General features: G+C 40.2%; 9 protein-coding genes, 1 long non-coding RNA gene and 1 pseudogene across 15 annotated transcripts; 7 read left to right on the top strand and 4 right to left on the bottom strand.

Moving 5' to 3' along the window:
• The first annotated feature begins 1,675 nt into the window (after positions 1 to 1,675).
• On the top strand, positions 1,676 to 7,376 carry LOC112165297 (chloride channel protein CLC-f). The gene is made up of 9 exons (XM_024301789.2): positions 1,676 to 2,371; positions 3,088 to 3,490; positions 4,179 to 4,373; positions 4,789 to 5,243; positions 5,327 to 5,431; positions 5,623 to 5,853; positions 5,961 to 6,173; positions 6,308 to 6,540; positions 6,923 to 7,376. The coding sequence occupies exons 1-9, from the start codon at positions 1,895 to 1,897 to the stop codon at positions 6,996 to 6,998; spliced, it is 2,388 nt and encodes a 795-aa protein (XP_024157557.1). The 5' UTR covers positions 1,676 to 1,894; the 3' UTR covers positions 6,999 to 7,376.
• An 8,611-nt stretch (positions 7,377 to 15,987) lies between these two features.
• Positions 15,988 to 16,747, top strand: LOC112164194 (dnaJ homolog subfamily C member 17-like). Its single transcript, XM_024300424.1, has 2 exons — positions 15,988 to 16,638; positions 16,742 to 16,747. Exons 1-2 carry the CDS (start codon positions 15,988 to 15,990, stop codon positions 16,745 to 16,747), a joined length of 657 nt encoding a protein of 218 aa, XP_024156192.1.
• A 1,661-nt stretch (positions 16,748 to 18,408) lies between these two features.
• On the top strand, positions 18,409 to 19,401 carry LOC112164193 (ubiquitin C-terminal hydrolase 12). Its single transcript, XM_024300423.1, has one exon. It carries the CDS (start codon positions 18,409 to 18,411, stop codon positions 19,399 to 19,401), a length of 993 nt encoding a protein of 330 aa, XP_024156191.1.
• A 10,250-nt stretch (positions 19,402 to 29,651) lies between these two features.
• Positions 29,652 to 34,786, bottom strand: LOC112164550 (probable WRKY transcription factor 2). Its single transcript, XM_024300774.2, is given in 7 exon segments — positions 29,652 to 30,366; positions 30,452 to 30,610; positions 30,705 to 31,552; positions 31,804 to 31,980; positions 32,644 to 32,816; positions 32,819 to 33,168; positions 34,136 to 34,786. Coding segments are annotated over 6 exon segments (2,196 nt in total). The 5' UTR covers positions 33,084 to 33,168; positions 34,136 to 34,786; the 3' UTR covers positions 29,652 to 29,792.
• Positions 34,787 to 42,351: 7,565 nt separating this feature from the next.
• LOC112165725 (serine/threonine-protein kinase BRI1-like 1) lies at positions 42,352 to 72,171 on the bottom strand. Of its 2 annotated transcripts, none has more exons than XM_040505393.1 (2): positions 71,868 to 72,171; positions 42,352 to 46,374 (listed from the first exon to the last, which is right to left on the bottom strand). In XM_040505393.1, exon 2 carries the CDS (start codon positions 46,189 to 46,191, stop codon positions 42,613 to 42,615), a length of 3,579 nt encoding a protein of 1,192 aa, XP_040361327.1. In that variant the 5' UTR covers positions 46,192 to 46,374; positions 71,868 to 72,171; the 3' UTR covers positions 42,352 to 42,612. The 2 variants fall into 2 exon arrangements, with proteins under 2 accessions (XP_040361327.1, XP_024158117.1); XM_024302349.2 differs by lacking the exon at positions 71,868 to 72,171 and adding an exon at positions 46,653 to 47,058.
• Positions 64,595 to 67,570, bottom strand: LOC112165726 (annotated as a pseudogene).
• A 721-nt stretch (positions 72,172 to 72,892) lies between the features above and the next one.
• On the top strand, positions 72,893 to 75,777 carry LOC112164877 (putative 4-hydroxy-4-methyl-2-oxoglutarate aldolase 3). Of its 3 annotated transcripts, none has more exons than XM_024301218.2 (2): positions 72,893 to 73,109; positions 75,118 to 75,777. In XM_024301218.2, the coding sequence occupies exon 2, from the start codon at positions 75,138 to 75,140 to the stop codon at positions 75,636 to 75,638; it is 501 nt and encodes a 166-aa protein (XP_024156986.1). In that variant the 5' UTR covers positions 72,893 to 73,109; positions 75,118 to 75,137; the 3' UTR covers positions 75,639 to 75,777. The 3 variants fall into 3 exon arrangements, with proteins under 3 accessions (XP_024156986.1, XP_024156985.1, XP_024156984.1); XM_024301217.2 differs by having other exon boundaries at positions 72,897 to 73,109; positions 75,131 to 75,777; XM_024301216.2 differs by lacking the exon at positions 72,893 to 73,109 and adding an exon at positions 73,183 to 73,754 and having other exon boundaries at positions 75,131 to 75,777.
• Positions 75,778 to 76,415: 638 nt separating this feature from the next.
• Positions 76,416 to 78,487, bottom strand: LOC112164879. Its single transcript, XR_002922542.2, has 2 exons — positions 77,954 to 78,487; positions 76,416 to 77,872 (listed from the first exon to the last, which is right to left on the bottom strand). It is a non-coding gene; the product is annotated as an uncharacterized LOC112164879 (long non-coding RNA).
• A 266-nt stretch (positions 78,488 to 78,753) lies between these two features.
• LOC112164878 (putative 4-hydroxy-4-methyl-2-oxoglutarate aldolase 3) lies at positions 78,754 to 90,860 on the top strand. 2 transcript variants are annotated; one of them, XM_024301219.2, is made up of 2 exons: positions 78,754 to 78,869; positions 90,338 to 90,860. In XM_024301219.2, the coding sequence occupies exon 2, from the start codon at positions 90,345 to 90,347 to the stop codon at positions 90,843 to 90,845; it is 501 nt and encodes a 166-aa protein (XP_024156987.1). In that variant the 5' UTR covers positions 78,754 to 78,869; positions 90,338 to 90,344; the 3' UTR covers positions 90,846 to 90,860. The 2 variants fall into 2 exon arrangements, with proteins under 2 accessions (XP_024156987.1, XP_024156989.1); XM_024301221.2 differs by having other exon boundaries at positions 78,797 to 78,869; positions 90,325 to 90,860.
• Positions 90,861 to 94,680: 3,820 nt separating this feature from the next.
• On the top strand, positions 94,681 to 96,102 carry LOC112201841 (histone H3.3a). 2 transcript variants are annotated; one of them, XM_040506710.1, is made up of 2 exons: positions 94,681 to 94,753; positions 95,528 to 96,102. In XM_040506710.1, the coding sequence occupies exon 2, from the start codon at positions 95,549 to 95,551 to the stop codon at positions 95,960 to 95,962; it is 414 nt and encodes a 137-aa protein (XP_040362644.1). In that variant the 5' UTR covers positions 94,681 to 94,753; positions 95,528 to 95,548; the 3' UTR covers positions 95,963 to 96,102. The 2 variants fall into 2 exon arrangements, with proteins under 2 accessions (XP_040362644.1, XP_024198534.1); XM_024342766.2 differs by having other exon boundaries at positions 94,713 to 94,768.
• A 29,008-nt stretch (positions 96,103 to 125,110) lies between these two features.
• Positions 125,111 to 125,524, top strand: LOC112201842 (histone H3.3a). Its single transcript, XM_024342767.1, has one exon. It carries the CDS (start codon positions 125,111 to 125,113, stop codon positions 125,522 to 125,524), a length of 414 nt encoding a protein of 137 aa, XP_024198535.1.
• Positions 125,525 to 129,962: the final 4,438 nt, after the last annotated feature.

The following is a 129,962-nucleotide window of genomic DNA, read 5'->3' as shown; positions in this document are numbered from 1 at the left end:
ACAAGAGAAGTTTAGAGAGTAATTTTGTTCATCTATGCACAAACACTAACAATGTGACTAAAAAAGTTCTAACCGTATCACACGACACTGTTTCTATATAGCTAAACTCTCCATCTTATTTTGTTTTCTAAATAAATCAGAGAAATAAGCATGAAAAACACAACATTCTGTTTCTAAATGCCCTAAAGTTGCCATCTTTTTGTTTCTTTGTTAAAAAAACAATGGAATTCAAGCAAAATAGAGACTGAATTACCTTGACAACTTTCCTCAAACGACGTTGTCCGAGAGCAAAGCTTCTACTTCCGGCGCAAACCCCAAGGACAACGAAGAAATGGGGAGTCTATTAACAAGGCCAGCCCTGAGCCTAGGCGAAGCAGGCCCAGGCCTAGGCGAAGCAGGCCCAGGCCTAGGGCCTCAAGTTTCAGGGGGCCTCAAAAAAAAAATTTATGTAGGCCTGCAAAACAAAACAAAAAAAAAAAAACAATTTATGGGATTAAGCGTCTTCCACATCGGAGTATCGAAGTCGAACAGATTGCGTCTGAGAGATGATGGAGGCATGGAGCCACCAACCGAGCACCACATCAAGCGCTTCAAGTTCATTCGGCAAGTCCTCATGATCTCCAATCTCGCTCTCAAAGGTTAGCCTCTTTTTAATTCAATTATGGGTTCTGAGTTTTGTAAAAACACTAGGATTTTGATTAAAGTTTAAATCTTTGAGCAATGTTGGGTAGGGCGTTTTGGATGTTTAAGCACAAGCTTCAAGTTTGTGATGTGGGATGTGTTTCTTTCAGTACTGAACTTTGTGTTTGATCAATTTACCCATAGCTGAGATTTAACTGTTACTGTAAGCTATGCATGTTTGATGGGTAGTTTTGTTTTCATTCTTCTCTCTCTCTCTTGCTTAATTCAAGTTTTTGAAGGATCTCTTTCTCAATCGAAGACAAAAATCCAATTGTGATTGGACATCCCAGAAGGTAATTCTATTTCCCAATGGTGGCCAAAGACGAAAAGTCGAAAACCCAGAAGGAGAAGAAGAGTAGGAGACTATGAGAGGATCAAAAAAAAAAAAAAGAAAAAAAAAAGTTGAATTCAGGAATTGAAGAGTAGATTTTATCTCCCCAAAGAGCAAAAAAGTAAGATATTTGAAGCTCTTTCTTTTCTGTTTTGAAGAAATTTTGGTTTTTTCCTTCTCTATTTTGTGTTTTTGATGCTCTAGTTGGTTTGGAGCATGTAATTATTAAATTGTGATTTGTTGAAAATTTAGGACTTATGAGCTATTTAACATGCTGTAGAACAATGAAAATAGAGAAAGAAAGGAGAGAAGCTTGAAATTGGGATATTGTTTCCTTTTGGAATGTTTTGAGCATTTGTTTTGGGCCCTCAAAAATTTTTTAGCCTTGAGCCTCCAAACTCACAGGGCCGGCCCTGTCTATTTATAGTGTTTCAAACTCAAGACCTTAAAAAAAAATCTCAACTCCGGGTTTAAGAAAGACTGCAAAACAATGCTTGTCTTAACGACTATAATGGAGTTTTCAAGTCCCCCGTTTCCTTGTTCCTCTGGGCCGCCCATGAACAAAAACCCGGCCCATAATTCTTGACCCGAACCGTCCCCATCATAAATTGAAGTATTGAACCGAACCTTTTGGCAAGTGCCAAATTAAGTAAACGAGCGTAGTAACCAACGCGTAGTGACTTAGAGAGGGAAAGCGAAATGACGAAACTGACCTTCGGAAGTTTATGAAGCAAAAAAAGGGAATGCGTGTAATGCAGAGAACAGAATTACAGTGAATCGAAGAAGAAGAAGTAGGATTCGTAGAATTCTGGATTGTTAGAGGAGGAAGAAGAAGACGAGGGCAAAATCGGGATTTCGGTTGGGTGAGGAAGGGGGAAGAAGATGTCAGGAGAGGAGTACAGCGATGAGACTCATCTGCTGAGATCCTCGAACGACATTAACAAAGACGAGAACGGCGCCGTTTCGCCGGAGGACGACAACGACGGCGACGGCGATGCCGACTTGGAAGCGCAGAGCCGGAAAAGTAGTATCAGTCCGAGCAGTAGAGTCGGTGCGTTTAAGGATCTGCTGCTGAAGCATTTGGACGGCGTCGGAGGGCTTTCCGGTCGCCGGAACAGTTTCAAGAGGCTCGATGGGAATTGGGATAGGGATAGGGGTAGGGAGAGTAATCGGAGAGAAAGCAGAGAGCGGCGATCGCCTGTAGATCAGCTGCGTCATAGTAGCAATCATGACCCGCCGGCCGGAATCGATGGGAACGATGAACTGGCCGATAGTGCTCCGCCGGAGTGGGCTTTGCTTCTCCTCGGTTGCATTCTCGGCCTCGCCACGGGTCTCTTTGTTGCCGCGTTTAACAAAGGAGTAAGCTTCCTATTCCAATATCTCATCTATGTAATTGTGATCCAACTTTGAATTTTCGAATTCCATGCAAAAAATGTTTGTGGACTTGTTGCTTGTGTATGGACCACTGTTTACTCTATATTAGAGCATAATGTTGTAGAGTAGATCAAAGATGGTGTGCATTTATATCTAATGGGTTTGGTAATTATGGTTAGAAGCATGAAAGATGGTGCTTATTTGGTTGCCAAACTTCGAACTTTTTACAAAGGTTGTGTAAATGTGAATTATAGTTTAATAGATCAGAGTTGGGATGAAATTATGTAAATCAATGTAATAGGTTTGGTAGTTTGGTTGGAAATAACAGATAAATGGATGGTGCTTTAGGCTAATTTTTGGATGTTAGACTAAAATGTAGTAGCTTATGTGGAATTGATGTCAGTCAATCTGGATTTGGTGATTATGTTTGGAAATAACAGATGAAAGATGGTGGTTTATGGTTGCCAAATTTCATACTTTTTCAAAGTTTGTGAAAATGTGAACTTTTTGCTTGTTTTACACCACTATCTGAGTATCTTTTAGCATTCTGTAAATGAGATGTAATATAAGAGATAAAGACGAAATGATGTCAATGATTGTAAAGGATGGTGGTTTAAGCTCTAGATTCCAGAGTATCTAAGAATATGTCATATTTTTAGTTAATTCTATTGACATTTGTTGACAGCGTAGTGCTCCTTTAGGTACATGTTATACACGAATGGGCCTGGGCTGGTACTCCAACTGAAGGTGCTGCATGGCTCCGTCTGCAGAGACTGGGCGATACTTGGCATCGAATACTTTTAGTACCCGTCACAGGTGGGGTTATTGTTGGCATGATGCATGGTTTACTTGAAATATTGGATCAAATAAGACAGTTAAGTTCCTCCCAAGGGAAAGGATTTGATTTACTAGCTGGAGTCTTTCCCACAATAAAGGCTGTCCAGGCAGCTATCACACTAGGTACTGGTTGTTCTTTAGGTCCTGAAGGCCCTAGTGTAGATATTGGAAAATCATGTGCCAATGGGTTCTCATTAATGATGGAAAACAACAGAGAAAGGAAGATTGCCCTCATTGCAGCAGGTGCTGCTGCTGGAATTTCTTCAGGTAACCAGAATTTCTTGTCAAGTAGTTGCTTCCATATATTTCGTGAGTTGGTTTTGTTTACTTGTTTCTTTGTCCACTCATACTTCACAATATTTATCCAGAACAATCTAATGCTGTATTACCTTCATTGCTTCAACAACCAATCTATTCCTTACCCACTAAAAAAGAAAAATTATTTAAGTTCTTGCCTAAGTAAGAACTGTGGGAAATGTGAACTTCATTAGTAAATGCAATTATTTTGCCATACAAGTCTCAAGAAAGACTTGTTACATCCATGCAATTTCAGTATGAGCACAAACGTAGCACAGGTCTGTGTTATTAGGATTGATCTTAAGCAAATGCAATTAGGCAGTTGCTTCTGTGTAATAGTATTGAGATCATCAATTACAAGCGTGATGATACTGAGTTGGCAATTCTTTAATGTAACATCTCAGACTGCCATTCCAGGTTGGAGTAAGATGACAAAGGAATCAATGTAACATAGACTCCTCTTCTTGGTATTCTAATCATTATCATTGTAACCTGCATGGTTTAATAAATGGCATGCATAGATACTGTGTTTTGCTATAATAACAGGGTGATAATCTATGTATTTAAAATTGTCTCTTTATATAGTTCTGCTTCTTCAATTTATGTTAACAATGGCATCAACAGATACTCAGTTTTAGGATTTCATTCTTCTGTTCAGGATTTAATGCGGCAGTTGCTGGTTGTTTCTTTGCTATTGAAACGGTGCTAAGGCCACTTCGAGCAGAAAACTCTCCTCCTTTTACTACCGCAATGATTATATTGGCTTCTGTTATATCGTCCACAGTATCTAATGTTTTACTTGGGACGCAATCAGCCTTTACAGTGCCTGTTTACGATTTGAAATCAGCTGCTGGTAATGAACCTTGCCTCTCTTTTTTTTTCTTTTTCTTTTTAATATTTTTTTTTAAGCCTTTGTCTTCAATAAATATATACTGAATGTTCAATCTATCTGTATATGCACCATTTGATTGTGTCCAAAAATGGCATCCATATGTGTGTTTGGAATGCTTTTGCTATGTCAGTGACCTGATGGTGGAAAACTACTACCTTGCATAGTATTTGGTAATTTGGTCTTACATTTTCTTGTCGTCAGTTACTTCTTAATTATGAAATTGAATTATCCAAAAAGCAACTGTCTGTGTATATTACCCAGGACATCTACACTTGTCAACTGTTGTCTTGCATGGAATTTTGTAGGTTGTAAAAAATAATTTTGATGTATCTATTGTACAGTACTTTTATCTAATCTATTTTATGTTGCCTTGCAGAATTGCCCCTCTACCTTATATTGGGCATGCTATGTGGTGCTGTGAGTGTAGTCTTCAATCGCTTGGTTGCTTGGTTCACAAAGTTTTTTGATTATATCAAGGAAAGATTTGGCCTTCCTGCAGTTGCATGCCCTGCTTTAGGTGGTTTAGGAGCTGGGTTGATTGCTCTCAAGTATCCAGGAATTCTGTACTGGGGTTTCACAAATGTTGAAGAAATCCTGCATACTGGAAAGACTGCTTCCGCCCCTGGAATCTGGCTGTTAACTCAATTATCAGCAGCCAAAGTTGTAGCAACAGCTTTATGCAAGGGTTCTGGGCTTGTAGGTGGACTTTATGCACCAAGCTTGATGATTGGGGCTGCTGTTGGTGCTGTATTTGGGGGTTCAGCTGCAGAATTGATTAATTCAGCAATTCCAGGAAATGCTGCCGTTGCTCAGCCACAAGCATATGCACTGGTATAGTTCTTTGTAACAAGCTCCTTTTAGTAGTAATGGTAAACATAAACTGATATGACTAATATACTCTAAAACTTTGGCAGGTGGGAATGGCTGCTATGCTGGCTTCAGTTTGTTCGGTGCCATTGACGTCAGTTCTCCTTCTGTTTGAGCTGACAAAAGATTACCGAATATTGCTTCCTCTCATGGTAATTCTTCTATTGTTTTGCTTCAGAATTACTGGATTTAGTTGTATTCCTTGAACAGGTTTAAATAGTTAGATTTGGTTGAAGTGCATCACTCATGAAATTCCCTGTTTTGAATGGGGGAAAGTGGGGGACAGTGTCTAGAAGTGTTCAAGCCTTGTGTGCTTATTTTTTATATCTTCATGTGCAAGTAGGGGGCTGTTGGATTGGCAATTTGGGTTCCCTCTGTGGTAAACCAGGGAAAGGAGACTGAAGCATCTGATACACGGAATTCTGCGAGAGGTTACTCTTCTGTTTCAGCTGCTGAAGAGAAAGATGAAGTTATTTGGAGACAACATGATAATGGAGATGATATGGAATTGTCTACTATGGGGAATACTTCTGATTCTGAATTAACTGAAGAAATGCTTCTGGAGAATCTAAAGGTCTCTTGTCAGCTTTGCTGAATATTTTCCTTTTGTAATTGCAGCATCTCTTGTCAGCTTTCAACTTAATTCGCTCAACTTGTCTGTTCAATTGTTGTTATTGTTAGGTTTCGCGGGCCATGTCAAAGAATTATGTGAAGGTTTCTCTGACCGTAACTATTGAAGAGGCAATAAAATCCATGCATGACAAGCATCAGAATTGTGTGTTAATTGTTGATGATGAAGATTTTCTGGAGGGAATATTGACATATGGTGATGTTAGACGGTATCAATCAAGGAAGTCTTCTGATACGTTGAAGATCGATTCTAGTTTTCTGGATGTATGTGATGACATATATGCACTTTTTTGTTCATAAGCCTTATACTCTGCTTCTTGTCATTATACGTTGCATGTGATTTCTCATACAACAGTTCATAGTTTCCTAATGATATGCAAAATTTGGAATCTTTACAGGAAAACACCTGTCTTGTTTCCTCTGTATGTACTCGAGAAATCAGCTTTCATGGGCGAACCCGAGGTCTATTAACCTGTTATCCGGACACAGGTTTATTAATGGCCAAGGAGCTAATGGAGGCAAAAGATATCAAGCAGTTGCCTGTGGTTAAGCGTGGCAGACAACCACCAAAAGAAACGAGGCGAAGACTTGTTGCTATTCTTCATTACGATTCAATCTTGATGTGTCTCAGGTCAGGTTTGCATTTAGTTATCAATTATATTTGATGCCTGGTTTCTGGTCTTTAATTGTACCGAGAATCTTCCCCTTCACCTCATTGCTTCAGAAACAGTAATCTGTCATAGACTACACAGCATTAGTCACTTAGTATGTCCATCTTTTAAATCATCATTGATTGAATCAAAGTCTTCACATCCCTATTTACCCATTTGCTCTCTTTATTTTTTTTTCCTTTTGCGCATAAAAGTGGATCCTTACCAGATGTAATTTGAATCTCCTTCCTCTTCTTTATCTTATCTCTTTCCTAAACTATATGCAAGTTCCCCTCCATTAGTTAATGCCGATACATATTTGTTGGAGTTAACTCTCATTTAGGATATTCTATGTTTATGCAGGGAGGAGATAAATCACAGGAAATCAATTCATCAACATAGAAAAGAGAATCTTGACGAAATAACAAATGGCCACTAATTTCAGTAGCAGAGCTGTCACCGAACCTTAATGTGTGACGGCCACTGCAAAAGAGAAGCTGAAATCTCCAAGCAAAGCTAGGGAATGAGCCCTCTGAGCTGGTTTTCTCTTTGATGTTTGGAATTTGGCCTGGAAATGAGGTTGATAATGAAGTATATATTCCCAGGCCCTTCATTTGAGGGTATAAATTTCGTCATGGGTTTTTTTGATACCACATTCATATGGGCAACCTAGTAAATTGATTTGCTTTTTGGTCAGACCTAGCAAATTGTGTATTGTATATGGAAAATGCAATTAATATGGATGTTCATGTACGTTACGGTGAAAGATGCAAAATACAAATTACAAATTATGAGTTGAATCAAAGAATTCCATTCACTTGTTTAAAGTGTGTTTTAAATCTAGTATGGGGACTATTATATACAAATTACTGACAGAATGAAAGCAATTAAACTCTGAAGTGAAATCACCTAGTTATGATCCACCTCTTCTGATTAAACTCTTCGACACCTAAGAATGGTCTATCCCAGCAATTTCTATCCTCTGGTTTCTTGAAGGAGCCTCTATTAGTGTTTAGTGAAGGATGCCGAAAACCTTCATTAGTTTTGTGCCATTTATTTGGATATTGGGTAGCACACACTTCTTCAAACTCTTTTCTTTTATAGTATCCATTGGGGTCTGCTGATGCTCGATTACGGTTATCGAAGGAGTCTCTATTTTTATTTCGTGATGGCTGCCGATAACCTTGATTAGTTTTCTGCCATTTATTTGGATACACATCACAAACTTCTTCAATCTGTTTTCTTTTATGGTATCCATTAGGGTTTGCTGATGCTTGATTCTGGTTATTGAAGGAAAGACCTTTATATGGTGATGAATAATTTGTTTTGCCCAAGTTATTCAAATTTTGTGTTTCGGAGTGTTTTCTTTGATGGTCACCGTTAGGGTTTGCTGATGCTTCATTCAATTTCTCAATTAATGGATTGAAACCTTTAAACGACATCCTACCTCTAATTGCTGCAGGTTTGGGGTCACCTTCTATTACGATCACACAATTGCTTAGTTGGCTAGCAACAGCAGAAGTAAAAATAAAACCCCCTACACCAACATCAATTTTGACATCTTCTTCTCCTTGTTTCTTCATCCTCTCCTCTCTCTGAATTGCCCTCTGCATGAACTTCAACTTCCTCAAACTGCTAGAAAGCTCTCGCGTCACCATTGTAGCTGCTGAGTTTTCTCTAAAAGCCACTTGAAAGCTAGCTCAAAGTGCTTCACTATGAAGGAAAGAACGCTTTTTTAACTTGTCCAGCAAAACAATCTCAAGGCAGCATTTATAAGGAACTCTGCTGATAGGTTTTCCAATATTTATCTCCTTTTACATCTAGGGTTTATGATTATGATTCCTAGACCCATCTGGATTCCTATTAGTATTTGGACTATATGTACCCCATGTCAATTCCTATTAGTATTTGCACTCTGCGTACGTACCCTATATCGATTCCTATTAGTATTCGGACTCTTCAAAGGGTATACCCTGCAAAATTTTCTACTATAAAGTACATTAGGGACAATACCCATCTCTCTCTCTCTCTATCTCTCTCATCTGAATCGAAGAACATGTTTGACCTAGGCATCCGATTCAGTAATGAGAGAGAATGGCAACGAATCCGAGTGAGAGCCAAGAGACCCCACAACCATTGTTAAATGTTGATGTTGAAACAACCGAGTGGCAACGGCGGAAATAGTTCTTTTTTCTTAGGTCCGCACTCAATCAAGCAAAGACATAGGTACCCCAACCATATTCCGTACTTTTTATTTCCGCTACCAGGTTATGGCTGCAGCCTGCAGCTTGAGAAGCAAACATTCACAGGATCCTATTACAGGCCACCTGACCATGTGTAATGGCAGGCACCCTTACCTGCATGCAAAGGTCACTTTTAGAAGGCCTTTGATCTTATCAAATTGTCTAATTGTCTTCATGGAAGGCTGGAAGCTCCTCAGGAATCGTGAATACTGTCAGAGTGTGTTTGGATGAATCATTTTCAATGTTCACAGAAATTTATAAATGACAGGAATTACAATTTATTAATTTAAATTCCATTAATTGATAATTCTATCGTTTGGATGTCTATCATAAGAAGTCACGTGAATTACAAATTCTTCTGTTTGGATTGGTTAGGGAAATGAAATCAAATTCAAACAAATCCAATACAGATCTGCTGCATAAACCTTTTCCAAAGTATAAATTATAAAGAAGTAAAATAGGAAGCTAAACAAATGAGTTGCTCGATTAACATACATCTGCCTTACATAATCAAATGCATAGCTTAGAAGTTGCTGGGATTTCATAAACAGCCATCCAAATCAACCTCAACACTTCATACAGTAATATTTTAAACTATATATATGTAGCCTCAGTACATTCATGACAAACTCAGAAACACAAAAAAGCATCAAACTTTAATCAATTTAGTAAAGCCAGCAAGCTATAGATTCAACTCAGCACACCAAATTTGGAGCGACAAGCTTCCCTATTCCCACAATAGACCCAACTATCACACAAACAAGGCCAATCAGTCCCGGTACACATTGCTTTACAAGCTTCGGAACACTCCTCAGAAGATTTGAACTTAAAAACTCTGAACCCCACTTCACAATAGCACCCCATCGCTCCAAATTCTCAACCCCTCTGCAACACCTCCCACACTCTCCCCCTTCTCCCCACTCTGTTCCACCAATGCCATTGACTTGAGCTCGGAAAACGAAGACATTGGGTTTAAGCACCACAGAGAGGAGAGCGTAGACCAGACCCAAGAGGAGGATGGAGTAGAGTAATGGGTGGCTTCTGGGTAGTTCTGCCTCCGACTCATTTGAGATTTGGTGGGGAAGAAGGAGACCCGTAAAGAGATTTAGGATCTGTGGAGTAATGGCAAAGGAATTTTGGGGTTGGAAGATTTAAGTTTTGACCTTTGACAAAGATCGATCATGGAGTGAAAAAGGTTGGGAATAAGTTTTGCAGCAAGGTTTTGACGCGATGGAATCGAAAATTTCCTTCCCAGATGGAATTCAAGAATGACATCTATTTTGGGAGGAATTGAAGTCGGTAATCTTGGCCTCCAATTTCCACCTTTTTTTCCCACGGCAATTGCTGATTCCATGGACGAGGTTACCAAACACCGGAATTTAAAGGAGAAATTACAAAATCCTCAATTTTATTTAAATTCCACCCCTTTTTTGCCTCATCCAAACACACCATCACGGAAATGCTCAACGCTAAGATCAAGCATGCCTGCTTGCATAGTCCCGTCCTAGCAATAAGACTTCAAGCATCAAATAATTGACCAACATGTTTGACCTCTCAGATTTAATTTACTTTAGACTCATTTGAGGAAGATGATCATGAATGAAGAGCTCCATTCTCATTAATTGGGGCCACGCGTTACATCATCTTCTACTAAGAACAAGTTTACCTGCTGGTCACTAAGTCAAACTAGGGCTGGGCTGGGCTGGGCTCGGCCCGGGTCGGTGTTAGTTCGACCCGTTTCTATCTGTTGGGACATAATGTGGGCCGAAAACTGTTTCCAAATAATGTGGGCCGAACTATTTCGGTGGGCCGAAAATTCAGTTCGGCCCGGTTCGGATTCGGTCTTAGTTGGGCTTTTCTTTTTTTTCTTTACAGCCCAATTTTTGCAGATCAAACAATCCATTAAAACAAAACCATGAACAGAAAGAACCAAAAATCCATGGCCCAATTGGCCCAAGCTACCTGGAAACAACTGTGAACAGTTAAAATATTGCTAAAACTTTCAGTCTTTCAACACGAGTTTACAAATGCAGAAACCTAGGACAACAGTTCATTACAGAGCTTCACAAATTAAACAAAGTCAGGAACACTTAAAAACAGTTAGTCATTACAGACTGAAATTCAACAACCTTAGTTCATTACAGACCGAAATTCATTACAGGCCGAAATTCAACAAATAAAAGAGTTTCAAACTTTAAAGTAAGTTCTTGATCTCCAAAACTGAAAAAAGTTCAAGAAAGCATAGAAATGCAGATCTGCAAGTCCACAGCCTTAACTCATCAATCACTCTTCATCGTCAACTGTGGTTACAACAGATCCTGCCAATGAAGAGAACAACATATTCACATCAGATTAACACTTAAAGGACCAACATATTCATTATTCACAACACAAAAAATATTCAAACAACAAACTCATTTTATAACACAGAAAATAAGGGGAAGTTACCTGATTCAAGCTTTTCAAGCTCACTATATAGCTCCAACTCCGTCTTAGTAGGCTCTTTGTACTCATTAAAGGCTCCACCCCTTAACCAATCGTTGAGACAAACCAACCCCTCAACCATAGTAGGAGTTAATGAAGTTCGAAATGGGTCTACAACCCTCTTCTCTAGGCTGAAAGCTGACTCCGAGGCCACTGTTGAAACTGGAACAGCAAAGACATCCTTTGCAATCTTTGACAGAATTGGGTATCTAGGTGCATTCTCCTTCCACCAACATAAAAGCTAGAAATCCTTGCTTGCAGGGTCTTCGGAAGCTTCAAGCAAATACTTTTCCACTTCATTCCTTATCTCCACCACCTCTTTCTCCTGCCTAAGCTTCAAAAACTTACTCAATGATGCAGCATGTGAGTCCTCTCCTTGTGAAGAAGTTGAATGATCAACATGAGGTTGTGTTATGTCATCTGAGGCTTGTGCAGTAATGGGATCAGATTAGTGATACTCCCAAGAGGCTCCTCTTCACTTCATCTACCATAAATCCAACCATGCTGTTGTCTAGATGCAATTTTGGAAAAAAGTATTCAAGATACAATAATTTGTATCTTGGATCCAAGAAAATAGCAAGCAGCAATGCCATGTTAATGTCCTCTAACTTCAACCAATACTTATCGAATTTTTTCTTCATAGAGGACCCTATACTAACCATCAAAGGATCATCACTAGCTGCACATTCTTCTAATTCATCAATTATGGTACAAATCCATTGAACAGGTTGGTCTGAAGTTACTACCTTAGTCCCACTAAAAGTCAAGGTTGCATCGTAAAAGATTTTAAGGAACTTCACTAACCTCACTGCTTTCTCCCAATTCTCATTCTTAGGCGGCTCAATCCTCTTGCTTCCCCCAACTCTCTCCATAATATAGTTTTCATACTACTAATCCTCATCTTCAAGCCTAGAGAATGCCTGCTTATACTTAACAGCGATGTCAAGCATAAAATAGGTGGAGTTCCACCTTGTGCAGACATCTAAAGGCACTACACCCCCTTATGTTCAACCTTCTCTCTAGAAGCACACTTCCTAAACTTTTCAAGTCTAGCAGGTGAACTCCTAATGAACTTAACAGCATTCCTAATTGGATCGATGGAGGAATCAAGCTCCTCCATCCCATCCCTCATAATCAAATTCAAAACATGGCAGCAGCACCTAACATACAGAAACTGGCCACCTAGCACTAGACACTTCCAATTTCCAATCTTCTCCTTCATGTAATCTAGTGCAACTTGATTACTCGAAGCATTATCAACTACAATGCTAAAAACCCTCTCAATACCCCAAGTAATCAAGCAAGACTCTATTAATTTCCCTATAGTCTTTCCCTTGTGGTTTGGAATAACACATAAATTTATAATTCTTTTATGTAAAGTCCAAGTGTCATCTATGAAATGGGCAGTGAGTACTAGGTAATTGATATTCTGAACCGAAGTCCAGGTATTGGTGGTTAGTGAAACCCTTAGATTATTCCTAGCTAGAAACTCTCTTATCTTTTCCTTCTCAAACTAGTAGAGATCCCAAATATCTCTACATATTGTCCTACGACTAGAGACAATAAACTTTGGCTGAGCAATTTTCATAAAATCCTAAAACCCCTGCCCATCTACATGACTAAAAGGTAGTTCATTCCTCACAATCATCCTAGCACATGCTCTTCTACAATTCATAGGATCATAAGCTAAGGATACTAAATTGCCACCTTTTTCAGCAGATTCGAAAGCAAGGAACCTCTGCCTTTTTGCTGGGATGTAAACCACACACTTCTTGCACTAGTACAGCATGTGCGTCCTCATTGATGTCATCCCATTGGCTTTAGGATCGCAGGCATAGGTTTACGGGCAGTACTTGCACTTTGCTCTCTGTTTCGCCATCTTTGAACCATCTGGATTCTTCATCTTCACAAAGTGATCCCAAGATGCTGACTGGTTCTTCCTCTTCACAATTTCTTCAGCTTCACTTATTGCAGGTTCATCTGAAGCACTAGTAGGAGTAGCTGGTGTTCCTTGTTGAGGAGGCGGCATGAGAAGACGCCCGGCTTGACTGGTATGAGAAGCCTCGAACGGACTAGGTGTCAGATCAGGGGTCTGCGACGTTCCTTCCTCAGACTGAAAAACAAGCAGCAAATTAGTTTTCTGAACATCATTCATTATAGTAACATACAGACGTAAAACATCTACACAAACAAACTAAAATCAACTAAAATTACAGTTCAACACATCGACATAATCTGATAGACATACAATCACAGTAAAACACATAAACAAAGATCCTAATTTCATTTCCAGAAACCATAATTTCATGACCCATGCTTCATTTTCAGAAACCCTAAAATTGAAACACTAATTTCACTTCAAGAAACCCTAAAATCAAAACCCATGCGTCCTTTTCAGAAATCCTAAAATTGAAACCCTAATTTCACTCCCAGAAACCCTAAAATCATAACGCATGCTTCATTTTCAGAAATCCTAAAATTGAAACCCTAATTTCACTTCTAAAAACCCTAAAATAAAACCCACAATCAATGGAACCGTTGAGATTTTGAAACCCCTAAATCTGGACTGAGTGAAACTGAAATCCAAACCCATTTTCTGCAACCCAAAGCCTAAAATCGAAGTATGTCTCTACAAAAGTATATCTCAGCACCCTAATTTCATATCAAAAAGAGGAAGAATAAGCAAAACGAAGAGGAAGGTTAGGGTCGAGAGAGAGAGAATCTCTACCAAGTCCATGTCCATCTGCAGCAATCAGCGATGATGCAACACGGCGAGAGAAAGAGAGTGGGTCGAGAGAGAAAGTGAGTGGGTTGAGAAAGAGAGAGCTCGAGAAGTCGAGAGAGAGACTGAGAAAGTGAAAACGGCAGGGATGAATTAAATGAGGATAGTGGGTTGCGATTGCATTAGATTAGGGTTTTGTTTTTGTGATCCTGTAAGGTCAACCTCACGTGAAACCTTTTACAAACTAATCAGAAATGAACATCTATTTAAATTTAAATAAAATTAATATATTATATAGACTTCGGTAGGTTCACATAAAGACCCCGGTTCGATCTGGTCTGGTGTGGTTTTTTTTTTTTTTTCAACTGTTTCATTCGGTTCGGTGACTGCAACCTGTTTTCAGGTCCGGTTCGGCCGATTTTCACCTTCCAGTTTGGTTTCTGCCCCCCCAAGTCAAATTGTTCCCCGCTTTTCTATGTTTGTTTTCACCCATTGGGTCTGGTTCACTAGGTCAGTTTTCATACGGACCTGTGTCACTCTGGGTCAGTTTGTAGGTCTATGTCACTCTAGGTCAGTTTGTAGGTCAAGAAAATGACCCAGAGTGACCCAGATCGGTTTGGAAGCTGGCACAGTGACTCTTACCCAATGGGTGGAAATAAACATTAAAAAAGCAGGAAACAGTGTCTGACCCAGTGACTTAACCCAGTTAACTCAACGGGTGAACTTGCTCTAATAAGCACAGTATGTTGGAGACTCTAACTTTCCAGTTGGTTGAGAAACTGTCATCCTTTTTGAAAGTAAGGAAAGGACAACAACGTATGTGAACTTCTATGTTGAACTAATCCAAACTAAAGCTTTAATTTATAACCTGTTGTGAGTATATCGCGGATAAATTCTTCCTTTAAAGTCCACAATCTTGAGTAACCTCAAAGTTTGTCTACACCAGAGAGCGAAGAAGGCAAACCTCGTCACAAGAACTGTTACTCAAGGCTTGGAAAGACGGCAGGGATTCGACCAGCTTATGTAAGAAGGCAAACCTCGTCATAAGAACTGTCACTCAAGGCTTGGAAAGACGGTAGGGATTTGACCAGCATATGTCTAAGTTTCACTGCTCATTCCACGATCGTCTTATTAGATCATACTCTCGCTAAGTCCAAACTTTCTACAATTCTTTTTTCCTTCTCAATCAACCAATTCTCCCTCTTATCTATCTTCTATACTATAAAGCCAAGTGCGAAAGCTTTATCAAAATATGAATTGCCCATAATACCTTTAATATAGAAATTAAAACAGAAATAAGCAACAAAACATAAATACAATTTTCTTTTTCTTTTTGTTTTTGGTAAAAGAAGTGGGTAACAGTTGACGGGGCCTTCATTAATTACACTTGCATCACATACGAGTATGAGGTTAGTATATATAAACTAAATAGAAAATTATATGTAATTTGTTATAAACTAAATTGTGACTACAATAGCCACTTCCAGCAAAAAATTCTTTTTGTGTGCTGATTTCTGAACAGGGAGAATTTCCCTCTCTATCTCTTTTCCTCAATTATCCATTTGTTGTATTTAATTCTTTCTTTTTCATTTGCTTTTGTTTTTGTTTTTTAATATAATAACCCTAAAATTTGTAGTTTAACATTAGAAAAAAGTCAATTGTGGTACTTTTAAAGTTCAAATTTGGGAAAGCTTTCGGACTTCGCATTACTACGTTTTTTTTTTTTTTTTTTTTTTGTTTAAATAAGAAATACTTTTCACTACGATTTAGGTTATTAATTTTGATAGAACGTTCCAGTTCCTATCTCTCCATATAAATCGTCCCCAATGATTATCGCAACGTATCCATACTAATATTGTTAATCAATCAAATCGTTCCATGTCAGCGGTTTCATTAGTCATTACGCCATCCATTCTTCAAAACGATCTAAAGTACGTACACTATACACACTCATTGCTGTAGGGTTTCTATACCATCTAATGGACACACAGGTAGATCATTATAAGGTTCTGGGTCTACCGTCTGGGGAGGAAGGCACTAAGCTCACACAGATAGAGATTTCAAAGGCATATAGAGCAAAGGCTTTGGATTTGCACCCAGATAAGAGGCCAGAAGATCCCCATGCCAATGCAAACTTCCAAAGGCTCAAGTCATCATATGATATACTCAAGGATCGAAATGCCCGAAAACTGTTTGATGCAAGTCTAAGAGCCAAGAGGGAAGAACTGCATCATCAGAATCGCCTGCATGAGCAACACAACAATGCCACCAAGCAAGGAAGGATGTTTTCCGGTGATGGCAGACATTGTCACGCAAAGCTAGCTTCTGATCTCCAAGCGAGGGCGAGAGAACGGAGATGGGCTCCCACATGGAGAGAAGCACGAGGAAGACGAGCTGCTGTCAATGGTCCTAGAGAAGAGTTGTTTGGTGATTTGGAAGGAATACTAAAGAGAGTGCAGCAGCAGCAGTATCACGACCAGTGGCAATGTGATGCAAAGCCAGAGACGTGTTCTTTCGAGCCAGAGAGATATTCTTCGATCTCAAAGAAAGAGAATGAGGAGATGCTAAGAGGAGAATATCATCTCAAGCTGCTTCTAATTCTGTTGTTCTTCTTTGCTTTATGGTCTATGGTAAATATATATGGTGTCTATTAGGTAGTCAAGCTTATGCCTGGACTTGATAACAAATGGGAAATCAAGTACTAATTTTATGACGTTCTCCTGGTGACAACAGGTCTAGTTACTTGCATAGTGGCACAAATTTGAGCACAATACGTGGAAGAAACAATAAAGAAATGTTCTCTTACTCACCTAGTTAATTTTTCGATCACCCAACCTTTGATATATATTATCAAGGGTTGGGGAAAAAAAATCATGTGTTTTATCAGGGAGTTGCACAATGTGCGTGTCCAATTGATTAAATAATTCTACCTTTTCAATTGTATCAACCTTTCTGATCGGTTGTAGCCCGGAAGAAAGGGCGATTCATGTGGTTAGAGTTGAGCCCCTATTGGTTTATGGTATCTGTAACCGCTGGTTCTACAGTAGGGGTATGAGTAGGTCATATTCTCTAGTTGGAGTAATTGGGATTTTACGATGTCATCCTCATCTTTGTAATCTTTTGGATTAATGGAATTTCTTATTTTCTCAACAAAAAAAATTGTATCAACCTTTCTAGTGTGAAGTGTGAAGAGACTGAATAAACTGAATTAATCGTATTATCTTATTTCCACAAAGTTTTTTTTTAAAAAAAAAATAACCAATCTTATTCTAATATGGGTGAGTCTAGTCAGACCTCTACATTTTGTATTTGGACCTCCCCTCCATATTGAAAAACTACCAATTTTACACATCTTATAAATCGATCTACTTATGTTTTATGATAATGAAGCATGGTCGATCTCCATATGATTCTTTTAAGTAGGTTCACCAGTTTCAAGAGTTCATATGTATATATTTTGTTTGAATTCAATTTCATAAAGTTGTTGGCCAATTTATCAACACAATTTCAGGCTAGAAATTGGCATATGACCCAAATCAAACCAAGAATTAAGCATGCATCCAAAAGTAGTAGCTGACCTCAAAGGAGTTTGCATGGGAACACCCATAACAGCGTACTTATAGTATCTATGCAGGTTTTTCTTTGCGAGAAAAATAGAGAGATGGAATAACAAGGCTCTGGTATTGGACGTTGATCGATGATATCATTGTTCCCAATCTACTGGATTACTGGGAAGGCTATTGACTGTTTTATCTAATCTTCTTATAGATCAGATCGGCCACAACGGCGACAGAAAAGCTGCACAATCTGCAATTTTTGTTTTTGTTTTTGTTTTTAAAAAATTAAGGGTAAAATGGAGATTAAATTTTTTCAAAAATCAAAATAGGTCCAAATATCAAATTTGAATGTCTAAATAGAACCATCCTTTCATTTGCAAACCCTAACAGAAGAGAAAAAATTGAAACTTTGCGGAATCCGTAACCCTAGAGAAATTAGGGGTGGCGGCAGCGGGGTATCGAGACGATGTTTGAAGCAATGGTTGGAATCAGGAAAGCAGCAGCTTCTTTGACGTGGTCAAGGGTTTCCAGTTTTCCTTCTTATTCCTTTAGTTTCTTTATTATGATTACCAATTAATTTCCTAAAAATTTAAGGATTAGTTTTTTTTTTTTCCTTGTTTGATTAGGATTCCTTGTGTTAGTGGAAAAGGATTACATGATTTAGTTTAGGGAGGAAATTGCTAACATTTCTTTTGCAACCACGAGAAGGGTACCAATTTCACTCCCCTTTAGTTTTAGTTTCCAAGTCCGAATAGTCTTAGGAATAGCCCTCTATATTTAAATAACACCATCTAGTTGATCGGTATTCTTCATTCAACCATCAATCAACCTTATATTAAAGTCATGGCTGGTCTTGACATTAACCACAACGGCCTAGTCTGGAGATCAGTTACGAGGAAACCTCCAAAACACTACAAAATGAGCATAAAGTCGTTCTCAAGGCTACAATCAGAGGAAAAGTACGAATCGGGTGAGTTTGAGGTCGGAGGATACAAGTGGAAACTAGTACTCTTCCCCAATGGAAACAAAAACCGTGATGTGAAAGATCACATCTCTCTCTACTTGGAAATGGGTGGAGACAAAGCAATAGAACCCGGGAAGATTGTAACAGTTGATTACAAGTTGTTTTTGCTTAATCGGCACAAGGGGAAAGAATCGTACCTGGTTCTTGAAGATTACAATAAGAGAGAGAAAAAGTACTGTATTTATCGGACAATTGTTGGTGGTTTGGGTGGTTTGGATCGATTCATCCCTCTTCAAGATTTTAGTGATGCATCAAATGGTTATCTCATTGATGACAGATGTGAGTTCGGAGTAGAGGTCTTTGTTTCTGAAACGACAAGAAAAGGCAAAGGAGAGTGTGTATTCATGAGTCTCAACACTGCTATATACAAGCATGTTTGGAAGGTTACTAACTTTTCGAAGTTAGGCGCTCAACCTTATTACTCACTACCATTCACCGCAAACGATCAAAAATATTGCTCATGGAGATTGGTTCTCTATCCCAAGGGACTTATCACTGGAAAGGATAGTCATCTTTCTCTTCTTTTGTATTTGGATGAACCACATAAGCTTCCTCCTGGATCAAAAATACTTGCGGAATTTACTCTACGCATTTTGGATCAAATCCATGGGAACCATCGTTCTGGTAAAGTTAATGCCTGCTGGTTCATTGCCCAACCCACCATACGTGCTTGTGGTTTCGACCAATTGATTACACAAGAAAAAAACGCAAGGTTTTCAATGGATGATACTTGCATAATTGAGGTCGAAATTACTATCCAAGGACTTTCTATGCCAAGAATTTCTACACGCCCTTGGCCATGGAATTTTTAAGTTATTTAGTTAGTTTGTGGTAGGATCGGTGAAGCATGAGATTGTTGATCTTTTGATCAACACTATAAATGGTTTCCCTTTATCTTAATTTTGGCATTGTTTATGTAATATACTATGCATTATGAAAACTTACCAGCATTCTTTTCCCATTTATCGATCTCTACGTTCTTTCCTATATGCCAAGTACCAACAGGCAGTAATCAAATCCTAACTTAATATGTTAGGAGGAAAATTAACCTGTGTCTCCAATCGATTGAGTAATTCCGTAGTTACTTTCCTGCATTAATTGTATGGTCGGTTTAGTCGGAACAGGTACTTTTCCTATCCAGATTAAAAGAACGACACCTAGCTCCTGTTGAAGTAGGCTTCCACTTGATGGGCGTGGCCCAAGTATTGTGGAAGACCATGTGAGTTGCATGTGCAAGGTTAATTGTTTGTTTGTGTGTGTATATGTGTGTGTGTCTTTGAAAGGGGCAGCTGTCATGGATGATCGGAAGAAGGGAGAAACAAATTGAAAGTCATCCTTGAATACTCCTTGTGCCTTCCTCTCTTTGTTGGGGACTTAGATACTCCATTCTTGAGCTTAGGTGTTGGTGCTGCTATGTTTTGTACATGAGAAGTAAGTATTCTTATTCTTCTCTATTTGAATTAAGAGAGAGTTAATAGGGGGTGTATTAGGGATTTGGGTAGAGAGAGTTGTTCAAAAATTCTAGTTGTATGTTTCTCCAAATTTATCATAGTGGAATATATTGCCGGCTTCGTTAGTGGATGTAGCTCAATCACACCAATTGAGTGAATCACTATAAATGTTGGTGTTCTTTGTAGTTTGTTTATTGGTTGCTTTTTTATCATTATTTTTTATTATAGGAGTTCATATCAATACCTTGTTTGTTATGCTAACGCAAAACAACTCCTTTGTTTAGTCGGACCATAATGGTTAATTTGTACTTTTGGGTTTTATTTTAGCCAATTAATTTATATACCTAAGAGGCTAAAATATTAGAATATTAGATAATTTACATCTATTCGATCGTCCACATGTTAGCACGTATAAAATTAAGTATCGAATTTTGGTACTTTTGCTTTCTTTGGCCAATAACTACTATTCAATTTCACATCTTTTTCCTAACAAATCATTAATCGAGTTTGTTGGAGATGAATGATCTCACATTAGAAAAGTGACAAAATATAATATAACTTATAAATGGGTTACTCACCCTCAATTGTACCGAGATCTTTTATCATTAAAAACCTAACTCCTAAGTCCTGACGTGACGCAGTCGGATTGATAACTAGGTTTACCAACAATAAACCTAACAAAAGGGTTCTGGAGTCTACCAGAGATAAAAGAGAAAATTCTCTATTTTATTGATTAAAAGTTGAAAGATAGGTTCTGCAGCCGCAAGCGGCTGCTTAAATGAGAGAAAAGTAACCCTAGGGCAACTAACAATGAAACCCTAAAGCCCATGGGTAAAAACGAAAACAACCCAAAAATAACTAGGAAAACCAAAACTCTGAAAAATAGAAAAATGCAGTGAGTCTTGTTTCTGGCGCAATTCCCTTTCCGGAAAGGAAAGGTACGTCTCAATCGGACACCGAGCTGTTTCGTGTCTACTAGTCACTTTTCGTTTTCCTCCTTTAGCACGATCCAACTGTTCTTCGAATTGGGCCGCCATCCGTTCTGCATCAGTCTCCTCCACTTCCGAAGAACTCGACCCCTAGTCATCTGGATAAAGAACCTCATCGTCACGAAACTCATGCAGGTCAGCCACATTAAAGGTGTTAGAGATACCCATGGAATCAGGAAGGGCAACAACATAAGCATTGTTGTTGATCTTCCTCAACACCTTAAAATGATCATATTTTCTAGGCTTCAGCTTGTTATAGGTACCAACAGGAAACCTCTCCTTCCTCAGAAACACCATCACGTCATCACCCTCTTGGAACACTTTTACTCTACGATGTTTATCAGCTGCAGCTTTATACTTAGCATTAGTTTCTTCCAGCTTGGCCTTAACTTCATCTCGAACAGCCTGCACATCTCTAGCCATGCCCTCAACAGCAACACTAACACCAGGAACCTTAGGAAGCTTCACCATCAACCACATGTCGAGGAACAACAGTATAAACTAAGGAGAATGGTGACTTCCCTGTTGCACTATGCACAGCACTGTTATAAGCAAACTCCACATGTGGCAAAGCATAATCCCACTGTTTGGGTCGACCTCCACAAAAGCTTCGGACCATGTTACCCAAAGTTCTATTAGTAACCTCTGTCTGCCCATCAGTTTGAGGATGAGCTGTGCTGCTATGGTTCAAAGATGTTCCAAACATCCTTCACAAGGTAATCCAGAAGTGGCTAAGGAACTTTGTGTCTCTGTCAGAAGTAATGGACTTGGGTACTCCATGCAAACGAACCACCTCCCTGAAGAACAGTTTAGCTATATTAGAAGCATCAGCAGTCTTCTTACATGCGATGAAATGCGCCATCTTGGAGAACCTGTCAACTACCACAAACACTGAATCCACACCCCGTTGGGTACAAGGTAATCCCAACACAAAATCGATAGCAAGATCCTGCCAAATATCTTCAGGAACAGGTTAAGGTAGATAAAGACCTGCGTTTTGGGACTGACCCTTAGAAACTTGGCAGGTGTAGCACTTTCTCACGATAGTTCCTGCATCCTTCTTCAATTGTGGCCAGAAATACCTCTACTCAAGGCTAGCAATAGTTTCGTCTCAGCCCAAGTGCCCACTCAATCCCCCTCCATGCAGATCTCTGATCAGTTTCTCCCTCAATGAAGAACTAGGGATACATAGCCGGTTGCCCTTGAATAAATATCTTTCATTCTCATAAAAATCTGCAACTGCATTATTGTTGCTGCACTTGGCCCAAATCTCCTTGAAATCAACATCTTCTTCATACAACTCCTTCAAGAGATCAAACCCCACAATCTCCTGAGCTAAAGTGACCAGCAAGGAAGCCCTCCTACTCAAAGCATCTGCAACCCGATTAAGAGTACCAGATTTATGCTGAATCACAAAAGGAAATTTCTGCAAAAAAACTCACCCACCTTGCATGCATCTTATTCACAGTTTTCTGGCTATTAAAGTACTTCAAGGCCTGATGATCAGTGAACAGTACAAACTCCCTCTGAATCAGGTAGTGCTCCCATTGCCTCAATGCCCGGAACACTGCATAAAATTCTTGGTCATAAGTACTCCACTTCTGACGAGCTTCACTCAGGTTTTCACTAAAGAATGCTATTGGTTTCTTCTCTTATGACAACACAACACCTACCCCCACGCCACTAGCATCACATTCAACGTCAAATACCTTGTCAAAATTAGGAAGAGCAAGAACTGGTGCAATACAAAGTTTCTCCTTGATTAAGGTAAAACTCTTCTCTTGTTCCTCTCCCCATTGGAATTTGCCTTTCTTCAAACATTCAGTAACAGGGGCAGTAATGGTACTGAAATTCTTCACAAACCTCCTGTAGAAAGTAGCTAAACCATGAAAGCTCCGCACCTCAGAAACTGTTTTTGGAGCTGGTCATTCTCTTATTGCTCTCACCTTCTCTTCATCAACCTGAATGCCTTCTTCTCCAACCACAAATCCCAAAAATAACAATTTGTTGGTACAGAAAGTACACTTCTTCAGGTTAATGTACAGTTTATTTTCTTGTAAAGCTCCCAAAACCTGTCTCAAATGTACCAGATGTTCTTCTTTGGTCCTGCTATAGATCAATATATCATCAAAATACACCACGAAAAAGGAACCAATAAAAGGATGAAGAACCTGGTTCATAAGCCTCATAAAAGTGTTGGGTGCATTAGACAACTCGAATGGCATAACCATCCACTCGAACAAGCCATCCTTGCTCTTAAAAGCTGTATTCCACCCATCTCCTGGCTTGATTCGAATCTGGTGGTAACCACTTCGAAGATCTATCTTGGTAAACACTTTGGAACCCTCCAGTTCATCAAGCATGTCCTCCAAACGAGGAATGGGAAACCTGTACTTCATAGTTATCTTATTTATGGCCCTGCTATCAACACACATCCGCCATTGATTGCCCTTCTTAGGAACAAGGAGGACTGGAACTGCACAAGGACTCATACTTTCACGAATGAACCCTTTTTTCAACAAGTCTTCAATCTGCTCCCTCAAAATCTCATTCTCCTTGGGACTCATTTGGTAATGTGGCAGATTTGGCAAACTAGCTTCAGGAACCAAATCAATCTGATGTTGAATGTTCCTCATAGGTGGTAGTTCGTTGGGCAACTCATCTGAAATAAACTCTCCCAACATATTCTGCACTTCCTTTTCTGCAGCCAACAACTCCTTTATCACCACTGGGCAGAAAACTTCAGATTCTTTAAAGGCCTCCTCCATCTCAAATTCACTACTAGACAAGGTCAGAAAACTCTCCTCTTTCTTTCCACCAGATTTCTCAAATTGACACACAGGGCCCATAGCAATTTTATGACTATTCCACATAAACATCATCACATTATCTCTGCCTTTATAAATCACATCCACATCATATTGCCAAGGTCGTCCAAATTAAACATGACAAGCATCCATATCAATAATATCACACAAAACTTCATCTTTATAATGCTTACCAATGGATACCGGTACTTTGCAAGAATCAGTAACTCGAACTTGTGGACCTTTCTTGACCCAACCAAGGGAATAAGGTGCTTCATGAGGCTGCGTAGGTAACTACAAGTATTCCACCAACTTCTTGGCTATAAAGTTTTCACAGCTCCCATTATCCACAATCAAATTGCACACTTTGTTATTGATGGAACAAAATGACCTGAAAATATTGCGTCGCTGCCCATCTTCTTTAGGACATAATAAGACCCGCTGCAACACAATATTAACCTTTTCAGGAAACTCCTCCTCCGCAAACTCAGCCCCAGCATAATCGTCACCTCTTCCTCCTTCTTCTTCATCTTCATCATATTCACCTATAAGAGCAGTTTGTCTCCTCTCAGGACACACATTAGATCTATGCCCAGGCTTGTTGCATTGATAACAGATGTCGGTTGTAGGTCTAGCATAAGGATTATTAAGACTCTAGTTCGGGGCCCTGTTTTGAGCACCACTAGAACTGTTAGAACTGCCAGCCCCTTTAAAAGGAAGATTGGAAGCCCTAAAAGCATTTTCTGTTTTCTGCAGTGTGGTTTTACCCTTGTCAGTTGAGGATTTAACCAAATATGTGCTCCTTTGGTAGTTATATCTCTAGAAAGAAGAAGCTCGTGAAGGCGTCTCTAACAACTATGCCTTCAATACTAGGTTTGAAGCTTCTGCCACAGTCCACACAGTGGCTAACCCAATTTTCTCCTGAATGAAAGGCTTCGGCCCACTGATATAGCGAGCCACCTTCTGGCCTTCAGTTTCTCCTAGTTCATTATGCTCTTAGTAGCGTAGGAACTCAGCGGTGTACTCAGCCACTGTCCTAGTTCCCTGGACACATTCAATATACAACCTGTACAGAATCTACTCATAATCATCTGGCAAGAATCTCTCCATCATCAACTGCTTCATTCTTCGCCATGTTCCAACACCTGTTTCCTCTACTTCTTTCGAGTGTTCTGCAATTTTTCCCACCAAACTGCAGCAGTACTCTTCAATCTCCAGGCAACATGCTTAACCTGCTTATGTTCAGGCACTTCCATAATCTCAAAGAATCTGTCCACCTGAAGCTGCCAATCCAGATAATCTTCTACACCCAAGTTGCCTGAAAAGAAAGGAATCTCAGCCTTGACTTTGTAATCCTGGTCATCTTGTCCTTGTTATTCAGGTTGCACAATTTCTTCTTCAAACTCAAATTATAAATCATGATCAACAACTTCACCACGTGGAGCCCTAACTCGCTGGCCTCCTTCCCCGCCTCTATTCTGATTATTGTTGTTGTTGTTGTTGTTCCTCTCACCCAACAATCCACGAATTTCTCCAATCTGATTATTCATGGAATTGATGGCAGCGGTAAATGCTGTTGTAAGAGCTTCAATATCTGATTTCGTAACTTCACCCATTGCTACTAAGGCAAATAAAAGAGACAAGGAAGACCTGCTCTGATACCACCTGACGCAGTCAGATTAATAATTAGGTTTACCAGCAATAAACCTAACAAAAGAGTTCTGGAGTCCACCAGAGATAAAAGAGAAAATTCTCTATTTTATTGATTAAAAGTTGAAAGATAGGTTCTGCATGCAGCCGCTTGCGGCTGCTTAAATAAGAGAAAAGTAACCCTAAGGCAACTAACAATGAAACCCTAAAGCCCATGGGTGAAAACGAAAACAACCCAAAAATAACTAGGAAAACCAAAACTCCGAAAAATAGAAAAATGCAGTTTTGAGGCCCTAAACGACCCCGAAAGCCCGAAAAAGGCCACACCTCATAGCAAAGCAATGAGTCTTGTTTCTGGCGCGATTCCCTTTCCGGAAAGGTAAGGTACGTCCCAATCGGACACTGAGCTGTTTCGTGTCTACTAGTCACTTTTCATTTTCCTCCTTTAGCTGCCATCCGTTCTGCATCATAAAGGGTGATTAAATTGGGACAATATCATACAGTGGTGGGTCACGAGCCACACTTGTTGCTGTTTAATATGGTATCAGAGCAGGTCCCTTTCCAATCACATTGTCATTATGGATCCAAATTTGGGTTTTTTTATATTGTCATTGGAAATATTCCGATTGGATTGTTACCAGTGTCAGATGTGAACCTTGGATTGTTACGTGATTGACGAAGTCTCCAATGTGGGATTTGTGGCCTAATTTCCAATGTGGAAATTGGATTGTTAATTGATTTCACGTGCAACTACGGTGCACGTGAGGGAATCTGTTGAAAAGGAAACATCTCACATTAGAAAAGTGATAAAAGATTATATAAATTATAAGTGAGTGGCTCACACCTAATTGTAATAATGTCTTTAGTGATAAAAACCCAACACCTAACTGGTGATTAAGTTGAGACAATATCGGTACAATATATGCTTAGCCTCGGGCCACACTTGTCGTTATTTAACAAAGTTTAACTGTTTAATATTTCAAAACAAGATAGAAGGTGATTTAGTCATCTAGCCAAATTGTGAAAGTGGTTCAAAAATTATCCTCATATTCAAAGTCTAGGATCTTCTGCTTTCAATTTCACAAAGTTTGGACAGAAGAATGGACATAAATTGGTCGACCATGTGTGTGGGTGATGATAACTAATGTTTGAATTTTACGATTCATTCCCCGATTCCTTTTTTATGTTGCTGAGAATTGAACATAGATGACCACAATGTAGCCAAACCAAGTTCCCAACCCCTTGGAGATGCCTGAATGTTCTCCGGAATTTTCTATGTTGGAAATTGATTCAGAGCACTAACGTGCATTTGCACCAACATGAATGGACAGTTGGATAACATCAAGTAGTATTTTTGGTTATTAAAAAAAGATGTGCGTTGACTGCAAATATCAAGGACACAGATCACCTAATAGGTATTGGTGCAAATGCACTTTGGTGCACAGAAGAATTTTTTATGTTCTAGCGGATTTTTCCTTATCAAGGTAAATCCTCACAACTGAATTATATTCGTAGATAAACTTTACTTTTTCCATCTATAATCCTACCATCAGGAGACTACCATAGACCGGAAACAAGTGCGACTGCAGCTAGGGGTTGGACAAATAGCCAAACCCTAGTTTTCCAAGCCCAGGTTCCTCGAGTTATTCTAGAGGTCCCCTTACAGCAGACCGCTGGGAACATGAACCGAGCCACAAGACAGGTGCATATTCGAGAACTTGCGGAGCCCCGACAGGAGGTCCCATCCATTACAGGGGGGCGTCGTCACCGTGAAGGAGAGGAGGTACTCATTTCTCCTAAAAAGCTTTGTCTCAGTTTGGCTATAGGTAAAAACAACCTAGATGCTGTGACTATGGAGCTTGTTGACACACATACTAGTGCGATGGAGAAACCAAAGAGAAAGCGTGGCCGTCCTGTCGGAAGTCTCAACAAACTGCCCTATGGTACTGCAGGAAAAAGCAAAGTGATCAAGAAAGATGACGACCAAAGTAAGCAGACCAAGAGGAACAGCACGAAGACCAACCTGTTGCCAAGGTTGTTAGATGCTGAAGATGGAGCTAATTCCAACCCTAAGGGGAAGGAGTTGGCTCTTATCTAGTTTCTCGTATAATTTAGACATTCTGAATCCAAGTCTTGTAAAGGAGGGTTAAATCTCTATAGGCTTCTCTAAGATGTTTCTAGTTTGTTTTTTGTACCACAATTGTGTGTTGGCAAAATAGGCTAGATGATTGATTTTGCCTTAGGAAGCGAGGTTTTGTCTTGCTTAGTTTAGGCTTGTGTTCAGCGAGCGTCCCTTAGTTCTTAATGAGTTTAGTTTTAGGCTTAGATAGGTTCTCTTGGTCATCGACTAGTTACTTATATAAGCCTTGTAAGCTTTGGCCTGTTTCCATGGTTCGATTATTAATGCAATCAATTCCTATTCAAAAAAAATCAGGAGACTACCATTCCTTCTATACAATAAAACTTTTGCACCTGCATACTTCAGATTTGTGAAAATTAGGGCTTTTTACCCTTCACCTCCATAGTGGGCGAAAACGGTCTGAAGGATGAAGGAAGAGGCAACCAGGGGTCATGCCAGAGGGAGATATTTGAGCCATAACCCACCTGATACCTGAGGCCCTGACGTAACACCTCTCTTCCGGCCATAATACTCCGCCATGTAAATGATGCACCCTTCTTCAGTGCCGCCTTCAGGAAAGAACAATTAGGAAAATACTTCGCCTTCAATAACCGTGCAACTAGAGAGTCAGGCCTCTGTAATAGTCTCCACCCCTCCCTAGCCTTTGATGTGATCTTTGATTATCCTTCTTCTTTTCTGGTCCATATTATGCTCTCTCAGTACCCGCTCTAAAGCAGAAGATATGGACTTTAATGTAGATCACTATAGAGTTCTCGGTTTACCGTCCGGCAAGGAAGGCACTAAGTTCTCAGAGATCTCAAAGGCATACAGAGCACTCGCCCATGCCAACTTCCAAAGGCTCAAGTTATCCTATGACATACTCAAGGATCAAAGCACCCGTAAATGGTTTAATGATCATTTTCTTAGACTCCAGAGAGAACAGCCACATTATCCGCAACACAATGCCAAGCAAGAAGCAAGATAACAATCAGCTCCCACAATGCCCAAAACTAGAGATGAACCGTGCACTAGGATTTTGTGAAGAGCAGAGCAGCAGTGGCGCCGCCATTGGCAACCTCAACCTAAACACCATTATCCGCAACACAGAGCCGAGGCAGAAGGTACTTCCTCTGATCAGCTATCAGCTTCCAGAAGGGCCAAAACTAGAGAGGAACTACATATGGATATTTTGCAAAATGTAGAGAAGCAGAGCCGACGTTGGCAACGAGAGAAGAAGGCCTCTGATATCAGAGCAAAAGAACAACGAGCTGCCAAAGATAGAGAAGAAGAATATCATCGTAATGCCCTGGCTCTGTTGTTTCTGTGTGTTTTCTTTACCTTGGTTTGTGCCATATCATCTCACTTCCAACGCCATGCAAGGCGGTGAATGACGGCCGGTAGCACCAGAATGTTAACTATAGATTATGTTGCACTACTAGTCTACTACATTATGTCACTGGCCTTTCATAAAGCCTTTCTTCTTGTTCTTTTCTTTTCTTCTTTTATAAGCCGTTCAACTTTGGCATTCATTTGATTATGCTACGATTCTAAATTGGTTTACAGTCCTAGTTATGAAGGAGCTAAGTTTCGTAGTTATAAAAGCTGAGCTTTGCAGTTGCATGCAGACAGGACGCCCAGACATCCCAATCACCATCCCAACTTCCAAAAGCTCGACTTCTTATGAGATATGCGAGGATGAAAACACCATGATGCTGTTTGATGAATTACCGAAGGCCGAGAGATAGCAACATCCCAACTATTCGCAAGGCGATGCCAAGCAAGAGAAGATTGTCTCTGTTCTGGATGCAAGAGAAAGAACAGCAGCTGCCAAAGAAAAGAAGATGAGAGGGGAGAATTGCTCTGAAGCTTGAAGAAGGGATTTTGTACGAGACTGGGAGTTGACAATAGGAGTGTGAATGTTGCTAAGCTAAAGCTTGATAATGCAGTTGGGAAAAAACTCCTAAAGACGGCACAAAGCGAAAATAATGCTCACAAAATATACATTTACCATGTATACAAAAATGTAGAGAATTGAGTTGGGGAAGAGAATCTAACTGATCAGAAGAGATGTATAAATGAATGAAACAAGAGCAATTGATCATGAGCAACATTACCATATATAGAAATATGTAGAACTTAAAATACTTCTTTCCTCAAAAGATTAAAGAGAAACAAAAGGGTGAAGTTCTACATCTGTGGTCCAAGGGGAAGCCTACTCATAAGTTGTTGGTATACCGATGAAGCATTGTTCATGTTTAGGCCAGGTTCTGACATTGGCTCTACTTTTGGTTCTCCTTTTGGTAACATGAAACCCATTTCACTGACCTGACGCTGTTGGGCAAAGTATGGATGATGAACAGGGAGAACAGGCACTTTGTGTTGGCCAGGACTGAACCCAGCCATTGCCAGATTTGCCAGGCCAGGCTGGTTCATTCCAAAAGAGAAGCCCTGGGGAGGACCCAGCTGCTGCCTTCCAGCTAAGCTGAATGAGCCCATTGACATGGGCCTTTCAAATCTTGCCATGTTACTGTGAACTTGTGATGGCTCTGGCCGATGAGGATGAGTTTGTGCAGCAGAGCCAGATGCTTGACCTGACATGTTGCCAGAAGGGCCAGAATTGACATGGCTACTATTGCGAGCAGCGGGAACATCATGATTGTGCTTTCCTTCATATGTGGTGATGACTGACTTGAGGTCATGGGATGCTCTCTCCACATGCTTCCTCACTGTACAACCAGCATTGGTGCATTTATAGTAACTCCTGCAGGAAAAACAAGTTTGTCATTCTCATACACGGTGAGAAATAGGAGATAGAGAAGAATTTGATCATGAGAATAAGTAGCGACCTTGGATTTGGGTTCCCTTTCACTACTTTCTGCCCATACTTGCGCCAACGATATCCATCATCAAGTATATCTACTTCACTGGTAGTCTGGACTACAACTCTAGGCTCACGAATAGCTCTTGTAGCTCCACTCATTTCTGTTGCATAGGCTTCAATTTTCCTGAAACATCATAATGCAAAGATACTTTTATATCGACCTCAGTGGATAATTTTTTGAGACCATTTACTAGAAATAAAAAGAGGTGAGCAGTAACCTTCTTTTCGACTCTGACTCATCTCCTTCACCATCATAAGCTAATGAAACACTACCATGCGTTCCCCGATCATCTTCATCCTCATCATTGGAAAAGGTAGATGATGCGTCTACTACATCACCTGATTCAAGGTGTGCACCAGTCTGAGCCTGCATAGAAGTGGATTGCTGGCCGTAGTCAGGGCCCGCTGATGCTGATGAAGTCACCTCAAGGTTGTCATGCTTCCAATCAGGAGCTCCACCAGTTGCCTTTTGTGCACTTGCCCAAACCAGATCACCATCAGCACCTGTCTGTGGTCCGCCTTGTTCAAGGACGTCCGATCGCATGTCAATGAGTGGGTTAGATGATCCAATGGCCCCTGATCTACGATTGGGAGGGGGTTTAGGGTGGTTATGGGCCCCCTTGTAGATGATCTCTGTTATATGACCCTCATGAGATCGTTCAACCTTTTTCTTAACCTGACAATTTGGATGCGTGCACTTGTAATAACTTCGTGGGTACTCACTACCTTTTACTTGTTTTTGTCCATATTTTCTCCAATTATATCCATCTTCAGATGGTGTACCTCCACCAGCAGCAGCCATGGAATCACCACCACCTCTTTGATCTCCTTCTTCCTCTGGTTGCTCATCAAGGGGTGGAGAATGTTCAGTACTGCCACCAACAGTATCAAAAGCCCTCGGATCTGCGGAGACTGTATTTGCTCCATTATCTTTTTCAGTAGATGTGCGAGAAAAATCTGGCTGGAGCTGAAAATTGTTCGCATTCTGATTTTGAACTTTGGTGGGTTCCATACTTTGAGAAGAGTTTTCTGAGTGGACTGACACCTCAATGCTGGGAAAGGATTGCTGCGGAAGAGTGGGTGATCTCATGATCAGTATACACAATGGAGAGAAAAGTTATGAATTCACAAAAGAAATGGACAAAGAACAAAATGAATTTCCATCTTAATGGGGAAATAGTAAGGACTCTTCTCTTAAATAAGGTACATTGGTTTCTAAATATTAGTAGTCACATCATTAAAACTAGCCTGTGCGCATGTAGGTAACAGTTGCGTCTTCTAAGCTGAAAACGAAAATACATATGGTAATAACACTACCTTGCTTGTTGGACCAAGAAAGAAAGAGCCTGATTCGCCCAGAGGCTTGAAAGCAAACGAAGTATTCATGTCCTCAAAGAAATTAGCTTTATCAGCAGCCTCTGTCATCAATGTGGAATTCCTGGCATGACCATTTGAGACAAATGGAAATTTTCCAGTTGTTGGAGAAGGCTGTGCCTGCAATCAAAACCAAAAGAAGAATTCAATTTATGGCAGGATAAACTTCATTGCAACTAAAAATGGAAGTTTACATTTAATCCCATCTGCAGCAAACCTCAACTTATGCAACAACAATATAAATAATAAAGGAAATTCAACCCAAGTTAAACCACTAGTCTACCTTAACTAATATATGCTATTTCAATTAACTTTCCAAGTTGGTTCTCAAGCCATACAAATATGTAAGGCATGTAAGATATCTGCCTTTCTGAACTGAGTTACCCAAAAATTATTGTGTGTTTCAGAACAATGCAAGGTCGATGATCATGGTTATACCATCTGCCCTTGTTCCTCACATGAACATATTTTATATGTACAGCTTGAACTTTATGGAACAAGTTCTCCCTTTTGGAACATTAGAGGCTCAATGCTCCTTGAGCACTGGACTATGCAATGGGAGGCAAATAACCCTATTGGATGAAACCACAACCCCCCACCCAAAAAAAAAAAAAACCCTTGTGATGATTAAATTAAATATTATCAGTTCTTGGGATGATTCCCATAGTTATACCAACTGAGCTATCTAGCAGCTTCAACAGAATCACAAGTTACTGTGTTAAAAGTGCAACACAGATAAAAGTTCACAAAGAATACATGAAAGAATTTCAGAATTCAACTTACCAATGAATTTGAAAGGAAGACAGGAGAGTCTAGCAGTGTAGTTGGACTGAGACCAGGGGGTATTGTCAGATAAGGAGACCGAACATCAGAATTAAGTGAAAGGTCAGAAGATCTAATGCTTTCTGTATTCAACCGCGGAGCATTAAAACCAGCTCTGGCTGCGATCCGATCCACAAGTCCCCACGTGAGTTAGATTTGTACTCTGAAAATGAACCCATTGCAGTTATTTCATCACCGGTACCATTTTCTTGTGACAAGTTCTTTCCGTTGGTATTTCCTTCTCGAGACCAGAACTCCTCAGCTTTATTACTGCTAGGAGATTCCAAGAATGACCTTGAGCCAATGCCATCAACTAACATTGAAGAGAAGAAGTCCCTTGGGCTTGGACTCGGAGGCACCCAGTCCCCAATTATAGCAACGTTATCATCCATGCCAGCCATGAATCTTAAGCCCGTCAGCTGCTACCAGCTCAATATAACAGATGCTTACAATCAACTCGTTGCACCAAGATCAAATACCTGAAAGCTTTACAATAAATGCAGAGCAAAGCAAATCCATTTTAGAGCCACATGATTTGCAAAGAGCATGCAAACTTTTAATCAGAAAACCAATATACCAGAAATTAACTATCTGACTTGAACTTTTATTAGGTTGCAGAGGAACATCACAAGCAGAAAAAGAACAAACTTTCAGTTTTAGCTTTCAATTATACAAGCATCTAAGTGTTTCTTTGAAAAAAAAAAGCATCATATACTTTGTCCTTTTTTATTATTTCTCATGGGCTCGCAATTCTCAGGAAGCAAAAGCAAAATGAGGAAAAGAGGTATGCAGTCACCCTCGAGCTTCATATCAAATTCAGATGTCATCACAATTATCATCAGAATAATTATCATGGGGGAGACAATTAAACAACATTTTTGTTCTCAGGAGCCAAAAGTAGGGAGAAAAGAAAACAGACAACCCTTAATTCATCTCCATAATTGGTAATGAATAAGATTAAGGCCCCTCATAAATTTCCAACCAAGACGGCAGGTTCATGTTTTTATCTGGAGAAACGTTACAAAAACACATTTCAAATTCAATGAATTACCAAAAAGGGAATTACATTTCAATGATTAACATGAATGAGATAGACCCAGTTTGTTAGATCCTGACATCCATGAAGATCCAAAGCATGAGAAAACTGAAAACTGAGCACCCTCAATTCCCAAAAATGGGAAAAAGGTCATGAATTTCCATGGCATTCATTGAAGGAAAACAAGCCCATGTTCCAGAATTCAGAGACGGGTAAATGGGGTCACAGAAATTATCATTACCCTTATTGGAACAGAATATAAAAAAAAAGTGAGGTACCTGAAGTTTTTGCAGGGAAGAGGCATTGATGTCAGAGACACATAAGAATTCCTCAAAATTGAGAGACAGAATATAGAAATAGTGCAAAAAGCAAAACTTGGATGGAGAAAGGAAAATAAAAATGATTAAAGATGATTACCTGAGTGATTAAGAGTCAAGGCCCAGATGATGTTGAAGAAGACCAAAGACCAAAAACTCCTCCTTTGACCACCACCACTACCCACTAACCTCCCAACCACCCCCTTACCCCTCTAACCCAAAGATCACTTTTTTATATCAAATTTCCTATCTTTCTGTTCAATTCAGTTGAATCCCAGAAAAGGGTTTCAATGAAAATGAAAATCAGCAACTCCTTCCTTATCAAAATGCCTCAAAACAGTCTCTCTCTCCCTCTTCCCACTCCTTCCCTCTCTGGTTTTGGCTCAAAAATATTGATATTGATATGGATATGATGATGTTCTTTGACAAAATTACAAAAAGCAAAACCCAATACTTTATGGTTGTTTGTTTTCTTTTTATAAAATTCAAAAGAAAATTAAAGGGAAAAAGGGGAAAGGAGAGGAGGGTGAAGTTTTTGCAATGGTGGTGGACCAGAAATGGATTGGAATCTTTGAAGAAAGAGAAAGGAAAAACAACAAATAAAAAGTAACTCCACAATCAACAGACAGAAAGAAAAAGAGCTCAAAATCAAAGCTTGTGTTTTTTCATTAACATTACTACACTATCACCCATTTTCATCTTCCCTTCCCTCCTCTCTCTCTATTACTGCTTCCCCTGTTTTGACAGAACAGAATTAGACTATGCTTATTTATTCCAATTTTTGGAGTGCACCCCATTTGGCTCTCTTCCACTCATCCAATCAAACTCATCCATCTGGCAATTGTCTACCACATGCAGGGGCATTGTAGTCCTGAAACAAACTCATGATTAGTTGATGTGAGAAGTTGGGTGAGAGTCGGTGGCAGGGAATTTGGACCCTAATGATGATGAGAATTGGTTTTTATTTTATTTCTTGCTTTTTGTTATAATGAAATGAAATGTGTAAAGCTGTGGTGGACAGAGGGTTTAGCTTCCAAACACCTGTTTCATTACCCTTCAATTGGGAGGGATGTTGTAACTGCCTGTTGCTGCTAATGGTTACAGATTCACACTAGAGCCTCTTTTCCTGTTAATTTTCTTGGGTTTTTATTACTATTATTAATGCATCATCACTATTACCTACCAATTTTAGCTTCAATCATTAAACTATTCTCCACCAAAATTATAATAATTAAAATAAAATTTGATGGTTCCGGTCATTACGCCCTGCAAGTCGTATGGAGTATGCACTACGGAGAAAGTACACATCCATCATTGTATAAGTCGGTTTGATACACCCGACCTGATTTTATACAGGAATGTGGTTTGAACAACGTAACTAAACGGTTAAAGGACATCCCGATTTATACACGTGATTGTGTTTTACACAAGAATGTCGTTTAAACAACGTAATAAAACAGGCAAAGAACATCCTTACAAACTTCAGAATTAGGATTTGATTTTTTTAAGCTTTGCGCCTACCCAAATTTACAACTTAGAATTGATAAATTTTGTTAGAATTGAAATATTAAACTTGTATAAAAATGCTCAAATAAAAGACGGTTGATACAAATCTCTTCAAAGGTTCCACATTTTATGTTGATTAGATCATAAGATAAAATTTCTCAGAAAGAGGACAACAAGCAAAGACAACATTGCATAGGGAGGTTCGGAGATATCAAGGATGTAAAACTGGTATTTGACATAACATTTGACTCCAACCAATTCAGATTGCCATCTACCAAGTCATTTTCAGAACACAAAATGAACAAGGTTACCAAAGAAAAACTACCCAACTTGCATATTTATTCAAGCCAAAAGGACAAAATTTAGATTGTATTTTACTCCCCATTAAACAATAACTTGATTGTGAACCATGTTTATTCAAAGTTGGGCTTAAAAAGTGATATAAATAGGGATCTGTTTGGTACCAAAATTTTCATTAATTCATAAATAGTTTGTTTGCAGAGTGGAGACTAGTAAAGTAATAGATTTTATTCCAATCTAAAGTACCAACAAAATAAACGATTGGTTGATAATGACTTTAATCCCTAAATTGATTCTGTTTTTTGTTGTGTTAACATATAGAATGATATTATAGCAGAAGGATCCAATTCTAAATTAATCTGACCATGTAATGTGGTGCACTATTTTGATTAAGGTCTGGTTTTAAGACGTCCACTTTGCACAAAGTTATTCCTACGACAATAGTTTAATCATGTTCCCAGTAGTACCAAAAGATACCTAAATTATTGTTACTTTCATGAACTTTTCTGGATCATAGACTAGAACACTAAAAGCAATATTTAGCTAAGACTAAATCAGAAATGAAAAATGACCAATGATCAAACCAGGAAACATACAATCCTCAAATGATTGAGCAAAATCTTTCAAATAACTAGAAGGCTGTACTATGAATGACTCATGTATCAGCACTAAAATGAATGTAATGAACTTCATATCTATTGATTAACCACCGAAAATCATCTACACATTTAAAAAATATACATTAAAAAACCAGAGAAATGAGGTAAAGACAAAATCTTTCAATAATAACTCGAGTTATCTAACCCCAAAAATCTCATTTGAACTATAACTAATGGCCATGAAGCCTATAATGAAGAGTGAGCAAATCTTTCTTCTGACAAAAGTTCGAGTTGTAGCGTTTTTTAAAATATTTTAATAATATGAAATTTATTGTGAAATTTACGTCATCTAACTTGTGGCAATCATTTACATATCTAATCTATGCGTTTGAAAAGATTAAAGAAAACTTCAAACAGATAAACTAAATGCAAAACAAACAACGAAAGCAACCACTGCAAGTGGTCTGGTGGTTCTTGCCTAGTTGGGTGTGCTCCTCAACCTAAGTTCGAACTCCGAAGCTGTCAAAGTGGTCAGGCATTGTGCTGCAATGCACAGTTGGAGCATTTCACATGCGCCAAAGGGGTTTATCTTGGGCCTAGGAAGCCTTTGAATTCCCCTTAACAAAGTCAAAAAAAAAAAAAAAAACAACGAAAGCAGCAAAGGTAAAACCACAAACCTTCCCATGCACAACTACAATTATTTAACCCTAAACATCAATGAACCATGACTAGCTGATAACGGTCATTATACCATTAGCTTTACGTCATCAAACGAAACTTTTTCTTCATTGAAATATTCAAGTTACACATTTTTATTAAAGCGATTGCATTCTATAAAATTTACTGCGAGACTCGTGTTAATCAATGACTGATAATTTATTCAAGTGTTTGATTCGAAAATTCACTCCAATCCAACCATTTGTTTTCTAGTACAAGAAATGAAAACGAAAAAGGAATTTGAACTTTTCAATGCATCATTTACAAGACAAAGTTGATGGGTTGAGCCAAAATTTGGAAGCTGAGGATTGAGGATTAGAACAAGGATTTGTTTGGAAGTGACTCAAGTGATAAGAACATGCCAAATGGAAGAATGAGAAATTTACTCCAGAAACTCCAACAAGGCAACTCTACTGCCATGGCCATGCCAAGACAACACGCAAAGAGAGAAAGAAAGAACGAAAGAAACCGGTCCATATCTGACAAAAATATCAATTTAACAGCTGAGTCTGAGATAACAAGTATATAAAATTTATTGTAAAGGGCTGAGTCAAAAAGATGCTTTGACCAAGTCTCTTTCACATTGCAACTCTATCTCCTTCTCGTCACACTCTGCGGTTACCAATGTTTCTCTGTATCAAAATCAAACCCCTCCCTCCCTCTACTCTACTCCCATGTTACTCCTAAACAACGTCCCCCTCAATCATTCAAACTGGTACCAAACTAGTGAGCAGATTGAGTCATTGAAAAGTGATGTAGCCAGAAACCTAAGTTTACTGGAGCCAAAAAACAAAAAAAAAGTGATTAAAACAGAAAAAATCTATATATGTAATCCCTATTTATTACAACGGTAATTATTCTTGATGAGATTTTTCTCAAGTGTGGCATTTAAAAATTGAAAAAAAAAAAATAGAACTCAAAGTATATATTAAAATTTTATTAAAAAAATAATTTAGTATAAGGTTAATTTAAGATCAAAATCATTATTAAAATTTCATATTTATAGATCATTTTATAAAAAATAAAAAAAAATGTGTAAGGTTAGTTTAAGATCAAAATCATTATTAAAATTTTATATTTATAAATCACATTTATAGGGTTTAGAGTTTTATAGACGATAATGTAACTCTCCTGTCTCTCCATCCCATTTCTGATGTCAGTAAGATTTGAATCCATGACCTCTACATGTGTTAGTTAGGACCACGGCTCACCGATAGAAGGAAGTATAGTTTTTTTTTTTTTTTTTAATGAGAATAGAAGAAATTCATTAATCCAAGAAATTACAAAGACGGGGATGACTCTGTAAAATTCCAACTACTCCAACTAGAGAAGGGAACCTACTCATACCTCAAATGTAGAACCAGCTGTTAGAGAAACCATGAGCCGATAAGGGCCCAACTCTAACTCTTAACCTTTTCTAGGAGTCTCGATACATCCTTATAGCCAACCTCAAGATGAAACAATCCCCTTCCGACACCATATACCAAAACCGCTAGTATATGTGTAGGGGCGTCTCCCCATTACATTGACAACAAGAAAACATCGAAATTAAAACAAATAGCCCCTAGAATTGGCACCATAACAATGGCACAACCATGAAACTATGACACCCAAACCCTCGCTCAATTGAGGAAGGACTAATTAGACCTAACCAAAAACCAAAAAATAAAACCTTACAAAACCACATGAGAAAAAATAGAAAACAGAACAACATATATGCTAATAGAGTTCAAACCAAGGACCTGGTGTAAAAAAACAAGGGTCTTTCTAAATGTACCCAACAAATTTTCTACACCCAGCAATTTTCCAATAATACCCATATGTTTAAGTAAACCCAGCAAAGATGAAGAATTACAAACCCAGCAGTCAAATCACCAATACCATAAGCACAAAAACTCAACAACACATTAGAGTTGATATAATTACTTGGCTATCTCCAATTGGGTCTTTCAAAAACCTCAAAACCCCCAATTTTAACACCAAAAAATAAGTAAAAAGTTGCAAATATTAGACAAAAAGAGACAACGGAGGGAGGAACATTTTAGTGTTCTTGGGAAGGAAAACATGGAGCAAGAAACTTGGGATAAAAGGGTTCGTAGAAGGGGAAGAATGTAGTGAATGAGTTGTTGATGGTGAATGATTAGGGAGGCACGTTTGGGTTGCCAGATTTGATGAAGGTCGCGAAGAAGATTTTGGGAAATGGAGGATTGAGGTAAGCTTACAAGGATGTGATGGGTACTGGGTTGTCTGTGGTGGTGAAGAGGACGAGGGAGATGAACAGAAGAGTTTGTTGGATTTGTTAATCTTCATCCCGATGAAGTTTTGCTGGGTTTGAAATAAAGATATTATCAGGAAATTTGCTAGTATGAGGATGAGGGAGATGTTCATTTGTTCGGTATACTTAAATATTTACCGAGTATATTTAGAAAAACCTAAAAACAAAATGCCAAATATATTTCTTAATATATTTCTTACCAGGTCACAGGACCCACTTAGCCCTAATATGGCTCCATCACTGCTATTGAGGCTTATATGAAGTTATGAAATGTTTACACACTAATCACATATAAGCGTATACGAATTAAACCAGTGTCATTCTTCATCTTGTAATCAATGTCATTCTTTTCTTTTTCTGACTTTTTACTCTTCTCTTTCATCGCTGGATGAGCTCAAAATTAAAAAATTTAGTTAAATTAATTTTGAATCTTCGCGTTGGACATTCTCTAAACTTAATATAAATTATTGTTCTTAACGTATCCGTCACATAGTATTGAAACGTGAAGAAACCTTATGTCAAAACCGAAACCATGATGATGGATTGATGTAAACCTTAGAAGCGGAGGACTCATATATCAATCAGTTCAGAACCTGACAACCGTGATTGATGTTAATCCCCATAATATATAGAATTCATTCAATCACTACTTGATTACTTAAGTGTACGCGTTTGGCTAGCAGATATAATAAATTGAAACTTAGGACTCAGAGTCATCCAACACATGGTCTTGATAGGTCATGAGGTTGGGCGACTTGGCTATGAGTGGGGGAAGAGGGATTGGGAAAAGACAGTCACACAGAAAGAGTCGCATGGATTAACAAATGGGGTAAAATCTAAGGTAAGCCAACTGAGTCAGAAAACACAGTTGGTCAGTTGGGGGAGAAAACCTGCCTTCTTGTCAGACCGGTCTGAATCTCTCTGAGTCTCTACTCACTACTAAGTACTAATGAGTGAGTGAACAGTAGTAGGAGTCAGTGGGGGACCTCTGCATGGATGTTGGAAGTTAGTTTCTTTCTGCTACCAGAGCCTAGCACTGAATAGCCAGTCACAATCTCTTGCTACTTTGGGCAATTTTTTACCCCAAAGTTGCATCTCAAGTTCTCAACTGCTGTTTGGGCTACTATATCACAGTCTCTTGAAGACCCAACTGCTGTTTTGGGCTCTGGCACAGGATCTATTTCAATTGAAAATTTTCGGCTTTCTTTCTTATCTTTAGAGTCGAAATGAGATCTAATTATAAGAAACGATTAATAATGCTCCGATTGCATCGATGCACCAAATTTCAGTGTCTAGCATAATAGATAATACCTCTAAGTAACATCAGTAGCAGTTTATTATAGCATTACTATCTATCTAAGACATCACCACACTCACGGGCCAGAAACAATTGGCAGCAAAAGAAGAAGAAAAAAGTAGAGAGTGTTTGACAGGATGCATTGAACTATTATACTTGCTATGAACATTGAGATCACAGATTAACAATGGGGGTTGATAAGTCAAGACTAAATTTGAAGCTATTACATTAGTCACCATTTATACATTTGTTAAACAGGAAGTCTCACTAACCACTAACCACTAACCAATCCCTATATTTTCTTTTATGAAGTTTGAATTGAAAGTAATTTTATGGAGCAGAACCGACAAGAAAATCTGCACAAAATCCTCCAGAAAATAAGAGCTATATGCTTAGAGAGAGCTACTAGATTCCCAAAAGTAACTAAGCTCCATGATTAAAGTAATGTATCCCAACATCAGAAAACAATTCACATGGTTTGTCATCAACACCAAAGACAAATTACTGCCAAAACTTCAAGACCCCTTAGTCATGGCTGCCCACCTATCCTAATGATCTATTTAGAATGACTGGAAAACAAGTCAAGCACTCAAGCTTATTTACTTTTCTGGGCAGATGAAAAAGTAAATTAAAAAGATTAAGGTAATACAATAGAAGTTCTCATATATTAAATATATGAGAAGTAGATCACTGGTTCATCCTTTGAATCCTTTGACATCACTATCATTACTTAAAAAGCCAAACCTGCACCTTATAAACCCTCTCAACAATTTCATGTGTTTCCTGTGCACTTGTTTTCCAACTGTTTATTCTTATATTCATGTGACTCATTGCAAGAACAATTTTGGATTCACTCATTCATGGTTGATGGTTCTTACGTACACAGATATGTTATCAAAGAGTTAACTTGGGTTAATCCTCATTGTCATCCCAGTCCAAGTACTACATTTATCGTTTTTCCTCTCCTTGTTTTGGAAAATTATTGCCCTTTTCCAAATTATTTGGTAACAACAAACAAAGTGATGAAAACAAGGCATGAAAACAAATGAATTAATGCAGTGAAATTTCACTTAAACTTCTCTGCCTCGTGAAATTTGTTAAGACTAAACACAACTAAACTTCAAGAAATATACATTCATATTTCTTGGCCTAATACAACAGCTATCAAGCAACATGGAAGTTCAAGTTCTCAGCCAAAGTCACCAAGTGATAGATAGTAACTTCAATATGAAATTTCCACGTGCTGATATGTTAATTGAAAGGAAGTTAATTAGTTAACTGGGTTATTTACACTCCTATGCATTTCAAGAAAGATAAGTCAAGGTAATAGATTGTAAACAAGTAGATGTTGTAGTAAGATAATAGCTGCGTTGTATGACACTGATTCTCGGTAAATTATGTGGAAATGAACTACAGAATCAATGAACCAGTAAAGCAAATTAAAAGATCACCAACAATCCAACATTATGGATTAGACTAGAAGAAAACAAATACAAAGAACACAACTATGATTTCAATTTCTCAATGATGCTATTGCTACAACTTTACAAAATGTTTGTTCCCACAGACCCAGCTTTCTATGAACAGAAAACCAATTGTGATGGACAATGGTACAGCAGAAGTTAGCAAAACTATGAGAGGAACATAAGCCAAAATGGAAAGGAACAATGTTTCTTTGCAGTGAAGTCTTAGTTATGGCTAGACATGATCTCCAAAATGAAAGAATATGTACTTTACCCAGTTGAGCTAACACAAGACTTCCATTACTTTGTTCTCTCCATGCCTTTCTTCAACTTTGCTCTCTGATTCGGTGTTCTATTATATACAGTCCGCACAATGTGAAGGATTGAGTCCACTGTCAGGATTTCAAAGTTTCATTCTTTTCATGGTTCCTCAGCAACAGTGTCTTTGAGTGAAAAACCATCCAGGACATCACTGTCCGAATCAACCTGAAGCTCTTTAAACATAGCCATAACCTGAATCATTGTTGGTCGCCGGAATGGCCTGTCGTCTAGGCACTCAAAGGCAATCTTCAGATACTGGTATAGTTCAGCCTCACCAGAGTTTTGTGTCATCAACTCAGTGTCGAGTATCTCATTCCATCTCTTTTCTCTTTGAAGCTGCTTTGCCCATCCAACAAGGTTGTTGTCATCACCAAATGCTGACGGGTCTATAGGCCTTTTTCCTGAGAGAAGCTCTAGCAGTATAACACCATAACTGTAGACATCTCCTTTTGTTGTGCATCGAAAACTCTGGTAGTACTCGGGGGGCACGTAACCTGGAGTTCCTGCTAGGGTGCTCACACTGAGATGAGTATCGAGGGCATTGACCAATCTTGCCATGCCAAAATCTGATACTCTGGCCTCAAAGTTTTCATCTATAAGAACATTGCTAGACTTCATGTCCCGGTGGATAATATGAGGTATGCAGCTATGGTGAAGGAATGCTAGACCTCTAGCAGACCCTATGGCAATCTTCTTTCGTGCTGCCCAGTCAAGCCTGGAGCCCCCTCCCTTAATCTTATCATGAAAAACACTCTCCAGACTTCCCCATTTCATGTACTCATACACAAGAAGTCTCTCCTCTCCAACCTTGCAGTACCCCAGCAAAGGAACCAGGTTTCGGTGTTTGATTTTCCCAATAGTTTCCATTTCTGCCATAAACTCTCGGTCTCCTTGACCTGTGACTTGAATAAGCTTCTTGATTGCAACAACACAGCCATCTCCCAATTGTGCCTTGTAGACCTCACCAAACCCTCCAGAACCAATCAAGCTATCAGCACTGAAACCATTGGTGGCTTCAAGTAAATGGGCGAAGGTAAGCTTCCTCAAAGGTTTTTCAAATGTGGCTACGTTGATGCTGAGAGGCTCAGGAACACTGGAAAGTTTCCAGCTGCTGCTACCTGAAGTCGGAAGGCTTTCAATATATTTTTCTCTCTTCGCCTCTTTCCGCTGGTACTTCTTCACTCGATATAGAGCTAATGCAAGTATAAGGATACAGAAGAGAAAGAATGCGATGCCAATAACCATTCCTGAAGCCATAGATGGCTTCTTTCCCCTAACTCTCTCTGCTGAATGTCTTTGAGAGCCACACGGTGGCAGGGGTAACCCACAAAGGCCAGAGTTATTCTCATATCTGGATGCTGGGAAAGTTGTCAGCTGACCTCCGGAAGGGACAGGGCCCGTGAGGTTGTTGTTAGACACATCAAGGTCACTCAGGAAAGAGAGATTCCCCAAAGATCCTGGGACATAACCTTGAAGATTATTGTGAGAGAGATCCAGGACGCCAATTGCTTTTAATCCTCCAAAGCTTTCTGGAATATTTCCACTTAACATATTGTGTCCTAGATTGAAGACTTGCAAATAGGACAGTGTACCTAAGTTTGCGGGAATAGTCCCAGACAAGTAATTGTAGGAAACGTCAAGGAAGATCATGCTTCCATTGCTGGTGAATGTGTAAACTGTCATTCCTGTGTAAATTCTAGTTGATGGACAAGAATGAACCATAGGTAAACTTTCTAGTCTCTGAGGTCGTACTCCCTCAAACTCAACTAGTCCTCCTGCACCCCTGCAAGCTGTACCACCCTCATTTCTAACAAATGCAAACTGCTTCCCAGAAACTGTTCCAGGAATGACTAGGCCGGCCTGGTTAGCAAGCTCTGATGGGATAGAACCATTTAGGTCATTGCTGTTCAGGTCAAGCCAAATGAGGCTTTGACACTTGCCAAGCTCAGCTGGAATCTGACCAGACAGTGAATTATTACCCAACTGAAGTATAGCAAGCTTAAGGAGATTTCCAATACCTGAAGGGATTGCTCCTGTAAGCCGGTTGCTAGATAGTGACACCCAAATCATATTGGTGCAGTTGGCAATTGACCGTGGAATGGCTCCAGTAATGAGATTATTGTTGAGAATCAGGGTTTCCAGGTTTCCTCCATTGATGCAAATGCCTTCTGGGATTTCACCAGTGAGATTGTTTGCCCACATAACCAAGTCGGAAAGATTTGGCAAGCTCCAAACTTCCGAAGGAATTGGACCACTCAAGTTGTTGAAACTAAGATCAATTGCCTTGAGGTTCTTGCAGTTTCCAAGTTCCGATGGCACAGTCCCAGAGAGAAAATTGTTGGCTAGAAGTATCTTTTCCAAAGCTGAGGGAGCATTGGAGAAGCAAAACACTGAAGGAACATTCCCTGTGAAGATATTAGCGCTGAGATCGAGCACTTGAAGCCGAGTACCACTGGTAATAGATGGTGGCACAGGACCAGTGATGTTGTTGAAGGGTACATAGAGATATCTCAAACTCGGAAGCTTACTCACAACAGTACTGAGGAAATTTCCTGAGAGCTGATTGCGACCAAGATTGAGACTAACCAAAGAAGAGCATGACACAAAATTTGAAGGCAATTCACCAGTAAGAATGTTATCGGAAATATCAAGCTCCTTGAGTGTCCCACAAGCCTTTCCTAATTCAGCTGGAATTTCACCTGAAAACTGATTACGACCCAGAAAGAGTTGCCTCAACTTCTTGAGATTTCCCAACAAAGCACCCGGAATCTTGTCCTGCAACTTATTACTAGTCAGGTTCAGTGTCTCCAAAGCTTGACAGTTAGCAAGGCTTGAAGGAAACTCATCCCCATAGAGATTATTGTGTGATAGCTTCAGCAAAGTGAGGCTGCTACACTGCCCGAAATCAAGGCTTGCAAACTTTGCGGAGAAATTGTTGCTTGAGAGATCCAAATACTTGAGAGATGCCGAGACGCTTTCCAGGAAAGTGTTTGGTATCTCCCCAGACAAAGCATTGTATGAAAGGTCAAGTGTCGTCAGATTCTTGCAAGACAAGATAGAATCACTCAGTTTTCCGGTCAGCTTGTTACCGGAAACATTGAGCAGATTCAGATTCTGGCAAGTCAACAAAGATGAATCCGAAATCAGGTTTCTAGAGATGTCAAGCTGAAGCAAGGAAGCACCAAAGCTGAAACTCCCTCCTGGGATTGAATTGCCAGAGAGGTTGACCAAAGCCAGATTCTCACAACCCTCAAGAAAAGACCGAACCGGAAGAGGGCTTGCGATGTTGTTGGAGGACAAGTCAACTGTAACAAGACTACATGAGGTAATGTTGGAAACTGAAAGATCAGTAGCAGAGAATGAATTGTTTTGCAAGTACAGATTTTGAAGACTTGGCAAGGCTGTGAGAGTTGGAAGGTGAAGACTTCCAATGAGACCATGAGAGGAGAGGTCGAGGGTGATGACGTGGCCTTCAGAGCAAGTCAGGCCTTTCCATGAACAAAGAGCAGTTGAAGAATCAGATTTCCAGTCAGATAAGAAACCTTGAGGGTCAGATTGAACAGAGGATTGCTTGAACTGCAACAAAAGCTTCTTCACCACATCCTCATTAGAAGCAGCTGAAGAGAAATTTAGAAAGTGAAAAAGAAGCAGAACCAGAAAACAGAACAAACCCATCATCTTCTGATGATCTATTCCCTCTTCATTTTGTTGTTTTGCTTTCAAAGTTTCAATAAGAATCTTTCTGGGGACTATACACAAACACCTGAGCAGCACAACTCATTCATCTGAACCAAAAGCTCTCATCTTTCAGATCTGGGCTAACTTAAAGCTTCAATCTTTCCACCCATTTTTGCTTGGAAGCTGCAATTGAAATTTCCCAACAGGAATTAAATTAAATAAATTAGTAAAATGGGTTGGTGGTGCCTTTATGGTGCAAATCACTATCAAACATGTAAAAAAATCAACTAACTTGAAAGAAACTCATCAAGAACAAACATTTAAGAGCTTTAGCTACCATATATGAATGAAAGAGAAATCTATATCATATATACATGTGAATTCATAAAGTAGCAGAGTGGAGGGGCTTAATGGGCAATCAGATAGTTATTGTTAAGGAAAGAACAGAGGAAGGTAGATACCTCGGAGTGTGACAGAGTACGATGTTCAGAGATGTCGGCTATGATGATACTCCAATCAAATACAACGATAGCCAGCATTCAGTTCCTTAATTGTCTGTCTTTGATGGGACTTCGACTGATAATACTAGGAACCCAGAAGGCACAGAAAGAACTGAACCTTCAACTGTTTATGTGAATGTGACACTCACAAGTCACAAGTCTGCAGACTGCAGAATCAGAAGGGGAAGAAGAAGCCCAAAGAAACAGAGGGAAAAAAAAGAAACAAACAAACAAAAAAAGGAAAGGGGGAAAAAGAAAAAATGGGTTTTAGAGAGAGAGAGAGGAGGTTGGGAGGGAGAGAGAGGTGATGATGCTTTTTAGAGGAAGCTAAAGTGAGACAGAAATACAAAAGAATATAGAATACAAGGACAAGTTGGTGGAGGAGAGAGTAAATTGAGGGAGTGATGTGCCCCCATCTCTCCTTTCTCAATTCTCGGGTCCAGTCAAACTTTGGATATGATTCCTTTTCCTCTCTCTCTTTGTGTCTCTGTCTCACTCTCTCAAAAACTCTTGACAATTTTGGGAGCTCTGGAGCTGGGTGGTTGGATGGATTACCCCCGCACGTACGTCTCTAATTATGTGATATTTTCCTTCCAACTCCATTATTGTTCATGAATAAAAATCTATTTTTGGACTTGAATACATGAGAATCTTTCAATTTGTATGATGTTGGGTGAGTGAAAGGGATTGCTCATGCTTTCTGTATATGAAATTGTCTAAGTAATTACAACGGTGTTCGTGTTTTTCTTTTCTTGCATTATTAGTTTTCTATTCTTTATTTGTGAAGACAGAAATCAAAATATATAGATCTGAATTCTAGCGGCCGCTTAATATTCGCTAGTATATAATTTTTTTTTGGTTACAATGTACCTCTCCTATCTTTATATTGTTCGAACTTATTACTAAGTTTTTTCCATCTTGTCTTAGAATCTCCTATATCTAAAATCATTCAACAAAAAATAAATATGCATCAATCGTACATCATGAGATTGAACCTGAATGAATGGTCTAAAGAATAAGTTTGGAAGACCTAAAAACATAATAAATAGCAAACAAGAACAAATCTAATGAAGTTGTGGATCGATGTAGAGTGTATGAGATAGAAGAGAAGACCAGTAAAAACTAGTACATTGGATACGCAAGTTATAAGTATTTAAAAAAGTATTTAAAAGGCATGATTAACCAGTATAATGTAAAAAAACTGCTCCTCACAGTGAGATTCAATTATTAATTCTTTGCTCAACATTAGGGGCTAGTTAGCCAACTATGACCGACCCCCACTTTAATTTTCACAAATTGTTTATGTCTTAGAGTGTAGAGAAACTTTAGGGCTTTTCGTAGAAGGTGTCAATTTTAGTTTATTGCTAGGAATGAGTACACTCTTCTTCTACCAAGTAGCATCCTTATTCTTTATTTTTGAGAGTTAATAAACGAAAACAAATGTATCCCTAAATTGGTAGGAGAATTATTGAAAGCAATCCCTCTCTTTTGCTCTAAAATTTATATTAAATTATTTAAAATTGTTTTCTTTCTTTCTTTCTTACCTAGGTGATTTCACTAGATTATTTTAGGGTGGTCTGCATGGCTTGATATTGACGTGGCCCTCCCGGAGGTAAGTCATGTTGTGTATTTACCTACATTTAGTTATATGAATGGTTTGAGTCCTATTTCAAAAAATATATATATATATATATATAATTTAATATATAATAATTTTATGTTTAACTATTTCTTAACACGGCCCTACATTTAGTTATATGAATGGTTTGAGTCCTATTTCAAAAATATATATATATATATATAATTTAATATATAATAATTTTATGCAGCTATTGCCACCCTACAATTTTCTTTGTTCACCCTACAAATATTTAAATTATTGAAAGACTATATTACCCATATGCAAAATGACTAATAAGTACACTAATTTTTTAAAATTTAAATCTTTAAGGAAAACTAAATATATAACTAATTAAATACAAAACTACTTAATTTCTCTTCTGATAACATTAATCTTCATCTTCTCCATCCAATTTTCAATTTATTACAATTTTATTTTTTATCTTTTTGTTGCATCCTCATCGTTAATTCGTTATTCAATTCACAAAACCATTAGTGTTAATTTCATCAAAATCTTTATAATACCTTTATAAATACCGAAAGTAAAAAATTTAAAACACAAAAAAAAAAAATCAATATTTTTTTTCATTGCTCATAGTAGCACTTACTAATTTTTTAATATGGATTTGAATAAACGAACATTGACGCTGAATGGAAAAAATAAAAAAAATGGAAATAAATCAAATTATGATTTTATTATGCAACTTTAATATATTTTAAGACATTTTTTTAATTGATATAAATTAAATGAGAAATTTTCGTTAAACAAATTTTTTTTTTTTTTAATTTGATATGTTATATGATGGAGGATATTCCTGAAAAGAGAAATAGGTTGGAGAAGTAAATCTAATAATTGAAATTAAAATATAGGGTGTAATGAGCAAGTAGGGTGAACAAAGAAAATTATAGGGTGGCAATAGCCTCACCCTAATATTTTTGTAAGGAATGTGCAAATAGAATGAGGCGTTGGATCATAATTGAGTTGCCAACTCAAACTAACGTTCGAAATTTCCTATCTCACCTCCAAGACAAAAAAAGGTTTTAAATTTACCGCACAAACTTCTAACACCTCGTCTAATCATGCTTGATTATTCAACTAATTCCATGCCCAAAATACCAACTAGTAATTATAATAACCAAGATGGTTGTAAGGTGCAAAGTAATTATAAGGTGCATAGTAATAGTATAAAAACCAAGTTCTATGAATATAGTAAACTTCTCAAAGCTAGTAGTATAGGGCGCGGGGCGCGGTACATTGGGGCTTGTGGCCAAAACTTCTCAAAGTCCCAAAAACCGTAATTGTGCCAAAAAATTAGTAGTTGTTTCAACCTTGTAGGGCTCCTAGGGTTTCATATTTTGTCAGTGTATGCTTTTCACACGAGTGTTGCTGGCCTTTCATCGTTTTCCAAAAGACCCTCCCGCTAGATTCGGACTTTGCACCCCAATCCAACAAATAAATCCAACAAATCTATAATAATACCAAAAAAAGCCACCCCAACAAATGTATACAAAATTAGTATTTGGTCATACTTATTATTCACACCCACGTATGAATATGATTGGAAAAATATCACTCATGCTAGAAAACAGCGGAATCCTCGCAAAATAATTAGGGTCTCCTTTTGTATTATATAGTGTTTTTTTTTCTTTGGTTACATGAAAAAAATCAATTGTCACTCATATTTTCCCCCACGACTTCCCCACTCTACTAAAAGCCATAGAAGGCAGTGAAGAAATTAACACTTTGTTGGGACCAAAGTTAACAGCTCTTACTAGCTATAGTAACCCTTTTCACGGGTTTCTTCAAACTTTGTTCATTCTTGTCTATATACTATGTCGGTCCATCTACGTATGTGTACCATTTGTTAGGTACGTCTTCATGTGTAGTTATGTGCAAGTGACAACAAAAAATTTCATGCCATAAATTGTGAGAGACGTATATGACTGAATGTGGTACTTATTGCAATATTCGATTCATTAATGACAACTATTTTCCCTAATTGTTAAATGGGCGTCCGTTTTCCTTGGCATATATCTTTGTTTGGAAATCCTCCCCCATCTTTGTTGGTTTTTTGTTATTCTTCAAGCGAGCAGTTGGTTTGTCGTGTTCCGCTGTAATATACTATTTTTTTTAGTAGATATACCTAAAGTAACAGGCTTCTTTGTTGTTCGACGACAATATTTGCTGATATATATATATATATATATTATTTTTTTTTACTGTTTTCTACATAGTCAATCTGTTTGTCGTACATTACTGCATTCTCTGTTTTTCTAATCGTTGACAGCTTTTGTGATTTGAAATGAAATTTGATGTATTAAAGAGGGAAAATGTCATTTTTTTTGTACAATGTGAGGGGCGAAGATTATGCTATTTTCGTCTTTTCATGTCTTAATCCATTATTTTCCTAGAACTCTCTCTCTCTCTCTCTCTCTCGTCCCCTGGTGAAAACAGCTTCACCATCCTCCTTGAGATCTTCCGCAGTATTCTATGTGGAAGATCTCAAGGCTTTTCACTCTCTCTCCCATCTGTTTATTTCACACAAAAATAAAAATCCAAAGCATAATCTTCGATCTGTATCAGTTATCTCTCCCATATGCATATTCTGAATCAAGAACACAATGGCCCAGCAAATCACAGCAATTATATATTGAAACAATCAAAACCCATAAAGCATAATCTTTAAAAGACAATAATTGCAAGCAAACTAAAATAGATCGGTCACTCAAAAACAGAGGTGCGGGGAGTCCAAACTGCAAAACTACCAATTGGTAAGTACTTGAACATATGTAGTTCCCAGGTACTCACTCAATTTCATCATGAACATCATCATCATCATCGGATTGAATTGATCCTGAATTCAAATCCCTCAACTCAGAGCAAGCATGTAGGATCGTTGACACCATCACCACATTGGGTCTCACACCAATCAAACCCATCTCTCTAAACGCCAACAAACCCTGCCTGGGCAATATCTAAATGAAACCCGAATCGAATTGCCTCATCGTGAAGCTCTGTTGCTTTTTTGAGATTACCCAAAACCGCACGGGCCTTGGCAACAAAGAGAAGCAGAAGATTGTCAGGAGCAATATTCCGAGCTCTGAGTGAAGTGTAGAGGTTTATAGCTTCCTTGAGTAGTCCACGTCTCGTGAGTGTAAAGATTGGAAGGAGCAATCCTTCTTCCAAGTGATTCATCAGAGAAACCTCAACAACAGAATGTACAAGGAACTAGGAAGGAAAAAAGTGGAGAGAGAGAGATGATGATCAATATCAAAACAAAACGCAAAAATTTCTTTTGCTTTTTATTTTATTTTAATTAGATGCAGAAAACTAAGGGGAAAAAAAAAGAATAAGGGTAAATTTGTCATTTAATAATCAAAATATACCAACTGTCAGCTTCCGTAACGGAGCTAACGGCTCTAGGTACTAATCTTCTATCGGGGTCAGAACCTCAAGTACTTTTTTGATATTTTTGAAAATTGAGGTACAAAAATTTAGAATGGCGAAAAAGTCGGGTACTATTCTGGCCATTTTCCCAAAATAATTTGATATATTTGTAGTTTTAGTCACATGAATAGAAGGCTTGGAGTGTACCAAAAGGTAAGGCAGCAAATGGACCAAAGACTCTTCCCGTGGCATGGGACTTTTGTCTGCTCAATGAGGGAGGAAGGAGCCTCGTCTCTAGTGGAACCTTCCGTGAGATTTGACTTTAATAAAATTTGGTAGATTGCGTTTTCCATGGGATATTGTTCTTGATTCTTAAATTCTAAAACGTGTCTTTGTGATAGGATGATTGGTTGGTATTGGTTAGCTTGTTAATACACGGCTTACTTGCTTCTTCCGCACAACCACGGCATTTTTATTAGTTAGCAAATAAGAATTGTCTAAAAATATCATTTAGCTCGTCAAAAATAAAAATGAATTCAAGAATTTTTCTTTTATAGAGTTAGATGGATAAGTCTACACAGCTAATTTGCAGGTTAATTTGTCAAAGTTAATTAATTTTGTCTAGAAAAATGTCTATTTACCTAAATTTGAGCTACACTAACCCCACTTTTACCTAAACATCTTATAAGATTTCTCACTAACCAAACAAATTAAATATTTTTTGCCCTAATACCTAATTAAGTATTTTTATTGTTTTTTGTTTATTTTTGAGACAATTTTGCCCTTCCTCTCTTTGTCACGTAGAGAGTGAAGTCATCGGAGACTTCACCGGACTCCGGTCACCGTTAGCTAGACTCCGGTCACCTATTGCCGGACTCTGATCACTGGTCACGGGACTCGGTTCAAAGATTGCCGGAAACCTCACCGGATGTTCCCAAAAAGGTCGTTGGGGATCTCATAGGTCACCGGATAATATTATTACCCCCAATAAAACCCAATAGAAAGTTTATTGCCCTCAATAACAAGTTTATTGCCCCCATAAAATGTTTATTGCCCCTATAAAATGTTTATTGCACCCCAATAGAAAATTTATTGCCCCCAAATAAAATGTTTATTGCCCCTAATAAAGTATTTATTTCCCCAAGAAAACAATTACATCAGTTAATAATTAGTACAGTCAGTCACCAATCTACAAAATCTACCGAATAGATGCTATTCTAGAGCATAAGTGGAATTACAACATCATTTTTTTGCATATTTTCTCATACCAGACAGCCTGTGACAATGTGGCCTATGGTCTGACACAAAAAAAAGACACATGTGGTTGTCGCCCACCATGCCGAAGCTGATGACTTGGCTCCCCTCGTCTAGCACATCCAGCCTCTCCGTGCTGCTGTTGGCCAGAAGCCTGAGATGACCTGGACCTCACGGAGGGTGCTGACCTTGCCGTCCTCAATGATGATGTGGCAGCTCTTGACAAAGTACTTGTAGGCTTGGGGCTTGTCGATGCGCTTGACCGGACCATCGACCACATAGTGGAGACAGGAGCAGCGATATCCTGCGTCACAACGGAGCGGCACTTGTCAGGGCCCACCCTGTGCGTGTGGTAACACCTCATCGCATCAGGGATCAAGGCGCACTGCTTCTTGATCATCATGCCCTTCTGGTTCTGGTGCGGAGACGCCGAGATCTCTATCCCCAACCGCCTTGTTAATCGTCGTCCATTCCTTGTCCGGCGGAGATGGTGGTGAACTCGGCATCTTCAAGACTGACGGTGGTCGCTGAGTCGACTCGACCGAGGAAGAGGGGAGAGAGAGAGAGAGAGAGAGAGAGAGAGAGAGAGAGAGAGAGAGAGAGAGAGAGAGAGAGAGAGAGAGAGAGAGAGAGAGAGAGAGGAGTGTAGTTTATTAATTAAACTGAGGGCAAAACTGTTATTGATGTTTAAATTGGGTAAATGAGACTAAAAATTTCTTAGTGGAGTAAGTCAGAGTATCTTGGCCCAAATTTGGGCATTGGGTCAAGATCCCCTTTTTTTTTTTTTTTTTTTAAAGCATTTTATTGAACATTTTATCTTATATGGACTCCATATTGCTTTGAACACCTTTATATTGCCTTCATAAGTGCCTTAACAACCAAACCTTATTGCAGTGTTTAGCAATTGATTAATTGCTTGCTAGAAGCATATTTATGTGATAATATTATCTTATTATCTTAGCTAGTTTTATTTATTTTTGAGCAATTTATTTATTTTTATTTTTTGTTGGTTTCTCAAAGCGAAGAAGAGAAAAAGATGTCAAAAAGAGGAAGGGATGTGTGAAATACGAAGACTCACAGAGAGCCAAACCTATGAAAAAGCAAAAAACGTTTCTATTTAGCAAATATTAATGATGTTTCAAATGTGTTTTTCTTAGTTGGATGTAATCCTAATCCAATTAGAAAATTCATTGGAAGTTTTCCCTCGAAGCTGGTAAGTTTGAAACCTAAAAGGAAACAAAAAAGCGTTTATGAGCAATATATAAAGACCCTTAGGACGTCATAAATCGACCTTAAGATCGAGAGAATTGGAAAAATATCAGAAAAACTCGAGAGAAGAAGAAGTGCAACAGCCGCAGAATAGATAGTGTTGTTGTGCCTCTCTTGTAGGTTTTGAACCCTCCTCAAGAAGTATCCTATGCATGCACATCATAGTGCTTATTCCCTTGATGTCAGCAATATTTGATGCAATTGCGGGTTTGTTCTCACTGAGAGAGTGTATCTTCAGAAAAGGTAGTAATACGAATCCTTAGGGAGCACAAATTTGCAATTGTATGGAGTACGGTGGATATCAAGGGAATAAGCCTATGATGTTCATGCATATGATACTTGTTGAGGAGGTTCAAAACCTACTTGAGAAGCACAACAACGCTTGAACCCTCCAATAATGGAAGTAGTAAAGAAGGAGGTTCTCAAGCTAATTGTTGTTGGCGTTATCTACCCATTTTGGATAGCAAATGAGTGAGAGTGGTCCAAGTTATGCCTAAACATTTTGTCATTATCGTTGTGAAGAATGAAAAGAATGAATTGTTGTCTACGCGAGTTCAAACCAGTTGGAGAGTTTGCACTGATCATAAGATTATGTTTCAAAGTGGGTGGAAGCAAAAGCCACTCGGACTGATAACTCTAAAGTTGTTCTTGATTTTCTTAAGGAGAATATATTTGCAAAGCTAGGAACACTTAAAGCCATTGAGAGAGATTTATGATCTCATTTTTGTAACATGACCTTTGAGGGGTTGCTCAAGAAGTACCACATCACATACATGGCGTCTACACTGTATTATCCTCAAACTAATGGTCAAACCAAGGTTTCTAACCTAGAAGTGAAGTAGATTAAAGGCCTTGACTCCTAAACGAAAAAATTGGAGTGCACACTGGAATGATGAATTGTGGGTCTTTAGGACATCCTACAAAATACCATAGTATTGAGCTTGCAGTAGTCATTGCAAACTCTCCAACTGGTTTGAATTCACATAGGCACCAATTCATTCTTCTCATTCGTCACAACAGTAATGCCAGAACGTTTAGCACAACATAAACTGGGTTCACCCATTTGCTATTCAAAAATAGGGCGCTGGCCGATAACGCCAATATTAAGGAGTTTGAGAACCTCCTTCTTCACCACGTACTTCAATCATTGAAGGACTCAAGTGTTGTTGTGCCTGTCTAGTAGGTTTTGAACCCTCCTCAAGAAGTATTATGTGCATGCACATCATAGGGCTTATTCCCTTGATATCTACCATACTCCATACCATTGGGAATTTGTGCTCTCTAAGGACTCATATCATTGCCCCTTGTGAAGATACACTCTCTCAACTACATTATCATTAGAGCAACTTTAAAAGCTTATTTATCATTTCTGTATTATAGAGAAGCAAAATTAGTCAAAACATTCCATAATTTTTCTTCTCGAACTCCAACAGATTCTCTATTTTACAGCAATCTCTAAAATCTTCCTTAAAATTTTAGAGATTGTTGTAAATTTAGGGAATTTTATTTTCTTTTTCCTCACTGTCTTTAAAATGGAGATAGTTATAGGAAATCGATCTGTTGGAGAAAAAGAAACTCATTTTTCTATTCAAAAACAAAAAAAAAGCTCATTTCTTCCTAAAATAGAGAAAAATTAAAATATGGAGAAACTGTTGGAGTTGCTCTTACTAAGTAACAACGCCCAACACTAACGAATTTAAGAATTTTCTTAACAAATCCAATGTAGCTCATACAAATTTTTCTTAATTTAGTTTTTTTTTTTTTTAAAAAGAATTTTCTTTGAGTGATACGAAAAGATATACATGCTAGTTTGGATTACTTTTCTTTTTTGCCGAAAAAAGGGAAGACATTTCATTAAATAACAAAGAATTACAAATAGCTACAAGTACACCAAAGTGACCAAACAGCTAAAATAGACTATTTAATCTAAATTTTTTTTATCGAAAAAGGTCATCCCAATATTGTATTTCAGCAAGCGATATCAAATTTTTTTTTTGACAAATAAGGGATTAGGCGGTATTAGTTCCTCGGAGGTAGACGATGTAGGGCATAAGACCCACCCTCAAACCCATATGCGAAGGGTCTACCACTCTATGGGAACACACCGCCCTTCCCTTTATTTTAACTTTTATTATAAAAAAGAAAAATACAACCGAAGTTGTGGGGTAAAGCCCTAAATACATGAAAAAACAAGAAGGCAAAGAGACAACCCTCTTAAGGTTAGTGACAGTGTTTCTTGGATTAGATAGGATTCCAAGAGAGGCCTCAAGGGCCTTATTATTTGACTCTGTAAATTGTGGTTGCCCTAGAGGCTTCCACCTCAATTAATAGTCTTTTCGTATTAAAAAGAAAAAGAAAAAAGAGAGACAACCCTCTCACCTTCAAAGATGCAAAGCCAAACCTAGAAACATAAAAGAGAAAAAATTACGAACTTTTGAGGACTCCCATGAGCATCCATCCTTCAAAAGCAGCCAATAGATTTGTCTAGTAAGAGCATACTTTATTATTAACCAAGACAAGATCACCGTTTGTTGTACTTTAGAAATAGTAGCAAACTCTGCCCACTAATTAGCTCGATAGTCAGAATATCCCAACGCATCCATATGATGAAAATGAAAAACACCAGGAGGAGAAGAAACATGCTGCAAATCAAGGAATAGGAGAAGTCAAACTCAAATTTGCAAAACCATCTGCAAATGTATTCCCTTCACGAAAGACATGTGAATAGTGAAGTGTCATTGACTGAATATGGTGCATGCAATTATACCATGGTATATGTAAATGCCATGAAGGAAGGAAGTTAGAAGATGAGAGACATGTAACAAGCAGTACCAAAACTTTTTTTTTTCCTTCATTTTTTAATAAAAGAGGATCAAAAGATTTCACTCCTACCCCCATGGTGACTCGAACCCATGACTTCGTACATTGGTAGTGGGTGCTCTAACCACTGAGCTAACACCACATCGTCATTGCTGGTAACAAGCAGTACCAAAACTTGAAATGTAGGGATTAGTTTGTATTAATTAATTGCTTAATCTGTGAGGCTCTTACTCCCTATCAAAAAATTGGGTTAATTACAGATAAGTACATTTTTGAATGTTTTTTAAGCCATAGGGCCACCAACTATTTTTTTCCTCATAAGGCCACTAGATTAAAAATTATGTTAAATTTTAGATATAAAAAGCCAACATATTTACGTCAATGCCACTAGAATAAAAAGTCAACAATCATTATCTCTCTTCTCTCTGGTGAGGTCTCCAGCCGACCTCTGACAAGTCTTTGGCCGACCCTTGGCCAACTTCGGTGGGATCTCCGACGAACTTTGGCGATCACAAAAGTTACTGTCACTAACACTAAAAGCTACTGTCACCAGCAACAAAAGCTACTCTGATAAGATTTCCGGCGACCTCCGGCGAGGTCACAAAAACTACTGTCACCAGCAACAAAAACTACTCTGGTGAAATTTCCAGCAACCTCCCGTACGGTGACAAAAGTTACTGTTACCAACAACAAAAGTTACCCTGGTGAGATTTCCGATAACCTCCGGCGACGTCATAAACGCTATTGTCACCAACAACAAAAGCTACTATTACCAGCAACAAAAACTACTCTTACAAACACAAAAAGTTACTCTTAACAACAATAAAAACTACTGTCGCCAGCAACAAAAATTACTCTGTTCCGATGACCTTCGGTGAGGTAACAAAAGCTACAGTCACCGGCAACAAAAATTACTCTCACTAACACTAAAAGCTACTCCTACCAACAACAAAAACTATTGTCACTAACATCAGAAAGCTGCTCTCACCAACAACAAAAGTTACTATTACCAACAATAAAAGCTATTGTCACCAGTAATAAAAACTACTCTCACCAACATAAAATAAAAATCTATTCTCACCATCATCAAAAAAGCTACTCTCACTAACACAAAAAACTACTCTAACCATCACTAAAAACTACTCTCACCAACACCAAAAGCTATTACCAAGCAAAACAAAAAACTAATCGCAAAGATTGAGAAAGCTATTACCACAGACTAACAAATCTACCATCACTGATTGAGAAAGCTATTACCAACCAACACAAAAGCCACTATGAAACATCAAAACAACTATAAATTTACAATGTCGAAGGCTTGCAATGCTCAAAATTTAATGTATTGCACATATCATAATCCATCAACATAAATTGTATCCATGAGCATCATTCACTAGAGTAAGCTGTAAAATCCATAGGAATTACCAAAATCAAACCAAAGCTATCAAATTGAATGACAAATATCAACAAATGAGTTTCTACCTTTTCCAAAAACTGTAACAATACATAATCCCGGGTTTTGAACATGTGTAAAATTTCCAGATCAAGCAATTGGAAATTGCGATTGCATTGAGGACTCGGATTTCACCAATCTTGTCACCTGAAAAAAGCAGAGTGAAATCGTGCTCCAGCTTGACCTGAACTAGACCATTGAAGACAACTTTCTAGGGGCTAAGGTCGGTGGCAAAGCGAAGCTAGTAAAAGTAGCAGTAATTGCCGGAATTTGGTGTTGAAAGTTCAGAAAGTCGAAAAACGGCAGATTTTGCCGCCATATTTGCAGCACATCCACATCGTCGCCGACGAGTGAGGTTGTACATGAACGTGGACGATTCCGCCGCCGCCGATGACAATTTTTGCAACACACGGTGCAGGCCTGTGTTTTCTCAACCACCAAATCAAGGTTTTCTGTCATCTTGTGACAAGGTCGAGGCCAGGAGTCGAGTGGCTTTGAAAATGTCGACTGATTCAGATCTCAACCACCAGATCATTGCCGCTTGCCGGAGAGTGACTCGGCTTCAAATTTAAGGTCCTGGCCATCGGGCTCGATGATCGAAAGTTCGAGGTTCTTCATCTTCTTGTGCGGCAGCCATTAGTTTTAGATCGGAGCTTTAGGATTGTTTCAGCTGTAGTTAGCATCAAAGGGTTCGAACCAGAACGCCGGCATCGAACGGAGGACGTCGATTTCATGTCTCCGATTGAGAGAGAGAGAGAGAGAGAGAGAGAGAGAGAGAGAGAGAGAGAGAGAGAGAGAGAGAGAGAGAGAGAGATTTGGCTTCGGTGGTGAAGACGTGCAATTAGTTTCTTAGGTAGAAGGATAAAATCAACAGGACGGAAAAAATTTGAGGATGCAAGTGGCCTTACGTATACAAGAAAAATTAGGTGGCCTTAAAACTAATTAAAGTTTTAAAATGACACTTATACGTAATTTTCAATAAAAAAAAATTATATTTAAACTTTATTTCAAACTCAAGGTGGATGATCTGCCCTTGTGAAGATACACGCTCCGTTAACTACATATATACATAATGATTACCAAGTGATCATGCTCACATGAAGAGGCGAAAATTGACCCAAATATAGTTTCTTTAGCTTTCTTTTTAAAAGGTATGAGAGAATGAAAGATTACTGGATTTGTCTTTAATACTACGAAAACAAAGCTTTGCAGCCTGGACCTTTTCTGTTTGAACCAGAGTCATTTTGATGATGGAGAAGATCGAGCTTTTCAACTTTGTGGATATGCGTCGAGTGATAAAACAATAGTAACTTGGAATAGATTTCTACACTTTCTCTTTTGATGTTAAGTTTGGGCAAATTAGTCGTCTATGTTGACAATATCTTTTATGAATGAATGTGAAATCTATTCAAGGTTCAAATTAATCAGCTGTTGCTAGTCATTAACTTACACAAGAACCAAGATTGATAATTGCAAAATACTTTGAAATCTATGATCAGGGTTCTATTTCTTCTGACCCAAGATGTTCCCTTTTGAGTAGCTCGTTACGACTTACGTAACTGATTGCATTATATAGTCAACAAAAATTGGCACATCACATTAACGTAGGGGTACGATTCAGTGGCTTAAGGTAGTGGTTTGCTAAAGCGATGTGCAAGAAGAGGTATCATGAGTTCGTACCCTGGCAAAACGGTGGAGACATTACTTATTGAGAGAAAGAGCAAAGTCTTGGTGAAGTTTGTTGAGAACTCTACAAAAATTTTAATGAGGTTATTCATTAGGGTACCCTCATCATGGTAAGCTTCTAATTCATTAACAAAATCATCAAGTATATATCCGAATTAACTTTTGATGATTTTGGGTAACTCGTTTCAACATTTGGCCACATGGTTAGGTCTAATCAAAGACAGTTCTTATCAGAAGATTAGTAATGATACAGCAGATTAATTGAAGGATCCATAATTTCTTAACATGTAATGATGATACATAATTATGTTGGGAGAGTAATTTTATTAATTCAATTCGCGGGCACCATGTTTCTTTCTTAGGCTTCTTTATCCCTCAAATCTTGTTTTTTCCTTGAGACCTAGCTACCAACCCTAATTAAGTTTAAACTTTTTTTCTTGCCTAACCTTTTTTATTTGAGTTTTGACATTATCAACCGACCAAATTATAAGCGAAAGCAATGGCCATGAATGTAATGATCCATATAAATCAAGTTCAAGCGAGTTAATAGTCATATGATATCAAGTACATTATTCTTTTTACACTTAACAATTAAGGATGTTCTAAATGTCTAGTGTAAGGGCTGGCATGTATTTAAGGAACGCCTGTACGAGTCATATGACGGATATCTGACATGTATTTAGGTCTCGTTTGGTTCACGGAAAGTAAACAACGGGAAATGAAAGTTGTTTCTTGCGTTTGGGATGCAAAATGAAAGAAAATACTTTCCTGAAGCAAAAGAAAATAAAAAGGAAAATAGTTCATTCCATACTTCAAATGAATCACTTTTTCCCCTTTATTTCCTTACAATTATTACTCACAATACATTATTTTATTGCATTAATTACAAATTTTTTAACAACTTTCTAGATAATTTTTCTTATGTTACCAAATATCGGAATGAAAAATTCTTCGGAAATTTCATTTCCCTTCCCATGGATAATTACTTTCATTTCTGCGAACTCGACAAAGTCTTAGAGAGAGAACTTCATTTTATTCTGAGCTACTTGCAGTACAATCGAAACCATATCTCTTATGTTGATTTTCAAGAATTACTTTTGCAGAAAAAAAAAATCAATCAAATGGGAGACTGTTTTTTTTTGTTTTTGGAATAGAAACTGGGAGATTGTTTGATCACTATAATTTGTAAACTTATAAATACACAAAGATCATGGCTTGAGTTCTCATGCTTAGTATTTTGATCCCTATTCTCCAAATTGTCAAATCCATTTTCTTATAGGAATGTTATTCATGATCAAGTGAGATGAGAAATATTACAAAAGAAGGTTGTGTCCAAAACAATAGTGCCACTTATGCCAACAGTGTCGAATATGATGTAGAAAGGATTGAAGAGCAGATTGATCGAGAAAAAGGTAAAATAGAAAACTGCAGATTTGACATTCGGTGTCAGAATGCTAATTATTATACATTTTCAAGAAGAGAACGGCTTCAGGATTCAAACAAACAGCCACAATGGATGAGCTTTTTTAGGCTTCCGAGGTCGTTTCAGGCCTCAAAACTGCAATTTACTATTTTTCCAGCAATTTAAGTTTTCAATTTAGTTTTGGATTTGTTTTGATTTAATCCGTAGGCTTTTTATAACAATCAACCCTAGAGTTTGTTTTCTAGTATTTAAGCAACCTTAAACGACTGCAGACTCATATCTTTCATAATAGTTGAGAGTTTTCTCATATTTTCTGGTGGACTCAGAGTTTTCTCATATTTTCTAGTGGACTCTAGATTTATTTGTTTTAGAATTTATAGCTTGTAAACCCCATTACTTCCGACTGCGTCAAGAAATTAGGGTAGCACTGGAGCATAAGACATGAACTTTCAGAAATCAAGACTTTTCACTAAAAATGAAGTATACATATCATTCAAAGTCGAAACATAACTGTATGATGAATGAAGATAGAAGTACATGCACTTGGCTTTCCAGAACATGAACATTCAAAAATGAAGACTTTTCCCTAGAAATTGGAACGATTCACCCCACTTTCAATGAATTGAAACTCGAATAATTCTCATACGTATATGTTATAAAGAAGTTATTCAAATACATTTGTTTTGTAAAGTTAACCGATTATTATATCTAAATCAAATTCTCGTTGTAATATAAGTCTTTTTTATTTTGCAAGTAGAAAATTTTGAAACTGACGATCATGTACAACTGGTTGTTGTATAAATCAGAAGAATTTTTTTTTTTTTTTTTAAGTTTACTAGTCCCTTGACACGCGTGCATATATGCCATTTAGCATTTCGTTGTCTTTTAGAGAAATGTAACATAGTAAATAAAGAGTGGTTTTTTTTTTTTTTGAGACAAACCGAAAATCATTCATTCATTCAACCAGAAAACAATACATTGGGGAGGACATGACCACAACCCCAAACCGCAGTTACAGAAACCATGAGGCCAAAGGGCCCAAACTCTAACCGCCAAACGCCCATGTCCAGGGCTACCTTGAGACATATGACCCGAAAGTTCCAGTAAAACCTCGTAATCAACCTCAAAAACGACAGTGTCCTCTTCAACACCGTGTCCAAAAGTACCAGACCACGTGTAAAGGATCGCATGTCATTGACTCGACAACAAAGGTAAACCATAATAGAACCAAATCGTCCACGGGAATGACACCATATACATGGCATACCACCTAGACCTAATCCTAGCTCAAAGAAGTAGGAACCCAACCCTAGCTCCGAGAAGTAGGGACTTATTAACACAGAACCAACCAACAACACAACTGAAAATAAACAAATAAAGCCTGAAAAAATGGAAACAAAACAACACCAGCACGGCCCAAAGGCAAAGGCCTGGCCCAACCACCTTTTCCCCCAACAGAGAGAGTGTGCAATCGACAACCATTCCTACCACCGGCGAACTCCATCGTCCCAACTCCTCAACCTCACCTCACCTCACCGCCTTACTGCATCCCTACGCCGCCACTCTGCCTTGCTAAATTGTAGACAGACCCGACACCCTGTTAAAAGCCTCAACCAGATTCAAACCCGAGAACGAAACAGATCCCAAAAGGAATCGCCCCCGCCGAGTTCCATCTCCACTGCCATAGCTCAAATCGTCTAGTCAGAAACGCCAGATCCCACCACCGGAAAGAACCAGCACGTCGCTGCGCCACTACCTCCGTCGCCCCTGATCCGAGAGGGACAGAACGATCTGCCCAACTCGAAAACAACACCCCATCCTCCATCCTTGGATCGCGCCTCTGCTCGGAATGCCCGCCTTTATTCAGAAACAACATCCTCTCCCAGGCAGGAAAAGCGACGGCGAGATCGCCGGCAACATTCCGCTGGGAGAGAAAACACTCCTTTTTTTTCTTTATAAACTGGATATGGAAATCCATTGATTTTTGTAAAATTTAAATCTCTATTCTGCCCCTTTGAAAACATAAAAAATTAATTATAAAAAAAAAAACCACAATCTTAGGCTTCTCAGCCATTTTGCAGTTCACCCTTCTTTAATTATCTTCACCGTTCTCCCTCTGAAAAACTACAATTGTTATGTGGACCTCTACAAATATGTTCTCAGTTTGATTACAATATATGTTCAATTGATATTCAACATAAACAACATCAGGACCTGAAGAGAGAGAGAGAGAGAGAGAGAGAGAGAGAGAGAATTTCAACGCCAAGCATAAAGCATCTCACCAACAAATTAGCTAAGATTTCATCACTGATCGATCCAAGTTCATCCCAATCAAAATATCCAATTATAAAATCAATTATTCTTCATTGGATGCATAATATTTACAACACGTAAATAATTAGTTCAAAAATTTAATCATTCTCATTAGAATTTGGTTTAATATATAAGAATTTAGCCATATTTCTAAGGTTGTTTTTGATTTTTTGTTTGATCAAACAAATTTAGGGCCTGACGGTAGTTACTACCTTCTGACCCGACCCATTAGAGAAGCCAGCCCATAAATCTTAAAAGACCATAATCATGACATCATCTGAAAATTTTCTGAGGAAGTAATGTGGTCGTTGAGTTCTCAGTGACTCACAGACCCTTCTTTCACCAACCTCACGGCGTCGCGTGAAGTTCTACAAGGCTCTTGTTCTAACGGTGCGCTTCTTTTACTCTCGGTTTCTGTCTTCTTTGATCAGTTCGTTTCAATTTTTTTTTTTTTTAGTTGTTGTTGATTTTGTATAAGGTGTTTTTAGTTTCTGAGACAATGTGGGAAATAGAAGCATGTTGGTTAGTTAATTCTAGGGTTCTTTCATAGTTTTGTTTTGTATTCTCGTGGGAAAAGAAGTGTGTGGCCTCAGTTTTCATCTGCTGTTTCAAGGATATGATTAACTGTGAGTTTAAGAAGTAAAAAACCAATACTTTAGCATTGCACAAATGATAGCTGGATTCAACAGGAGATGAAAGATGGGATTTTTCGATTTGGAGGAGAATGGTTAGGATTTTGGGGGGTAAAGCTTGATGCTTCACAGAATTACAGTGACCTTGAAAAGCAAAAGCAATGTTAGAAGGAAGGAAGACTAACGGTCAATCTTTTTTTTTTCCCAAGCAATTGGTTTTGTTCTCAAGTGTGATGGTAAAGTTTGCATCTTTTGGATTGAATTTGGAGGAGGTGAATGTGGAGAAGGAAAGTACTTGAGCTGATCCTAGCAGGAAAAACCCTTGAGGAGAATCCGGAATGGGAGGTCGAGATAGGGTGACATCAAAGAGAGATACAGAGTCACCAAAAATAAAAAAGTGAAAGAAGCAGAACCAATGACCATTCCTGAAACTATAGTCTTCTCTTCTTCAGGAACAACTTCAGATTCTGCTGGAGGTCTTTGATATCCACAGGCTGGCAAGGGAATGCCACAAAGGCCGGAGTTGTTCTCATATCTTGATGCTGGGAAGGTGGTGAGCTGACCTCCGGAAGGGATTGTACCGGTGAGGTTGTTGTTAGACACATCGAGGTCACTCAGGAAAGAGAGAGTCCCCAAAGATCCTGGGATATAACCTTGAAGATTATTGTGAGAGAGATCCAGGACTCCAATTGCTTTTAGTCCTCTAAAGCTTTCTGGAATATTTCCACTTAACATATTGTGTGCTAGATTGAAGACTTGCAAATAGGACAGTGCACCTAAGTTTGCGGGAATAGTCCCAGACAAGTGATTGTAGGAAATGTCAAGGAAGATCATGCTTCCATTGCTGGTGAATGTGTAAACTGTCATTCCTGTGTAAATTCTAGATGATGGACAAGAATGAACCATAGGTAAACTTTCTAGTCTCTGAGGTCGGACTCCCTCAAACTCAACTAGTCCTCCTGCACCCCTGCAAGCTGTACCACCCTCATTTCTAACAAATGCAAACTGCTTCCCAGAAACTGTTCCAGGAATGACTAGGTTGGCCTGGTTAGCAAGCTCTGATGGGATAGAACCATTTAGGTCATTGCTGTTCAGGTCAAGCCAAATGAGGCTTTGACACTTGCCAAGCTCAGCTGGAATCTGACCAGACAGTGAATTATTACCCAACTGAAGTATAGCAAGCTTAAGGAGATTTCCAATACCTGAAGGGATTGCTCCTGTAAGCCGGTTGCTAGATAGTGACACCCAAATCATATTGGTGCATCTGCCAATGGACTGTGGAATGGCTCCAGTAATGAGATTATTGTTGAGAATCAGGGTTTCCAGTTTTCCTCCATTGATGCAAATGCCTTCCGGGATTTCACCAGTGAGATTGTTTGCCCACATAACCAAGTCGGAAAGATTTGGCAAGGTCCAAACTTCTAAAGGAATTGCACCACTCAACTGTTGAAACTCAGATCAATGGCCTTCAGGCTCTTGCAGTTTCCAAGTTCCGATGGCACAGTCCCGGAGAGAAAATTGTTAGCTAGAAGTATCTTTTCCAAAGCTGAGGGAGCATTGGAGAAGCAAAACACTGAAGGAACATTCCCTGTGAAGAGATTAGCACTGAGGTCGAGCACTTGAAGCCGAGTACCATTGGTAATAGATGGTGGCACAGGACCAGTGATGTTGTTGAAGGGTACATAGAGATATCTCAAACTCGGAAGCTTACTCACAACAGTACTGAGGAAATTTCCTGAGAGCTGATTGCGACCAAGATTGAGACTAACCAAAGAAGAGCACGACACAAAACTTGAGGGCAATTCACCAGTAAGAATGTTATCAGAAATATCAAGCTCCTGAAGTGTCCCACAAGCCTTTCCTAATTCGGCTGGAATTTCACCCGAAAACTGATTGCGACCCAGAAAGAGTTGCCTCAACTTATTGAGATTTCCCAACAAAGCACCCGGAATCTTGTCCTGCAACTTATTACTAGTCAGGTTCAGTGTCTCCAAAGCTTGACAGTTAGCAAGGCTTGAAGGAAACTCATCCCCATAGAGATTATTGTGTGATAGCTTCAGCAACGTGAGGCTGCTACACTGCCCGAAATCAAGGCTTGCAAACTTTCCAGTGAAATTGTTGCTTGAGAGATCCAAATACTTGAGTGATGCAGAGCCACTTTCCAGGATAGTGTTGGGTATCTCCCCAGATAAAGCATTGTATGAAAGGTCAAGTGTTGTCAGATTCTTGCAAGACAAGATAGAATCACTCTGTTTTCCGGTCAGCTTGTAACCGGAAACATTGAGCAGATTCAGATTCTGGCAAGTCAACAAGGATGAATCCGAAATCAGGTTTCTAGAGATGTCAAGCTGAAGCAAGGAAGCACCAAAGCTGAAACTCCCTCCTGGGATTGAATTGCCAGAGAGGTTGACCAAAGCCAGATTCTCACAACCCTCAAGAAAAGACCGAACCGGAAGAGGGCTTGTGATGTTGTTGGAGGACAAGTCAACTGTTACAAGACAACATGTGGAAATGTTGGAAACTGAAAGATCAGAAGCAGAGAATGAATTGCCTTGCAAGTACAGATTTTGAAGACTTGGCAAGGCTGTGAGAGTTGGAAGGTGATGACTTCCAATGAGACCAGAATAGGAGAGGTCAAGGGTGATGACGTGGCCTTCAGAGCAAGTCAGGCCTTTCCATTAACAAAGGGCAGTTGAAGAATCAGATTTCCAGTCAGATAAGAAACCATGAGGATCAGATTGAACAGAGGATTGCTTGAATTGCAACAAAAGCTTCTTCACCACATCCTCATTAGAAGCAGCTGAAGTAAAATTTAGAGAGTGAAAGAGAAGCAGAACAAAAAAACAGAACAAACCCATCATGCTTCTGATGATCTATTCCCTCTTCATTTTGTTGTTTTGCTTTCAAAGTTTCAATAGGAATCTTTCTGGGGACTATTCAACACCTGAGCAGCACAACTCATTCATCTGAAGTTCTGAACCAAAAGCTCTCATCTTTCAGTGGGCTAACTTAAGAGCAAGTTCACCCGTTGGGTCACCGGGTCACCTACTATTCACTACTTTTTAGTATATATGTTCATTATCTGGGTCACCTACTATTCACTACTTTTTAGTATACACTGTGCTCGTGACCCAGGGCACGAAATACACTGTGCTCGTGACCCAGGGCACGAAATACACTGTGCAGGTCACCATGGTGACCCAGAACACTGTACAGGGTGACCCAGGGCATGAAATAAACTGTGCTCGTGACCCAGAGGGTGAAATTAACACTAAAAAGCAGTGAATAGTGGGTGACCTGGTGACCCAACGGGTGAACTTGCTCTAAAGCTTTAATCTTTCCACCCATTTTTGCTTGGAAGCTGCAATTGAAATTTCCCAACAGGAATTAAATTAAATAAATTTGTAAAATGGGTTGTGGTGCCTTTATGGTGGAAATCACTATCAGACATGTAAAAAATCAACAAACTTGAAAGAAACTCATTAAGAACAAACATTTAAGAGCTTTTTAGCTACCATATATGAATGAAAGTATGAAACTGAATGAAAGAGAGAGGTATATCATGTTATAAAGTAGAGAGAATATGAAGAGAGAATAGTTGGGAGGAAGTAGAAGTATATCATTCAGTCTCATTAGCCTCCTTTATATAGAGGTAGGGTTTACATCAAAGTACACAACTAATGAGTATTTACATGGACATCCACATAGATAATAATATTTACAACACTCCCCCTTGGATGTCCACCAATGAATGATGGTATTGGACGCGCTTATTGTTGCCTCATTAAAAACCTTGCCAGGTAACAAAAACCCAGTGGGACAAAAATAATCCTGGTCGAAGGGCAAAAAGAGCACAACGCACATATGTCCTAGGTAGCATGCTTCTGGATGCTCACCCTTATGAGAATCTCCCCCTGATTGTTGCAAGCCTTAATTATGTGTGTGATAAGCTACATGTACTATGTATAGTGGTTTGATGTGTCTATCACTGAAGTGAGACCACGTGTGCTTTGCATATAGGGGCTCATCACAAATTTTCATACCTGAAAAGGTTAAGCAATACCAACAAAGCTAGATGATTTTCAATAAGCCTTACCTCATATGATAAGGTTAGAAAATAATCTCATATGCTCAAATTCATACACAAAGCAATAGCTAAACAATATAAAGAAATTGACACATTTAACTTTGTATAGTTTAAAACATTGAAAAAATCATCATGGCATACCTAGCCATACACATCAATATCTTTGTGTATTGATATGTCTCATATAAGCTTCTTCAAGAGCTTTAAGTACGTTATTCATAACTTTGCGAAAGTTAGAATATGTTGCAACATTATATTCATAATTCGAATTCAATAGTAGTCTCTTCATAGTACTCATTAAGGCAATTTAGATCTCGTTGACTAGAACGAAATGAGTACATATGAGCTAGCTTTAGACTCTTTGATTCCATGAGTGAGCTTCAGGCTCTTTCAACCTTTCATGGACTTGCATTTGAATCATTCATGTATTTGAATCCCTTAAGGATTTGATAAGCAATGCGCTTATAATGACACTTTACTTTTGAGATTTTGCTTTTAGCAATATGTCTTTAAGATCTTCACGATATACGATGACAACATGCCATAAATCTCTCGTCAATATAACAGCTATATGTAACACTGTACTTACAGAAAATTGTCATTCGTATAAGGGAAGATAATCATAATCTCATGTCTCTATAAATAGAAATTGTGTCATAGTGATTTATCTTCACTTTTGACAAATACCCTTTTCTACATGTAGGGTTAAAGGTCCAAGTATTTCATCACGTTTCAAATATTCAATTTCATTGGAATTGCCTCTTTCCAATTTGGCCAGTAATATACTTTGTCGACATTTTATAATGAAACGTGGTATAACATCAATACAACCCTTAATGATTTTTGGTAGCTACCAAATGTAAATTATCATCGATGATCATTAATCATAGATCCCACACATTCTTATATGCATGCATTAGCTATAATAAGCTTATTGATATTGGGTACCCATGCCACTTCTGGGGCACATATTGTCACTTCTAGGACAATCATCTCTCATAGATGAGTCATGTAGCGAATGTGGATCTTTTTACTTATAATCTCATGTATGAGCATTATAGGGCTTGTATAATCTTCCCTGTTTTGGGAGCTTAACACTTTAGACCTGGTGGATACATTCCACACAAATTCACGCCATTATTCAAAATAATCCCCTCAAAGCTTCAGGTTTGGGGTTGACCCAGATTAAAACTTTATGATACATTGTCTATATATTCACTCGAGACTTATGGCTCAAGTCTGCACAATTAGAACTTCAGGTTTTAAGGTGGAATGCTTTAAGCAGGCATAAAGAAGAATATATCAATCGACATATGAAAATTTACTCGAAACTTCTAGTTCGAGTTGACATAAAGTCAGATAAACTATGAATGAATTATATGTGTAATCGAAGCTTCAGGTTCGAATATTTTTTTTCTATGAACTGCAAGTTCTAAAATTTCGTAATTTGAACTTCGGGTTCAAATAAATTTGATGCTCGAAACTTCAGGCTCGAGGTGACTAAAGTGAAGCTTCAAGTTCACTTTTAACTAATTTATATTTTATACTCAAAGCTTCGGGTTTGAGTGTTACTGTTAGAACTTCAGGTTCTACTATGAAATTTTAAACTTCTGGTTCAAAAATATTACACTCAAAATTCATATGTTCGAGGTATAGGACTGCTGGTCCGTATGAGTAACAAAAAAAATTAATTTAAAAGATAAGTACTGTAATGAAAGTACATAACAAAATAGAAAAATTGCCGGGAAGAAAAATAAATAGATAAATTATGCAATAAAGTTAATTGTGGAAACTTCTGGTTCCATTAATGAAGAAATACACAGAACTTCTGGTCTGGTTGACTTCACGATACATGATAATATTGTATGTTAGTCAGAAGCTTCTGGCTTCGATTGATTGTCCAACTTTGAACTGTAGGTTCTAAAGGTGGTTTGAATTCCAAATTCAAAATAGTCATAAGGAGGAAAGGACCCCAGCATAAAAATAACTAGAGGAACTTCAGGCCCTCTTATAATTGGAGATTAAGAAACATTTAAGTTCATATACTCAATTGCATAGCTTTGAGGATCTTCTGGCCCTCGTAATTGTATAAACTCGGAAAAACTTCATATTGCAATTGTGATTATGTAATTATCGAGGAACTTCAGGCCCTCTGTAATCAGATCGAGAGACTTCAAGTCTCAATTTGTTTTAATTTCAAAATTCCCAACTAGATATGGGTGTAAGGATTTCACTTTTCCAATCAAATGGATGAAGAAGGTGAATCAAATGGTATCTTTCAATTAAAAGAGTGAAAGATGCACTTTCAAACACAATGCAAAACGAAAACATGACCAATTAACTATGGGTGAATATCATTGACATTGCCTATACAAGATTATGTTTAATCATAATAATGACATTCGGAGACTACTAACAGTGCTATATGGGCAATGATTATATATGATCCACTTGCTGCAAATCAAATTCAAGAAACCATCACCCAATAGCCTTTTGTTGTAATTAAACACATAGGCATCCTAAAATATGAGGATAATTAGTAATTCGTGCCGCACAAAGGGAAAAGAACAAGCAGTAAAATTGTCGAATAAAAGAAACAAACCATGATCAGAAAACATAGGTTACGGCACAGTATGCACAGTATTGAGACAAACATAGATATGCATATTGACTATCTCATATGTATATAATATTAATAAGGAACAGACCTTGGGAAGAAATAAGATTTCTACAACCTTCTGACCTTAATTAACATGTACTCAATCATATGCAAACAATTCCCTTCTGATTTCTGATTATCAATTGGGAGCGCAGCTGATAGGGTTTATCATAAACACTTTCGTCAGCAGTGGAAAATACTCATAGATCAAGTTATTGGTCACAATCAACAACGTTGCCCCATGTAACTGTTTGACCATCATGGAGTATATAAGTAGGAAACAAAAGATAAAGCAGAGCGTGCTGATAACGTGTTATAAAGTAGAGAGAATATGAAGAGAGAATAGTTGGGAGGAAGTAGAAGTATATCATTCAGTCTCATTAGCCTCCTTTATATAGAGGTAGGGTTTACATCAAAGTACACAACTAATGAGTATTTACATGGACATCCACATAGATAATAATATTTACAACATATCATATATTCATGTGAATTATAAAGTAGCAGAGCGGAGGGCCTTAATGGGCAATCAGACAGTTTTTGTTGAGGAAAGAACAGAGAAAGAAAGGTACCTCGGACTCTCGGAGTGTGACAGAGTACGATGTTCAGAAAGGAAATCTAATGTTTGGGATTGCTAGGCTTGTATATAGGCGTCTCTAGCTTCTACACAAGCACTGCTTTATTCATACTATATACCAGTATGCTTGTCTTAACTCTTAAGCATGAACTGTGTCAGATACTCAGATTGATGTACAAGTCTTTGTTCTGAACACAACTCAAATAAGCAAGGTCACAGTTTTTATTTTGAACTTGTGACACCAAAATGTTTGGTCAATGAAATAGACCACCCTCAACTACATAATTACTTGGTTTATGTTTACCGGAGGGACAGTTGATAACTTTCTTCTCAAAGGGACTGAGACGGAAAGATACAGAAGAAATCTGATTATTCTCAAACCTATGCGTGGAGCGACTCTATTCAGATACATTAACATCAAGTAAATGTGGTAAACACGCATGATCAACTCGTCAATGTTAGATTTGCTTTCTTAAGTCGCGATAACAAAACCACTGCAAGTGGCCTAGTGGTTCTTGCTTAGTTGGGTGTGCTCCCCAACCTAGGTTCGAACCCCGAAGCTGTTAAAGTGGCCGGACACTGTGCTGCAATGCACAGTTGGAGCATTTCACATGCGCCGAAGGGGTTTATCTTGGGCCTAGGAAGCCTTTGGGTTCCTCTTGACAAAGTCAAAAAAAAAAAAAAGTCGCGATAACAAGCTGTAACAGTTGTATTCCAAGTAGTTCTAACAATTTGTTGACTAGAGGCCTTGCTGATCACTCTTGACTTTGAATGGTGATTGAGTTGACTTGCTTGTAATGAGTTGATGTTGATCCTAGACCCTTCAACGTGCTTGGTATTTGCCTTTGATACAGTGAGGTCCAAGACAGAAAACGATAAGGAGTAAATTGCAATATTTTGATATTTTGGTAGGAAAGTGAAATTATTCCATAATTGAAGGAAGCAAAGTGAGAAATTCACTATAATTAAAGGAGACATAAGGGAACATAGGAAGCTGACGACATTTGGTGCGTGTTACCAATTTGGAGGTGTCAGGGCACAAAATTCAACCAGATAATCAGCCGTCAACTTGTAACTGCTGCTTTTTGTATTTACTAATGGAATAAAGACTAGTCAGAACTGTGATAGAACATATAAGAAAAAGAGGAGCAGCAACGTCATCACAATTCATACAATTGATGCCTGAAGATTAAGCGAAGGTTCTCCACTGGAATATAGGCACTTCATTCTCTACTCTGTAAGCTTCAATTTCTTGTCTTGAGCTTTGATTTTGTTTCTGGATTTGAGTTCAAAGTAGGAGTCTTTGTTTTTTTCAAAAAAACTCTGGGCATATGTTGAATGCTGATACCATATGTGTGAAAGTTGGCATCTTTGTTTCTCTATCATACATATATGACCCTAAATTGGTACCCTTCTAAAGTTCTAAATATCTTTGTCATTATATGCTTCTAATTGGATGAAATTAGTCAACCCAGGATGGAATCTTATCCTAATGTAATCTTCAAGATTTTGTAGCTGCAAAGCTGTACCCTGTTTATGGATATGAATGTAATTCATATGTCACTTGGTGGAGCGAATTTCAGTCAATCTTGTTTCCTTTGTAAGCTAAGGCTGTGTTTGGGTGAGTAGGAGAGATAGCAGGACCAGCCATGGCACTGAGCTCTCTCCGCCTTCACCGAACACTAAGCAGCCTCTCCACCCTCCATACTGTTCTTCCTATCCTCTACTCCAGTCCCCCAACACCTATATCGTCTACTCAGTCCTGGACCTTTACCCAATCTCGGCCTTTTGGCTTTTTGTATGGCAGAAAGGGTGGGGTTACAAGCAGCGGCTCCTTGTCATGGATTTTCGGCAAGACCCAAAGCCTTGGCCTGAGGAGATGGTGAGAACTTACGAGGAAACTGTGCTAAAATGCTTTGCTCTGTTCATTTGTTTGGTTGCTGAGAAAATGTGGAGGAAGGCAGTATTTTGAATAGAAAACATTAGTCGGAATTTGACTTTGGAGCACCTCTACATCTGGATTCTGGTCTGTTATGTTTGTTAGTAGAAACTTGTGATATCTGATTTCAAGCAAACAAGTCCATGGTATGAGTCTTTGTTAGAATAATGCGCCAATTGTGGATGCATTGAACCTCTTCTCAGAAATGATTTGTAGAGGTATCGCCTCGAAGGAAGTTACTTGCACCCTTTTGGAGTTTTCAAGACATGCAGTAACAGTAGTGCAGCTATTCAACTGCTTAGGATAATGGCAGAAGGAGCTAGTAAGCCTGACGTAGTTGTCTATAAAATGATCATTGACCATCTTTGTAAGGATGCACTAGGAAACTAGTAGAATAACCAAATAAGTCACTTTTTTCTACCATCGTTGAGATTTTCTGGCACCTTGAAGTTCTTCATCCTGAAAGATTTTTCAATGTTCTGCTCCTCATTCAAATTTTAGGAGATTCAGGAAGATTTGAACTATTGGCATCCTCTAGACTCCATGTGAAAAAGGGGTTTCTGTGTATGCGCGTCTGTGACCCTTTATTTGTTTGATTTATTCTGTAGTCTGTGATGAGAGCATGCAGGGGTTACTGTGTGTTTCTGTGTCACTCCAGTTCTCATAGTGTTGAATGTTAGATTTGAATGCTGCTTATGTATAATTGCAAAAGAATTTGTTCCTTTGTTTCTCTGTTTCTCTCTTCAGGTCAAGAAAGAAGAATTCAGCTACACGCACATGCACATTTATATAGTCACACACACACATGTATATTGGTGATCATTGAACACAAGCTCTAATAGTTGGAGGGATAGACAATTAGTTTATACATTTCAGTGTGAAACTGTGAACTATGAAACCTATAGATAATCTAGAAGAGAAGGGCATGCATACATGAGACTCTCTCTCTCTCTCTCTCTCTCAAATATACAGATATAGAAAACACACACGCGCATATATTTATGGTACTGATAATACTACACTGATACACAATAGTATATCCCTTGACTTCCATAGGTTTGAAGTGTGTAGAAAATAATGACGATAAGGTAAAAAAAATTCAAAACTTGGCTGTTATTTTTCCCTCATTCAACTAATATAAACAGTAATGCATAGGGCTGGTGCTGTTATTGTGTGTACAGTGTACACTATGGAACTCTAAATCCCTTTAAGTCCTTAGTAGTGTGCTATAAAGTGTCTCAAATGCCTGCCGAGGTTTATCCTTGGGCAGTTTTTATTTGTGGCATCACATTTTAATGATTTATAGGCTGTAACTGCAGGGCAAATATGGCTTTCTTAGCAACTGCTGAAGTTTGTGATACAAATACAGCTCTTTTGGGAAGTGGAGACCTGCGTGTCCTGCCACCAATATTTCAGATGTATGGACAAAGTCGAGCATTCTCAGGCCCCATTTCCACTGTTAAGGTTTTTGAGGATAACGTTTTAGTTAGAGAGCTTCTCGAAACCAGAGGCGAGGGAAGAGTTTTAGTTATTGATGGGGGAGGAAGCATGAGGTGTGCTTTAGTTGGAGGGAACTTGGGACAGTTGGCTCAAAACATGGGATGGGCAGGGATTGTGATAAATGGCTGCATTAGAGATGTAGATGAGATCAATGGATGTGATATTGGGGTGAGAGCTTTGGCATCTCATCCCATGAAGTCCAACAAACGAGGCCATGGCGATAAACATGTTCCGATCAACATTGCAGGAACCTTGATCGGCGAAGGGGAATGGTTGTATGCTGATAGTGATGGCATTCTTATCTCAACATCTGAACTGTCTATTTGAATCAGTATTGTAAGTTCACCAGTTAAAAAGTCTTGCCAATAAGATGATTTTGAGTTTTGAAGACAATTGTACTTGGAGTTTGTAATTTTGCTAACAAAGTTAGCATCTGAAATATGCATTATATTTCTTCCCTTTGTTATTGCTCCTTTTATCTGCTACTAATTATATTCATTTATAGAACTATTACTTAATATTTGATAATGCCAATCAGACTATCAGCAACAAATTATTAGGATGTCTTTTGAAGAACAAGCACCTTAAAATTTAGAATTTTTTTTGCCCCTGATGGTGCAATTGAGCACCTCCAAACCCCTGAAATTCATTACAGGATGTGATGTAGATCGGATGGCAACGGATGAACTGTGTCAGATTGATGTACAAGTCTTAGTTTGTTATACACAATTTTTATTGTGAATTTATGACACAAAATGTTTGGTCAATGAAACAGAACATGAGTTGATGTTGATCCTAGACCCTTCAACATGCTTTGGTTCTTGCCCTCATAGGCTAATATGGTTTTCATATCTTTTGATACATTTAGGTCCAAGACAGAAAATGATAAAGGGGTAAATTGCAATATTTTGATATATGGGTAGGAAAGTGAAATTATTCTATTCTATAATTGAAGGGAACAAATTGAGAAATTTACTGCAAGGAGACATAACGGAACATAGGAAGCTGACGACATTTGGAGCGTGTTACCAATTATGGAGACTAGAAATTTTTCCCACGCTTTGCTGCGGAGTCTGTTTTTGTAAATAAATTAGAACAACGAAATACAAAAACAACATTGTTACATATTATTGAAGTAGTCAAACAGTGTTTATACACATTACATATTATTTGATGCTTGTTCAACTGGAACTGGTGCAAAAATGCTAGTTTTATAGAAGGGTTATAAGCTAATCTAGCAAAGGTTCTTGCTGGAGCTTGTTCAAAAAGGTCATCGTTCCCAAAATGCTCTAGCTGGGAGACTTCTATCTACCCTAGAAACTTCTACCTCATATCTCCAATTTCCCAAAAAATGATCTATCCCTGTTCAGTTGGTTTGTTATCTATCTAGATAATAAACTTTGCTTCTTTTTTTTTTTTCTTTTTTTTCTGTATCTTCTTGATTCCAACAGCTTTGATTCACTTTTGGTTTAAATCTAGACAAAAACATAATGAAAATGATGTCCTTTTCACTTTCTACCATTCCTAATTTATAAAGATGGAAAGATAGTACTACCATCCAAAGATACTACCACCAGAGATCCTCTAAGAAACAAAACAAATCACAACATCATACAAATTGAATAGAAGGTACAATACACAATATAAAGCAGGTATGTCAATATGGTTAGATGTAGAGACTAAAGCCTAATGTAACAAATGAAAAGAGCTAATCATTCTCGACTTCATGTGGTTTGTTGGTTGTTTTGGAGTTATGATTACTGTATGGCATGAGAAAAAAATTGATTTATAGCTAGCATAACCGTAGTGTTTTAAATACTGCAGATAACTAAGCCTAATAACCTAAACCACCTGCTTTACAAAGACTCTCAAATCAAAAGTAACAAAAATATACTCAAAACTAACTTGCTATTATTATGGTTATTATTATAAATGCATCAAACAACTTTGGCTTTTCTCATTTTTAAACTCCAAATTTTTTAAGCCAAAGTTCATTAAAAAATTGAAATAGAGCTAACTCAAGTACTATGAAAACTGTTCAATGCCTAATTAATCATATACCTTACAGATAAACTAAGAAAGCTACCTTTTTTTTATAGCTCAACCATATATGACTCTTTAATCTAACAACAAATCCTTGCACTTTTTCCTACATAAGTACTATGGTTTAACTATAAGAACAAAACTGTTAATATATATTAAAACAGTGGTTCAAAACAACAAATGCAAAAATCACCAACCATACATGTAAAACTGAAACTCAAAACAGAACCAAAGAAAACAAAACATTACACTCAGAAAAGAACAAAAACTACAATGCTTCAACTATGTACGAAATTCTATAAACTATGCCACACATTATTAATAACATCATCAATTAGAACCTCAAGGACTGAATCACTTTGGTTTATAAACTGCTTCCTTTGCTACCTGAAATATGAACCAAATATTTAACAATTGGGGAAATATTTGCAGATGAAACAAGTGAAAACCCAGAAACCACCTTCACTAAAATCTGAAAGTTTTCATGACTTTGGTTTATAAACTGCTTCCTTTGCTACCTGAAACAATTCCCTAATATTTAAATGCTGTAGATGCTATTGGAGTGTCGAATCGAAAGAACAGATAAGACTACAGGCAACCTTCACTTGAGCAATTGGAGTGTTGTGGTCGAAGCAAAAGAGCCTCTTCGCTCAACATAAACTGATTAGCAAACCTGGATTTGCCCAAATCTCCAGTCTGATCATGAGAAGAAGGTTCTTACCCTAAGATTTCTATAGAGCCTACAATCAATTCCAAGGTTGGAAACTCAGAACAAAAACAAAGGCAAGAAACCCAAAACCCAGACTTCTATTTAGAATGAAATCATTGAAATCAAAACATAAAAGAAGATTGGGAAATTAACGAAAAAAATTGGTAAAAGAGAAAAAGGGAGAAAACGGATTGCAACCTAAAAACCCTCTACCTCTCTCGGATGCTTCTCACGTTTCTGGGCTGTTTCATCTCTGTTGATTTCATTTTCTATGCTCTCGCTGCTTTTCTCTGTGTTTATGTGATTTTGGGATCTGATTTCGCAAGTGAGTATTGGGAGACAGAAGCGAGAAGAACAGAAGCGTGGAAAAAAATCGGGCGCTAGACAGGGATAGCTTGATAAACCTAGGGGCAGAAGAGAGGAAGAGAGAAACCAACGGAAGAGAGAAGAAACCAGAAGGAGTCGATTATACGGCTGTAGAAGAAACATACGGTACACCTATCTCAACGGCAGAGCCTAAAGAAAATTCAAACGAGGGCAAATCATCTTTTTTGCTTTCAAATGAACAGTGATGATCGATGAACAGTTAACCCATCTTTTTTATCTATCTAGATTCTAGAGTATTATAATGTCGGCACAAATTGAACCACACAATCAACCGTCAAACTTGTAACTGCTGCTTTTTGTATAAACTAATGGATAAAGACTTGTCGGTACTCCCCCACCTCATCTCATTTCACACAATTGACGCCTCAAGATTAAGCCAAGGCTCTCCACTGGAATATTGGCACTTCATTCTCTACCGTGTAAGCTTCAATTTCTTGTCTAGAGCTTTGATTTTGTTGCTGGGTTTGAGCTCAAAGTAGGAGTCTTTTTTTTTTTTTTTCCAATAAGTTTCAGGGCACATGTCGAATGTTAATACCATATGTGTGAAAGTTGGCATTTTTGTTTCTCTATCATATATTATATGACTCTAAACTGGTAATGGAATCCTTCTAAAGTTCTAAATGTCTTTGTCATTATATGCTTCTCAATTGGATGAAATTAGTCAACCCAGGATGGGGATCTTTTCCTTATGTAAGCTTCTAATTGGATAAAAGTAGTCAACCCAGGATGGAATCTTATCCTAATGTAATCTTCAAGATTGCAGCTACAAGAAAAGCTGTGCCCAGTCCAAGGATATGAATGCAATTCATATGCATGTGTACTTGGTGGAGTGAATTTTAGTCAATCTTGTTTCCTTAATTAAGATAATGTTGTGTTTGGGTTAGTAGGAGAGATAGCAGGACCAGCCATGGCACTGAGCTCTCTCCGCCTTTCCCGAACACTAAGCAGCCTCTCCAGTCCACATTGTTCTTCCTATCCTCTACTCACAGTCTCCCACCTCCTGTATCGTCCACAAAGTCCCGGACCCTTATCCAATCTCGCCCTTTCGGCTCTTTGTATGGCAGAAAGGGTGGGGTTACAAGCAGTGGCTCTTTGTCATGGATTTTTCATGAGACCCAAAGCCTTGGCCTGAGGAGATGGTGAGAACTTATCAGGAAACTTAATTTGCTAAAATGCTTTGCTCTGCATGTTTGGTTGGTGAGAAAATTTAGGGGAAGGGGAATATTTTGACATTACTATAGTAAGAATTTGACTTTTGAAGCGCTACATATGGATTCCGGCCTGTTATGTTTGTTAGTAGGATACTTGTGAACAGGTAAATTGCAGTTTTGGGTTCGTTCGTATAAATTGCAGTTTTGGATGCCCTAATGATCATAAATTTGGCTGAAAATTTGTAGAAGTGATCTACTCATATATACCTAAAAACTGAACGGTTAAGATGTGAATATGTGATCGAAAAGTAGTCAAAATATGAAAATCCGTACTGTAAGCTAAATTAAGGATATTCTTAGCAGAGAAGGCCTATATATATATATATATACAGATTTTATTCAGAGCGAGGCCTCGCTTTGAAATTTCAGAGCGAGGTTAGGGTTTATGGTCACTTTTTGGTCTCATATCCACATATCGACCGTTTAGTTTTTAGGTACTAATGTATAAATCATCTATGCAAAATTTCAGCCAAATTGATGATCTTTAAAGTATCTAACTCACTTAAACTCGTGGACTAACTGAATCCGTCCAACCTAAACCGTACTAGCTTTAAGGCAGTTATCAATGCCTTAACGACCATCAATTTGGTTAAAACTTTGGAGAGATAATCTATACATTAGCAGCTAAAAACTGAACGGTCGAGATGTGGAAATGCGACCGAAAAATGACCCTAAACTCGCTCTGAAATTTCAGAGCGAGGCATTGCTCTAGATAGGATTTGTATCTACACACACACACACACTATTATTAAGAGAAGAGAGTTTGTTCTCTAAAACTAAAAAATTTAACAAATATAATCCTCTAATATGATTTGTAGAGGTATTTCCTCAAAGAAAGTTACTTGCACCTTTTGGAGTTGTCAAGACATACAGGTAAGAGTAGTGCAGTTATTCAACTGCATAGGATAATGGCAGAAGGAGCTCGTAAGCCTGACGTAGTTGTCTACAAAATTGACAGTCTGTGTGTAAGGATGCACTAGGAAACTCGTAGAATAACCAAACAAGTCACTTTTTACTACCATTATTGAGATTTTCTGGCACCTTGAAGTTCTTCATCCTGAAAGATTTTTTTAAGTTCTGCTCCTCATTCGAATTTTAGGGGATTCAGGAAGATTTGAAGTATTGGCGTTGTCTAGACTCCATGTGAAAAAGGCTTTTTCTGTGTGTGTCTGTCTATGACTCTTCATTTGTTTGATTTATTCTGCAGTCTGTGATGAGAGCATGCAGAGGTTACTGTGTGTATCAGTGTCGCTCCATTTCTCATAGTGTTGAATGTTAAAAATTTGAATGCTGCTTTTGTAGTTATGTATAATTGCAAAGAATTTGTTCCTTTGTTCTCTGTTTCTCTCTTCAGGTCAAGAAGGAAGACTTCACCTACTCGCTCGTGCACATTCATATGGTCATATATATAAATAAGACATGATTATATACTAGGGAATATATAATTGGTGATCATTGAACACAAGCTCTAGTTGGAGGGATACACAAATATTAGTTTATATGTTTCAGTTATCCATAAGAGAAGGGAATGTATACATGAGACTCTCTCTCTCTCTCTCACACACACACACACACACAAATATACAGACATAGAACACACACGCATATATTTAAGAGAAGGGAATGTATACATGAGACTCTCTCTCTCTCTCTCACACACACACACACACAAATATACAGACATAGAACACACACACGCATATATTTATGGTACTGATAATACTACACTGATACACAATTGTATATCCCTTGACTTCCATAGGTTTGAAGCGTGTAGAAAATAATGAGGATGTTTAAGAATAAAGGATGTACAGAAGATTGTAGAGAGAATAATAGAATAGATGTGTCTTTTATTGATAATAGGAGCCTCTATATATAGTGGATACAAATACATAATCTTTGAGTATGAGGAATCATATTATAATTAGAACTAGGAATCTAGAATAATCTTCTCCTATAACAACAACAGAAAATACTCCTAATTTGGTAAGGCACACATAATCTTGATATCCTTTAACACTCTCCCTTGTGCCATCCAAACGTGATGTCATCGTGACACCATGCGCTTCAAACGTTGCCTCGTTAAAAACCTTACTCGAGTAATAAAAACTCTGTGGGACAAAAACAACCTTGAAGAGGAGAAAAAGAATACAACATGCCCTTCACTTTTCGAGATCAAACATGTAGGCATCATGCCTCCCCTCTGATGTCAAGATCTCCCCTTGATTGCTATCGTGGGAGTTCGTATAATTTCCGCATTCCGATACTCTTCACATGTTTCTCGAAAGTGGATTTGGGTAACAACTTAGTGATTAAGACTGCTACATTATCCTAAAATCAGATTTGGTTCACTTCAATCTTTAGAAGTGTTTGTTGTTGTTGATTATACAAGAATTTAGGCGATATATGCTTGGTTTTGTTACCCTAGCCTTGATGAAACCTTGTTTCATTTATTTAGTGCAAGCTGCATTATCCTCATAAATGCATGTAGGTTCATCTGTGGTATACTTCAAACCACAAGTTCTTCGAGTATGTACAACTATGGACCTCAACCATATGCATTCACGAACTATCTCATGAAGAGCAATAATCTTTGCATGATTCGAAGAAGTAGCGACAAGGGTATGCTTTGTAGACCTCTAAGATATCGCGGTGCTTCCTATGGTAAAGACATAACTAGTTTGAGAACAACCTTTATGTGGGTCAGAAAGATACCCTGCATCAGCAAAACCTATCAAAACATTACCATCGTTTTGACGGAGGGAAGGAGGATGCCGGGGTAGTGCCGATGCCGGCAGTAATGCCATGTATGGCGGCAGTGACGACGACCTTTGGGCCAATGGTTTATGATTCCATTTTATTGTCCTCCCCCCCCCCCCCCCCCCCCCCCCCTCTCTCTCTCTCTCTCTCTCTATAGGGATAGAACAAGCCCATATTTATCGTACCCTTTAAGTATCGAAAGATTGTCTTTGCACCAGTCCAATGTATACATGAGACTCTCTCTCTCTCTCTCTCTCAAATATACAAATATAGAACACCCACACGCATATATTTATGGTACTGATAATACTACACTGATACACAATAGTATATCCCTTAACTTCCATAGGTTAGAAGTGTGTAGAAAATAATGAGGATGTTTAAGAATAAAGATGTAAAGAAGATTGTAGAGAGAATAATAGAATAGATGTGTCTTTTATTGATAATATGAGCCTCTATATAGATGATACAAGTACATAATCTTTGAGTACAAGGAATCCTATTATAATTAGAACTAGGAATCTAGATCAATCTTCTCCTATAACAACAATAGAAAATACTCCTAGTTTGGTAAGGCACACATAATCTTGATATCCTTTAACACTCCCCCTTGTGCCTTCCAAACGTGATGTCATTGTGACACCATGGAGCTTCAAACGTTGCCTCATTAAAAATCTTGCCGAATTAATAAAAACTTTGTGGGACAAAAACAACCTTGAAGAGGAAAAAAAGAGTACAACATGCCCTTCACTCTTCGAGATCAAACATGTAGGCATCATGCCTCCCCTCTGATGTCAAGATCTCCCCCTGATTTCAATCGTGGGAGTTCATATAATTTCTGCATTATGATACTCTTCACATTTTTTGCAAAAGTGGATTTAGGTAACGACTTAGTGATTAAGTCCGCTACCTTATCCTCAAATTTGATTTGGTTCACTGTAACATTTAGAAGTGTTTGTTGTTGCTGATTATACAAGAATTTAGGCGATATATGCTTAGTTTTGTCGCCCTTGATGAAACGTACCTTGTTTCATTTGTTTAATGCAAGCTGCATTATCCTCATAAATGCACGTAGGTTCATATGTGATATACTTCAAACCACAAGTTCTTCGAGTATGTACAACTATAGACCTCAAGCATATGCATTCACGAACTACCTCAAGGAGAGCAATAATCTCTGTATGATTCGAAGAAGTAGCGACAATGGTCTGCTATGTAGACCTCTAAGATATCGCGGTGCTTCCTATAGTAAAGACATAATCAGTTTGAGAACAACCTTTATGAGGGTCAGAGAGATATCCTGCATTAGCAAAACCTATCAAAACATTACCATCGTTTTGACGGAGGGAGGGAGGATGCCGGGGCAGTGCTGGTGCCGGCAATGACGACGACCTTTGGGCCAATGGTTTCTGATTCCATTTTGTTGTCTTTTTTTTTTCTCTCTATAGGGATAGAACAAGTCCATATTTATCGTATCCTTGAAGTATCAAAAAATTGTCTTTACACTAGTCTAATGGTTTCGCGTTGGTGCAGAGGTACATCTAGCAAATAAGTTCACAACAAATGAGGTGTCCGGTCTTGTATTGTGCTTAGTACAATAATGTACATATTGTATTCAGGTAAGCACTTCTGCTATTAACACGTCTTCATCATCATCTCTGGGACGAAATGGATCCCTTTTAGGGTCAAAGACTATGGATGACCATGGGAGTGCTTCGATCTTGACTTTATCAAAATGCCTAAGCATCTATTGACACGATATTTAAGTTCTAAACTGAGACAAAACCATGTTTTCCCAACTCCCAAGGTTCTTCATCTCAAACTCGGATTTCAGGTGTTCAGCGGTTTTCCTTAACTCATCAAGGGTTCTATTTATATTCATCAACATAAATCGCGACAATTGCAAATCTAGAACTTGTTATGGAAACGGGCGGGTATAGTTCATCATATCCTACTTAGTGAGCATTACATCCTTATTACAAACGTACTTTGTAGTCTAGAGCCACTTGATTTGGGTAAATGAAGTTCATCATGGACATGGACCTTCATGTATATTTTCATATCCCTATAAAGATATGTAATGACCATATTCGCAAGCTGCACGTTCAGTTATTCGGAAACTACAAAACGGAAAGGTAGTAGAGTGCAATGACATCCATTACGGGAGAATATGTCTCCTAGTAGTCGATTCCAAGGAGTTGTGAGAAGTCTTGTACCATGAGGGGAGTCTATAATCTATTTATGTCAACAGATTTTATGTTAAAAGGTGTCGGCATCTCAAGCCCGAAATCATTTCCTTCGTTAGTGAATCTAATTAAACCTGGATCGTATCTTTTCATTTAGACCAATTTTCTATACGCTAACATTCTTCAACGGAGCAATGCTCGATGCCATTGGTCTCAATAATCGCACATCTTCATGTACACTAGTGTAGTTTGTAGAGATCTCTATATTTTCAGGAATTGATTCTAACATCGAGGCATCCCCAACGATGTCTTTTGGACATAACCATAATCTAAAATATTTTCATGAGACTGATTTTGAGTATCAATGATCAATGGATCAGGTTGTGCCAAACTCGCTCTCTTCTTAGGGTGAGAATCTATCGAACCTATAGGTCTCCTACGCTCTCTAGTGGAACCCACGGCTTGTGACGCCATTATACCACCTTGTGGTAATGCCACCATCTATAACGGCAACGGCGTGCCCAGCTCCTCTGGGTGGTGCTATGTTCTCTTGGGTGGACATCAATCCTTGCAGGCATGTTTGCAGCAGCTATATGTGATCTCGTCACATTTAGGGGATCGAGATGGGACATAGTGGGGACAGACCACAACAATTCCTATCGTTCAAGTTGAACGTTGACGTTCTAATTTCCCCCTAATGACGGGAATACCGTCTTATCAAAGTGACAATTCGTAAATATAGCGTTAAAGAGATCGTCTGTTAAGGGTTCTACACACACACATATGTACACATTCATTGCTTATAACCCATTTGAATGATCTTGTGGTGGCGTGATTGACACATAAACCACGCACTCTAATATGCGTAAGTACGAGATATCAGACTCGCACCTAGTCACTAGCTGTAGCGCAAAGAAAGGTTGAGTGACAATGGGTCATAGACAAATTAGCATAGCTGCATACTATATTGCATAATCGCAAGCGAAAATATTGGTGTGCATTACCAATATCTGGACTACCATCGTAGTCATTTAATGCCGGCTTTCGCGAGACCATTTGGGTGTGTACATGGGAATAGTGAGCCCGTAGCCATATGATCTGGGCCAGGAGTTTATCATAACCAACATTACGGGTGGATGATAGCATGATACGTGACCAGCGTGCATGTGCCCAGCGTGCATGTGCATCAACCAACATCATAAAATATCTAAACGGTCCGCAAGTTGGTTGAATCGGTCCCCAGAATTCCCTCGAATTCTATAATGAGAACACATGTGTCCTTTGCATATGATGGTCTCGATCCTAATTTAGCTAAAAAGCAGGCTTTGCAAACTAGTGATGGGTTTTAGAAGCAACCAATGAAAATTTTGGTTGAGTCATGAAGTCACAATTGACTTCAGAAGCGGAGAGATGAGTCAAGTCATTGGGGAATGACAGCATGGCCTTTCTCAGCCAGCGGCAGACGACGCCAGCGCCGTGAGGCTTAGCGAAGGTTTGTGTGTCTTCTTGAACCAACTTTTGATTCATGCTTCTTTTCACTTGAAAGAAAAGATGTCTTTGTGAAGTCTTTAATATACAGATCATCATATCATGACATGAGTGTCCTAAACTGTCATGCCAAAGCCTATATGTGTCAGTGTCCCAAAGGTCATCTCTTATGACGTCATTGGACTCAATTACTTGAACAGTGATTACATAAAACCCATTAGAGTGACACATAAACTTCTCTAATACTCGTTTTCGTCCGCAGTCATTAAAGGAAATTGAAGACATGAAATAAAAGAATCGACACTTTATTAATGTTAGCCAACGATTATATCGAAGTTTCAGACCCAAAATCTAATCCAAAATAATTATAATCAAATCTAGACAAATAGTTGTTATAACTTCAATTTAGTAGCAAATAGGTAAGGTATGGCAAGATTTTGGTGGAGCTATGCTCACTTATAAAACCGTTCTCTCATATTAAACCTTTCACATACATTGCATTTAATTGGATGGGCTTAGTTGTGAAAGAGTTATGACTATTGTCATTTATTAATAATGTTTAAGGCAAAATGCCATTGAATCCCAACATCGGCTTGATGCGTAGAGCCTCTGAATTATATTAAGTAAATGTCTTGAAGTCAGCAAAGTGTAGATCATTGCACTTCACCTTCTAGTTAGGGAGGAGAGTATCTTGAATATTTTCAAAGTGCTCTTCAAGTGCAACCCACAATGCCCTAGGGTCCTTGACTGACATATACTCCCATCGGAGCGCATCCACATGTCGTCTTATAAATATGAGGGCTTGAGCAGTTTTAGCTGTAGAAGGCCGTAAACAGCAAATCTGTATTTGGTGCTCGAATGGTGGGCAAGATCCCTTTTGTAGTGAGGTAATTCTTGACATTAGACACCCAACTGTATCCTGTGCCGGTTGAATACAGTTTAGCAAAATCGAGCTTTTGCATATTTTCAGCTGACATTTTGATAAGGAAAAGGAGACTAGATTAGTTTCGGAGTATAAAACTTCGATGACAACTAATCATAGATTTCTGAGCTTCTTTGCTACCAAGAAATCAATTTTCAAGAAATTTGGATTAGACCGAAACATTAATGTTTGAATGGTCGTCAAATTTCGATTTTTGAGCTTCTTTGTTACCAAGAAATCAATTTCTAAGAAATTTGGATTAGACCACAACATTGATGTTTGAATGGTCGTCAAATTTTGATGCTCATGAATCTCTTATTCATAGCTAGCGCGAACTATCCACAGTTTCGCTTTTATTCTTTTATCGAACCCACGTTATAAGAAATGTGGGATGTAGAAGAAGAGAGTTTGGAAGTCCCAGAAGAAAATTAAATTAAATTTAAATGTAGAAAGCGAGAACTTTAATTTAAAACTTACTTGTTGTTTTGAAGCTTGAAAACTTTGATACACACGCGTGTTGATGCAAGCGTATAAGAGTCTTTAGGATTGCTAGCGTGCTACCAATCCTAGAACAGGATTGCAGGGGTTGCTTCGATCCTAGAGCAGGATTGCAGGGGCTGCTGCAATCCTAGTTGCGTGCAAGCGGGCTTGTGCATAGGCATGTAGGTGTTGTGTGAGGAGGTAGGCACAAGAGTAGCAGGGGCGCTGTGCTCGGCGAAGACAGGTGCGCAATGAGGCTAGTTGAGCGAGGCTAACCGGGGTGGAAAGCTGTGTTAGGATTTTGGCTTTTTGATTTTAGGATTAGGGCTCGTGCTGATAACGTGTTTAAGAATAAAGGATGCAAAGAAGATTGTAGAGAGAATTAGTAGAACAGATGTGTATTTCATTGATAATAGGAGCCTCTACATATAAAGGATACAAGTACATAATCTTTTTTTTTTTTTTTTTTTTTGAATCAAACCTCGCAAATGCGAGGTAAAAGATTTATTAAAAATAAAGAGAAATACAAGTAAATATCCTACACTTCCCAGATGTAAAGTACTATGAATGAGGAATGGCAGACATCCTGTCTTCCAAAACAAAAGAATTCATCTAAAACGAAAACTAGGGAGACCCAACTTATCTCTTAAACAAAATTGATTAACGAAGCTTGGAGATGAATCAAACCAAGTAAAGCCCGTACCTGAAACTCCAAAATTGGCCAAAGCATCAGCCACCTAATTTCCTTCACGAAAAGTATGTGAACAACGAAATTGCATCATTAAAATGCGATGCAAACAATTTTTCCATGCCACCTGTAATTGCCAAGGTTATAATTTGGATTAATTTCAGTTTACCCCCCTGAGGTTTGAGGGTGTCATCATTTCACCCCCTAAACTTTTCAATTTAAAATTTTTACCCCCTAAACTTTTCAATTTCAATCAGCCGTGTCCAATTTTTACTATTCCGTCCAAATTGGACGTTAAGTTTGACTTTTGAGGGCTAAAATGGTCATTTCAACATAAAAAATTTAAAAAAAAAATTTAAAAAAATGTTTTTTTTTTTTTTTTTTTTTTTTTTTTTTTTTTTTTTCTGTTTTTTCGTTTTTTTATTATTATTATTATTTTATTTTGTCTTCAACCTATACACCACAAATTATAATAGGTTTATAAAAACAAAAAAAATACTCTAGGTGGTTGAAAGCCGCTAACTGGTCTACGATATTTGTAATATATCTCCGATAAAGTGAAGAATTTTAGAATATATCCCCAATAAAGTGAAGAAATATTTGTAAAAAATAATTTTACACTTTATCTGTAAATAAAATAATTGAAATGATTTCACCCCCAAACCTCAGGGGGGTAAACTGAAATTAATCCTTATAATTTTTTGGCACGTTTACTTACTTGGAATGAAAAATAATCATGAATCGGAGACAAGTGGAATGAGAGAAGAAAGGAATCGGTATTGATTCCGGAGGAATGATTCCTAAGCCCATCTCCCCCCTCCGTAATCGAATTCTTGAGTATTCAGGAATCGATTCCTGATAAATAGGTGGGACCTACACCAATTCCGATTCCTTCATGTGTTAGTAAACACATGAATTCTTTTACCTGGAATCATTCCGATTCCTTTATGTGTTAGTAAACACATGGGTGTTTTTACTCCGTAATCATTTCATTACATTCCATTCCATTCCAAGTAAGTACACGTGCCTTTTGAGTATAAGGAATCCTATTCTAATTAGAACTAGGAATCTAGAACAAAGAACAATCTTCTCCTATTACAACAATAAAAAATACTTCTAATTTAGTAAGACACACATAATCCACATAATCCTGATATCCTTTAACAAAGGATTATTTTTCCCTTGTAACAAAAAAAAAAAAAGGATTATTTTTCCCTCATTCGACTAATATAAATAGTCTTTGCATGGTGCTGTATTTGTGTGTACAGTGTACACTATGCAGGGGTGGGGACACACGTAGGGATGAGTAGGGCTACCTCCTCCAGTGGTGCGTCTGAGCAAACTCAAACTAAGCAGAGGATGCTTCCTCCGATGAAAACCTATAAGCGCGAAAACAAACCATCATGTCACTTCAAGCTTTAGTTGCTAATTCTTACTCACCACCATGGTTGGGGCCCATTTTTTTCCTTCGTTAATTGTTCATCCTCTTCCTTCTCTATCGATGCTTCTACAAAATGCTTCTTGAAAAAATCTAGAAAAAGATACAATCAATTCCAAAATTAAGAGGAAGTTCAGACTTTATATTTCCTCATGCAATCAGATTAGTTGGTTCTGGGTTCATCGTCCCTCCCTTACTTCTTTTATCTGGTTAATTTGAGCTTCTATGGAAAGTTTCCTTCAAAAATAGAAAAAGAAAGAGATCGAAACTAGAGAAATTCTTACATGGCTAGTTAAATTTTTTGATTGACAGAAATAAAGGGAGAAATTATTTGCAGAGAGAGAGAGAGAGAGAGATGAGACTTTCTGGGTTGATAGGTAGTAGAGGGAGAAAGGATTAATAAGAATTGCAGATTTGAGAAGACACAAGGGTAAAAGAGGAAGTCAGTATTTTAAGAAAATATCTCAAATTATCTTGTTATTGGAAACCACTGCCACGATCTTGCTACACATGTACTCATTGAAGTTTTTTGTATTCATCAGAGTTTTGTTTTCTGGTTGTTCATATTTTTTCGCCCCCATATCCAAAAATTTCTGTGTCTAAATCCCTCTAATTCCTTTGTAGTGTGCTATAAAGTGTCTCAAATGCCTGCCGAGGTTTATCCTTGGGCAGTTTTTATTTGTGGCATCACATAAAAATAGGCTGTATCTGCAGGTGAAATATGGCTTTCTTAGCAACTGCTGAAGTTTGTGATACAAATACAGCTCTTTTGGGAAGTGGAGATTTGCGTGTCCTGCCACCAATATTTCAGATGTATGGACAACGTCGAGCATTCTCAGGCCCCATTTCCACTGTTAAGGTTTTTGAGGACAACGTTTTGGTTAGAGAGCTTGTCGGAACCAGAGTCGAGGGAAGAGTTTTAGTTATTGATGGGGGAGGAAGCATGAGAAGTGCTTTGCTAGGAGGGATTTTGGCACAGTTGGCTCAAAACATGGGATGGGCAGGGATTGTGATAAATGGCTGCATTAGAGATGTAGATGAGATCAATGGATGTGATATTGGGGTGAGAGCTTTGGCATCTCATCCCGTGAAGCCCGGCAAAAGAGGCCATGGCAGTAAGCATGTTCCGATCAACATTGCAGGAACCTTGATCCGCGAAGGGGAATGGTTGTATGCTGATAGTGATGGCATCCTTGTCTCCACATCTGAATTGTCTATCTGAATCAATATTATAAGTTCACCAGTTAAAAAAGTCTTGCCAATAAAAGGATTTTGAGTTTTGAAGACAATTGTACTTGGAGTTTGTCATTTTGCTACTTTTGTTAATTAGCATCTGAATTCTGAAATATGCATTATATTTTCCTTATCAAGAAGAGATTGTGTTTGTTTCCCTTTGTTATTGCTCCCTTTGTTATAATGACAGTCAATGTCCTTTCCTTTGTTATCTTAGTATGATTTTAATGACAGTCAATGTCCTTTCCGTTGGGCAGTATTAATCTTGAAGCAAAAGAAGATGATGCACAGCAAAGGAAAGCAAATAGAGGAGGTCAACAACATGGTGCTCTTTGACCACGCACCCAAGTTCAACCTCATCACACCATCATTAGAATCAATGGGCAATCAGGTTGTTGACGTCTCCTGTCTCCTGTCTCTTTCGGTCAAACATCCCAACACCCAATTGTTCATACACTCTTTCAGTCAAACATTCCAACACCTTCCAATTCTATGATGGAATTGCAGCACTCCCCTACTGATATTGTTCCCAATATCCAGAATGTGATATCCACCGTTAACTTAGATTGCAAGCTAGACCTCCATCAAACCGGAAAAGTTGTTATCACAGGTGCAAAGTGCAGAGAAGATGTGAATAGGGCCTTTCAGCTCATATACCGTACCCTTAAGAAAGTTTAGGCTCTAGCTAGCAATCGATCGATTGATCGAAAAGTGCAATTTTGTTGTAAAACCTTGATTTTCGGATTTATATTGTTGCTCAATTTGCCTAGTTCTTGATTATTGAACTTACGTAGACATGATTATAGCTCGATCAAAACTTATTAATCATTCAACAAGACTGGCTAGCTAGCCTGCCCACTTGAGTTTTAGTTCCCACATTGATTTGAATCAAGAAATGTGGAAGATTAAGCTACTTTAAGCGAAAACTGTGATTATAAAAGGATCGGAGCAGCTAATTAACTAACTAATTTGTTACGTTAATAAACTAATATAAGACTTCACTTGTCTAATCCAAGGTTCTTATCTAAGACTTCACTAGTTTCCTAAGGTTCTAATCAAAGCCGCCGTTTCCAACATAAACGTACGCCTCCTTTGGCATTAGTATGCATGTGTAGTAGTAGTAGGAAACTTCACTTTTCCAACATGAGATTACTAAGACTCTAATCTAACTCACTCATTACAACCTTCTGATTGAGAGTCCAAGGCTAAATTCTTCAATGTTCGTTTTTAATTAACGATAATACCAATTTTTAATTTGGTCTTGCTTAATTATGTTAATGACATACTTGCATTGTCATAGCCTCATAGGAAATAGCTGTGCCAACTTCCAAGTGCTCGCATTGATAAATTGCTAGCCATAAGCTTTATTGATCGATCAGCAACTTGTTCTCCGGCCATGAAGGAGTTAATAAGTCATCCTCAAACACCGCGGCCCCTTGTTATCCTCAGAACAAATCGCTGATATGGAGAAAGTTGTCAGGCCTATTTCGACATTAACAGCTTCGTTTACAGTTGTTCAGAATGTTCAGGCAGCAAGCGATTACTGAACACGACAATTACAAACAAAAATTCACCGTCAAAAGCTAATGAGAAAAGCCATCTGATGTCTGTTGCAAAACCGACTGGAATTACCATAATCAAGCCTTGTAGATGTGCAGCATCTGCCAGCACATGGAATGCGCTTCATTTGCATCCCGGCCACGCCAAAATAACCACACACTAACATCCTTTGATGATCAACTGGTTCGTGCAAGGCAATTAGGCCATGATGATACAAAGCGTGATGGTTTGGTTGAACAATGTGTGCATGTATCTATACTATTATTATTAAGAGAAGAGAGCTTGCCCTCCAAAACTGAATTTTTTTACCAATTTAACCTTTATATATTAAAAAACTATGAAATATAATTAATCAATAGGGATAATATAGTAAATTATAAAGTAAAAAAAATAAAAGAATAATAAATAAATAAAAACAGAAAATGTGGTAGTTCAGTAGTTGTACAAAAAATTTTCCCACTACTTTTAACTTCCCTCAAAAGTCTTTGTACTTTGTAGGGTTTGAGAGAACGCCGCCCTGATGGGTGGACGTTTCTGCAATTTTCTCCATCTCCGATGGAGATCAATGTCGGCTCCTCCTTTGGTGTCGTATACCTCGAGTGCAGTGCAAACCGTCTCTTCTATCCTTCCAGTTTGCTTTTCAAAGGCGTGGTTTTCGACTCCTCCTGTGGCAGCGGATTGCGATGTGTTCCCTTTCTCTCAGATCTCTACAACTTGGGATTCCAGGCTGTGGTCGATCTGGGCCTGTGGTAGGCGACCTTCCACCTGGAAATCGGAGGTGTTGGATCGGATCCGGATCTGGGATCCAGGGACTATGAAGACGTCTTGGAACCTTGGCCATGCCTTCTTGGACTTTCTGGTAGTGGGGTTGTGGGAGGGGCTCGAGATGGGAAGGTTCACGCCTCAGCCTTCTGGCGGAGTGTTGTTGTCGGGTTTTTTTTCTTCTGGTTTATGGTTCCCAGATCAGATCAGAGGGAATTCGCGGCAGGAGATGACGGTGCTACAGTCCATGGGTGAAGGTGACACGACGTTCTGGCTCAGAAGTAGGACGTGCAGGCTTGGGGCTCCAAGGGTGGAACGACCTTGGATGAGGCTGTAAGACTGGTGGTCTGGGTGGTGGCGCTTGGAGTCATGTAGACAGAACCGGGACTTGTGTTTTCCGGCGTTGCAGATCTGGCAGGGTGGTCGGACGGCGGGCTGAAGCCAGGGTGCCCAGATCAGATTGAGTTGGGCTTGGGCATTTGTCAAGGTTGACCTGTCAGCCTTGATTTTGGATAAGGGCCGGATTTGGATCCGCATTTGGGATCCGAGTCGTATTCAAGTCCGAATCTTGGATCTGAGACGGCTGCTCATATTGATCAGGCATTTGTTCTGTTTCTTGGGAGTTCGTTTGCTATTTTTCGAGTTTCTGACACCCTCGGTTACTTTCAAACTCTCGGTGAGCGAATCATCTCTCCTAGGTGATCATATCACAGGTTACGGTTACTATTATATTTACACTGCTCTCGTGACATATGCTGTGCAGCGATGTCGTTTGGCATCAAGTCACATGGTTACCTTTCATTCTAGACATTCTAGATGCATCTATGCATCTTGTTATCTTTTATTGTTATCCTACACTTAAGATGCATTTGTGCATCTTGTTATGCTTTATTGTTTTTATTTCGATGTTTTTGCATCGCTCCATGTACTTCTCAGTTTTCACTTAATATAGTTTGTCGTCTTTCCCTTAAAAAAAAATAATAACTTCTCTCTACACACATAATGAGTAGACCCTGCTAGTATCAATTTATCAAGGGTGGTAGACTGATGAATCATATATATATGTGTGTGTGTGTGTGTGTGTGTGTTTGTGTTTAGCCAGATGAAGAATTTATCAAATACTCACAATCCTAAAAGACCCTTCAGGTACTCAATTTCCTATATGAGATTGAGCGCAAAGCAGTATTTCACAGCTATAGCAGAGAATTTTTTTTTTTTTTTTTTGATAAGCAGAAATTTTTTCTTTTTAATCCCAACAATAGAAGAAAATGTTTAAATTAGATTTTGATTTATGAGTAGCCAATTAACCTGTAACAAGTGTCTGCTTCTCATTGGACCTCTCTTGTAACCAATGAGAATCATTTACTTGGGGCAGTTGTTTTAATCTGATTGGTTCCTCAAGGTTCAACCAATAGGATTAGCTTGCTTCCCCAATGATCCATCCTATTGAACTGCTATATAAAGGGGCTAACTGTTGGATGAAATTCATGCCAGTTGCATGCAACAATTTGGTTATTTGGAGAATAAGAAAGGTCTCAATTAAGAGCTCTCTCTTCGTCATTTCAAGAACGCGAGGTACTCTAGAAAAAGGTTAGTGAACTTATTTGATTCACACTAAAACATGTCCCTTCCTAAATTTGGTGTTGTTTGGTGAAGTTTAAACTACTATATCTTGTCCTACGTATGTAAAGGTTTTGAAAGTGTAAAATTATAAAACTGATGACCACATTTGCCCTATGTTGCTAACGATTCCTACATGATACATCCAATGTAAAACCTGACCCGTTTGATGCAATTGTTTCCTTTAATTGATGTTCTTCTTGATTTTTGAATGCTACATGGGTTGCATCATTCATGATGCAAAGGCATTTCATAAATTTTGTTTTAGACTCTTGTTTATGGATATATCAAAATCATTGTTGTGCACACCTCTTCTTCTTCTTCTTCTTCTTCTTCTTCTCTTTCGAAGGATTCAGATGAATATTATAAGTCATTAAGAAAATATAAACTCTCTGATGAAGACAAAAAGTTTCGGATCGAGGGAGATATGATACAGTAGCTAGGTTCTGCTGGAAAACATATATATTGATCATCAAGGCAAACTTCTTTTACTTCGATCAATTACAATTCAAACCAACCCCCAACCTAGCTAAATAATATTGATTAGGTCTCTTATTCCTAATTGGATTATGTTTATATTAATTTCTAGTTAATTAGGTTGTATTAATTTTCATGCTCTAGCTTTGCTTTTATTTCATTCTCTCTAGAAATACCTCCAACATGGAGGAAGAATAAATTGTACATCAAGAAGTTTATTGTGATAAACGGTTCCCTCATCAAATTTAACAGGTTGCAAATTAAGAGTAAGAGATGGCTCGTACTAAGCAAACTGCTCGCAAGTCAACTGGAGGGAAAGCTCCAAGGAAGAGTTTGGCCACCAAGATTGCTTATAAGTCTGCCCCAAGCACCGCTGGAGGTGTGAAGAAGCCACACAGATACCGCCCTGGTACTGTTGCTCTTCGCGAAATCCGCAAGTACCAGAAAAGTACTGATCTCTTGATCAGGAAGCTGCCATTCCAGAGGCTTGTTCGTGAAACTGCGCAGAACCACAAGAGTGATCTGCGTTTTAATAGCCATGCGGTGATGGCATTGCAGGAGGCTTCTGAGGCTTACCTTGTGAGGCTGTTTGAGGATACGAATCTCTGCTCTATCCATGCAAAGCGAGTAACCATCATGCCGAAAGATATGCAGCTGGCTCGGAGGATCAGGGGTGATCTGCATTAGTTTCTAGCTAGCTGTGAGCCTGTGAATGCATGGGATTGGAAGATGACCAGTGTTTCGTTTTGTTTTTCTTTGTGAACTCATGGGATTTGGTACTAGTTCCTATGGGATCTGGTATTAGTTTCCATCTATTTTCTCTTTTAGTATAGAATAAACGATTCTAGCTAATTGAATTTGTATTTTCAATTTTTTGGGAATAATTGTTCATCTCGACTTTTTTAATGTTAATTTTATTTCAAACAAATTTGGTAAATAGCTCTCTTTGAAAAAGATAATGCAAATGTGAAAGAACAAAACCACAGTTCGATCTCACCATCCCTATATACATCTTCATGTATTTTCTCCCCTACGAACCTTTTCAGTTATGAGCTGCCAAGTAGACTATTCACAATGACATGCATATATCTCCAAATATATGGACAAATTATTTCGATTTGGTGATGAAGCGACAAATGCCATCTTCAATTTGAAATGTGATAAACTATATCATACAAAAATTAGGATTTCTAATTAACATAAACCGAAAACTGTTGAAGGATGTCGACATAATGTGTGCCTCTACAAACTAGGGTTTAGAGTTGTAATAGGAAAGTGTTCTAGGTATTTAATTGTATTCGGATTCTATTACCTTTTGTATACCTTGTAACACCCTATTTAAAGGGCTCCTATTATTAATAATACACACAATTCCAATTCTCCCTACAACACGTTATCAGCACGAGTTCTAACCCTAGCCCAAAGAAAAAACCCTAAAAACTATCTCTCATAAAAATCTGCCGCAGCCCTCCCTTGCCCACACAAAAACCCTAGCTCGGCCTCCCCCCCCTACAGCAAGCCTGCCTCCTGCCTCAGCCTGTAGCCCACTGCCGCAAGCCTGCAGCCCTCCTAGCCACAAACCTACTGTAGTCCCGCTGCCCCAGCCTCCTGCAACTCGCCCTGCACACCCGCCTGCACACCAGCCCGTAGCCCCTGCTGCCCTGCAACCCATTACAGCCCTGCGTTCCAGCCCTCTGCCACGACCAGGATTGCAAATCGACTGCAATCCTAGCTTAGGATAGAACAGCCACTGCAATCCTAACTTGGGATTAAAGCAACATCTGCGATCCTTTCACCGCCTCAAACCCCGCCCCGCTGCACTTGCTGCTGCTGCCCCTTGTGTCTCTGCTGCCTGCGTCCCTGCACACCACTGCAATCAGCTTAGGATTGAACAGCCCCTGCAATCCTAACTTAGGATTGAAGCAACATCTGCAATCCTAACACGCCTGCATCAACACGCGCGTGTTCTCAAGCCCAAATCATCACGTAAATTTTTGTAATTAAAGTTGCTGCTTTCATGTATTTAAATTCCTTTTATTTTCTGCAAAATATTGGAATACATGTTGCCAAATGATTTTGAGTATTTAACAAAGCGGAATTGTGGGGATTCACGCTTAACGAACTAAGAGTGTTCGTATGAACTAAGAGTGTTCATAATTAAACAAACTAAGAGCGTTCGTACGAACTAAGAGTGTTCATAATGCTTGGACTAAGAGCGTCTGTAAGCATCAAATTGTGACCATATTATAAACATCATTGTTTGGTCTAATCCAAAAGAGATTCTTGGAAATTAATTTCTTGGTAGCATAGCTCGGAAATCTTATTGTTTAGTTTTCGTGGAAGTTTAGCTCCGAAACTGATATATTTTCTCTTCTTATTTTCACTACTAATGAGATTCTGTGGAGTAGAGCTCACAGAATATGAATTAATTGAGAAATCCTCTCAACCTTCCCCGTCTCAGCAGTAGGCTTGTGTGCAATACCAGATGGATTACGGAGTTTCATCAACTTATGTCATTTACTGAGTAAATTGACAACATACTCGTGAAAAACCATAATTCAAAGGCCCGTTAGAACTAAGAGCGTTCACGAGGTGAATTATAATAGCGCACCGAAAGAAGGGTGCAAGGAGCGGAACCCTAAAAGTTAGGGGACAACAAAATGGACGTGTGGGTCCATACAACCGCCCTACAAAGGAAGGAAAACCGCGAGATACGTAGACACGTGGCAACATTGGCCAACGTGGGATCCATGGAGGATGTCCAAATGCACAAAGTGCATCTCAATTAATGGGTGAGGTATTGCTATAGATGTGGATCTTCAGAGCATTGGTTTAAGCGCTACAATGCGAGCGGAAAAACAGCACAATACAAGATATATAAAAGATATGAGAGAGCATGAGGCTCATCTCGCAGCCGAAGGAGATGACAATCACGTCAATCTCATCATTACAGACTTCAAATCTGGCGAGGAAAACAACATTGTTGATGCCGCAGATTTTGATTAAATAGTCTTTCATTTTCCAAGAATTATGTAATGGCAATTGTGCCTTAATGAATAAATGACATTTAGTTTTAACTCTTTCTCACTAGGCGTACTCAATTAAATATGATGTCTAGGAAAGTAATTGAGATTAGTGGTACTTAAGAGAGCCTCGCTCCACCGACATCTCTCTCTACTTCCCTGGTCATATTTGATTGGAATTACCAAAAGGATTGAGTGACTACAATTTGTCTACATTTCATTTTATTTGGATTAGATTTGATCAAGAAACTTTGATGTAATCGTTGGCTATTATTAATAAAGTGTCGATTCTTTTAATTTCGAGCTTTATTCACTTAGGTATGTTTCTCAGAGAGCTAGAATGCCTCACGGATAGTGCTGCTACGCACATCATACCTTGACATATGCAATTATTCCTTGGGATGATGCCTACTCAATCTTCTGTGACTACGATGGCAGGGCCATCACGATTGATTCATGGTCAAGGACCAGCTCATTGCCAAATGGCACATTGATTTATGTTACTGAAGCTCTCTACGCTCCTAGGGCGGAGGGCCCCTTTTTGAGCTTTCAAGATATTAGAGCCAACGGTTTTCATGTGGAAACACATGGCGAGAATGGACATAAGTTCTTTTGCATTATCTCTAATGACACTACGAGTATTAGAGAAGCTCATGTGTCGCTCTAGTGAGTTATATGTAACCACTATTCGAGTAATTGAGTCCAATAACGTCATAAGAGATGATTTTTGGGACATCGATACATATAGGCTTTGGCATGACCAATTGGGACATCCAGGTCATGATATGATGATCCGTTTATTAAAGACTTCACACGAACATCGATGATCCGTTTATTAAAGACTTCACACGGACATCCATTCTTTCGAGTGAAAAGAAGTATGAATCAAAAGTTGATTCAAGGAGAAGGGTAATGTCGTCACCCCCTACGGCAAGAGCTTGGCATTGACGCCAAGAGTGGCAATGTGCCACCTCTCTCCACTTCTCAAGTCAATTGTGATTTCGTGGCTTAACCAAAATCCTCATTGGTTGCTTCTAAGGCCCATCACTCGTTTCCCAAAGCCTGCTCTTTAAGGATCGAGACCATCCTATGCAAAGGACACATGTGTTCTCAGAGAATCCAAAGGGATTTTGTGGATCAACTCAACCAACTTGCGGACTGCTTAGATGTTTTATTCTGTTGGTTGATATGGGGACACACTGGTCACGTGTCGCACTATCGTCCATTCGTAATGCTGCTTACGATGAACTCCTAGCCCAAATCATATGGCTACGGGCTCACTACCCAGATCATCCCGTTCAGTCAATTCGACTTGACAATGCTAGAGAGTTTACATCGAAAATTTTCGATGACTATTGCATATCATTGGGTATTGATATCAAGTATCATATTCCCATGTACACACCCAATTGGTCTCGTAGAAAAGCCACCATTAAAAGACTACGATGGTAGCCCGGACTTTGGTAATGCGCACCAATATTTCCGCTTGGGTTATGCAATATCGCATGCAGTTATGCTCATTCATCTACGACTCATAGCAGCCACTCAACTTTTATTTGCGTTACAGCTAGTGACTGGGTTCGAGTCTAATATCTCGTACTTATGCATATCTGATGTGCGGTTTATGTGCCAATTGCGCCGCCATAGCGCATCAACATGAGTCATTGCAACGAATGCATATATATATATATATATTTGTGTTGGACATAAGTCTCCAACTATAAGTCCGCTACGTAGAACCCTTGACAGGCAATCTCTATTTCGCTGGATTTGCGAATTGTCACTTTGATGAGACAGTCTTCCCGTCGTTAGGGGGAGATTAGAACGTCAATGTTCAACAGAAACGACAGGAATTGTCATGGTCTATCCCCACTATGTCTCATCTTGATCCCCTAAAAGTGACGAGATCACATATACTTGCTGCAAACATGCCTGCAAGGATTGATGTCCCCACAAGAGGACATGGTGCCACCCAGAGAAGATGGGTACGGCACCACCACCATGGATGGTGGTATGGTGAGGCCACAAGGTGGCATAATGGCGTCATAGGCCATGGGTTCCGCTAGAGAGCGTAGGAGACCCATAGGTTCGATGGATTCTCGCCCAAGGAAGAGAGCGAGTTTGGCACAACTTGATCCATTGATCATTGATACTCAAAATCCGTCTCATGAGAATATTCTGGATTGTGGTTATATCCAAGAGACATCGTTGGGGGACACCTCAATGTTAGAACCAATTCCTGAGAATATAGAGATCTCTGCAAACTACACTAGTGTACATGAGGACGTGGAATTAGTGAGACCAATGAGATCGAACCTTACTCCATTGAAGGAATGCCAACGTAGAGAAAATTGGCCTAAATGGAAATATGTGATCCAGGTTGAATTGGATTCACTAACGAAGAGGAAAGATTTCGGGCCTGAGATGCCAACACCTACTAACATAAAACCTGTTGACATTAATAGGTCTTCATTAGATAGCGTGATGAGAAAAAGAGATGATAATCTCGCCTTATGGTGCAAGGCTTCTCACAAAAACGCCCTGGAATCGACTACGAGAAGACATATTCTCTCGTAATGGATGTCATTGCACTCCACTACCATGTCAGTTTGGTAGTTTCCAAATAACTGAACATGCAGCTTACGAATGTGGTCACTACGTATCTCTATGGGGATCTAGATACGGAATATAATGAAGGTTCTTGTGGACTTCATTTACCCAAATCAAGTGGCTCTTGACCACGGAGCGCGTTTGCAATAAGGATGAAACGCTCACTAAAGTGACTACTTGATTGGGAAGAGATATGATGAACTATGCCCCTGCATTTTCATGACAAGTTCTGGATTTGCAATTGTCACGGTTTATGTTGATAAACATGATTGGAACCCTTGAGAGTTAAGGGAAACCGCTGAACACCTGAAATCCAAGTTTGAGATGAAGGACCTTGGGAGAATACGGTTTTGTCTAGATTTAGAACTTGTAACCGTGTCAATAAATGCTTTGCATTTTGATAAAGTCAAAGATGCACTCCCATGGTCGTTCGTAGTCTTGACCCTAAGTGGGATCCGTTTCGTCCCAGGGATGATGACGAAAACGTGTTAATAGCAAAAGTGCTTACCTGAGTACAATAGGCGCATTATTGTACTTATCACAATACAAGACCGGACGCCTCAATTGTTACGAACTTGTTGGCTAGATATAGCCCCGCGCCAACGCAACGTCATTGGACTAGTATAAACTATAAAGACAATCTTTCGTTACTTAAAATGTACGATAGATATGGGTCTGTTCTATCCCTGCAGAGAGAAAAGAATGACGGAAGAATGAGAAAGGATCTCATTAGCCCAAGTGGCGCTGTCCAAGATGCCATGACCAGCAAAGTTGCCACCGCCAAGGGTGGCCGGCGTCATCCTCCTCCCTTACACCAAAACGATGGTGATTTTTGCTGATGCAGGGTATCTCTCTGACCCTCACAAATGTCGCTTCCAAATGGGTTGTGTCTTTACCATGGGAAGCACTGCGATATCTTGGAGGTCTACAAAGCAGACCCTTGTTGCTACTTCCTCAAATCATGCAGAGATTATCGCTCTACATGAAGCCATGAGAGAATGCATATGGCTAAGGTCTGTAATTAGACATATTCGAGGAATTTATGGTTTGAAGTCTACCACAGATGAATCTATATGCATTTATGAAGATAATGCAGCTTGTATTGAACAAATGAAATTAGGTTTCATCAAGGGCAACAACACCAAGCATATATCGCCTAAGTTCTTTTACAATCAGTAACAACAAGCACTTCTAAAGATTAAAGTGAATCAAATCCGATAAGAAGATAATGTAGCGGACTTATCTGCTAAGTCGTTACCTAAATCCACCTTCGAGAAATATGTGAAGAACATCGGATTGAGAAAGTTATCCGAACTCCCATGATTGTAGCAATCAGGGGGAGATATTTGACATCAGGGGGAGGCATGATGTCTACATGTTAGATCTCGAAGAGTGAAGGACGTGTTGTGCTCTTTTTGTCCTTCGACCAGGGTTATTTTTGTCCCATAGGGTTTTTGTTACCTGGCAAGGTTTTTAACTAGGCAACAATCAAAGCGTCATCGCCAAGTTTGAGCGGCACAAAGGGGAGTGTTGAAGGATACATAATGTGTGCCTCTACAAACTAGGGTTTAGAGTTGTAATAGGAAAGTGTTCTAGGTATTCAATTGTATTCGGATTCTATTACCTTTTGTATACCTTGTAACACCCTATTTAAAGGGCTCCTATTATCAATAATACACATAATTCCAATTCTCCCTACAACAAAAACATAAAACTCTGAAAAAGATTAGAATTTAATAATCTCCTTCACCTAAGTGTTTATCAATCTGGTTTGGAAAAGTGCAAGAACATGCTATTGGGGCGCATTCATCTAACTTCGAAGGACAGGCCTTATACTCCATGAGACCTCTCCCGAAAATTGGGATTGTTATGGGGTGATATTGGTAATTGGCGAATCATCCCGATGGGCAAGGGGTATCACTCCTTCAATTTTGCTTCGGACGCTGCACGTTCTATGGTCTGGGAAAAGGGATAAGTTGTTCTTGGACCAGGAGTGTTGCGTTTTATGCAATGGACGCCGAATTTCTCCTCGGCAAGTCAAAAGAACACTAACGCTCTCAAGTATGGGTGAATTTTTGGGATCTAGGGCTTGAACTCTGGGAGCCTCGTACTTTGTTTGAAATTGCACATGGCATTGGGGTTCTTGTGAATATCGATCAAAACACTTCGGACAGAAAATTTGGGCTTTTCGTAAGGGTTCTAATGGACATTGATTTATCTTATGATCCTCCTCGTGAATTAGCTGTTTTCACAAGAATGGGGAGACTGTGATAATCAGGTGCGGATATAGGGGTGTGGGAGGACTCAAGCCCTCCCCCGACTTTTGGGATATGCGACCGAAAAGTTACCGAAAACTCGAACTTCACAAGTTAATTTCAAAGCGGAGCTCCGCTCTTGATAAAATCTGTATATATATATATTGAAGAAGGGCGGTGCGGCTGCCCTTAAGCCTTGATTAATGAAACATGATACATGGGGGGACATGGTGCCTTAACCCCAACTTACAATTTGCGGCAAGAGAATGTCCCGCAATAATAGCAGGAATATCTACAAAAGAATATATCCTAACATGCACCAAATAGCAATGGTTGCATCTCTAGCAACTGCATTTTCTTTACAAGAGTGGTGACATACTGGAAAGATCAATCTCACGAAAAGCATCAATATACAAATAATAAAAGCAGCTTTTCCACTACGTTGCCAATCGGAATCAAGACCGATGACACTTTGTTTCATTCGTCCACTAGGAGGTTGCGTCCAGTCATCAACTATTCACCGCCTCATTAGGTCAGACAAGGCATTATGCAAGCCAGGACAAAGCCCACCTAACTCTACTGCATAGTGGCAGATATTTATTTTAAACATAAACCTACGAGGAACGAAATAAACAACAATACCTATAATACCTAATAAAAATGACAGGCAAGCCCACTAGATTAGGCCCAGTAGCCTAGAAGAGGCCCAAACTCCTCCGTTCCCAGCAAGTCTGACATGCTCAGCCGATAAACACCGACGCCGACGAAACTGTACCGCCACCCCCGTGGATTCTAGTTGCAGCACTGAGCCATGAACAACCAGCGACAAGGACGGTTGAATTGCCAGGAATCCAAGAGCCAAACGAAACTAGGGTACCTGAGTGGGACGAACACCATGTCTTCTATCAAAAATCCACCACCCCAAAACAGGGGAAGATGCAACGCCATCCCAATTCGGCTACAGAGGTCATCCTCGCGAACCACCGATCCACCACCATAACTCCGCCCTTGCGCCTATCCCCCACACAATCGTCGATCAGCTACAGACAAACCCACATAACTCCGCATGTCGTGTACTCGCTGCATGCAAAACAGACGACACACTCTTTCTGTTCCAGCCCCAACTACACCACTGGCCCTTGCTGGCGTACTCACCGACATCTACTAATTTGACAACAACATCACAGGGACGGGCCATCGGATGAAGCAACACAACCTCCGAAACCCCAAGCACGGAAACCGTTCCTTTTGCTTAGTAACCGTTGTAGAGCGTTCTTTCTATAAAATATTCATTTTTGGTTTGTATGTATGTTTGTTTGACGAAGCCCACCTGAATTCCCGAAGTATCGAAGTCAAACTCCTCTCTGGCTCTCCCATTCTCTCCGTCTATCACAAACTCTTATTCTTCGTCCCCAAAAGGCCTAAATTCCAGACTAAATTCAATCGTTAAACACTTGAACTCTCAGGTTCTTATCTCCCCGCTCCTACATTCCCACACTTGTAAATAATTGTACTAAAAAAAAAATTTTGGGCTTCGCCCAAAAAGACACATGAATACGTAGCCCACCCCATTTTCATATCCTAGATCCACCACTAATGATAATTAAAGCTGAAGTATGAACGTCTTCCTAATCTGTGGTAATATTTGGCATAGGGTGATGGCTTGCAAGCTTGTGCAGAAGTTGGGACTCAAGTTTAGTTGACGTGGAGCCGGACGGGGGTTGCTCTCACCAGCCTAGGCGGCGGTGGAAGAGTAACATGATATGAAGCAAGTTTTTGTGCCAGTGGATAAGGGGAAGAAGCATGTATCCTTTTCTTCTCATCCTATTGTTTCTATTGATGTTGGAGAAGGAACATCTTTTGCACATAAATCCCCTCCTCCTTTTGGAGAGGTTTGTGGTGAATATGCCAAAAGATGGTAAGATAGTTGATCAAGCTAGCAGTGATTGAACAATTAAACTACTACTCCATTTGTTTTTGAGCAATCCATTGTTCCAATAGTATAGGAGTTAGGACAGAATATCTTGTACCTACATGTGCCAGAACGAGCATAATTAGCTATAATGAGCCACGCTCATTGTACCGCCAGAGGTACCGACTCCCACAAAAGGGGTGACCTGCCAAGGCAAGGCCAGGCAGGCTACCGCTTGAGCCTTGGACCGCCCCCAGATCACCGCTGACGCGCCACCACGCGCCGCGTCAAGATAGCATCAGAAGCTCCAGACGCTGGGAATCGAATCACATCAGTCCCACATCAGAAACAAGAAGAAGATCAACCTCTTCCTCAACTATAAAAGGTTCTCTCCTCTCTCCTCATTAATTACGCAATTACTACTCATTTATTGTTATGCTGCCCATATACAGTGACTGACTTAGGCATCGGAGAAGTGAAGACCGCCCAACGCGGTCTCCCTCTGACGCCCTGTCTCTCGTGTTGCAGCGAACGGTAATCATCTAATCCTCGGAGTAGCGGTCCACCCACCGGACCCGTGATAAACAAGGAGTCGGCTACCGCCGGACTTGAGCATTAACATTGGCGCCGTCTGTGGGAAGCCTTGAACAAAAGGTCATCCCGCCACAATCACCATGACTAACGATAGCGGGGGGAATGCTGAAGAGCAGGCAGATCAATCTGCCATTCCCCAACCCACCAACCCAGCGGCAGGCATCAACTGCGCGTTATTCACCACCCCGGTCAACCCCGGCGGTGAGACAAACCCAAGTAGCAGCCGCCCGCCAGGCCAAGACCTCGCCTTTCTGTATGAGCTGGCACTGGCGGATCTTCACAAGGCGAACAGAGAGCGTGAACAAGAACGCAAGGAAAAGGCCGAGGCCCAAAAGCAAGTGGCCACGCTTGTGTCCCGCTTCGATGAGCTAAAGAAAACGCTGGAGGCAACCGCCAACCCGGCACGAAGCGAGCAGTCACGAAGCACCAGGCACAGCCGACCTGGCACCGGAGCATTGATACCAGCACCAGTCGTGCATATGCAAGTCCCGCTGCACCCACCAGAGCTAGCGGGAATGGGACCACCCCCTGTACCCCAGCTAATGTTGGAACAGGAGGCAGAGTCATCACTGCACACCCACCGCTCGAGACCTCGGGCAAGAACAGAGGGAAACCCACCCGCTCCCAGGCGAGGATCAGTTCAGCGGAGTACCCGGCTAGACCCCGCCGGCGATGCAACCGCCCAAATACTGGAAAGGATGCAGCAGTTGGAACAAAGGTTAATCCGGGCGGAATCAGGCACCTCAGCACCAACTTCAAATCCACTGTTTGCGTCCAGGCCAGGACCATTTACCGCTGCAATTTTGCTGGCCGTCAGACCGGCGTATGCAAAGACCCCAAAAATGTCACATTACAGCGGTAAGCCTGATCCCTTCGTCCATATGGACACCTTCAAGAAAGTCACCAACAACAAGGGATTCGATGACGCCACCCTGTGCCACTTGTTCAGCGAAACGCTGGACAATGAGGCAATGAGTTGGTTCTTCGAATGCCCGCCGGGATCCAATGACTCATTCCAGGCATTATCGCACGCTTTCCTTTCTCGGTTCATCCAACTGTCCGCCGGGCACCACAATACAAGCCAACTATTCAACGTCAAGCAGGGTACAGAGGAGACACTGAAGGCATTCGTCACAAGGTGGCGAGCGGCAGCATCTCAGTGCCGTGATCTTGATAAAACAATGGCTTCGACGGCTTTTAAGCAGGGACTCCTCAAAGGGCCATTTCTCTATCACCTCAACTACAATCATCCAAATGCGGTATACGACCACCTCATGAGTGAGGCGGTCATTCATGCCCAAGCAGAATTCATCACATATGGAGAAACCCCACCGCCACCAGCAGCACTAGCAAAGTCGACACAACCCTCCTCCAGTCAGCAGGGGACCGCTAACAAAACCTCCACACCGCCAACTGACAAGAAGAGGGAGTGGCAGCAGGGCCAGTACCAGAACAAGCGGCAAAAGGACCAGCACTACAAGGGAAACCGCCCATCCCATGGGGACAACCGCAACAAACATACGGAGTCTTCCCAGCGGTATGCAGTATTTACAGTCCTCACGGCCTCGTGTGAAGAAATATACAATCAGTACAAGGATCAGATCCCACCGCCGCCCCCGGGAAAATACCCAAAAACAGGAAAGCCAAGAAACACCGGCAGGTGGTGCAAATACCACGAGGACAGCGGTCATAATACCAACAGCTGCAACGCCCTCAAAACAGCCATTGAGACCTTGTACAGTGATGGCAAGCTGGAGCAATTCAAGGTGCGCCAACCGCCACCTGTGATCGCCGACATTGAGCCCATGGGCCGCATCAACACAATTGACGGAGGTGCTCTAATCACCAACATGTCTCACAGAGCTAGAAAGCGTTATGCGCGAGCTAATCACCCAAAGGAAGTCTGCAACATCCGCTACGAAAGATCCGCCAAACTCCCAAGGTCTGGTTGGGAGCCTATTACCTTCTCAGAGGAGGAGGAACGCGGAGTACATCTGCCCCATGACGGCTTTTAAGCAGGGACTCCTCAAAGGGCCATTTCTCTATCACCTCAACTACAATCATCCAAATGCGGTATACGACCACCTCATGAGTGAGGCGGTCATTCATGCCCAAGCAGAATTCATCACATATGGAGAAACCCCACCGCCACCAGCAGCACTAGCAAAGTCGACACAACCCTCCTCCAGTCAGCAGGGGACCGCTAACAAAACCTCCACACCGCCAACTGACAAGAAGAGGGAGTGGCAGCAGGGCCAGTACCAGAACAAGCGGCAAAAGGACCAGCACTACAAGGGAAACCGCCCATCCCATGGGGACAACCGCAACAAACATACGGAGTCTTCCCAGCGGTATGCAGTATTTACAGTCCTCACGGCCTCGTGTGAAGAAATATACAATCAGTACAAGGATCAGATCCCACCGCCGCCCCCGGGAAAATACCCAAAAACAGGAAAGCCAAGAAACACCGGCAGGTGGTGCAAATACCACGAGGACAGCGGTCATAATACCAACAGCTGCAACGCCCTCAAAACAGCCATTGAGACCTTGTACAGTGATGGCAAGCTGGAGCAATTCAAGGTGCGCCAACCGCCACCTGTGATCGCCGACATTGAGCCCATGGGCCGCATCAACACAATTGACGGAGGTGCTCTAATCACCAACATGTCTCACAGAGCTAGAAAGCGTTATGCGCGAGCTAATCACCCAAAGGAAGTCTGCAACATCCGCTACGAAAGATCCGCCAAACTCCCAAGGTCTGGTTGGGAGCCTATTACCTTCTCAGAGGAGGAGGAACGCGGAGTACATCTGCCCCATGACGATCCTTTCTTGATCGACGCTATTCTCGGCAAAATGTCAGTGGGAAGAATCCTGGTTGATAGCGGCTCCGCTGTCAACGTTATATTCAGTGGTTGTTACAACGACCTTAAGCGGAACAGAAAATTGCTCCAAGATCATGAACCATTGCTCAGCTTCTCCGGTGACGTCACGCAACTTCTAGGTTCTGACTATATACGGCTAGTTATCGGTACTAGTCCATGTATGGCTGAAATACATACGGAGTTCATAATTGTCGATTGTTTCAGCTCATATAACGCCATCATTGGTCGGCCAGCGCTCAACAAACTCAAGTGCATCATCGCCGGGTACATGCTGCTCATGAAATTCCCCACACCCAACGGCACAGGCTGTGTCAAAGGAAGTCAACAGTTGGCACGTGAGTGTTATTCTACTACTATAGCACAATCAACTCGCCGCCATGAGATCCTAGCAGTAGGCAGTCAGGCACCGCCACAAAACATTTTTGAGGACCCCAGGGAAGATGAAAAGAAGTACGTAAGGAAGGAGCCGGTCAACCCAGAAACATCACTGAGGGTTGTCAGCATCTCGGACGAGCACCCTGAGCTGACAGTCCGCATAGGCGCTCAATTAGACCCAGAGCTGGCGGCAGAGCTCACTCAGTTCCTACGTGACAACGCTACGGTCTTTGCCTGGTCATATGCAGACATGCCAGGTATCTCCCCTGAAATCATCTCACACAAGTTGAGCATCAAACCATCCTTCCACCCTATCAAACAGAAACGCAGAGCCTTCGACGAGGAGAAGTACCGTGCTATAAGAGAGGAGGTTGCCAAGCTCCAGGGCATTGGGTTCATCCGCCAGGTCATCTATCCCCAGTGGATTTCCAACCTGGTTATGGTCAAAAAGGCTAGCGGCAGGTGGAGGATGTGCGTCGACTTCAAAAATCTTAACAAAGCATGCCCGAAAGACAGCTTCCCACTACCCCGCATCGATCAACTCGTCGATGCAACCGCTGGACACGAGCTCCTCAGCATGATTGATGCTTTCTCCGGCTATAACCAGATCAGGATGCATCCCGACGACCAGGAGTGCACCACCTTCACCACCGACAAAGGCCTGTATTGTTACAATGTGATGCCTTTCGGTTTGAAGAACGCAGGGGCAACTTATCAACGACTGATGAACGCCATGTTCACGGAACATCTGGGCAAGATAATCGAGGTCTACGTAGACGACATGTTGGTCAAGAGTATAAAGGCCAGCGGACATATGGCAAACCTAAAAATCATAATAACCATCCTCCTGACCTATGGTATGCGCCTCAACCCAGAAAAATGTTTCTTTGGCGTCACCGCCAGCAAATTTCTGGGGTATATTGTCAGTGAGCGGGGCATCAAAGCCAACCCTGACAAGGTGCAAGCCATCCTCAACTTGAAGGACCCGGAATGGAAGGTGCACGTCCAATGCCTCCAGGGCAAGCTAACCGCCCTGTCTCGATTCATCTCCAGACTGACCGACAGGTGTGCTCCATTTTTCAAAGTCCTTAAAACAACCCACAAGAAGGTCATCGATTGGAACCCAGAGTGCCAGGCGGCGTTCCAAGGCCTGAAGGAATACCTGGCGGCAGTTCCACTCCTCTCCATTCCTGTCCAAGAAGAAACATTGTACATTTACCTAGCGGTATCTCAGTCAGCGGTAAGCTGCGCCATTGTCCGGCGAGAGGGCCAGGACGAGCTCCCAGTTTTCTATGCCGGCAGGGGCATGAACGGAGCAGAAACACGGTATCCCCCATTGGAGCAGCTTGCTCTCGCACTCATCGTTGCCGCCAGACGCCTCCGCCAGTACTTCCAAGCCCATACAATCCATGTGTTAACCAATCAACCGCTGAGACAAGTAATGCAGAACCCTGAACATTCGGGGCGCCTCAGCAAGTGGGCCATTGAGCTCAGCGAGTTTGACATAGATTACAAACCACGAACCGCCATGAAGGGCCAGGCAGTGGCAGACTTCATTGCTGAGCTCACCGAGCGTCAGCACGAAACCAAGATCGATGTACCGCCCGGAACGGAAATAGTTACGGTCGAGGAGCCGGCTCCCCAACAATCAGACTGGAACCTACACTTGGACGATTCCGCTTCCGCCAAGGCCAGCGGCGCCGGAATCATCTTAACAGGACCAGGGGACTTAGCGTCGAATACGCGTTGAAATTCAACTTCAAAGCTTCTAACAACATGGCGGAATATGAGGCACTCATTGCCGGCCTACTCCTCGCCATTGATTCAGGGGTCGACAGTGTCAACATCTTCAGCGACTCTCAGTTGGTCGTTAACCAGGTCAACGACAGCTTTCAGGCCAAGGACCAGCAGTTAGCGGCATACTTAGGGTACGCCAAGACGCTCCTAAAAAAATTCAAGTTCCACACCATCACACAAATCCCAGGGAAAAGAACGCCAAGGATGATTCACTGGCAAGACTGGCAACCGCCCAGCCACACCAGAGTCCAGCGGACACAAGGGTAGAGTCTCTGGACAGGCCGAGTATCACAAAAACCCTGGCGGAGATCTTTAACATCGAGGCCAATCCTAGCTGGATGGACGAAATTATTCAATACAAGCGCAACGGGACATTGCTAGAGGACAAGATCAAGGCGCGACAGCTCCAGCGGAGAGCAACCTGTTACAACATGCAGAGCAGCAAACTTTACCGCCAAGGATTCACTCACCCCAACCTCCGCTGTCTAACCCCAGAGGAGGGAAAGGTCGTGCTGGCAACAATACATGGCAGGGAATGCGGAAATCATTCAGGCGCCAGATCCTTGGCTAATCGCACAATGCGACAAGGCTACTTTTGGCCTACGCTTGGTGATGACGCCCGGCGGATATCAAAATCTTGTCATAAATGCCAACAATATGCTGATCTTCCACATGCCCCGGCAGAACCTCTGTCGGTTATTGTCGATCCCTGGATTCACTCAACGTGGGGCCTGGACTTGATGGGAAAATTCCAAGCCGCCAAAGGTCAGTTCAAATACATCATTGTCACCATCGACTACAACAGCAAATGGATAGAGGCAGAGCCCCTGATGGCAATAACTACCGCCAAGGTAATTCACTTCCTCTGGAAGAACATCTACTGCTGCTACGGTGTCCCGCATGCAATCATCACAGACAACGGCACACAATTCAACAATAAGGAGCTCATCTCTTTCACCGCCAACCTGGGCACCAAGATGCGTTTTGCATCAGTCGCTCACCCCCAAACCAACGGCAAGGTCGAAGCGGCAAACAAGATAATCAAGAAACTGTTACAGAAGAAGCTCGATGAGGCCAAGGGTTTGTGGGTGGAGAAGCTCCCGGAGGTTCTATGGGCCATCAGAACAACCCCAACCTCCGCCACAGGGGAAACCCCCTTTTGTATGATGTTCGGAACTGAGGCTGTCCTGCCTATCGAGGTAACCCAACCAACCGCTAGAGTCGAAGGCTACTGCCCCGAGACCAACAGCGACGGCATCAACCTCGACAGAGATCTCCTAGAGGAAAAGCGAGACGCAGCCCATTTGCGCAATCTCCAGAACAAGCGACGGGTATCACGTTTCTACAACGCCAGGGTCAAAGCCCGCAACCTCCAACTGGGGGACTGGGTAATGAAAGAAGTCATACCACCGCCAACAAAACTCCGCCCAACTTGAGAAGGTCCATACAAAATTGTAGAGGTCGTTAGCCCAGGCACCTTCTACTTAATGGACAAGGATGGCGTCACAACGACCCACCCTTGGAATACCGAACACCTTTGGTATTACTACAAATAGTCATACCACTACCCAAGAGTATCTTGACTTAGCTAAATTTTTGTTCAATATTTAGCTAAGGGAAGCTACCCAACGGGTATGACCCCGCTTTTGTAAACGCTGTTCAGATAGCTATCAATGAAACGAGGAATTATTCAAACCATTGTTACCAAGTCTAGCACTGGGGTCAACTGGCAACGCCAGTCAGCGGACTACGTCGGCTACATTGTGCACTTGGACCAATTTTAATTCCTTTAATGTTTTATTCATGGCCAAAAACGAAATTGTCAAGACCTCTAGCGGTACACACATCATCACAAAAAAAAAAAAGCCAAAGTATAGGAGCTTAGGTTCCAAAGTTTCATTTATATCCAAAGTGTTACATCAAATATTTATGCCTCAGCGGCTACAAAACTTTCCTACTCATATTCAGGGGTTGGCGGGGTTGGCAGGGTTGGCGAGGTCGGCTCCGCTACCTTCGGCATCTCCACTGGCGGCCTGCGGCGGATGGGAACGGCTCGTCTGGTCGGACCCTCGGGCTGTGGGACTGGGGGTCTCTATTGTGCCATCCGCCCGGGTGTGGGCCGCCAAGAACCCAGCACGAGATACCTCGGACTAGGTAGGCGTCCGCTGAGAGTCGCCCTCCGGAAGTCCGCCACTCTCCCCGCTACCCGAGCAAGCTCCTTCAACCTGACCAGGGGCGGTGCTTGTTGTAGGCGGAGCTTCCTTCGATGGCTGGACGACCGGCATTGACGCTTTCGCCTAGTCGATTGCGCCCTTCTGCTGCAGCATTTCCACATTAGCTAGGGCACCGGCCTTCGCTGCTTCGGTCAGCGCCTTCTTGTACTCCGCCGACTGCTTGTATGACTCAACAGCGGCGGCTGCAGCACGGCTCCCCTCAGCCTCCAGGCGAGCGACTTCACCCTCTAGCCGCTTGACCTCAGCCTGTTTGGCGGCGGACTCCCGCTGAAGGATCTCAACCTTCTTATCCTTGGCGGCCACCCGATCTCGCAGCAGGGACATGTCCTGCTCCAACTTGGCGAACTGTTCGTTCCGCTCCACGTGCCGCTCAATGGCAACGTTCAGCTTGCCACGGGAGTCTGCCGCATCGCAGTCGGCCTTTGTCAAGCGTCGCTTAACATCAGCCAACTTTTCCTGGGCCTTCCCTAAGTCCCTCTGTAGGCCCGCCACCTCCTCCCTGAGCTCCCGCTCAACCAGGGGCTGTTTTGACGCCGCCTGGAACATCTCATGTAACCCAACGGCGACGTGCCCAAAGGCTGTGCTGAAAGGCGATTCGCTGATCGCGGTCGACCGAACAATCCCCTCCAGGCCGCCGAACCCCAGCCGCTCGCAAAGGTGATACAGGAACTCCCGTTCACCGTCATTGAGGAACTCGGCGTAAGCGGCAAATGAATCCAAGCCGCTCGTACCCACCGCTTTCGCCACGTCGGCGGGAGCCTCGGGCGAAGCCTGCCTTGACTTCTTTGGCTGCTCGCGGGCCCCGGTTACCTCCACTTCTTCCTCTTCCCCTCCCGTGTCGGGTTGACGGCGTTTTCGCTAAAGGGTCCGCGTACTTCCAGCAGTGGCAGGCCTCGCACTCCCCGCCGGCGGCTCTAACCCCGCTATGGTGACACCCTCCGTTGGGCGCACCGCTTTCTTCGGCACACCGCGCCGTATCGTCGGCGCTCTCTCTTTCCGCGGCGCCGCCTCGCTCACCACGCCGGTCCCCGCCTGAACAGCGGGCAACCCGTCACCACCAAGGTGGGATTGGTGCGGCATTGGCAGCACCACTGGAACCTCGGACGGGCTCAGCGCCAGCGTCTCCGGGTTCACCACCGTCTTCTGAGCCGCCAACCCATACGCGTACATGGATTCCAGGAATTTGTTGATTTCAGTGCGGTCCATGGCTTTCGCGAAGGCGTCACGGTTCGCTTTGTTGCCCGGCGGAGTTTCTAAAAAAAAAAAAAAAAGTAACAAACCAATCAGCATGACAATATCACCAAGGGTATGATCTAGCGGAGGGTACTTACCAACGGCACGAGTCAGTTGCTGATCCACCAACAACTCTGAGCCTGTAAGGAGACAGAAGTCCAGCAAGTTGCGATTCCGCCAGCAACCCCTGATGCGTGCCACGCGGCACTCTTCCTCACGAGTCAGGTTGTACCGCAACCCCGCTGCACAAAAAGGTCATTATCAGTACAGAATACAAGGCTGTGTAAAAAATAAATAAATAAATAAACGGAAACCCCGCCAGTCATGTTTAGCGGAAGCGGCAAACGACCTCGAATGGGCTGAAACTCTGACTTAATTCTAAACTTCGGCTCCCCCTCGTTCGACCCCGCTTGGTACTCCCACCCCGTCGTGGCAACGCAGAAGGTACCCCGCCAGTAGGACATGGAATCCCTCAGATTCTCGATCAACTTAGGCGCTCTTTGGCGGCGACTCAGGTTTACCTGCCCTTTGCAACCTTGGCGTTTCACGTACACCAGTTCGTAGAAGTGCAGCACCTCCGCCACAGTCGGTCCCTCGCAACCGGACAACCGCCACAGCAAGTTCAGCGCCAGCATCAACCGCCACATGTTGGGGCAGATTTGCCCAAAAGCAACGCCAAACTCGCACACCAAGATCTGAAGGTTGGGCACCAGCGGCAAGGTCACTCCCTCGCGGAATATAGCCTCGTGCACGGCAACGTGGCCCGCGGGCAGGATCGAAGCCTTCTCTTCCACCGTAGGCGGACGCAGCTTCACCACGCCGGGCAACCGGAACACCTGCTTCAGCCGGTTGACGGCAACAGCATTCATCCTACCTCCCGCCTCGTCAACGGGGGTGCCGTCCTCGAACACCCACGCCGACTCGGTATCCTCCCCCGCTACACCTCCCCCCCAGTGGAATCGCTGGCGGCACTATTGCTTTCTAGGCGCTCTTCATGCATAGTATGAGCAGCGGCAGCCTCCCCCGCCCTAGAACTCTCCGGACGTGATGCACGACCCATAACTACGTCCCATGGTATGGTCTGTAGCGGCTCGACCTCTAGCGGTTCTGGCAGTGAGGTTCCTGAACGGGCAGACGGACGCAACGAGTCAATAAAATTTCTATCCGCCGCGCTGAACAACACTTCAGATCCGGAATCCTCACTGCTCGAAATCTCTATGACGTCGGCCATCCCAAAACCCTAAAACCCAAATCAGTTAGCTCACACAAGATCTAACCTATCCCTATATCAGTCAGTGCCCAAGAACATCAACAACACTCAACCCAGAAAATACCAAAACAAGAACAAACACACTCAAACCCAGATTCGACCATCTAGAAAATCCCTAAAAACCCCAATTCTGTCAAACACAGCAACCCATCCCTAAACCCACTCACACCCTCACAGGACGTCAACGAAGAACATATCACAGGAACACCCAAAACCCAAAAAATCGCCATGGCAGACATCCAATGAAACAGGGATATAAGTCAGAATACCAACCTCAACGATGGAGTCTCTAATAGCGGTGAAAGCACTTGTCTTCGGGGCCGGAGGTCGTCGGTTCTTCCACGTACGAAAACTCGCCAATCTCGCCTCAACCTTCTTCTCCGATCTCAGACGCAGAAAGCTTGAAGACGACGGAGTACAGTTCAAAGTTTAGAGCAAAGTGTCAAATATGCTAACTTCCCCCCCTTTTATGTCAACGTCAAACAGTCCCACGCCGTCCATTGAAAAACGACATCAGATGTCAGCCGTACACGTGTCCCACAACTACAGTTACTCTCCGGATTAACCGAGGCGTCTCCTCGGTTACAAAATCCATCTTTACTCACATTAATGGCGACGAGACGGCTAGGCGGAGGAGACACACCTCCGCACGCTAACCCTTTAGGGGTTCGCCACGTGTCAACCACCATCAGACGAAGCGTCTGGTAGAAGCCACAACTTTTGGGAGGAAGGCGCCAATCGTCGGCGGATTCCGCTGAGCAAAACCCCGCTAGCGGAACTTCTCACTTGTCACTTTCCGAGTGTCGGAGTCCGCTGAGCGAAACCCCTCTAGCAGAACTTCTCACTTGTCACTTTCCAAGTGTCGAAGTCACCGCTGAGCGAAACCCCGCTAGCGGAACTTCTCACTTGTCACTTTCCGAGTGTCGGAGTCACCGCTGAGCGAAACCCCGCTAGCGGAACTTCTCACTTGTCACTTTCCAAGTGTCGAAGTCACCGTTGAGCGAAACCCCACTAGCGGAACTTCTCACTTGTCACTTTCCGAGTGTCGGAGTCCGCTGAGCGAAACCTCGCTAGCGGAACTTCTCACTTATCACTTTCCGAGTGTCGGAGTCCGCTGAGCGAATCCCTGCTAGCAGAACTTCCACTCGTCAACTTGCAAGAGGCAGCCTCAGCTACACGCGACACTGCCGGCAGAGCCCCCTCCATCTTGCAAACCTCGTGCGTTGCTGAGCACAACTCCGCTCAATAACTACCGCCGAACACGGCTACGCGACGTTGTTTCCTGCTACATCCAGCGGGGGGTATCCGCCAGCGGCGAATCCCGAGGCTACGCCTCACTCTGACAACGACCGCCACGCGGAGTTACTGTCAGATCTTCCCTACGGGACACGGGGAATTGTCAACAGTCTACGACGACCCTGATCAGGTCCGTTGACCCCCGTCACTTGGGTACTAAGATTGGGCTCGCTACCCAACACCCTCTGCTCCGCGCAGCTTCCCCTCAACAAATAATTTGCCGACCATCTGGAGGTCCGTCTTGGCTAGGGAGTGGGGGACTCCCTGACAGGCCTAGCAGGGGCCCACCCGGAAGGGTATAAAGCATTCGCTCAGTAAATCCATGGTTGACAACGCACTGACGCTAATTATGCTGTTGCAAGTCTAGCGGAAGTAACGCTTCACACCGCCGATCAACTCCCCAACCAAGATTGCCCTCCTTGACTGGGGACTTGGGGGACTTGTACCTACATGTGCCAGAACGAGCATAATTAGCTATAATGAGCCACGCTCATTGTACCGCTAGAGGTACCGACTCCCACCAAAGGGGTGACCTGCGAAGGCACGGCCAGGCAGGCTACCGCTTGAGCCCTGGACCGCCCCCAGATCACCGCTGACGCGCCGCGTCAAGATAGCATCAGAAGCTCCAGACGCTGGGAATCGAAGCACATCAGTCCCACATCGGAAACAAGAAGAAGATCAACCTCTTCCTCAACTATAAAAGGTTCTCTCCTCTCTCCTCATTAATTACGCAATTACTACTCATTTATTGTTATGCTGCCCATATACAGTGACTGACTTAGGCATCGGAGAAGTGAAGACAGCCCAACGCGGTCTCCCTCTGACGCCCTGTCTCTCGTGTTGCAGCGAACGGTAATCATCCAATCCTCGGAGTAGCGGTCCGCCCACCGGACCTGCGTTAAACAAAGAGTCGGCTACCGCCGGACTTGAGCATTAACATATCTCAAGCCCAGTTTTAAGTTCAATTCCAACAAGCTTTCCAGGTAAGGTTAATGACAATATTTCCACGGGTAATAGTTTTGAGATTCTTGCTCACATGCAGTATGATGAGAGCATTGTTGCAGATGAGCAAGAGACATCTTCCCCAATGACACTTTGGTTGACACTAATAATATGGATTCTACTTTGGTAGAATCTAGTGTTCATCAAGCTCAGTTCTGTTAGGGTGATCTAGAAAATGAAGAATCCCTTGGTCATCATACATATGCTCAGGCTTAGATAAGTTCTTTGTGTTCCTGGTTTGATGCAGGTGAAGCAACTCTACAAGATGAGAATCTTCTTAAGTCTCTTCATTAAAGGTCAAAAGAGATTCACGAGACCCTTACCCTACCCGCAATTGGACACCTGTTATGCGTCTTGATCTTTCATTCAAGCAGCTTTGCTTAATTTTGCTTATGTTTTGGTTGCCTTTTGGTTTTGTTGTTTCTTTTAAAGGGAATTGGCTTCATGTCCCAGTTTAGGTGCTATCTTTTTTATTCAATAAATTTCTACTTCCATTAAAAAAAAAAAAAAAAATCTCCTTCACCTTTTCAAGGATTCAGTTATTTTCTGAAGAATCAAAGTTTCAAACTCTTTGATATAGTACATTTTGTTGGAATATATATAGATAGATCTTGAAGACAAACTTCTACTCTCTTTTTTGCTCAATTCAAATAGGGTGGGAAAGGCTAGCCCTGAGGGCTGTCGCCTAAGGCAGCAGTCTCAGGCCATTGGTCTCCGGGGGCCTCTGAGGTTTAATTTTGTGTGTGTGTATATATATATATATATATATATTGTGTTTATATATTTTTCTTGTTTTTCTCTAATAAGTAGAGAAAATTGTCTTACACTAGCGGTAACCTGTTACTCTTACTACCTCACCACTGGGTTCGACCCTTAGCATTGACATTCCACATTTTTTGTTTCCTTCGAATTAAGTCAATAATTTCTACTTTCCTCACAACCTGGCTGGGTTCGACCCTAGGCTCTAACCTTTCACTTTTTTTTTTCCTTTCAATCAATTAAGTCAATAACTTTCTTCTTTACCTCTTCTTCTAACACATTGCGGCCCAGTTTTCCTATTCCTTTTTCATATAAATAATTTATGTATTTCAAAAATTTATGTATGAATAAAAATTAAATATTCTTTTTAATTTATTTTAATCAAAACACATGTTATTTAAATTTTTTTTCTCCATTGAGTTCAAAACACATGAGAAGCCACATTTAAATTCTTCGCCTCAGGTCATTAGAATCTTAGGACCAGCCCTGTGGGTGGGATTGGAATTAGATATATCGTATCAAATCGGATAGATCCGATTTCATCTATATGAGTGAGCAGTATTGAATATTGGATTTAATTGAATGGTGACCAAAATCCATAATAGAGACACCCATGGTGATCACGTGGGTTGCCTAGGTTAATTAGGGTATGTATGTATCCCTAAGTTAACTAGGGAATATATATATATATATATATATATATATATATATATAAATGCCTTGTTGCTGCAGGGATATCTTTGGTGTGAGAGATTAGACAATTAACCTAATTGTATTTAGGGTTTTGGGTAGAGAGTTTATTCTAAAACTCTAATTGTATTCTCTGCAATTGATTATAGTGGAATTTCTCACCGGCTCCGAAAGTGGACGTAGCTTAATCACATTGATTGAGTGAACCACTATAAATTCTTGTGTTCTTGTGTTTGTTTTCTTTTTCGTTGTTTGGTCGCTCATCTAGTTCCAAATCAATATTGTGTTTGTTACACTTCCGCACAACAAACTAGCATCAGAGCTCTGGTTCTGAATTGGGAATTCATTGATTGGAAATCATGATTGACGAGAAAAAGAAAGGGGCTGAGTCTTCAGGTTCTTCGCGTTGGTCGACTACTAGGCCATCAATTGGTAATGCCAAATTTGAAGTTGAAAAGTTTAATGGCACCAAAAATTTTGGCATGTGGCAGTGTGAGATGATGGATGTCTTGTGTCAACAAGAATTGGATATAGCTCTAGAAGATAAACCTGCAGATATAGATGATGTGGAGTGGGCGAGAATTAACAAGTGGGCTTGTGGTTCTATCAAAATGTGCCTTGCTAAAGATCAGAAATTCTTTGTCATGAAAGAAACTTATGCAAAAGAGTTGTGGAAGAAATTAGAAGACCAATATATGATCAAGAGTGTTGAAAACCGGTTTCACTTGAAGAGGTGGCTTTTCCGATTTAATTATCGACAGGGTGTTTCTATTTCTGAACACATCAGTGATTTCAATAAGATACTTGCAGATTTGGCTAATTTGGATGTGCAAATTAGTGATGAGGATAAAGCTTTGTGTTTGCTAAATTCTCTTCCTGACGAGTATGAGCATTTGATTACAACTTTGTTACATGGAAAGAATGTTGTGAAATTTGATGATGTGTGTAATTCATTGATAAATAATGAGTGCCGAAAGAAAGATAAGCAACTTCAGAATGTGTCAGGTGAAGCACTTGTAGTAAGGGGCAGATCTGATGAGAGAAAACCTACTGCAAAAAGGTAAATCTCGCTCCAAGTCAAGAAGTAAATTTCCTGCAAAAGATGAGTGTGCTTTTTGTCGCAACAAAGGTCATTGGAAGAAAGATTGTCCTAAGTTGAAGAATAGAGACAAGAAGGGTTCTGAAGTGAATGTTGTAAGAGATGATGAAGATGACGACTTTGATTTTGCTTTGAGTTGTTCATCAGCTTTTGAAGATTTTGAAGAAGATGAGATTGAGTTTGCTTTAGCTAGTTCATCTTCAGTTGGTTATTCTGACAAGTGGATTATGGATTCAGGTTGTTCACATCATATGTGCCCTAATAGGGAATGGTTCTCTACTTTCAAGGAGTTGAATGGTGGAGTAGTTTTGATGGGAGACAACAGTCCTTGCAGAACGAGAGGGATTGGTACAATTCGTCTCAAGATGCATGATGGAGTAGTCAGAGAATTAACTAATGTCTGGTATGTTCCAAATTTGAAGAAAAATCTTATCTCTTTGGGAACTTTAGAATCAAAAAGGCACACAATTACATTGAAAAGTGGAGTTGCTAAAGTTGTCTCTGGTTCACTTGTGATGATGAGAGGTGAAAGATTCAGAAATTTGTATTTTCTACAATGGAGCACAGTGACAGGTGAAACAATAATTTCTGAGACTATAGATGATGATGCAGACAATACAAAATTATGGCATATGCGTCTTGGACATGCTGGTGAGAAAGCAATGCAGGGATTAGTGAAGCAAGGTCTATTGAAAGGTGCAAAGACCGGAAAATTAGAATTTTGTGAACATTATGTCTTGGGAAAACAGACTAGAGTTAAATTTGGCACCGCAGTTCATCAGACTAAAGGTACTCTAGATTATGTTCACATTGATGTATGTCTCTTTTGTTTGATTTGTCAATCACACGGTGTTCTCAAAAGCTTCCTAGGCCCAGAGACTAATCCGTGCTCGGGGGTTCTTGTCAGAATGCTTCCTCCCCTCTGGCCACTAAGAATATATTGGTCTCTTTTGTTGATGACTTCTCTAGAAGAGTATGGATACCATGAAGCATAAAGATGAAGTCTTAGATATATTTGTGAAGTGGAAGAAGATGATTGAGATTCAGATCGGTCGAAAAATTAAGAGGCTCAGGTAAGATAATAGTGGTGAATACAAATCAGATCCGTTCTTGAAACTATGTCAAGATGAGGGCATTCTGAGACACTTCACAGTTAGAGAGACACCACAACATAATGGGGTGGCAGAGAGCATGAATCTGACTTTATTGGAGAAAATTCGGTGTATGTTGTCTAATGCTGGATTAGGCAAAGAATTTTGGGCTGAGGCAGTTTTGTATGCAAGCCATCTCATTAATAGGTTACCTACTGCTGCACTTGAGGGAAAAACTCCCATGGAGGTATGGTCTGGAAAACCTGCTACTGATTATCATTATTTACTTATTTTTGGTTGTCCTACTTATTTTCATGTCAGGGAAAGCAAGCTTGATCCAAGGGCCAAGAAAGCTATATTCTTGAGATTTAATAAGGGTGTTAAGGGATTTAGGCTTTGGTGTCCAGATGTGAAGAAAGTTGTTGTAAGCAGAGATGTGACTTTTGATGAGGCTATTATGGTACGTTTATCAAAACAAGCAGAAAATTTTTGAAGAGCAGAGAATGACCGTAGAGAGTTTGCAGCTGTGGAGTTAAAGAAAAAAATTGTTGAAACTCCAATTGATCTAGTGTGTCCTAATGTTAATTCAGATGATTTAAATATTGAGGACATGAGTGTCAAAGTAGAGGCTCCAACCCAAGAGCCTACACAGCAAGATGGACCAATTGCAACTACAAAGGGAAAAAAGGAATGCTCAAAAGCCAGCTTGGCTTAATGATATGGTGACTTATGCACTTCCAGATACTGAAGAAGAAATTCCTACTACTTATGAAGAAGCTGTCATACATGCAGATTGTATAGAGTGGGAAAAAGCTATGAGTGAGGAGATGAAGTCTCTTCACAAGAATAAAACATGAGAGTTGGTTCAGTTACCGCATGGGAAAAGAGCAATTGGTTGCAAGTGGGTGTTTGCTAAAAAGGAAGGATCATGGTGCAAGGCTAGGTTGGTAGCTAAAGGCTATGCACAAAAAGAAGAAATTGACTACAATGAGGTATTTTCTCCTGTTGTACGTTAAGCATTCTTCTATTCGTAGTTTATTGGTCTTGGTTGCACAGTTTGATCTTGAGTTAGCACAGCTTGATGTAAAAACTACTTTCTTACATGGTGAATTAAAAGAAGAGATATATATGACTCAGCCAGAAGGATTTAAAATTGCTGGTAAAGAAAATTGGGTCTGTAAACTGCATAAATCATTGTATGGTTTGAAACAATCTCCAAGGCAGTGGTACAAGCGGTTTGATAAATTTATGTTTGGTCAGAAGTACACTCGAAGTCTTTATGATCCATGTGTTTATTTTCGCAAGCTACATGATGGGACCTTCATTTATTTGCTCTTATATGTTGATGATATGTTAATTGCATCTAAGAGCAAGGTGGAGATAAATAAATTGAAATCACAATTGAGTGGTGAATTTGAGATGAAGGACTTGGGAGAAGCTAAAAAGATTTTGGGCATGGAAATTGAAAGAGATAAATCAAGAGGCAAAGTTTGTTTGTCACAGAAGCTATATTTGAAGAAGGTACTACATCGGTTTGGCATGAATGATAAATCTAAACCTGTAAGAGTACACCTCTTGCTTCTCACTTTAAGCTTAAATCTACTATGTCTCCTAGCACAAATGATGATATGAAATATATGGCCAAAGTTCCTTATGCTAGTGCTGCTGGTAGCTTGATGTATTGTATGGTGTGTACTAGACCGGATATTTCACAGGCATTAAGTGTGGTGAGCAGATAAATGCATAACCCAGGTAAAGGTCATTGTCAAGCAGTGAAGTGAATTCTACAGTATATTCTTGGTGCTGTGGATGTTGGATTGGTTTTTCAGTAGGATAAGACGAGTCAATGTGTTGTTGGATATTTGGACTCTGATTTCACAGGTAATTTGGATAAGTGCTGATCTACTACAGCTTATGTGTTTACTCATGCTAGTGGACCGGTGAGTTGGAAGTCAAATTTGCAATCTACAATTACTTTGTCGACTATAAAAGCCGAATACATGGAGGGAACAGAGGGTGCAAAAGAAGCAATTTGGCTTCATGGTTTGCTTGAGGACTTGGGAATTATTCAAAAATATGTGGATATTTTTTGTGACAGTCAAAGTGCTATTCATTTAGCAAAGAACCAAGTTACTCATGCTCGTACTAAACATATCAATGTCAAATTTCACAAGACTCGTCAGATGGTGGAGGATGGTGAGGTTCAACTCCTCAAAATTGGAACTGCAGACAATCCTGCTGATATGTTGACAAAGTCAGTTCCATTGAGCAAGTTCAAGCATTGCTTGAACTTGATTGGTATTTGTAGAATTTGAAATTCCCTACGGGGATGTCGGAGCGGTGATTGGTTTTGAAGTTCTACTTTGGAGAATTTACATCAAGTAAAGCCAAGGTGGAGATTATTGAATATTGACTTTAATTGAATGGTGACCAAAATCCATAATAGAGAAGCCCATGGTGATCACGTGGGCTGCCTAGGTTAATTAGGGTATGTATGTATCCCTAAGTTAACTAGGGAATATATATATATATATATATATATATATATATATATATATGCCTTGCTGGATATCTTTGGTGTGAGAGATTAGGCAATTAACCTAATTGTATTTAGGGTTTTGGGTAGAGAGTTTATTCTAAAACTCTAATTGTAGTCTCTCCAATTGATTATAGTGGAATTTCTCGCCGGCTCCGAAAGTGGACGTAGCTCAATCACATTGATTGAGTGAACCACTATCGATTCTTGTGTTCTTGTGTTTGTTTTCTTTTTTGTTGTTTGGTCGCTCACCTAGTTCCAAATCAATATTGTGTTTGTTACGCTTCCGCACAACAAGCAGAACATAATGTTCTAAGTCATAATAAGTACAGAAACAATTATATACGAATAACTGGTGTAAGATTGAACCTTGTTCATCATCTCATCCGTCCCATGGCTGGGGACTAGTTAAAGTTAAACTGCCAAAGAAAATCTGCCCTCTCATAGATTACATTGTTGAGGATAACCTCGTAATGCATACCTCTAGAAATGTTCTCCTAGCTGTATAGAAGCCTGGTGTAGCATTGTCTGCAAACAGAATTGAGCACTGAGGTAAAACCCTCCGATTGTTTTGCTTCATCATCGAATCCAACAATTTGTGCAACTCCATATATGCTTGAGCTCCGGTGTAAAGTCAATAGTATGAGATTTCCATTCATGATAACGCAATGCAAGGACCGCAGACTCTTCAACCTCGAAGGTCTTTGCCCCAATATCAGTTTTTAATAGTTATCAGCTTCGTCAGCGAAGGCATCATCGACATTGCAGCGCATCATCAACATTGGCAATGTTACATTGCATTTTCGGCCATTGAGGATTTGATTTGGGGATTCAACACTTGCAAATCTAAGTTGTAACACTAATCAACAAATAAATTCTTCTTTCAGTGGGTGGGTTTTGGTGTTTTTTTTTTTTTGGGGGGGGGGGGGGGGGGGTGGGTTCCGGCAATTACTATTCAAGCCAGTTCCTATTATTGTAAAAAATTTATGTTTCCTGATTTGATTAGGTTTCTGAATCCTTGTTTGATTTTAAGTTAGGTTATATTTTCATGTTCTAGCTTGCTACATTCTCTATAAATACTCCCAATATGGAAAAAGAATAAATTGTACATCAAGAAGTTCATTGTGATAAACAGTTCCCGCGTCAAATTCAATAGGTTCCAAACTAAGAGGAATAGATGGCTCGTACTAAGCAAACTGCTCGCAAGTCAACTGGAGGAAAGGCTCCAAGGAAGAGTCTGGCCACCAAGATTGCTTATAAGTCCGCCCCCTCCACAGCTGGAGGTGTGAAGAAGCCCCACAGATTCCGCCCCGGTACTTGTGCTCTTCGCGAAATCCGAAAGTACCAGAAGTGTACTGATCTCCTGATCAGGAAGCTGCCATTCCAGAGGCTTGTTCGCGAAATTGCCCAGAACTACAAGAGTGATCTGCATTTTAATAGCCATGCGGTGCTGGCATTGCAGGAGGCTTCTGAGGCTTACCTTGTGCATCTTTTCGAGGACACGAATCTCTGCGCTATCCATGCAAGGCGAGTTACCATCATGCCGAAAGATATGCAGCTGGCTCGGAGAATCAGGGGTGAGCGGTACTAATTGTACGTGAATGCATGGGATAGGAAGAAGACCAGTACCGTTTCGTTTGGTTTTGGTTTTGTTGTCAAGTAGGAACTGTAGGATTGAATAGATAGGAGGAAGTAGTAATAATTTTTTTTTCGATTACAGAAGTAGTACTAACTTTGATACTTGTTGTATTGAAACGTTCATTAGATCGAATAACGATATATGGTTGAATATATTTGGAATTAATAGTGTTCTGCGATCGGGAATTAATAGTGTTCTGCGGTCTCTACTTGTTAAATTACTATTAGTTTTAAACATTAATAGTGCTTCAATTAACGTATGCACAAACAAGCCGAAGAGAAATATGATAATCATTAATTGAATCACACACACACACCCTACACACATAGCGGCCAGGATATAAGATAGGGTTTTTGTCTATTTATCCCATTTCTAAGGATTTTTTTTCCCACTTACCCCATTAAATTTTTTTAATTCCTTCTTACCCAAATCACTCTAAGGACGTCTTCCCTAATACACCATTAAGATTTTTTTTTTAAATTTTTTTTTAATATCATTTTACCCTTACCCTTTTGTTACTTAGAAAGAGAGAGAGAGAGAGAGAGAGAGAGAAACCATAGGAGACTTTGTCGGAGTCCGGTCACCGGCTGCCGGATTCCAGCCAACTTTTGCCGAATTTCAGTCACCGGCCGCCGATCACTGGACTTTTCTGAAAACCTCATCGGAGGTCTCGAAAGAGGTTGTTGGAGATCTCAAAGGTCGCCGGAAATGTTTATTGCCCTCAATAAACGTCTATTGCCCCCCAATAGAACTTTCGGTCACCGAAATGAGAACTAATCTTCCTAAATTTAGACAAACAAAACTTTGATTAAAGAAAAAAAAATTACATCAATTCAAAACGTGTATTACCCCCCAATAGATGTCTATTGCAAGTCTATTGCCCCCAAATAAAACATTTTTTTTCTTTTTTCTTTGATTATAGGCCTCTTCTGCCCCATTTTATCTATTAAAAAAAATGTTGTCCAAAAAAAAAAAAAACAAAGGACGTCGTCCAAAAAAAAGAGGAAGAAGCGGTCGATCTCAGACGAAAAAAAATTACAGAGATATCCAGTCTTCAGGAGCTTCATCTTTGTCTCCGGCAAAGAATCAATGGAAGGTCCAGATCCAGAGCTTTTCTGGAGGAGAGTTTGAGTTCCGGCTGGAAGATCCGGTCGCCATGCTTCCCGCCGATGATCTCTGAACGCAACAAAGCTGGGATCGTGTTCTGATCAGATCGGGGTCAGCGCAGTGAAGGTTCGGCGGGGTTGGGCTCAGTGAAGGTCCGGCGGTGGTGGGCTTCTAATTTCAGAGCCGCCATGGCGCAGAGAGAGAGAGAGAGAGAGAGAGAGAGAGAGAGAGGTGTACCTCACTGTACCGTGTACATGATGAGAGATAGTGGCATGTTGTAATATATTAATTAAATTGAGGGTAAAATTGTCATTTCAATTTAAATTGGGTTAGTGGGAACAAAAATCTGTTACTGGAGTAAGTGGGATAAGTTTGGCCAATTTTGATGTTTTGGGTCAAGGACCCCATAAGATAACCAAAAACAACCGGTAACAATTAAATGTAAAACGAAAAAACCTTTAGGTCTGAATGAAGTGAACTTTGACCTGTCCTAATTGATCTCACTATCCCTTATTGATAATAATCTTCTTCTTCCTCTTTCTCTAGTCTGCAGCCTGCCTAGGCATTCGGTCTTGAAAATTGATGGTTTAATTTGCTCAATCTTAATTACTTACCCTCTAATCTTGATTGTCCAATTTTCTTGTATCTAGAGATTTTGTATTCAGAAACATTGTTATAAATTGTTCTATATTAAGTTGATTGTCCAAACGTTTCACTACGATAGATTTTGAATAATGTTATGTGAACCATCATTTTGTATCCAACAAGGTAAGTACATCTTTTTGAATAATGTTATGTGAACCATCTTTTTGTTTCCGTCATAGAATTCACGATGATAGATTTTGTGTAGAGATGAAAAGTGGAAGAAATGAGCTTTTACATAAAGGCAGATACAACGAAAATATTGTTGAGAAAATCAAAGCTCATCCTTAGGGTTTTAAGAAAAGTGCAGCAAATTAAAGCTCGTTCTTAGGTTTTTAAGAAAAGTGCAGCGATTTTTTTGCTGTTGTCTGTCTTAATTAGTAGTGGCGAGGCGCCTCGTCGAGGGTTGTAGGAACTAGGCACCTGATTTCAGCATCAATTAGTGGTGGTAGGAACAATTTCGGATTAAGTGCGAGTGGTGGTGGCAGACGCAATTCCAGATTGAGTGCAGAGCAGATCTTGCTCGGCGATGGTCGATTTGCCTCGCTAAAGAGTTGGTTTACTGTCTTCGGGTGTGGCTGCCTTTGATCAAAGGCTTGAATGTTTTGATCAGACCATTGAGTGAAGGCGGGGATGGCTTCCTAGGGAGGGCGTCTTCCAGACTGGGCGATGGTGATGCGGCCACGAGTGACGCAAGGCACTAACTCGCAGAGCAATTGGGATTGGGCCTAGACTGTATGGGTGCATCTTTTAGGCCCATGTGAGTAGATCTGGTTCTTCTGAGAATTAGGTCAGGTAGGAGGGTACCTTGCCACCCTCATATGTAACTTAGTGATTTGGGCTGGCGTGGTCTGAGAGTTTGACCTACTTGGACGATTTGGGCCATCTTTATGGTCTCTAAAGTGCTAGTATAATTTAGATAATGATTTTAGTGGAATTGGTAATTATCTCAACTTGGACTGGTGCATCTCAAGCGACTTAGGGATGAGGAATTGGCTCATGTTCGTTTGCTGGGAATTAGCATTCTATTTCGTACCATAATTCTGTGTAGGAGGATGAAGGACAAGTTAATAATTTTTCCGTAGAAGACACGGAGTTAGTCTTTGTTTATAGGTTCGCTTTAAAAAGCGAGCTTAAATAGATTTGTAATGAGTATGTAGTCACTACACCAAAAACGTTAACACACAACACTCTTTGCACAACGAACAAAAAAAGTGTTGTGTGATTTCTTCATCACACAACATGTTTACTAAACTTACGTTGTATAAGGTGGTTAAAATACTGAAGTTTTTGTTTAGAATGTAATATGGTTACAAGAAAAATCTGTTGTGTGAATCAAAAAAAAAAATAGTGGCAGATTTCCCTCCTAGATCGACCCAAATTTGGCTCAAAATTGGTACTTCATTGTATATATAACAGAATAGTTATATCTGATGAGTGTAGTTTGCAAATTGTCATACAACAGTTTTTTGTTTTTGTGTTGTATGATCAAGGAAGATATATTAGATGTTTCGATGCGTCTCCATACGCTACTCATTCTCCTGCTCCCAAACTGAACTTTGCTTACACAGAGCAGGAACTTTCCCTCCTTGTTGCCATAACTCAAATTTAATGTGCGCAGAATCAAACAACATAACTTCATTATGTGTTGTCTGATACATGAACACAAAATAAAAATAGCAAACAGCCGGTGCACTTGACAACTTAATTGGCTAGGGCTAATGACTTTTGTCTCCCACTTCATTTTTTTCTAACACCCAGACGGCTAGATAGAACACCATCATAGCACAATTTCTTTTTCATATGTCTTCTTCTCTCCCTAAAAGACAAGTACCTTCATCTTCATCTACAACCAACCTCTGTGTCCGACTCCACTGAAACTTGTGTATATACATAGCAATCACCGGCCATAATATGCACTCATACTTAACCATATCACCTTGGCGGAGTAACTTCAATGGAGTAATCTCCGGAAACACAGCAAGACAACCTTCACCGGTAAGCCAGCTCCGGGCAGAAATATGCCTTGAGGCGCCGACACGCGCCACCCAAAGTTGTCTCTACAGAAAGACCCAAAACTCAGCAAACTGAAGGATATCAGTCCCACATCGAAAACAAGAGTGAGGTAACTCACTATTTCACCTATAAAAGGTCCACTTCTCTCTCTTCATTGATTACACGTTCAATAGCTATTTACCGATATATTTGTCAATACAAGTACATCGTTTAACTTTAGCATCAGAGGAGCGAAGACAGCCAACCGCGGTCTCCCCTCTTGACGCCGTTGTATTTCTCTTGACAGATTAGCGGGATTTCGTGAACTACACATATATCGGAAGATTGGACCATTATCCACGTTATCGGAAGCCGACATCATATGGAGGTATTCTGAGCATTAACAACTTGCGTCCCTGATCCCTAATCATCAACCCCTCAACTCCAAAATTTCTTCAACTGTCGAAACCCTAACTCGCTCTCTCTAACTTATTCGCATACTCCACCGCACTCCGACACAATTCCTGCCTCTACAAAGAACCAAAGAAGTAGTTAGTGAGGAGAGGAAGATGAATGAGAGGAAGTAGTTAGCATTCCCTACCTCTCTCTTTTATCTTCTTTCTTTCCAAGCTCCACTCCCCCAATT

Source organism: Rosa chinensis, chromosome 5 (assembly GCF_002994745.2).
Source record: "Rosa chinensis cultivar Old Blush chromosome 5, RchiOBHm-V2, whole genome shotgun sequence".
In the NCBI taxonomy this organism is placed as follows: domain Eukaryota; kingdom Viridiplantae; phylum Streptophyta; class Magnoliopsida; order Rosales; family Rosaceae; genus Rosa; species Rosa chinensis.
This window is presented reverse-complemented; position numbering and strand designations above follow the sequence as displayed.

What these genes read in the sequence shown, in the direction of transcription:
- LOC112165297 (XM_024301789.2), top strand. Translation starts at nt 1,895, where the DNA reads ATGTCAGGAGAGGAGTACAGCGATGAGACTCATCTGCTGAGATCCTCG. An exon ending in AGCCACAAGCATATGCACTG is followed by an intron (nt 5,244 to 5,326) that starts GTATAGTTCTTT and finishes AAACTTTGGCAG; the next exon opens with GTGGGAATGGCTGCTATGCT. An exon ending in TCGATTCTAGTTTTCTGGAT is followed by an intron (nt 6,174 to 6,307) that starts GTATGTGATGAC and finishes GAATCTTTACAG; the next exon opens with GAAAACACCTGTCTTGTTTC.
- LOC112164194 (XM_024300424.1), top strand. Translation starts at nt 15,988, where the DNA reads ATGGACACACAGGTAGATCATTATAAGGTTCTGGGTCTACCGTCTGGG.
- LOC112164193 (XM_024300423.1), top strand. Translation starts at nt 18,409, where the DNA reads ATGGCTGGTCTTGACATTAACCACAACGGCCTAGTCTGGAGATCAGTT.
- LOC112165725 (XM_040505393.1), bottom strand. Translation starts at nt 46,191, where the DNA reads ATGATGGGTTTGTTCTGTTTTCTGGTTCTGCTTCTTTTTCACTTTCTA.
- LOC112164877 (XM_024301216.2), top strand. Translation starts at nt 73,522, where the DNA reads ATGGCACTGAGCTCTCTCCGCCTTCACCGAACACTAAGCAGCCTCTCC. An exon ending in AGCCTTGGCCTGAGGAGATG is followed by an intron (nt 73,755 to 75,130) that starts GTGAGAACTTAC and finishes CTGTAACTGCAG; the next exon opens with GGCAAATATGGCTTTCTTAG.
- LOC112164878 (XM_024301219.2), top strand. Translation starts at nt 90,345, where the DNA reads ATGGCTTTCTTAGCAACTGCTGAAGTTTGTGATACAAATACAGCTCTT.
- LOC112201841 (XM_040506710.1), top strand. Translation starts at nt 95,549, where the DNA reads ATGGCTCGTACTAAGCAAACTGCTCGCAAGTCAACTGGAGGGAAAGCT.
- LOC112201842 (XM_024342767.1), top strand. Translation starts at nt 125,111, where the DNA reads ATGGCTCGTACTAAGCAAACTGCTCGCAAGTCAACTGGAGGAAAGGCT.